Source organism: Oncorhynchus mykiss, chromosome 13, assembly GCF_013265735.2.
Source record: "Oncorhynchus mykiss isolate Arlee chromosome 13, USDA_OmykA_1.1, whole genome shotgun sequence".
NCBI classification, from domain to species: Eukaryota; Metazoa; Chordata; class Actinopteri; order Salmoniformes; family Salmonidae; genus Oncorhynchus; species Oncorhynchus mykiss.
This window is the reverse complement of record NC_048577.1, coordinates 34,768,158-34,912,336: the sequence shown is the minus strand read 5'-3', so window position 1 is coordinate 34,912,336 and position 144,179 is coordinate 34,768,158. Positions and strand designations below refer to the sequence as shown.

The 144,179-nt window shown below is 42.2% G+C and overlaps 4 protein-coding genes and 1 pseudogene across 9 annotated transcripts; 2 read left to right on the top strand and 3 right to left on the bottom strand.

Moving 5' to 3' along the window:
* Nucleotides 1-1,551: 1,551 nt before the first annotated feature.
* ndkb (Nucleoside diphosphate kinase B) lies at nt 1,552-4,401 on the top strand. Of its 2 annotated transcripts, NM_001165224.1 has the most exon segments (6): nt 1,774-1,838; nt 3,261-3,390; nt 3,505-3,606; nt 3,792-3,904; nt 4,151-4,254; nt 4,256-4,395. In NM_001165224.1, coding segments are annotated over 5 exon segments (462 nt in total). In that variant the 5' UTR covers nt 1,774-1,838; nt 3,261-3,264; the 3' UTR covers nt 4,273-4,395.
* Nucleotides 4,402-6,288: 1,887 nt separating this feature from the next.
* LOC110486194 (MBT domain-containing protein 1) lies at nt 6,289-17,566 on the bottom strand. Of its 2 annotated transcripts, XM_021557615.2 has the most exons (17): nt 17,299-17,553; nt 16,071-16,272; nt 15,682-15,815; nt 14,676-14,790; nt 14,366-14,448; nt 13,191-13,308; nt 12,759-12,893; nt 12,518-12,606; nt 12,048-12,282; nt 11,745-11,800; nt 11,538-11,642; nt 11,267-11,414; nt 11,009-11,091; nt 10,369-10,603; nt 9,830-9,901; nt 9,073-9,267; nt 6,289-8,829 (listed from the first exon to the last, which is right to left on the bottom strand). In XM_021557615.2, the coding sequence occupies exons 1-17, from the start codon at nt 17,317-17,319 to the stop codon at nt 8,705-8,707; spliced, it is 2,151 nt and encodes a 716-aa protein (XP_021413290.1). In that variant the 5' UTR covers nt 17,320-17,553; the 3' UTR covers nt 6,289-8,704. The 2 variants fall into 2 exon arrangements, with proteins under 2 accessions (XP_021413290.1, XP_036796748.1); XM_036940853.1 differs by lacking the exons at nt 6,289-8,829; nt 9,073-9,267 and adding an exon at nt 9,530-9,711 and having other exon boundaries at nt 17,299-17,566.
* A 14,869-nt stretch (nt 17,567-32,435) lies between these two features.
* Nucleotides 32,436-54,782, top strand: si:dkey-89b17.4 (zinc finger protein 646). Of its 4 annotated transcripts, XM_021557610.2 has the most exons (7): nt 32,437-32,681; nt 41,248-44,032; nt 44,575-44,649; nt 44,838-45,956; nt 47,095-48,002; nt 52,645-53,031; nt 53,151-54,781. In XM_021557610.2, exons 2-7 carry the CDS (start codon nt 41,445-41,447, stop codon nt 53,621-53,623), a joined length of 5,550 nt encoding a protein of 1,849 aa, XP_021413285.2. In that variant the 5' UTR covers nt 32,437-32,681; nt 41,248-41,444; the 3' UTR covers nt 53,624-54,781. The 4 variants fall into 4 exon arrangements, 3 of the variants coding, with proteins under 3 accessions (XP_021413286.2, XP_021413285.2, XP_021413287.1); XM_021557611.2 differs by lacking the exon at nt 44,575-44,649 and having other exon boundaries at nt 32,436-32,681; nt 53,151-54,782; XR_002468046.2 differs by lacking the exons at nt 52,645-53,031; nt 53,151-54,781 and adding an exon at nt 49,015-51,638 and having other exon boundaries at nt 32,440-32,681; nt 47,095-48,799.
* A 13,287-nt stretch (nt 54,783-68,069) lies between these two features.
* Nucleotides 68,070-129,559, bottom strand: LOC100136181 (syntaxin 1B). The gene is given in 12 exon segments (NM_001124457.1): nt 68,070-68,264; nt 68,810-68,920; nt 70,878-71,015; nt 71,287-71,360; nt 72,644-72,752; nt 81,443-81,516; nt 89,947-90,021; nt 94,341-94,398; nt 94,400-94,406; nt 94,409-94,440; nt 96,828-96,902; nt 129,415-129,559. Coding segments are annotated over 12 exon segments (864 nt in total). The 5' UTR covers nt 129,445-129,559; the 3' UTR covers nt 68,070-68,183.
* Nucleotides 129,560-137,085: 7,526 nt separating this feature from the next.
* Nucleotides 137,086-141,332, bottom strand: LOC110485154 (annotated as a pseudogene).
* Nucleotides 141,333-144,179: the final 2,847 nt, after the last annotated feature.

Sequence of the window (144,179 nt, the reverse complement as noted above, 5' to 3'; positions counted from 1 at the left end):
TCCTGCATCTCTCTCTCTGCTTCAGTCTTCTCTGACTGAGATGGGCCGGCTGATTCTGGATCAGCCTCCTCCATCTCTATCTCTGCTTCAGTCTCCTCTGACTGATATGGGCCGGCTGACTCTGGATCAGGCTCCTGCTTCTCTCTCTTCGCTTCAGTCTCTTGTGACTGAGATGGGTCGGCTGACTCTGGATCAGCCTCCTGCTTCTCTCTCTTTGCTTCAGTCTCTTCTGACTGAGATGGGCCAACTGACTCTGGAACAGCCTCCTGCATCTCTCTCTTTGCTTCAGTCTCTTCTGACTGAGATGGGCCAACTGACTCTGGAACAGCCTCCTGCATCTCTCTCTTTGCTTCAGTCTCTTCTGACTGAGATGGGCCGACTGACTCTGGAACAGCCTCCTGCATCTCTCTCTCTGCTTCAGTCTTCTCTGACTGAGATGGGCCGGCTGATTCTGGATCAGCCTCCTCCATCTCTATCTCTGCTTCAGTCTCCTCTGACTGATATGGGCCGGCTGACTCTGGATCAGGCTCCTGCTTCTCTCTCTTCGCTTCAGTCTCTTGTGACTGAGATGGGTCGGCTGACTCTGGATCAGCCTCCTGCTTCTCTCTCTTTGCTTCAGTCTCTTCTGACTGAGATGGGCCAACTGACTCTGGAACAGCCTCCTGCATCTCTCTCTCTGCTTCAGTCTTCTCTGACTGAGATGGGCCGGCTGATTCTGGATCAGCCTCCTCCATCTCTATCTCTGCTTCAGTCTCCTCTGACTGATATGGGCCGGCTGATTCTGGATCAGCCTCCTGCATCTCTGTCTCTGCTTCAGTCTCCTGCGACTGAGATTTTACATATCACCTTTCACAAACTCATTAATTAGCCTAAATTATTTATCAATAGGTTATATAACCTTTGACCTCTGACCCCGGGAATGTCATCAGAAAGTCCTCTATGCACAGTGTCACCTTGGCGATCACCTTTACCCAATTACACACTATTTCTGACTTTGGCAGATGGCAAGACTTATCTTGCCTTTCAAAATGTTTAATATATAAAAATACATCTCTATAAAAAAACAATACCTACCTCAACTTATTTCTTCTCCATATTCTCTCCAGCTGTATCACAAATGAATGTTTTTAAAAAATGATACAATTAAATAAAGGTTAAATAAATACATTGCAATACATTTTCGACCACCAACGAAACCAACCCGATGTCTGAACGAATGGTCAAATGTGATCTGATCTGTTTCAAACATGATCACGTATGACGTAATAGATAGACATCACAGACGTCATTGTGCGGCAACAGTCAGCAGGTGGCGGCAAAATCTACAATGAAAACAGCCCTTGTCGGGAGTTGTCACAAGCATAAAACATATGTTTCGGCCACCACAAGCAGACCTCATCCAAAATATGTAAAGGAAAATTGTTTCATAGTGTGTTTGTAAAATGTGAGGCTCTGATATATTTACACTTACACCTGTTTCTTTGATAAAAATAAAACATGTCCACCCGTTTCAAAACCCACCCACCCCTTGCAACAGATACCGTTTTGGTTAGTGTGCTGATATCAACCATTGTCTAGACTCGAATATTTGACAGCACATGTGGATATCATGTGGATATCACGCAACCCATTAACTGTTGTGTTGCGCTAGAATGCGCAGAAGATCATGGATGATTAAAAGGCACGCAACATGTCAATCAATTTTTGACCTCATCCAAGCCCCACCCGTTCACCCAGCAGCCTTTATAAACTAGCTCTCAACATCTTCTCATCCTCACTGATTGTTCCCTTCCCAGAACGGTTGTCTCACGGGTCTTCTCTCAGTCTCAACTCTAAAGGTATGCTGCTTGAATGGTGGGGCCACAACGCCCTTCATTTTGCGTTGAATCACAACGTTGTGTTTTTACGCTTCTCGTTATCGTTCTATTCCGTTCATGTTTTTTAGGAAGTTGGTGGACGTCGCTTGTGTTCTGCCTTTTGCATTGACGAGCTAGCTAGCATGCCACGTACCGGCGTGGTTTTTCGCCCGTTTCTACCCAACTAAGTTAGCCAGATAATTGACATGCATCGAGTGACAGTTAATTCCCATCCTAATAATAAACCAATAACTTGCAGTTTGTAGCTAGTGAATTGAAAATGTAACGCGTTAGGTAACACCACCGGGGCTGTGCATTTCAGTTTCACCCAACGTGACTGATTTGCGGGGTGAAATTTGCTTATTCACATGGCTAATAAGCTTAGCCTTACAGGTTACCGTAAGCCAATTATCTGTTACAATGAGCTCCGGTGTAGGTGGGAAGTGCTTTACAATTAAGCTAGACTTTAATCTACTTGGACTTTATATCGTGTAACGACAGTGGCAAGCCGGGCCATGTGGCATGGCATCTGTACCAAATATGGCCGCTTTCAACAATGGAATGTGCTCAAGTTCATGGCGCTGCTAGCGTCCTTAGCTCGATTTGAAAGTTATATTAATGCCGGTGACACGCACAGATCTGTATTAAATCTGGACGTGGCCAGTTAACCAGCTACTTTTCGTTTGCTGTCAAACGCTAGGCCTATTCAACAATCAGTCCATCGCGACGCAATAATTAAAGTAACTGCACAATTCATATGGTTCCGCAGGGTGTGGTTGTGATCTTAAATGACTGTTTTAATACAGGTAAAGGTTAATGAATTAGTGTTTTAATAAGTCATTGAAGTGACGTTTACAGCGGACAGTTCAACACTGCACTCACACTGCTGCAGCATCTGTTTGCAGTTGAATGTAGGTAACGTTACTTTTAATAGAGCTCAACCTAACACAACTAAAGCATGGGGTCACTTTGCGCGACAGTAACTACGCTACAATGCCAGTAAAACAAACTCGTTTGCCCATGTATGAAACATGAGTTGCACATTGGCAACGAAAGCAAATTGTTCATACCAAATACCCCATAGCCGTGGAATGGGCATGTGGGAATACTTTCTGGGGGATGGGTGATGAGAATAGATTTGTACTGTCCTTGCCACATTCACTAGCTACAGTACATCTGTTCACTCCATAGCATTCTAGGTGACATTGAAGCGCTCGCTGTACATTGATCAAAGGTTGCGGTGTTGTGCAGTGGTCTGGGTTATTCCAGCTAATTCAGCCATTTCATTTTAAATGGATGTTTATCTCCAAGACAACAAACTAGGCAATTTGTCCATTGTTAATGTGTTTCACTGACAGCCCACTGCTTTTCAGTTACTCAATATCTAATATCCTCTTGTTGCAGCACCATGTCCAACACCGAACGTACCTTCATTGCCATCAAGCCTGATGGTGTCCAGAGGGGACTTGTGGGAGATATCATTAAGCGCTTTGAGCAGAGGGGCTTCAGGCTTGTGGCCATGAAGATGATCCAGGTATGTGAACATCTGTCTATTCAGCAGTGCTTCTAATAGGTTTAACAGCATTTAACTGCGACTATTGATTTTGAGACCTTGAACAATTTTTTTTTTGGGGGGGGGTGATTGCAGGCATCTGAGGACCATGTCAAGCAGCACTACATTGACCTGAAGGACATGCCCTTCTATGGCGGCCTTTGCGCCTTTATGCACTCCGGTCCCGTTGTTGCCATGGTAACTATCCTTCTGACAAGTGCACTACACACAGCCCCTTTGAAAAGGCTTGCTCATTGCTAGATGCATAGTGGTTCACTTCTAAAGCCACCGGAACATATTACTTCCAATACTCTTGATCAGTGGTTGTGACATAATGAATCGTTCTGCTCTCAATGCGCCATTTTACCTTCCTTTGCTTTCAGATCTGGGAAGGCCTGAACGTCGTGAAGAACGGTAGATTGATGCTGGGAGAGACCAACCCTGCTGACTCCAAGCCCGGCAGCATCCGCGGAGACTTCTGCATCACACTTGGAAGGTATGTGTCCACTGATGCCTGTTTATACAGAATCTGCTTTGGAAAGTACTAAGTGCTCAACCAACAAGCGATGCAACCTGAAAGTGTGAATCATTGGACAGGAATTTGATGCAATCAAGCTGTAATGCATTTTCTACAATCAAACTCGTGTATTAAGAAATGTAATATACCCTGCTGACTGTAGTTCCAATAAACCTCAAGCCCATGATGCGGAGTTGCTGATTTTGTTTCATTTTGCCGTTAAAGGAACATCATCCACGGCAGTGACTCCCTCGACAGTGCCAATAAGGAGATCGCCTTGTGGTTCAAGCCAGAGGAGATGGTCGAGTACAAGAGCTGCCAAAATGGCTTCCTGTATGAGTAAATAAAATGAAACTGGAATCGTTTTCTCCTCACCCATCAAACCCATTCTGAATGCTGTTTATCTGGAATTTATGTACTTTGTGACTTCAGAGCACTTAAAAATAATGTCAATAAAAATCATGGTGTAGAATACATGACGCTTCCTAGTGTACTTTGAAACTGTTCAGGGGCTTTGTCAGTAGGGGACTGGGAAAGTTTGATAAAGCATTAATTGGTCATGTCCCCTAGCTTCTGTTCAGGGCATGTGGGCCTCTAGTGAAGGAGCTTCAATATATTCATAAATGGCAAGGCATGCTATAGGAAATATTTCAAAACTTTGCCAGATATGTCCATGCTGTTTAAGGCAGTACCCTTCAGGGTGTCCTATAGCTTTGAGTACATGTGATGGGGGGGGGGGGGGGGGCATTGGAAAAGGGGGCAGTGGCAGCAGTGGGTTTACTTGTCAACCCAATTCCACCGTGTAGGAAGTTCTGAAAGCGTCAATGTGGGGCTTGCCTGATGGGATGTTTTGGTAGACATTAACTTGGGCCTGTTTAGGCAACAGTTGTGCAGAAAATATTTGCATTGAGATGGTATGGTAGTAACTGCGTTCTGGATGTTACTTGACAATACACCAGTTGTCGCCGCCAGCCGTTGCCCTATGCTACATTGGTAACATTGTAACGTTCACTACAGCAAGGGTATTCAACTCACCCTGAGGTTTGGAGCCTGCTGGTTTGGTCTTCTCCCTTAATTGCACCCACCTGGGGTTTCAGGTGTGAATCTGTGATTTGAGGGCACTCCATTTAAATCCAGATTAAATGCATTCATTGTGAAACGCTACTTTACATCTTGACAATATTTTGGGAGGCCCTTTTGTCTACTTCCAGTGTCGGATGAACTCGTGGCTGAAGTGTTTTTGTCCAGTATGAAGTTGGCATTGGCTCAGGAAACTTTAGTGCATCTGCTAGCATGCTAAAAGACAGACTTCCAGTCATAGCATGCTAGCAGATACCCATAGACAGCCACATGTAATTTGTCACATGCTGAATTCAGGTGTAGACCTTAGTGAAATGCTTACAAGCCCATAACCAACAGTGCAGTAAAGAAAATGCCTCAAAAATAAGTTGGTTTTGTGGGGGGGGGGCAATGCAAATAGTCTGAGTAGCCATTTGATTTGATGTTCAGGACTCTTACGACTTGATAAAAGCATCCAGTCAGCATGCTAGCAGATCCCATAGATTTCCAGTCATAGTGCTGGCTCACAAAACAACCTGTAACTTCCTTCCTACTGGACACACAAATGGTATCTAGGAGTTCATCTGACTCTGGGGAAGGAGATAAAGGACATCAATCCCAAAGTATCCATTTAATGGTGTGGTTAACAAAATGGACACTAGCTTCTCAATACTGTACTTTTATGCAGTGTAAAAAAAAGTTGTGAATAATTTATTTTACATGAATGCTTTTTCCACAAACATGCTGCAAGATTCATTAAACATTAAATGAAAGTAAACATTAAATATTTTCAAATACATATTTTCTAAACTTTTGTTCACAGCACATTTACCATGGAAACCAAGGAACAAAAACTATATACTTGGATGAAGATTTCTTTTGTGTTTTGACAGTTAATTCATTACAAATCTTTCATTATAGTTGTATCCAAAATAAGAGAAGAGAACTGCATTTCTCCACTATGGTCACAGTTTCTGAAAATCATTTCATTCTTAAAAGGTTATGACTTTATCAAATATATGTATATAGCACCAGAATACAAAGACAATATGATGAACAGGCTTCACAATAGAAACAAGCACACACACACACAGGCCCGTGTACGTGGAAAGACCAACAGTTACACATAAACCAAGACCAACTAGTTAAGCACAGGAGGAGATGATGTTCACACTGCTGCATGCACATATTTTGGTTTTAACAAACACACCCTATAGTCTTGTTCTTTGATATTGATTATAATATTGATGAAATAATGCATTTGAAATCAATGAACATCATGATCAGAACAGTGTAGCCCTATATTGAGTCCATTTGTGCGTTTATTTTTTTCTTCATTCAAATACCACAAATTCTCGTGTCTAACATTTGTGTTACAAGGACGACGGAGACAATGTTTGTCGCCTCAAAACAGTCATGCCATATATTAACATAATGTCATGTATATTTTCCCCATTCGGTCTTTGATGCACAGTCTGAAGTTTGAGTGAAAGTACAGCTAAAAGCTTATGATCTCACTGTCTCCCAAACCTAATGTAGGGTGAAATTGGGAGCATTTGCAACAGATATGCCTCTGTACCATATATTTAGCTACCGTGTGCCTGTCAAACCTTGTTCATTATTATGACATTAGGGTAAAATGTAACGTTAGGAGAGTACTGTGATAAGACGTTATTGCTTGACAGTGACCTTAGGCAATCTTTGGCATCACCAAGGTCACCTGAGCTGGTTTACACCAGTAAAATGTACATTTTCATTGAGACTGTAATACTAGTTTGAGTTTCACTCAGGACCAGACATTGAAACAAACATACAGTAACAACAGTAAGACAAATCGACAGAGCTAACATTTAACTGAACATTTTTGCAAAAAAAGAAAAGTTCAAACCAAACACCTACACATTATCAAACAGTGACACGCAGAAGGGTAATCCTACCTCTAGAGACAGAATATATGACAAATCCACTTAAAATGGGACCTTGTATCACAATCAAATAGGTCTCTCTACATTAGTGAGATGGTTTACCAAGTGTTCATATTTACTTTAAGACCGATCTTGGACTAAACACATTTTTATTAATACTGTTGACCACATCAATCTCTGAAGTCTAATTTCAGCATGCCAACAGCCAATGACAACACCGTTCTCAATAACCTTAACAACGAAGAAGAAGCCTATAATACAATACGCTAAGATTTCCTGAGAGTAAATTGTCAACCTTACTGGTATATAAAGTAAGACAACGGAGTGCAGTCGTTAGTATATATAGTATGTACATTATAATCCCTCTTTAATTTCTCATATGGCACAAAATAAATCACCATGTCATGTTTGTAAATTGGCTCTGTTATATACTGCATACTTTGTTCATAAATACACATTTAATGTGATATATTTTGTTTTATAAATCAATATTGACATTCATTTAATATCTCCCAACGAAAGGATGGCCTATGAATAAAATGTATGATCATGAGTCAGTGAGTATGACAATTTAGCCCAGGCCTACCAATCACTTACTAGGAAATATGCACACATAGCCGTCAAAGTGATTTAAATTGTAAAGAAAAGTCACCTTTACGTGTGGTTTGACCAGAATCTGAAAACCTTGCAACAGGAGATTACATTAAAAGTTCTAAAAGAGGTAGAGCAAACAGCATTATTATGAAGTTTTTCTTTTACAAAGACAGTAAATTCTCTATTTAGATAAAACGCTTCTCATGTTGTTGATGGTACTGATGAAACACAGCCCGAATATTACAGTGACTTGAATATTTCCTCTACTCATATTTATAGTATCGCTCTGAATTATGACATAATTCATGTAGAATAATGCTATATGTTAGATATAAAACATTTCACATAGATCTCTATTACTTGACACAAGAGTCAAGGTTTGCATATCATTGTGTAGTAAACTGTGATAGAACTAAATATTACCACAGTGAATGACCTGTTTTTCATAAGAGTAGAACTGTTTAGATTTGACAAAACATTTGCCTGCAATCAGCTGGCCAAGAGGAGTAATATTTGTAAACATATTTTAAATAAGGCATGGTAAATATAGTGATAGAAAAGGGTCAACTGAAGATTTGGGGCTCTCCCACATTCTCCCTGGTAATGTCCCAGTGATAGCTGTAAGTCATGATTGGCTATCACACAAATGGAACGCAAGATCCAGAGAATGTGGTAAACTGCTCAAATCTTAGTTGAATGTGCGGAACTGGTATGAAGCTGATTGGTGGTGTTTCTACTTTATATCTGAGTGATTGTTTTATACCAGTAAGGTTTAGTCCATTCAATACCTACATACATACATACACCCTGTTATATATACACAAACATCACACAGTTTATCCATCGAACGATTACCCTACCTCAATGTAACGAATACGAGAGATGCACAAAAAGATATCGGATTAGAAAAAAATCGTAAAAAAGCTTTTTTTTTTTTTGTTGAAGTACAAAAAACTGAACTGAAACGTAAAGTTATTGTCGTTCACGCACCTCTCTTTTTCCCTTTATTCTCTACACTCCTCTCCCCGTTTGCAACTAGTCTTTGAGTCGCTCTGTCCCAAGTCTCTATGGGCACAGCTTGAAGCCCCCTGGTGACCTTCCATGTTAATGTTGTGGGGATGCCACCCAGGGCCCATGGTCTCTGGTGCTGTGGAGGGAGAGGGAGGGGACTGGCTCTCCTGCAGCAGTGCCCCACGGAGGCTCAGGTCTCCTGCTTGATGTAGTAGCTGTCGCCGGAGCCATTGCTCTCCAGGTCGGAGGCTGTGCCCTGCGGGAAGGTGAACTCGTCTGCCTCCTGAACCTCCTCCTTCAGCTGCAGCGTCACCCCTTGGGAAAGGAAAGAGGGCCAGTATAGAAGTATGAAAATAAATAGGAAGGAGAGGATGAATTGTAAAACTCAGGAGATAACGGAGAAAATAAGTTGCCTTGTTCAAGATTGTTGATGTTGAGATGGGGTAGAGTACTTAACCTACTACACCATTCTCTTTCAGTAGAGGACATCCCTACCCAACTACCAGGCTTAACATGGGTTTCTAATTTGAGTTCAGTTAGCGGGTTGGTTTAGGTTACCTGGCTTTCCATTGGGGCTGAGTTCCTGGGCTGCCGAGGGAGGCTGTGCAGTCCCAGAGGCAGATGCCGGCGTGGGAGGAGATGGGTAGTCTGGCGGGGTCATGTTCTCGTCTCCAGATAGGTTCCTCTGGGGCACTCCACTCAATACCACCCCCGACAAACTCACTGGTCTCTTACCAATGGGGATCTTCCTCTCTAAAAACCAAGACAAAGGGTAAAATGGTTGATCAGCTCTTCTGTTACTTTCATGTTTCTTATGCCTTTGCTCTTTTGACGTGTGGCTACTTAAGAGTTACTAATCATCCATAAAGTCAAATTTAAATATTCCAATCTAGGTAAAAAAGTTATTCAGGAAAAGCTTGATGTAATGTCCGGCATGACTAACAAAGACTGAATGAACATATAAAAGCCAAGCATACCATAAAAAGATCTACATAATCAAATAATTGGTCTTTTATTGCAGGCAATGAAGATTTTTATTTAGCCTGAGGTCTAATCCTCTAATAACAGCTTCACACTGGTGTGAAAATTAATCCGGTGTAGGAGAGTTTTGACTTGGTTTCAATGCTCTGTGTTGGTGTGAATAGAGATGCCCGCAGAGCAAGAATCGTGACGAGCCGTGGCGAGTGCAGCTTTGCCCTTAAATAGAGAAAGAAAGAGGGAAAGGGGAGTGTGCATGGGAGGAGGTAGTAACAGGGGAAGCACAGGGGCAGTAACGAGAGGGGGAGGGGGCAAAATGAGGGGATGGATGACCTACTTTTCTTTTGGCCTTTGTACTGCTGGGATTTCTTCTTCTGCTTTGTCACACTCAGAGGGAGCTCTCTAGAGGCTGAAAAAAAAAACACAAACCGGAGAACAACTCATTCATTCATACATTCGTGCAGCACAGCTCGTCTCAACTCATTCAAAAAAAGCCAATGCTTTAGCTCATTTGTCCTACATTACTAGAACTCGTTTCAAATTAAAGGTTTGTGTTAAAGTCGCAGTGTTTTTGGTTATCTGAAGGTTTCTGTGTTTTGGTTAAATGAAGTTTGATGTTTTGACTGTTTCTCTTGGTTGTTTTTGTTTTGCATTTATTGGCAGGGTCAAAGCAGTTCCACCTGTATTGGTAGTTTTGGTTATTTGGGAGATTACAGTCAAGGTCATTTAGATGACCCTAATGAAAAATCGGACTTTGTTTTCCAAAAGGTTATTTAGGGCTAGACTAGAACGAGTTCAGACATTGCACTACGAAAATGTATCTTTGTCCATCTTTATCTTTGTGAATAAATGCTGAAAAATCCCAATAAAACTCACCGAGCACAGCTGGTGGCTGTAGCTGGTAGCCAGTCAGCTGACACCAGCCCACAGGGTAGAGGTCAGGTGATTCACAGTCCACCCACTGATCATACTCGTCCTCCCAGCCGTCAAAATGGATGCGCAGCAGTCTATGTACAATACGTGTCACTGTGGCAACACACACCAGCCGGGGCTCCATCAGGTCCACAGCCTCCAGCTTCATGCCAGGGCGGAACCCATGGTTTGGAACTTCCTTCAGAGTCAAGAAAGAGAAGGGGACATTCAGCTGGTGGACTCGGGGAATTTCTCATAACACTACAAATACAAGCATATGACGTTGTACATTGGTGGGCTACTAGTCTTTCTCAACTTCACTGCACTCAGATGCGCTTGGTCATCCTTATTCGGACGAATATCCTGTGACACCTACACTACTGAGAGAAATCAAGCAATTTGAAAAAGCCAAAGTGCAAAAACAATCAAACTTCAAATAGATGAAATCCAGCAGATGAAAAAATGTAAAGTGTTACTCAAGACAAGCAAGTAGTTGGTTTTGACAACAAATTCAGTCCAACTAACAGACTGAGAACAAAAGTAAGAGAGCCAAAACGAACTAACAGGCAAAATAGCTAGCAGACCAAAAGCTGAACAAGGTTACCTTGTTAAAGAGCTTCACCGGAGCTGCCACTGAACCCGTTTCCCTGAGGTAGTCAAACCATCTGAATGGGAGTTTTGTGTACCCTGCAGAAAAGACTTACTTATTGAGGCTACAAGTAACAGCAACTGGCTGGCCAATTGAAATAGCCACTGTGAAGTGAGAATCAGTGGTGTGCACTCTCTTGATACTACAAATAAACTCAAATAGACAATTGTGAGGATGCTTTTACCACACAATATAATGTAATTCAGTATGTACCACGTGGAGGGGTGAGTTCAATTGTGTTGATTTCACAGAATCCAGCAGGAAAGATAGAGGGAGAGGTGGAGTGATAGCAGAACCAGTCAGAACCATCAGCCGCCTCGGAACCATCAATTCCAATCATGAGGTATCCATCCGCCAAGACCTGGAGGAAGAGAAGGCAGGGAGCGTGAATGTGTACAAATCTGTTACATGTGCAAGCTCATTTGTCTTTTATTTCCCTCATTTCTCTGTCAGTCATATTTCTCATCACGATTATGAGGCTTACCTTTCTGACAGTAGCAACACAAATAGCTGATAGATTCAGAGGGTCAATAGCCTCCAGCTTCATGCCATCTTTAAACCACTCCCCGCTCTGGTCAACATCCTTCACCTGAGAGAGATTGTGCCACGTATCAAACAAAATGTCAGAGACCAGAAAGATCTGTGAATCAACGGAGTCAAGTGGCAGATTGAAACATTTATTTGAACTCACCTTCGCAAAAAGCTGTCCTGGGGCATCTACTTGGCCATCAAGTTTCTTTGAAACATCTGAAACAATAATATCAACATGCGTTTGAAACACCAAAATAAAGAAAGAGCATTCGTCATTAATGGACAACAATCAAACCCTAAAACTCAATATAAATCATACTGAAACAACTAGAATCTTAAAGTGCCTGTAAGTGTTTCATCCATGTTGAACTTTTCAGGATCCTTAAACCCAGAGCAAATCTTTACCCTTATGTGTAAGTCCCACGTGCCTAGTCCCGTGTGCCCTCCCCACTATGTCACTGACCAGATCTCTTGAAGCGGTGTCCGATGCCTCGGGACCAGCCGATGCTGTGTATCAGTGGGCTGTACATGTGGCACCAGAAGTCGTCCGAGCCGTCCTCGCACTCCTCGTAGACGAGCCGAAGCCGACCTCCGATCACCTGCTCTACCAGGGCCACCCGCGTCCGGCACAGGTGAGTCTTATCCACCACCTCCACACGCATCAGCTTCTTAAAGGGGAACTGCATGCTCTGCTGCACCTGGGGAAGGGTGAGGAGGTGAGGATTCTACAAGGTTACTTGACAATCCTGTTAGGCATTGTAGAATATGTCACTCTACAATAACGCATGTTTGTACTGGTAGTGCCAGAAGGATATTAGTGTTGCATTTGTGGAAATAATACAAGCATATTCATCTTCTCACATTGATATTTGATGCATGTTTGTACTATGAGTGAGGTGTTGGAGTGTCTTGTGATGTAGAGTTGTAGCTCACCTTGGTGGAGAAATCAATAGGTAGAGTCTTTGCTCCTGTTAGGCATTTCACAAGAAACGCTTTCCAGTTGGTGCACTTGTGCTGAATGGCTAAGGTGAAACAGTCAGACAACATTTGGCAAAGATTAGAAATGATTCTCTCAAACCGGTCAGAAATGATAAATGACTCAACACTTGCAGCACAGCCTACATCCTTATCTTGGCAAAACAAAGTACAGTACTATTCCCTCTGTTAGTCTTACACTTGGGAGGAACCAGGGGCTTTCCTCCTGCTGCACACCACCCCACCGGGTGGATGTCAGGGACACAGATGTTACACCAGAAATCCCTGCCAGAGTCACCATCAAACCCCTCGTACCGTAGCAGTGCCTTAAAGCCTTCGGAGAGAAACACAATGTTTTAAAATGAGGGAAACCACTGAACCTTATTTGTGATTTTCAGATTTTTTTTTTTTTTCCTGAAATACCATTACAAATCTAAATCATAGGAGTATTGTGGTTGAGAGAAGAATCTATGTTTCCAAGCATTGTGTGTAGGCTACATCTATGTGTAACATGTCTGTGTGTAAACAGAGTTTGATGAAAACAATGAATGCAGAGAAAGTACACCGTCATCTATGAATCCAATCAGGTGCATTTTAGAGTGAAGAGGATTCTCTGGGGCTGCTTTGTTACCTGCTAATTTGATAACTCCTGCTATCCAGTACACCTTCATTGGCAGGCCGCTGTCTGTATTGGGCACCTCTACCCTCACCCCTTCTGCAAGGTCACCCCAGGAAGTTCCCATGGGAACCTAAAAGGCAGAGAAGACAAAAGGACAGCTGTTAAAACAACCAAACTCATCATGGCAAGCTAATATTCTTCATTGTCACCTATCCTCACAATTAGTGCAGCTTCAATAATGTAAAAAACAACAAAAACGATTTTGTTTTCATCTCACTGTTTGATGGCTCAATAGGGATGAGATACACTACCGTTCAAAAGTTTGGGGGTCACATTGAGATTTGTCCATTAAAATAACATCAAATTGATCAGAAATACAGCAGAGACATTGTTAATGTTGTAAATGACTATTGTAGCTGAAAACGGCTGTTTTTGTTATGGAATATCTACATTGGCATACAGAGACCCGTTATCAGAAACCGTCACTCCTGTGTTCCAATGGCACGTTGTGTTAGCCAATCCAACTTTATCATTTTAAAAGGCTAATTGATCATTAGGCAGAGTCTTTTAAAATGATAAAGTTGGATTGGCTAACACAGCGTGGCATCGGAACACAGGAGTGACGGTTGCTGATAACGGGTCTCTGCACGCCTATGTAGATATTCCATAACAAAAACACCCGTTTCCAGCTACAATAGTCATTTACAACATTAACAATGTCTACACTGTATTTCTGATCAATTTGATGTTATTTTAAATAAAAAAATTAAAAAGTGCTTTTCTTTCAAAAACAAGGACATTTCTAAGCGACCCAAAACTTTTGAACGGTAGTGTATATTCTAACATACTTGCGCTGTTGAGTTTCGTTGTACTGGAGCATTAAAAAAGTCTGACAGGGTTACAAATCAACACATTCTAATATCTAGAAGAATCTACTTCTTTATAGCAAACAAGAAAGGCGCAAGCTGAAATTCAATTACTTTGTATTTATTGTAATACTAGTCCCTTAATAAGCACTCATCATGAGAGGAAACCATAGACGCTTGCATCTTTCATCCACTGAGCGTGATCTCTACTTTAAAAAGTATAATGTCAGTTAAGATATACCACATTGGCTGTGTCTACATGTTCTGACTGTCACTTTTCATCAGCAACCCCTTGGAGTGTTTGAGCTGAGCGTTGCTTACGTGTTTGAAACAGCCGACAGGTGCCCCGTTAATGTCGCCGGTGCCTATGTAGCGTCCCCAATCAAAGCCTTTCACAGGAATCACTGCAACCACCACAAGTATCGTCATGGGAGATATAGATAACAAAAGTCGACTACCTTATTATCATCACCTTCTTTGTTTACAGTGAGAAAGACATGAGCTCAATCTAGTCCTAGTAGAATCATCCTTAAAGACTGTTGCACCTATACTGTAGTCATTTGTCATTGTTGTCATTTGTAATTGGTAATAAATGCATTTCACGTGTCATGGACTTTTGCGTGGAACTTACCAGTTTTTGACTTGACTTGATTCTGTTGGTTGGCTTGGTACTGGGCATAGGCAGCCAACTTCGCCATGAGAGGCTGCTTCTGTAATACTTTAGCCTTCTTCGTTGGTGGTTTACCCTTTGAAAATAATAATATTGAGAGAGAGAGAAGAAGAACCATACAAGCCAGGCAGGCTTCCCTTGTCCAAGGTTTATTCGACAAAAGAAATCATTGCGATGTGTGTAGAGGAAACAGCAGATTATAAAATACATTTTCTAAAAATCAACGACATTTGTATCAGTTCGACTGGGATGGATTTTTTTGTTGTCTAAACTTTCTTTATTGTGACAAATTATGATGGAAACTGTTTTTTGAAAAAAGGATTGCCAAATAATTTTGAATGTTCGTGGGGCACATGATGTCGTCACGTAGCCCAAACAAAAACGATCCACTCAACATTTAATTCTAAATATCCATTGCTGACAAATTAAAATGTTCACCGTTGCAATACATTGGAACATGATAATTATTAGAATATGACAAATATTAGTAAATTATTGCAGTATATCCATGCTGGCTTTCACGGGATACCTGAGACATGAAACACATAGGTGAGAGGGCATATAGCCTGTCAGCAATTTATTAATGCTCTATTTGCCTAAAAGGTTCATGTTAACACTTTAACCACTTCATCTGTATTCTTTTTTTGGTGTAACGTCATTACGTTCAGACGTTTTTAAATCGACAAGATGGAAACTGTAGCAGGCAACTGTTGCATCTATTTTCTATACAGACTTTCTAAATGTCAACAACAACAACAACAACAACAACAATCACTGGACCAGTTAATGAAAACATAGCTACTTATAGATACATAGAGGATGATACACAGAGGAAGCAATTCAAATGAAATAAACACAACCCGTTTTCACACCTTTTCAATGTCAATTGAACTTTTTTTTAAAAATGATGGTTATAGAGGAACATACAAGGACAATAGAAGTAGACTTAGTGCAGTTTGCATGTTACCTGCAGTCTGGCCAGTATGCTGGCTTTTTTAGAGTTGGATGAGTAACTCCTTGAACAGGATACACTGCAGAAGCGCTTGGTTTTGGAGTAGAAAGCATCTCTCACTCCCACCATCCCACACATCTCACAGGTGGCTGAGGAGAGTGAAACACACACACACACACACACACACACACACACACACACACACACACACACACACACACACACACACACACATACACACACATACACATATGTATATACACACACGGAGGGATACCGAGGTGTGAGTACTGTTCAGTCGAAGAGATGGCCAAATAATAGAATGCTAAAATCTCAATTCAACCCTGTAATAACACCATCAGCAATTATGTTCAATGGGCAGAGGCAGTCACAGTACTACTAACCCATTCCTGCCTTCCCATCGGGGTAGGTGTAGACCTGGCCGTTGGTCTTGATGATGGGCAGGCTGGCAGGGAGGGAGGGAACCTCTTCATCACTGTCCTCTGAGCTCGAGCTACTGCTGGAATCCTCACTGCAGCTGTCATAGCCATCGAACATCCCAAACGAGTCCCGCCTCCTCCTTTCTGAACGAACAGTCCGTTCAGCCTATAGGAGAGAGGATTGTGTCAGCTAGTGCTAGCACAGCGCAGTCAATGCAGTCTCATTACCCGCATGCCACGACAGGTGGTTGCTTTGCATGATAACCTACTGCTGATAATGTTTTTCTGATAAAGGAAAAGCAATCACTGCATCCATAAACCTTGTTAGATAAGCCTACATATAGAGGTCCAAGAGCATATGTGCAATGTCTCCATGCAACACGGACAGAATGAAGAGTGAAGGGGACTTTGAAAGTATTACATGTCAATTCAATAGCTACATATCAATTAATGAATCTATGAATAGCATTGCATTTTGAACCAACATGGAAATTGCTCAGAGCTCAACATGTTAACCAATTATAACCTGTAACACCCACCAGCACATATCTGGTGGTAGCTCACTTACCATTTCCACACTAAAACAAGTCTGTTCTCAGTGATCAAAACAGCGACAACATACAGCAAGTAAGCTACATGACAAACACGTTGCACTGCAGTAACAGATAGCTAATGTCATCGATGGTGCACCGCCCCCTTTCTATTCAGAAACCTCTGTTGCCAAAGCACAACATTGAAATGACAGCTGCACGCACTGGCTCATGACCTGATATCCCCAGGAATTAAAGTCTGCAAGAGGCCCCAATACAGCGGCAAAAATCACTGCAGTGCGGTCTATTTAATATGACGGACCTGCCTTCTTTCAATTGTTTGCTCGCCAGCTAACGTAACGTTAATGGTAGCTGCTGGATCTTGCCCGTTATTCAAGCTGCCCTAGAATGTTGGGAGGATTGTTGAAGAAGCAGCACAACAGCATGCCAACAACAACGGCTAGCTTTATAAAACAATTGAAAGGCAGGCAATGCTGGAATAAAGCTGTCTGTTTTATTTTCTGCAGCTACAGTAACTATCTGGCACTACTACTGCCTAGCCTAGCTACCTAAACTAGCTGCTGCAGTCTGACAACCACAACAAAGAAAGGGGAAATAAGACTACACCAGAGATTGACACAGAACACAATAATAGCGCTCACCGTATCTCTTGCGTTTTCCATCAGCCCTTCATGCGGAGCGTTTTCGGGTTTATCTTGATACAGTGGCGAGACAGTGAAGAGAGTAAAGTTAATGGTAACCTAATATGCAAAAACAACTCCACTAGCTAGCTAGCATAGCATATCAACAACATTATCATTTTTTCAAACGCGCAGGCGCGGAGTACAGACGATTTTTGCCAATTGGGCAAGAAATTCTTCTTCATCTATTTAGCATGCAGGTTTAGCCAAGTGAAAGTATTTTACCGCCATCTACTGTACTGTATGCACATACGTACAGCAAAATGCATCAAAGTAAATACACTACATGGCTGAAAGTATGTCGACACCTGCTCGTCGAACATTTCATTCCAAAATTATGGGCATTAATATGGAGTTGGTCCCCACTTTGCTGCTGTTATAGCACCACTCTTCTGGGAAGGCTTTCCACTAGATGTTGGAACACAGCTGCAGGGACTTGCTTCCACTTAGCCACAAGAGCATTAGTGAGATTGGGCACAGATTTGGGGCGATAAGGCCTGGCTCGCAGACTGCGTTCCAATTCATTCCAAAAGTTTTCTATGGGGTTGAGGTCAGGGCTCTGTGCGGGCCAGTCAAGTTCTTCCAAACCGATCTCGACAAACCATTTCTGTATGGACCTCACTTGTGCATGGGGGCATTGTCATGCTGAAACAGGAAAGGGCCTCCCCCAAACTGTTGCCACAAAATTAGAAGCACAGAATAATCTAGAATGTCATATTATACTGTCGTGTTAAAAATTCCCTTCAGTGGAACTAAGAGGCCTAGCCCAAACATTGAAAAACAGCCCCAGACCATTATTCCTCCTCCACCAAACTTTATAGTCGGCGATATGTATTTGGAATCCTCCAAACAGATTAATCTGTCGGACTGACAGATGTTGAAGCGTGATTCATCACTCCAGAAAAAGCGTTTCCACTGCTCCAGAGTCCAATAGCGGCGAGTTTTACACCACTCCAGCTGAGGCTTGGCATTGTGCATGGTGATCTTAGGCTTGTGTGCGGCTGCTCGGCCATGGAAATCCATTTAATGAAGCTCCCAATGAACAGTTGTGCTGACGTTGCTTCCAGAGGCAGTTTGGAACTCGGTAGTGAGTGTTGTAACCAAGGACAGGCGATTTTTATGTTCTGCACACTTCAGCACTCGGCAGTCCCGTTCTGCGAGCTTGTGTAGCCTACTACTTTTTGGCTGAGCCATTGTTGCTCCGAGACGTTTCCACTTCACAATAACAGCACTTACAGTTGAACGGGGCAGCTCTAGCAGGGCAGAAATTTGACAAACTGACTTGGAGGAAAGGTGCCATTTTGTGACGGTGCCATGTTGAAAGTCACAGAACTCTTCAGTATGGGCCATTCTACAGCCAATGTTTGTCCTTGGAGATTGCATGGCTGTGTGCTCGATTTTATATCCCTGTCAGGAACAAGTGTGGCTGAAATAGCCAAATCAACTAATTTGAAGGGGTGTCCACATATGTTTGTATACAGTCGTGGCCAAAAGTTTTGAGAATGACACACATATTAATTTTCACAAAGTCTGCTGCCTCAGTTTGTATGATGGCAATTTGCATATACTCCAGAATGTTATGAAAAGTGATCAAATGAATTGCAATTAATTGCAAAGTCCCTCTTTGCCATGCAAATGAACTGAATCCCCAAAAAACATTTCCACTGCATTTCAGCCCTACCACAAAAGGACCAGCTGACATCACGTCAGTGATTCTCTCATTAACACGGGTGTGAGTGTTGACAAGGACAAGGCTGGAGATCACTCTGTCATGCTGATTGAGTTCGAATAACAGACTGGAAGCTTCAAAAGGAGGGTGGTGCTTGGAATCATTGTTCTTCCTCTGTCAACCATGGTCATCTGCAAGGAAACACATGCCATCATCATTGCTTTGCACAAAAAGGGCTTCACAGGCTAGGATATTGCTGCCAGTAAGATTGCACCTAAATCAATCATTAATCGGATCATCAAGAACTTCAAGGAGAGTGGTTCAATTGTTGTGAAGAAGGCTTCAGGTTGCCCAAGAAAGTCCAGCAAGTGCCAGGACCGTCTCCGAAAGTTGATTCAGTTGCGCGATTGGGGCACCACCAGTACAGAGCTTGCTTAGGAATGGCAGCAGGCAGGTGTGAGTGCATCTGCACGCTGTTGGGGAATAATCAGAATTAGTTGGGTAACATAGATAAGATGTTTTATTTTCATGATATGCTTATGAGTTACTTCTCATCAGAATGTATCTTGTTGTACTATAGTGGTGGCCATTTGCAGTTATCTGTTCTCTGTCAGGACTAAGTTATTTGGGCCGCAGAGAGGGGAGGGGTCAAGCTTGTGTTCAAACGTAAACATATCTTTTAAATCAATTATCTCTTGGCTCCACAATGTCTGTGTGCCAGTCACTGTGTCTATGTGATCTTGTCAAGGATTTTATTTGATATATTTGATATATGCCTTAATAGGTTTTGTTTTATGGTTCTGAGAGCGAGAAAATAACATAGTTTAGGAGACAAAGCTGAATGATAATTTATGGCCAATGCTGTCTGGCTATGTGTGTCTTTGCTATAAAGGATCTCAGTTGCAATGTGTAAGGACTCTCAGAGAATTCATTTATAGACACTGAATTGATCTGAGAGTCACAGGGTTGTGATGGAGCTCATATAATTAAAGATTTATGATAACTCTGACTTGTGTGTGACTCTCATGATTTGGTAAATACAGGAAATTTCCACGACAACGCACAGTGAGGCAAAGACTTTTGGAGGATGGCCTGGTGTCAAGAAGGGCAGCAAAGAAGCCACTTCTCTCCAGGAAAAACATCACGGACTGACTGATATTCTGCAAAAGGTACAGGGATTGGACTGCTGAGGACTGGGGTAAAGTTATTTTCTCTGATGAATCCCCTTTCTGATTGTTTGGGGCATCTGGAAAAAAGCTTGTCCGGAGAAGACAAGGTGAGCACTACCATCAGTCCTGTGTCATGCCAACAGTAAAGCATCCTGAGACCATTCATGTGTGGGGTTGCTTCTCAGCCAAGGGAGTAGGCTCACTCACAATTCTGCCTAAGAACACAGCCATGATTAAAGAATGGAACCAACACATCCTCAGAGAGCAACTTTTCCCAACCATCCAAGAACACTTTGGTGACTAACAATGCCTTTTCCAGCATGATGGAGCACCTTGCCATAAGGCAAAAGTGATAACTAAGTGGCTTGGGGAACAAAATATCAATATTTTGGGTCCATGGCCAGGAAACTCCCCAGACCTTAATCCCATTGAGAACTTGTGGTCAATCCTCAATAAGCAGGTGGACAAACAAAAACCCACAAATTCTGACAAACTCCAAGCATTGATTTTGCAAGAATTGGCTTACCATCAGTCAGGATGTGGCCCAGAAGTTAATTGACAGCCTGCCAGAGCGGATTGCAGAGGTCTTGAAAAAGTGATGCTGGCATGATCTACTGTGTCTAGGATGATAGACCATCCACTGCTTAATTCTTGACTGTTCTCAAAGGGATACTTAAAGTCTTCAACTTTTTCAGACCCCTCTCCCAATCTTTGCCTTATTTCTTTATGAATTGATTTATAGGATACACAGGGTAATCATTCAGAAATATATTGCATTTCATATAATTACCAAAATGTCCATGCTAGTACAGACATACACTATATACAGTCGTGGCCAAAAGTTTTGAGAATGACACAAATATTAATTTCCACAAAGTTTGCTGCTTCAGTGTCTTTAGATATTTTTGTCAGATGTTACTATGGAATACTGAAGTATAATCACAAGCATTTTATAATTGTCAAAGGCATTTTTGACAATGACATGAAGTTGATGCAAAGAGTCAATATTTGCAGTGTTGACCCTTCTGAGTTGCATGGCTCAACACCCAGTGGCCAAAACTTTCCATTTAGTTTGCAACAGAGTAGTGAAGTAATAAGGAAGTGCCCGATGCAGCAAAGAACCGGCAAACCTATAGGCCTATATAACCAGCTTTAGCCAGACAGAGGAAAACTTACCACTGTAGAGAAGATTACCTTTGGCCTTGCTGGATGAATACACAAGCAAATGCCCAAAGCTACACTAATGCTAGAACTTCAAAAATAATTTCAAAAAGTATATATTACAGTTTTTATCTTGGGAATAGACTGTTCTCTCTACTATCGCACGGCAAGAGGTGCGATAGTCTGGAACCAATAGGACCCTGAACAACTTCTACCCCCAAGCCATAAAACTACTAAATAGTTAACCAATAGCTATCAGGACTATCTGCATTTATCCTGCTGGTACTTTTTATTATTGTCACGGTCGTCGGTGGAAGAAGGTGAGGACCAATGCGCGGCGTGGTAAGTGTTCATATTTTTTTAATAAAGTAATTGAACACTTAACAAAACAAATAAAACAACAAACGAACAGTCCTGTATGGTGCTGAAAAAACACTGAACAGAAAAGAATCACCCACCCCACACAGATGGGAAAAGGCTACCTAAGTATGATTCTCAATCAGAAACAACTAACGACACCTTCCTCTGATTGAGAACCATACCAGGCCAAACACAAAAACACCACATAGAAAAAGAAACATAGACAACCCACCCAACTCACGCCCTGACCATACTAAAACAAAGACATAACAAAAGAACTAAGGTCAGAACGTGACAATTATCTATCCTGTTGCCCAGTCACATTATCCCTACCTATATGTACATATCTACCCCAATTACCTTGTACCCTTGCACATCGACTCGGTACTGATACCCTGTGTAAATAGCAGTGGTGGAAAAAGTACCCAATTGTCATACTTGTGTAGAAGTACAGATACCAAAAATAGAAAATGTCACCCAGTAAAATCCTACATGAGTAAAAGTAAAAAAGTATTTGGTTATAAATATACTTGAGTACCAAATGTAAAGGTATAGTTAATAATTATGTCTGAGTGTTGAAGTGTGGCCCTTTTTAAAAAACAAACAAACAAAAAACAACAAAGCATTTGTTTTTAGTGATTCTGCCAGATCAGAAGCAGTAGGAATTACCAGGGATTTTCACTTTAAGTGCGTTAATTCAACCATTTTCCTGTCCTGCTAAGCATTCAAAATGTAACAAGTATTTTGGGGTGTCAGGGAAAATGTATGGAGTAAAAAGTACATTATTTTCTTCAGGAATGTTCAAAAATATCAATAGTAAAGTACAGATACCCCAAAAAACTACTTAAGTAGTACTTTAAAGTATTTTTACTTAAGCACTTTACACCACTGGTATATAGCCAAGTTATCTTTACTCGTGTATTTATTCCCCATGTTATTATTTTACAATTATTTCTCTATTTTCTCTCTGCATTGTTGGGAAAGGCCCGTAAGTAAGCATTTCACTGTTAGACTATGCCTGTTGTTTACGAAACATTTGACAAATGGCATTTGATTTGAACCCATATGGCAGGGTCACCTAGCAATATTTGAAGACCCATGTTTCTGCTGGTCACTCCAAAATAGTGTCTGCAGCTTCCTGACATGTAATTTGGGCACTATTTACTTAAGGGAGGGGTGTGTTCTAGTGGAAATGTCTGACCTATGTATGAGTACTAGCCTGGGTGTAATTCTGTTTTTGTCTTATTCATCATGACAACGACAGAGCAGAAAAAGACTGGCACTCTGGCTATGCGAGTACAGCTGCGAGACCCTACACAGCTACGAGACCGTGCACAGTGAAACCCTACACATGAGCCTGGTATAGCCTACTCATTATGACCTGATCACAGGTATGGGATACATTGATTGCTGTCTTTCTCACATTGTTTGATTGTTCCAGTAGCCATGTGAATTAACCCACTGGGCACAGACGTCAAGTCAATGTCTATTCCACTTTGGTTTAAGGTAATTTCATTGAAATGACTTGGAAACAACATTGATTCAACCAGTGTGTGCCCAGTGGGAAGACACAACACATTACTCATCCTAGCAACGCAAGACTGTATAGCTGTATTCCTCCTGATTCACATTATTCTGCACACAGAAAATATCTCCTTGTATGTTATACCAAGTGGCCCAAATTTGGCCATAACATATAGGTCATCATATGAGGTTGCAATTCAGAATAAAACATTCCCAATTATTCAAATGTAAAGCCATACATTTTAAGTAATTGACCCATTATTGTCTGTCTGATAGCCCCTACATTTACAATGAAACTCATAGGTGTTTAATTGGATGTGGAGCTTTATTGTGGACAATGGCATCATTAGGCCTGGGCTTCCAGGGATACAGCCCCAAATGTATTTGATCCAGCCCGAAACCTTTTGATGGTCTAAGAATTGCACAATTTCAGGCTGTATGTCTGAAATTGGTTCCCATAACGGTGCATCACTTACACACTAAGTAGTATGCCATAGAGGAAAACTGAGCACAGCTTCGTGACTGTCATGGTTTCACCATTACTTTACTGAAAACCGTGTATCCCTAGCCCAAACCGTTCAAAAGATATGATCCATTTTACTGGAGCAAAATTGGGGGTTTTTTTCTGTCGTGAATTCGCAGGAAGCAATTGATAAATAAACAATGTCCCGGGCCATTATAAAACTAGGCTACTCACAAACCGCAAATTAGCTTACAGTGCATTCGGAAAGTATTCAGACCCCTTGACTTTTTCCATTGTGTTACGTTACAGTCTTATTCTAAAATGGATTAAATACATGTTTTCCCTCTTCAATCTACACACAATACCCCATAATGACAAAGCGAAAACAGGTTTTTAGAAATTATAGAAAATGTATTAAAAATTAGAAGAAAAAATATATTAAAAAATACCATATTTACATTTACAAGTATTTAGACCCTTTCGAAATTGAGCTCAGGTGCATCCTGTTTCCATTGATCATCCTTGAGACAGTTCTACAACTTGATTGGCGTCCCCCTGTGGTAAATTAAATTGATTGGACATGATTTGGAAAGACACACACCTGTCTATATAAGGTCCCACAGTTGACAGTGCATGTCAGAAAAAACCCAAGCCGTGAGGTCGAAGGAATTGCCCGTAGATCATCAAGACAGGATTGTGTCGAGGCACAGCTCTGTGGGAGGGTACCAAAAAATGTCTGCAGCATCATGGCTTGGTTTTTGCTCTGACATGCACTGTTAACTGTGGGACATTATATAGACGGGTGTGTGCCTTTACTTATGTAAATATGGTAATTCTGGGGGGGTTTGGCAAAAATGTCTAAACTTGTTTTTGCTTTGTCATTATGTGGTATTGTGTGCAGATTGTGGGATTAAAACAATATTTTAGAATAAGGCTGTAACATAACAAAATGTGGAAAAAGTCAAGGGGTCTTGTATACTTTCTGAATACACTGTGTGTGTGTTATATATTTGTTGCTAGCACATTTTTACTCATTACAATTACAGTGGGGCAAAAAAGTATTTAGTCAGCCACCAATTGTGCAAGTTCTCCCACTTAAAAAGATGAGAGGCCTGTAATTTTCATCATAGGTACACTTCAACCATGACAGACAAAATGAGGAAAGAAAATCCAGAAAATCACATTGTAGGATTTTTTATGAATTTATTTGCAAATTATGGTGGAAAATAAGTATTTGGTCACCTACAAATAAGCAAGATTTCTGGCTCTCACAGACCTGTAACTTCTTCTTTAAGAGGCTCCTCTGTCCTCCACTCGTTACCTGTATTAATGGCACCTGTTTGAACTTGTTATCAGTATAAAAGACACCTGTCCACAACCTCAAACAGTCACACTCCATACTCCACTATGGCCAAGACCAAAGAGCTTTCAAAGGACACCAGAAACAAAATTGTAGACCTGCACCAGGCTGGGAAGACTGAATCTGCAATAGGTAAGCAGCTTGGCTTGAAGAAATCAACTGTGGGAGCAATTATTAGGAAATGGAAGACATACAAGACCACTGATAATCTCCCTCGATCTGGGGCTCCACGCAAGATCTCACCCCGTGGGGTCAAAATGATCACAAGAATGGTGAGCAAAAATCCCAGAACCACACGGGCGGACCTAGTGAATGACCTGCAGAGAGCTGGGACCAAAGTAACAAAGCCTACCATCAGTAACACACTACGCCGCCAGGGACTCAAATCCTGCAGTGCCAGACGTGTCCCCCTGCTTAAGCCAGTACATGTCCAGGCCCGTCTGAAGTTTGCTAGAGAGCATTTGGATGATCCAGAAGAAGATTGGGAGAATGTCATATGGTCAGATGAAACCAAAATATAACTTTTTGGTAAAAACTCAACTCGTCGTGGATGACAAAGAATGCTGAGTTGCATCCAAAGAACACCATACCTACTGTGAAGCATGGGGGTGGAAACATCATGCTTTGGGGATTTTTTTCTGCAAAGGGACCAGGACGACCGATCCGTGTAAAGGAAAGAATGAATGGGGCCATGTATCGTGAGATTTTGAGTGAAAACCTCCTTCCATCAGCAAGGGCATTGAAGACGAAACGTGGCTGGGTCTTTCAGCATGACAATGATCCCAAACACACCGCCCGGGTAACGAAGGAGTGGCTTCGTAAGACGCATTTCAAGGTCCTGGAGTGGCCTAGCCAGTCTCCAGATCTCAACCCCATAGAAAATCTTTGGAGGGAGTTGAAAGTCCGTGTTGCCTAGCAACAGCCCCAAAACATCACTGCTCTAGAGGAGATCTGCATGGAGGAATGGGCCAAAATACCAGCAACAGTGTGTGAAAACCTTGTGAACTTACAGAAAACGTTTGACCTCTATCATTGCCAACAAAGGGTATGTAACAAAGTATTGAGATAAACTTTTGTTATTGACCAAATACTTATTTTCCACCATAATTTGCAAATTCATAAAAAATCCTACAAATGTGATTTTCTGGATTTTTTTTCTAATTTTGTCTGTCATAGTTGAAGTGTACCTATGATGAAAATTACAGGCCTCTCATCTTTTTAAGTGGGAGAACTTGCACAATTGGTGGCTGACTAAATACTTTTTTGCCCCACTGTATATACACTGCTCAAAAAAATAAAGGGAACACTTAAACAACACAATGTAACTCCAAGTCAATCACACTTCTGTGAAATCAAACTGTACACTTAGGAAGCAACACTGATTGACAATAAATTTCACATGCTGTTGTGCAAATGGAATAGACAACAGGTGGAAATTATAGGCAATTAGCAAGACACCCCCAATAAAGGAGTGGTTCTCACAGTGGTGACCACTTCTCAGTTCCTATGCTTCCTGGCTGATGTTTTGGTCACTTTTGAATGCTGGCGGTGCTTTCACTCTAGTGGTAGCATGAGACGGAGTCTACAACCCACACAAGTGGCTCAGGTAGTGCAGCTCATCCAGGATGGCACATCAATGCAAGCTGTGGCAAGAAGGTTTGCTGTGTCTGTCAGCGTAGTGTCCAGAGCATGGAGGCGCTACCAGGAGACAGGTCAGTACATCAGGAGACGTGGAGGAGGCCGTAGGAGGGCAATAACCCAGCAGCAGGACCGCTACCTCCGCCTTTGTGCAAGGAGGAGCACGAGGAGCACTGCCAGAGCCCTGCAAAATGACCTCCAGCAGGCCACAAATGTGCATGTGTCTGCTCAAACGGTCAGAAACAGACTCCATGAGGGTGGTATGAGGGCCTGACGTCCACAGGTGGGGGTTGTGCTTACAGCCCAACACCGTGCAGGACGTTTGGCATTTGCCAGAGAACACCAAGATTGGCAAATTCGCCACAGATGAAAGCAGGTTCACACTGAGCACATGTGACAGGTGTGACAGAGTCTGGAGACACCGTGGAGAACATTCTGCTGCCTGCAACATCCTCCAGCATGACCGGTTTGGCGGTGGGTCAGTCATGGTGTGGGGTGAGATTTCTTTGGGGGGCCGCACAGCCCTTCATGTGCTCGCCAGAGGTAGCCTGACTGCCATTAGGTACCGAGATGAGATCCTCAGACCCCTTGTGAGACCATATGCTGGTGCGGTTGGCCCTGGGTTCCTCCTAATGCAAGACAATGCTAGACCTCATGTGGCTGGAGTGTGTCAGCAGTTCCTGCAAGAGGAAGGCCTTGATGCTATGGACTGGCCCCCCCGTTCCCCAGACCTGAATCCAATTGAGCACATCTGGGACATCATGTCTCGCTCCATCCACCAACGCCACGTTGCACCACAGACTGTCCAGGAGTTGGCGGATGCTTTAGTCCAGGTCTGGGAGGAGATCCCTCAGCAGACCATCCGCCACCTCATCAGGAGCATGCCCAGGCGTATTAGGGAGGTCATACAGGCACGTGGAGGCCACACACACTACTGAGTCTCATTTTGACTTGTTTTAAGGACATTACATCAAAGTTGAATCAGCCTGTAGTGTGGTTTTCCACTTTAATTTTGAGTGTGACTCAAAATCCAGACCTCCATGGGTTGATAAATTTGATTTCCATTGATAATTTGTGTGTGATTTTGTTGTCAGCACATTCAACTATGTAAAGAGAAAAGTATTTAATAAGAATATTTCATTCATTCAGATCTAGGACGTGTTATTTTAGTGTTCCCTTTATGTTTTTGAGCAGTGTATATATATACAGTGCCTTGCGAAAGTATTCGGCCCCCTTGAACTTTGCGACCTTTTGCCACATTTCAGGCTTCAAACATAAAGATATAAAACTGTATTTTTTTTGTGAAGAATCAACAACAAGTGGGACACAATCATGAAGTGGAACGACATTTATTGGATATTTCAAACTTTTTTAACAAATCAAAAACTGAAAAATTGTGCGTGCAAAATTATTCAGCCCCTTTACTTTCAGTGCAGCAAACTCTCTCCAGAAGTTCAGTGAGGATCTCTGAATGATCCAATGTTGACCTAAATGACTAATGATGATAAATACAATCCACCTGTGTGTAATCAAGTCTCCGTATAAATGCACCTGCACTGTGATAGTCTCAGAGGTCCGTTAAAAGCGCAGAGAGCATCATGAAGAACAAGGACCACCAGGCAGGTCCGAGATACTGTTGTGAAGAAGTTTAAAGCCGGATTTGGATACAAAAAGATTTCCCAAGCTTTAAACATCCCAAGGAGCACTGTGCAAGCGATAATATTGAAATGGAAGGAGTATCAGACCACTGCAAATCTACCAAGACCTGGCCGTCCCTCTAAACTTTCAGCTCATACAAGGAGAAGACTGATCAGGGATGCAGCCAAGAGGCCCATGATCACTCTGTATGAACTGCAGAGATCTACAGCTGAGGTGGGAGACTCTGTCCATAGGACAACAATCAGTCGTATATTGCACAAATCTGGCCTTTATGGAAGAGTGGCAAGAAGAAAGCCATTTCTTAAAGATATCCATAAAAAGTGTTGTTTAAAGTTTGCCACAAGCCACCTGGGAGACACACCAAACATGTGGAAGAAGGTGCTCTGGTCAGATGAAACCAAAATTGAACTTTTTGGCAACAATGCAAAATGTTATGTTTGGCGTAAAAGCAACACAGCTCATCACCCTGAACACACCATGCCCACTGTCAAACATGGTGGTGGCAGCATCAAGGTTTGGGCCTGCTTTTGTTCAGCAGGGACAGGGAAGATGGTTAAAATTGATGGGAAGATGGATGGAGCCAAATACAGGACCATTCTGGAAGAAAACCTGATGGAGTCTGCAAAAGACCTGAGACTGGGACGGAGATTTGTCTTCCAACAAGACAATGATCCAAAACATACAGCAAAATCTACAATGGAATGGTTCAAAAATTAACATATCCAGGTGTTAGAAAGGCCAAGTCAAAGTCCAGACCTGAATCCAATCGAGAATCTGTGGAAAGAACTGAAAACTGCTGTTCACAAATGCTCTCCATCCAACCTCACTGAGCTCAAGCTGTTTTGCAAGGAGGAATGGGAAAAAAATTCAGTCTCTCGATGTGCAAAACTGATAGAGACATACCCCAAGCGACTTACAGCTATAATCGCAGCAAAAGGTGGCGCTACAAAGTATTAACTTAAGGGGGCTGAATAATTTTGCACGCCCAATTTTTCAGTTTTTGATTTGTTAAAAAAGTTTGAAATATCCAATAAATGTTGTTCTACTTCATGATTGTGTCACACTAGTTGTTTATTCTTCACAAAAAAATACAGTTTTATATCTTTATGTTTGAAGCCTGAAATGTGGCAAAAGGTCGCAAAGTTCAAGGGGGCCGAATACATTCGCAAGGCACTGTATATACAGTATCTATTTTTTTCACTATTACAATTTATCTTATGTAGTGCTCCATCACTCTCCTTCACTCACGCCGCAAAACTTACCCTAGTAAAACTGACTATCCTACCGATCCTCAACTTTGGCGATGTCATCTTCAAAATAGCTTCCAATACTCTACTCAGCAAACTGGATGCAGTTTATCACAGTGCCATCCGTTTTGTCACTAAAGCACCTTATACCACCCACCACTGCGAACTGTATGCTCTAGTCGGCTGGCCTTCGCTACATGTTCGTCGCCAGACCCACTGGCTCCAGGTCATCTACAAGTCTATGCTAGGTAAAGCTCCGCCTTACCTCAGTTCACTGGTCACGATGGCAACACCCACCCGTAGCACACGCTCCAGCAGGTGTATCTCACTGATCACCCCTAAAGCCAAAACCTAATTTGTCCGCCTTTCCTTCCAGTTCTCTGCTGCCTGCGACTGGAACGAATTGCAAAAATCTCTGCAGTTGGAGACTTTTATCTCCCTCACCAACTTTAAACGTCTGCTATCTGAGCAGCTAACCGATCGCTGCAGCTGTACATAGTCCATCGGTATATAGCCCACCCAATTTACCTACCTCAACCCCATTGTTTTTATTTTATTTACTTTTCTGCTCTTTTGCACACCAGTATCTCTACCTGCACATGTTCATCTGATCATTTATCACTCCAGTGTTAATCTGCTAAATAGTAATTATTCACTCCTATGGCCTATTTATTGCCTACCTCCTCATGCATTTTACACACAATGTATATAGATTCTTTTTTTTCTACTATGTTATTGACTTGTTTATTGTTTGCTCCATGTGTAACTCTGTGTTGTTGTCTGTTCACACTGCTATGCTTTATCTTGACCAGGTCTCAGTTGCAAATGAGAACTTGTTCTCAACTAGCCAACCTGGTTAAATGAAGGTGAAAAAAAAAATCTTGGTCAAATAGCCCTTACACAGCCTAGAGGTGTGTTGGGTCATTGTCCTGTTGAAAAACAAATGATAGTCCCACTAAGTGCAAACCAGATGGGATAGCGTATTGCTGCAGAATGCTGTGGTAGACATGCTGGTTAAGTGTGCCTTGAATTCTAAATAAATAATTTGTTCACCTACTCTGCGTCTCACAAAGACACAGCAGTTGAACCAAAAATCTCAAATTTGGACTCATCAGACCAAAGGACAGATTTCCACCGGTCTAATATCCATTGCTTGTACTTCTTGGCCCAAACAAGTCTCTTCTTATTATTGGTGTTCTTTAGTAGTGGTTTCTTTGCAGCAATTTGACCATGAAGGCCTGATTCACTCTCCTCTGAACAGTTGATGTTGAGATGTGTCTGTTACTTGAACTCTGTGAAGCCTTTATTTGGGCTGCAATTTCCAAGGCTGTTAACTCGAATGAACTTGTCCTCTGCAGCAGAGGTAACTCTGGGTCTTCCTTTCCTGTGGTGGTCCTCATGAGAACCAGTTTCATCATAGCACTTGATGGTTTTTGCAACTGCACAAATTTTCCAGATTGACTGACCTTCATGTCCTAAAGTAATGATGGACTGTTGTTTCCCTTTGATTATTTGAGCTGTCCTTTCCATAATATGGACTTGGTATTTTACCAATTAGGGATATCTTCCGTATACCACCCCTACGTTGTCACAACTGATTGGCTCAAACGCATTCACTTTTAACAAGGTACACCTGTTAATTGAAATGCATTCCAGGTGACTATCATGAAGCTGACTGAGAGAGTGCCAATAGTGTCAAAGCTGTCATTAAGGCAAAGGTTGGCTACTTTGAAGAATCTAAAATCTATTTTGATTTGTTAAACACTTTTTTGGTTACTACATGAGTCCATATGTGTTATTTCATAGTTTTGATGTCTTCACTATTTATAAAAAAAATGTAGAAAATAGTCAAAATAAAGAAAAACCCTTGAATGAGTAGGGGTGTCCAAACTTTTGACTGGTACTGTATATAAAATAACTGGTTTAGATTATTAAATATTCATACAATAGTCATACTGATAATGATATACAATAATAATAATAATAAAACAAATGATAAATATTTTACTAAAATGCAGTGTCCTATAATCAGGGTTAGGTGACTACCTCCAGGCTCCTAGGTAACTATACATTTTCAAAGCAAAAACAGAAATCTCATGGATCAAATGGAAATGTCACTTATTGAACTATCATAAATGATTGCAATAGCTTTGAATGACGGTTAGGAAGGTTACATCTGCGTGCCAAGAAACATATATGCCTTGGAAATATAAATAGATTCACAAACACAATGGCATAAAATGTATCCGATGGCTGTGAAATTGTCAACTGATACACTTGATTTCTATTTCACAAGCAATATTTTTGCATGTGGATCACTTCAAACTAAATTGGGAATAGGCTAATAGAAAACAGATTAGAACACAGTGAAGCACATTGGACACCCTGAGAAAATCAACTATAGGTTATCAAGTGTTGCAATCTAATAAACAAAATAATTTTGGAGTATTATACTATCACTCCCAAACCATGAAAGAAACAATGACTGTAATGTACAATACCATGAACAGACATAGTGACCTCAGAATGTCATTTCGTGTTGCAATCTAATAAACTAAATCATTTTGGAGTATTAAACTATCACTCCCAAACCATGAAAGAAACAATGACAGTAATTTACAATACCATAGACAGACATAGTGACCTCGGAATGTCATTTCCTTCATGATCCACGAAGCAAAGGCTGTTTTCACGGGAATCTATTATGAGCAGCGCCTGCACCAACTGTGGATGTTTGTCTGATTTGGATTAACAACATGATTGAGCGCGCATCAGCAAAATGGACAAGTTACAGTTTCTGGAGAGCAAAATACAGTACAGCATGGAAAAAAAGTAATCTGTTTTTAAAAAATATAGGTGTTTGATGCAGACTAAAATGTTATTCTGCGCATGATGACGCGCAAAAGTACGTATGCCTCCGCTTCACACGGCTAGCTAGCAGGAAGTATGTTGAATCCGTGGAGAAAAAAATGACCGAAGAACCAAAGTCGGTTGTTGATCTGAAAAAATAACAAGTCTCCTAAATGAGAACGCAAATGCTGCGTTTTTCAGATTCGGCATCATTCGCTCTGGTGCAAAGAACGTCATTAAACGGGTAAGTCGAGTGCGTAAAACGTATAAAAAATATATGTTTTCCATCAATGGGCCAGAGTGTATTTGTCGAGATCTTTGTTGGTTCTAGGCTAGCGCACGTTAGCCAGCAAGCTAACCTTTGCGTGCCACGGTTATTTGGCTTGCTAAGGCATTCATTGAAATAATATGTTCTGTGCAGATAACAAGGGAATATACATACATGTATGCAGAATGTGCATCTTATATTTATTTGCGCTTGCAAAATGTAGAGTTAACGACTTCCGTTTTCCTTGTATTTTTTTTAGCATCGTGGGGGGTACTTAGCTAGGCGGCCGCGCTAGCTAGTTTGTCGGGTCGTTGCAGATTATTACATTAGTTTGCCAGGTCAATTGCTCCTTAAGGTGAAGTAATGTCTCACATTTAGCTACACTTGTATTATAATAACATTTAATATGCATGTATATGATCCGAAGTCATCTCTTTTCACAACTTGACCTAGCTAAAAGGCTAATGTTTGCACAGCTAACTTAGCTAAAACGCGGCTAGCGTACTAGCTAGTTGCAAATAGCTTCTTAGAAAGCAATTTGATGGAAATTTAGTCGTTCTCTTAGATTTTTGTGTAAAGCGAATTCGCATTATATTTAAACATTTTAATAATTCGGTGTTTCAGTTAACTATGCATTTATGAGCAAAATGTCATAGTTTATGCTTTCTCGGTCCTCCGGCCTTGACGTTGCCTAATTTGGGGAGTCGTCCGATGGAAAAGAGCACGGAATGTCTCGCTGATCGGTGGTAAAGATGCCCTGCTTTTGTCCTGAAAATGTTACGCTGTGTGAACTATGTAGAAAATTCAAGCCAAGGTCACGGATCGCGTTAGAATCGCCGCCCACCACAAAATCAGATTATACATTATAAAAATTATTTCGAATTACAGTTTCATGGGCCTCTTTAATATGAAAGAAAAACATTGTATTTGTTGAAATGTAGCTCCAGACCCAATTCGTCCGAGCTCTCAACCAAAACAATGCACGTGTAAACATCGAGTCACACAAAGTAAATGTAAAGATATTAGCAAAAGCAAACGGTGTATGTACAACTATTTGCGCGTTAAATGTAAAGATGGTTGTGATTTCGCTGTTTAAAATAGTTTCTTCTGCTATCAAATGAGTTTCGCTTGTTTTCTAGGCTAACTAGTTACATAATTGTATTTGACAGTTCTTAGACATTGTCATTTTTTGTTTGCATTTAGTTGTAAATGGGAATTAGTCAGTGGTCAGTATTCCAGTTGTTTATGCTTCACCTCCCCATTCTTACGTTTTAATAATTCTGCTACTTGCATCATTCACACCACGTTTGATAATGGCCACTCGAGCTGAAGTGGGCACATTCACATTACATTTTCCTCCCCAAAGAGAACAGAAACTATGGCTTCTGTAGGCCAGAGATTTAAATCGGGTCACTTTTTACACCATGGGCCCATTGTGATTTTTTTTGTTATCATTTGAAAAGACATGCCTTTATTCCAACCTGGGCTCAGCTCAGCAATGAATATGCTTCAAAGTGTAAACAACAGATGACAGACAACCTCAACTGTAGACAAAGTGCTACCCATCTGGTATTTCGCTACACAGATCTTGATTGGCTTGATGAGCCTAGCACATCCAGATGGCCTGTCGTCAGAGCCCTGGGTCAGGGTACCATCCCAGAGGTTATGGGGCTTTCACTTTCACAAGAGAACTGTAAGACTAACCCATGCAGGGTATAAAGTGTGTTCTGTTGAGGTCACTTGACTGCAGGAACAAATACTGGTAGGCCTGTGTCAATACTAGGCCTGTTACTGAAAATGACCAATGTTGCATTTGACCCATTTTTTTTAATTAGAATTGTGTGTACAACTGTAATATCAACCTTGCATTAGCTTATATTTTAGTCCAACATCTCAAATTTGGATGAATTATCACAGAATTTACATAGATTGTGAAATTAGGCATTCCACAAACCTTTGTATTGTCTTTTGTGCTGTAAATGTGCAAACTATAGGTGTGGTTCCCAAGATCCTTCAGGAAGAACTTGGCACACGACACACTGGTCAGCCTGGCGGAAGCGAACACAAGCTGCAAACGTGCCACATCCAATAAAACAAAAGCCATGTCTAAAAGTTCTCACAACACAAGTCCTTAGTTAGCACATATGCCTAAATACAATCAGTAAAACTTTGAATCCACACTGACAACTGTCAGATGATAAATCATGTGTACAAATAAACTATAGACTAATTTGAACAAATGTCCGATTCAAACATTGGCAAAACATAAAGCATTGAATTCTATAAATGTAAGACAACATATATTTTTTAAGTTTGTCGATGCATATTCACAGTTGTAATGACTCCAAAGTAACCTTTATGGTGTCCAAAGAGCTTGTGAACTGATATCATGTTTTCACCCCACAATAAAGCACAAGTGTTGAATGTTAAAAGGGCAGTGCAGTTCAAAATTTGTTTTTTTATCTCACGTTTCCATAAAGGTCAAAATAACACACTGAAATTGTGAAAATTATGATAAAGCCCCTTTTGTGTAAGAGCTGTTTTAAAAATCCTGGAATTTCAGCCTGTTCAGGTGGGATGGAACTTTTGGCCCACAACATGTCACAATGTGATCTGAGTATAATAGACCAATGGCAGTTCATCTGATGTGGATGGGCACTAGACCAGCCTTTCAGGGCTGTGTAGGTAAACATCTTTTAATTTGTGTCTGCCCTAACGGTGGGAGTTGTCGGCAAGGCAGGCAGGAGGGGGAAGATCAGGTGGGAACATTCTAGCCAATGAGAGGGCAGCTACGCGTGTTCAAAACAAACAACTATACAATTTCATTCACTTATCACTAAATTCGTAACAACCTAAACTTTATGAAACTTCAATTTGATCAAATAAGCTCCCCACTTGGTCTGCTTATTGCTGTATTCTCATGTGGACAAATTGACAGGAGTGGAGCCTCGCTTCGCCTGTTCTTCTTACCAGGGGTAGGCAACTAGAGTCAGCTGGAGGGTTTTTGGCGGAGCTGATTGTCGGGGGGCCGGATCATAATAATTTTAAATGCAAATTGACCATAATTTAGCCCACCATGGATGATTTTTGGCCCGCGGGCCACCTGTTTTCGACCCCTGACCTAGACACTTGTGGTGATCTGAGAGGATTGAACAGGTGGAGGAAATATGTCAAAATTCCACCAAGTCTATCAGAGGGCAAGGTAAAGATTTTACCATATTGCCTCTTAGATCTCCAAGTGTCTAGGGCAGAGATATAAACGTTTTACCCTCCCAAGGTCAGGACTACTGCTGGTTTTCTGTTCGACCTGATAATTAATTGCACCCACATGGTGTACCATGTCTAAATCAGTCCCTGATTAGAGGGAAATAATTTTTAAAAGCAGGGTCTAGGGCACTCAAACTAAGCTTTGGACCTTCAAAGCCGGTTCCACTGAATTTTCTTCATGTTCCCCTCTAATCAGGGAGTGATTTTGACTTGGGACACCAGGTGTTGGTAATAAATTAAGTACCAGCAGCCTCCAGACTAGAGGTCGACTGATTTAATTAGGGCCGATTTCAAGTTTTCATAACAATCGGAAATCTGTATTTTTGGGCTCCGATTTGCCGCTAATTTTTATTTTATTATCTTGTTTTGTTTACACCTTTATTTACTCTTTATTTAACTAGGCAAATCAGTTAAGAACACATTCTTATTTTCAATGACGGCCTAGGAACGGGGGGGGTTTAACTGCCTCGTTCAGGGGCGGAAAGACAGATTTTCACATTGTCAGCTCGGGGGATCCAATCTTGCAACCTTACAGTTAACTAGTCCAACGCAATAACGACTTGCCTCTCTCTCTCGTTGCACTCCACAAGGAGACTGTTACACAAATGCAGTAAGCCAAGGTAAGTTGCTAGCTAGCATTACATTTATCTTATAAAAAACTATCAATCATAACTAGTTAACTAGTTAACTACACATGGTTGATGATATTATCTAGCGTGTCCTGTGTTGCATACAAGTATCTGACTGAGCGGTGGCAGGCAGAAGCAGGCGCGTAAATGTAACTTCAGACCGTCCCCTCGCCCATACCCGGGCGCGAACCAGGGACCCTCTGCACACATCAACAACAGTCACCCACGAAGCATCGTTACCCATCGCGCCACAAAAGCTGCGTCTCTTGCAGAGCAAGTGGAACTACTACTTCAAGGTCTCAGAGCAAGTGATGTCACTGATTGAAACGCTATTTAGCGCGCGCTAATTGTGTTTCAAACTTCACTCGCTCTGAGCCTTGGGGTGGTTGTTTCCCTTGCTCTGCATGGGTAACGCTGCTTCGATGTGGTGGCTGTTGTCGTTGTGTTGCTAGTTCGAGCCCAGGGAGGAGCGAGGAGAGGGATGGAAGCTATACTGTTACACTGGCAATACTAAAGTGCCTATAAGAACATCCAATAGTCAAAGGTTAATGAAATACAAATGGTATAGAGGGAAATAGTCCTATAATAACCACAACCTAAAACTTCTTACCTGGGATTATTGTAGACTCATGTTAAAAGGAACCACCAGCTTTCATATGTTCTGAGCAAGGAACTGAAACGTTAGCTTTCTTACAAAGCACATATTGCACTTTTATGTTCTTCTCCAACACTTTGTTTTTGCATTATTTAAACCAAATTGAACATGTTTCATTATTTACTTGAGGCTAAATTGATTTTATTGATGTATTATGTTAAAATGGGTGTTAATTCAGTATTGTTGTAATTGTCATTATTACAAATACATTTTTTAAATTAAATGTATTTATTTTTAAAATTGTCCGATTAATCGGTATCTGCTTTTTTGGTCCTCCAATAATCGGTATCGGCGTTGAAAAATCATAATCGGTCGACCTCTACTCCAGACCCTGTAGGGCAGCATTTCCCAAACTCTGTCTTAGGGCACCCAAGGGAAGTACGTTTTGGTTTTGCCCTACCACTACACAGCTGATTTAAAATTACAAAGCTAGTTGATTATTTGAATCAGCTCTGTAGCGCTAGGGCAAAAACCAAAACGTGCACCCCTTGGGGTCCAGAGGACCGAGCTTGGAAAACCCTGTCGTATGGTCAGAGTTGAGTACCACTGGTCTAGGGGATTTGGGGCTAGGGGTTGGCCCAATCCCAAATTGAACCTTAAACCTTTCGCCCAATGCACTTCTGGAGATCTGAGAGGATTTGATTGGTATAAGCAATATGGTGAAACTTCCCCCTGGCCTATTAGAGGACAAGGTAGAGCTATTGCGATGTTACTTAAAGTACACCTATCAGATCTCCACAAGTTTATAGGGGCCGATTTTTGGATTGGGCTTTTGTTTCTGGACATCGCCTCAATTTCAGGACCATTAAGCATGAAACGCAGAGAATCAGACTGCCGATAGGTACTTATCACAGTGGGAGGCCATTCCTTCTCTTGCTAGAACAAAAGTGGTGCCGACCTGGTAGCGATGAGCATGCCGTTTCTACTTGTAGAATCGCAGTGCTCGTCAGTGGCCAAAAACTTTTAAAAGCTACCCTAACCAGAAACCGTGGATAGATGACAACATTTGCACAAAACTGAAAGTGCGAACCACTGCATTTAACCATGGCAAGGTGACTGGGAATATGGCAGAATAAAAGCTGAGTAGTCTTTTCCCTCTGCAAGGCAATCAAACAGGCAAAATGTCAGTATAGAGACAAAGTGAGTCGTAATTCAATGGCTCAGACGTACTGTATGTGGCAGGGTCTATAGATAATCACAGACTACAAAAGGAAAACCAGCCACCAGCCAGGTCACCAACGTCTTGCTTCCAGACAAGCTAAACACGTTTTTTGCCCGCTTTGAGGATAACACGGTGCCACCGGCGCGGCCCGCTACTAAGGACTGTGGGCTCTCCGTGGCCGACGTAAGACATTTTAAACTTGTTAACCCTTGCAAGGCTGCCGGCCCAGACGGCATCTTTAGCCGCGTCATCAGAGATGCGCATACCAGCTGGCTGGTCAGTTTACGGACATATTCAATCTCCCTGTCCCAATCTGCTGTCCCCACATGCTTCAAGATGGCCACCATTGTTCCTGTACCCAAGAATACAAAGGTAACTGAACTAAATGACTATCGCCCTGTAGCACTCACTTCTGTCATCATGAAGTGCTTTGAGAGACTAGTCAAGGATCATATCACCTCCACCTTACCTGTCACCCTAGACCCACTTCAATTTGCTTACCGCCCCAATAAGTCCACAGACGATGCAATTGCCATCACACTGCACACTGCCCTATCTCATCTGGACAAGAGGAATGAATACCTATTTAAGAATGCTGGTCATTGACTATAGCTCAGCATTCAACACCATTGTACCCTCCAAGCTCATCAATAAGCTTGAGGCCCTGGGTCTCAACCCCGCCCGGTGCAATAAGGTCCTGAACTTCTTGACGGGCCGCCCCCAGGTGTTGAAGGTAGGAAACAACACCTCCACTTCACTGATCCTCAACACTGGGGGCCCACAAAGGTGTGTGCTCAGCCCCCTCCTGTACTCCCTCTTTACCCATGACTGCGTGGCCAAGCACGTATCCAATTCAATCATCAAATTTGCAGACAAACAGTAGCAGGCTTGATTACCAACAATGACGAGACGGCCTACAGGGAGGAGGTGAGGGCTCTGGGAGTGGTGCCAGGAAAATAACCTCTCACTCAACTTCAAAACAAATGAGATGCTCGTGGACTTCAGGAAACAGCAGAGGGAGCACCCCCTGGTCACGGGACAGCACTGGAGAAGGTGGGACGTTAAGTTCCTCGGCGTACACTTCACGAACAAACTGAAATGGTCCACCCACACAGACAGTGTGGTGAAGGCGCAATAGCGCCTCTTCAACCTCAGGAGGCTGAAGAAATGTGGCTCGTCACCTTAAACTTTCAAACTTTTACAGATGCACAATTGAGAGCATCCTGTCGTGGGTTATCACCGCCTGGTATGGCAACTGCACCACACACAACCTTGGGTCTCCAGAGGGTGGTGCGGTCTGCACGACGCATCACCCTGGGCAGACTACCTGCCCTCCAGGACACCTACAGCATGTCACTGGAAGGCCAAAATGATCATCAAGGACAACAACCACCAGAGCCACTGCCTGTTCACCCCGCTATCATCCAGAAGGTGAGGTCAGTACAGGTGCATCAAAGCTGGGACCGAGAGACTGAAAATAGCTTCTATCTCAAGGTCATCACTGTTAAATAGCCATTACTAACACAGAGGCTGCTGCCTATACACACAAATCATTGGCCACTTTAATAAATTAAACACTAGTCACTTTAATATTGTCACTTTAATAATGTTTACATATCTTGCATTACTCAACTCCTATGAATATACTGTATTCTATACTATTCTACTGTATCTTAGTATGTGCCGCTCTGACATTGTTCATCCATATATATTTATATTTTCTTAATTCCATTCCTTTACTTAGATTTGTGTGTATTGGGTATATGTTGTCAAATGGTTAGATATTTCTGCACTGTTGGAACTAGAAGCACAAGTGTTTCACTACACCCGCAATTACATCAGCTAAACACGTGTATGTGACCAATAAAATTTCACTTGGCTTTGAGCCAATCAGAGAGCACAATGCCCCACGTGGGGGAGCCAACAAGAGTGACAAAAATGGCATTTTCTCTCTCCACGGATAAGCCAGTCACACTTCATATGCAATTAGGTTATGGGATGGTAGCTAGCTAAGTGCACAGACGCAATGTACACAACACTAAATACTTCCTCCAAGCTAGCTAACCACTATAGCTAGTATTGATGTTCTAATTAAATCACAATGGATTAGTTTCCACGAAACAGCTTCCTGTGTTAGCTGCCGCGCTAATGCAGTGTCCTTAGCTAGCTAGCTATGTTGTGCTAAACATTTGGCTATGTGCTGGCACTGGGATTATGTAGAGTGAATTGAATTGTTTCTTCATCATCTTGTTAGGTAGTTATCTAGTTGATACTGGCCATTCTACAAAATAGCAACATCAGCGCAACTAGCTAGCTAGCTAACGTTGGAATCTAGACCATAAACTAAGCCAAACACACGGAAATGCATTGCCAAACAACGCTACTGCCTTCTTCTGGTTTGTAGTATTTTAAGGATTTGTGACAGATGACTTCAAGGTCTTTGCTGTGAGATTTACTGCCGACACTCTGTTCAGAAGTGCAAATTACTCTTGGCTGGCATACGGTAAACAATCCTGTGTGTGTTCCTGCTCTTACATGTAGGTATGCTTGATTTACCCTGCCCAGCACCCTTGATAGGTAGAGCTTCAATGTTGGAAACATTTTATTGGTCTGAATGACTGATGCGGCGGATTTTCAACTGGTTTGCTTTTCCCAGACCATTACTATTCCAATGAAGATGTTCTTTGTCATATTTTTGTTGCAGTATAGAATAGATAACCTTTCCACGTTGACAGTGCAAATGGCTAGACGTTCAGTATGTATAATCGTTTCTGGTTTGAGTCTCTTCAAAATGATTTAATGCCTCCTTTGTTTTTCCAATTTCAACAGTGCTCTTCCAGTGCCTGCTCCGTGTCCAGATCCTTCCGGTGCTGCCCTGACGGGGTGGTATTGAATGGCTGAAAGAGAAGACTTTCTTCAGCTCTGGGAAGAAAATGGCTGACGCCACAGAGTCCAAGAGCTAAGACTCTATTTTACCCTTGTCTACTTTTGTTTATTATCTTGAGATTTGAATACCCCTTCCTTAAATGTATACGCCTACTATGGCAATGCATGATATGAGCCGTGTCAAGGGTTTCCCCTGTAAAGAGTGTGATATGGTTTGCCCCAGTACCCCTAGTCTATTAGAACACATGAAGGCTCACTACCAGCAAGAAGAAAATGGGAGGTTTGAGTGTGAGCAATGTGGCCGCATCTATAAGCATGCTGGCAGCCTGGCCAACCATAAGAAATCCCATGAAGTGGGTTCCTTTCAGTGCCCAGTCTGCACCAGAACCCTGCCCAATGCTGTGGCTCTGAAGAACCACCTCCGTATCCACACCCTATCCCCAAGCAGTGCCCAGGCAGAGGAAGACGGTGGTGACGAAGGCGCTGAAGACGGACATGATGAGAGGAACTATGGTCTTGCACAAGACCTGTCTGATGGCTTTGCCCGCAGTCACCTGAACAACAGTGGAATGGGTCATGGTGTGATGTCACATGACCCAGATGATCATAAGAAGTCACCTGTAACCGATGACGCCTGGGATCGTCCATTCAAATGCGATCAGTGTGATAGGACCTACCGCCACCATGGGAGCCTGGTTAATCACAAGAAATGTCATCAGGAAGGGGCGTTCAAGTGCACCGTCTGTTACAAGCAGTTCAACAACCTGGCTGCTCTCAATGGTCATGAGCGAACCCACTCAAAGTTTAAGACTCCTGGAGCATCGATGGTTAACAACATACATGACTCTGTGACTGATCAGCGTTCGTCTGCTCCCCAAACCGATGATGCAGCTAACTGCTTCTGCCACCTGTGCCAGGTAGCTTTGCCCAACAAGAGTGACTTCCAGGAGCACATCCTGTTGCATAATGCAGCCTCCTCTTCACTGGGTCTTTCCCGTAGTTTCCCTGGGATAATGGCGCACAATCTCAGCACTGTCCGCTCCCCAGCATACACACCTGCCCTGGGTGACCCTCTGCCGCTTCCTCCTTTGCCAAATGATAAACGTGGCCCCTTTGACCCAATGCTTGGACCTCCTGTTAATAATCCCATTTACACTTGTGCATACTGTGGGGCTGGGCATCCTGATCTGGAGAGCCTCAAAGTTCATTACCTGACCCATGACCCCCACCCAGGCTCCCATGGTCAGGATGGTATCCTGAACACTGATGGGATTGGCTCTAACTCTAACCCATCACCATCTGGAGAGAGAGTGCAATCTTCTTCTGATGATGGCGAACGTCGTTTCAAGTGTCAGGATTGTGGGAAAAGCTACCGCCATGCTGGAAGCCTGGTCAACCACAAGCGCTCCCACCAGACTGGCCTCTACCAGTGTACCATCTGCTGCAAGCAGTATCCGCACTTGGCAGCCTTGCATAGCCACCTCCGCAGCCATAAGGGAAGAACATCCAACCAATCATCCCTCAACACTGAAGGTGACTGGCTCTCCTCGGAACCCCTGACACTTGACTCTCAGAATAGTTATGTGCAGGAGGGGAGCGGCGCAACCACCCCTATCTCCCTCCCTGGAAATCTTGGTGACGCTGCTCACTTTGTACCTGATGGTGGACACAGCAGTGGTTTGGATTCACTGGAGTTCCATGATCGATTTGATGGCTCCCTTGCCCAGAGCAACTCTGGGCACTCCCCTCTTCCCCAGAACCACCGCCAGGCTGATAGACACATGTGCACTGACTGTGGAGAAATGTATGGAGACATCTCTGGCATCAAGTCTCACATGTGCCCCCAACGGCGACAGAACCAGGGGATGTCCAATGGATTCATGGGAAACATGAGTGGCTACAACAGTCCTGGAGGCGCTGCGCTCCCTTCAGGTGGAGGAAATGTGAAAGAGAGCAATGGACAGCGCTCTCAGTATGGTTCTCAGTCCCATGCCCAAGGAGGGGGGAAAAGGATGAATAAAGAAGATGAAGATGATGGTGAAGTGTACCAGTGCTCGGTGTGTGGAAACCATTATGCCAGCCTCAGAGCTCTGAGGAGCCATCTGCGCAGCCATGCTAACAATCCCACAGGGCCTGGGACTTCGGCACTTTCGCCTAACGGTGAGGCAGACTGGAGGATTATCTGCAGCACCTGTGGCCAGAGCTTCTCCAGAAAGCAAGACCTGTTAAACCACCAACTGATTCATGGGCCACAAAGGTCCGATGCAGCAGCGCAGAGCATGGGGGCCGATCCCACCAATACTAATGGCAAAATGGATGGTGATGGGAGGAATCACATTTGCGTTGACTGTGGCATGTTCTTTGCTGATCGCCATCACCTGATTACTCACCTGTGTCCTGGAAAGGGAAGAGGAGGAGTGCTGAGCAAAGAAGGATTGAATGGCGCTAAAGGGATGACTGGCGGAGACGGAGTTGGTGGCGGCGGAGTTGGAGGACCTGGGGGCAGTCGTGATATGGGAGGACAGGACCGTAGACAACAGATGCCAGATTCAGAGGATCGACCCCACAAATGTGACCAGTGTGGAAGGGGCTACAGGCACCCTTGCTCCCTGCTCAACCACAAGAAATCTCACAAGACCGGAGTCTTCAGATGCCTTGTCTGCCAGAAGCGCTACTACAACCTGCTGGCCCTTAAGAACCACCAGAGGACCCACTTTGATTTAAAAAGGTAAGCTTTTGTTTGATGCTTTTCCCCATTGAGACTTGTTTGTCTTTGTGGGCGTATTAATAACATAAGATCTGTTTGCATAGCTGAATTTGGTCCAAATTTCCAGTTGACATCAATAGGACAGTTTACACTAAAATCTGGATTGTACAGTATCTCTTCCATAGATTGGTTTTTATTTTCTCTGAAATAATGAGATGTGGTATTTTTCATTGTAATAATACTAGATGAGTAAGAATAATCAATTTGCCTGTTGAAGGGCCTCCGCATTGATGTAAAAAAAATAGGCATTCGATTTGTTGAAGAAAACACACCGCTTTTCCCTCACTGTACAGCGGCACAGCTGAAAAACTAACAACATTGTCATTTTAATGTAAGAGTCTACTCTGTGCTACAGTCCAATCTGTAAAGCTAATTTAAAAACAAAACTCCCCTTAAGCAACCCCTAGGAACCCAAGAAATGGCCAGGCCATGACATTTTTGAATCCATTCTAAACGTAAAATGTATTTCTGACTGGTGATTTCCCTTTATTGGCTTGCTACAGCAAGGCTGCCGCTGGCACAGGGAGAAGCGGTCCCCAAGTGGCACCCGATTCCGAAACGATGGCTTTACTTGAATGGTAAATAACTTTCCCCAAATGTGCTTTTATCATCATTACTAAACGTAGCTAGTGCCCATTCAGCCAGTAGGCTTGTCCACTCATGATGTTAGGAGCGAGTTAAGTGGCTGGCAGATCGTGGAATAGGGAAAAGGAGTGCTTACCAATTCCTAACTCATCTTTAATTTGGTCCTACATTTTTTTTGCAGGCACAAGTGTGAGGAGTGTGGGAAGGCCTTCAAGATCCAGAAGCAGCTGGAAAACCACCTTCGGCTCCATGAAGAACACCGAGCAAAGGCTCACGCCCAGCTCGCAAAACTAGGCAATGGAAGGTATCAAGGAGGACCCTCTGGCATGCAGGCCATGAGAGGAGAATCGTCCAAATCCCAGAACCCTGGCATGGGGGAAGTCAAGTATGGACAACAACAACAAGGCTTCAAGCAACCCTACTCAGAGGCTGGCACTTCAAGGGCTCAGAATTTTGATCTACAAGAAGGGGGACGACGACCCTTCGCCTGTGATGAGTGTGGACGGAGCTATCGTCATGCAGGTAGCTTGGCCAATCACAAGAATCTTCACAAAATTGGCGAGTATCACTGCAATGTCTGCAACTCCACTTACCCGAACCGCCTGGCCATGAAAAACCATCTGCGTCTTCATTTTGCCCTCAAGAAGCACACTTGCCAGGAGTGCGGCAAAGGATTCCGTACCCAAAAGCAGCTGACCACCCACCACTCTGCACAGCTCTGCAAGGGGGCTGCAGGTGCTGTTGCTCAAATGGATTACGAGTGTGATGGGTGCTGTGAGGGTTTCGCTACTGCAGACCAGCTGGCTGCACATGACTGCCCTGCTCAGCAGCTCCCTTCGTCCTCTGCCTCCCTCAACAGCTCAAGCCTCAGCATCGATGGGGCTGACCTTGTGCCAGATGAACGCCCCTACAGCTGTGACATCTGCAACTGCTCTTACAAACATGCCAGCAGCCTGCTGAACCACAAGCACACACACAAGACGGGCACTTTTACTTGCACCTACTGCGACAAGCCGTACTCCAACTACATGGCGCTGCGCAACCACATGCGCATTCACACGCAGAAGAAGAGGCACATCTGCCACCACTGTGGGAAAGCATTCCGGCTAGCCAGATTCCTCCGCAATCACCAGAAGGTCCATGAGGAGGGCCACACACGCTTTGGCTGCACCAGCTGCGGGAAGAGCTTCCAGGGGAGGTCAGGCCTGGCGAGGCACCGCTGCGGGGAGAACCAGGTAGGCAAGGAGGGCAGGAGGATGGCCACTGCAAGCACGACAGGGGGAGAAGAGTGCCGGTACACGTGAGTTTTCGTCTGTTGTTTGTGATTCTTGAGTGAAAATAGTGAAGATCATAGGTTTCTACATGTCTATTACAGGTATATGATCTCCAATCCGGCTTCCTTGGGACCATACGTGCACCGGAATTCGGATATTTCTGAAGTTTGGACAGATTGATTAGTGGAGACCAGATAAGTCACCCTGTTTGCTTTCAGTTAGATATACATTCGTTTCCTAGGCTACTATGAATCAGACTTGATTTGATTGTTCAGTTGGATGTTTTATTTTCTGCTTTTACAAAGAATACTGCCATTAATTGATATCAATTCAAACTAGCTGACATAGTATAATAAGTAAGATGTATGATTTGTGTGTTCCTTGTACTTGTTATGAATTGTAGTGCTCCTTTGTTTGTGCCTTCCCTGTCTCTTTTAATAGGTACATTGTACATTTTTAGGTTGTTGGTAGTGTAAACCTAGTTTAGTGGGTTTCTTTGTTTGACAAAGTCAAGGCACAAAAGCTGGTTAAAATGGTAAAAGACCATAGAAGTGAAAAGGTTCTTGTATGTTTGTTTTTTTGTTGTTGCTGATGTTACAGTAAAGACTACATTGATAAAGAGCATAGGTCTACCCTTAGATCCACAGTAAGTATTTGGAGCTTGCTACACTGCACATGCTTTGTTGTCATTTAGTTATTTTATGGGGGTGGGGCAATCTGCACTAAGCCACCATATTTCACCACAGTTGCGGCCAATAAGAAAGTCAGAATCATTTCAATAACTTTGAAAGTGGGATGGAATTGTTGTATCCAAATGTGCAGTGCAGGGAGCCACACATACCTTCTAAGACTCTCAATCAAATAATTGAAAACTAATTTAATGACGATCCATATTCCCCCCCCCCCCTTGTTTCCACCGAAATGTGTCCCCCTTTTTACTATGTGTATAAATTGACTATTTCTTCTTGCAGGACATGGTAAACCACTTAGTCATCTCCAAAGCTTTAAGCCGGATTCCAGATCATATACCTGTACAAATTATTTTGAGATATATAAGTTTTATCTAATGGAAAAGTGGTAACCAGCCAATTAGTTTTGTTAGATTAGTAAAAAATGGACCGCAAGCAGTTACTAATTTCTTCTTTTTCTATTCTCTCTCCACAGATGTGACCAGTGTGGCCGCTCCTACGCCCATGCCAGCTCCCTCCTCAACCACAAAAACACCCACACCGTCGGCATTTACCACTGTGCTGTGTGCCTCAAGACCTATTCCAACCTCCTGGCCCTCAAGAACCACCGGCGCATCCATTCAGAGATTCGGCGTCACCGCTGCCCAGAATGCGGCAAGGCTTTCCGTGTCTCCTCCCAGCTCAACAGCCACCGTCGTGTCCACCTAAAGGAGAGGGAGCTAACTTGTGGCCCCTGCCAGCGCAGCTTCCCCAGCCAGGCCAGCTTCCGGCTCCACCAGGAGATCTCTCACGGCCAAGCCCCCAGGCCCCCCCAGCAGAAACAGGCCAGGGCTGGGGGAGCCTCTGGGGGCACATCCGGGGGCGGGAGCTCAGGCCTTAACTGGGACTCCGGCCTGGATCTCACGCTGTTGCAGGCCCAAGGACTGGTCCCCAATGGACTACCCAAAATGAACTCCCTGTCCTTCCAAGGCCCCAGTGGCAGCAGGAGCCGTGGGGCGACGGGGACCAAGTCGCACGTCTGCAACCAGTGCGGCCGCGGCTACCTCCACGCCAGCTCCCTCCTCAACCACAAAAACAGTCACAAAACAGGCGCCTACTTCTGTAACTCCTGTCAGAAGGAGTTTCCCAACCTGATGTCCCTCAAGAACCACCGGCGTATTCACACTGAGCCCAAACGTTTCCAGTGCCCCGACTGTGGAAAGTCCTTCCGTGTGTCCACCCAGCTCATCTGCCACAGGCGCATCCACACCAAGGAAAAGCCCTTTTCCTGCCAGCAATGCGACAAGCGCTTCTCCAGCAAGTCCAACCTGCGCCACCATCAGAAGGTGCACTGGAGCAGCTCAGCGCCCCCCACCATGGCCATGGGCGCTGCCAGCTTCTTGGGTATGCCCTCAGGCCCATTTCTATAAGTATGGGTGGGGGGTGGGGGTGCTAGTGTGAGATGCATTGAAATGCCAAGGTTTTAGAGGTGCCAAAACTCTTAGTCCCCTTCCTTCTCATTCACCACCATCTCGCTCTTGTTGTATAGTGTGAGGTTTATATCTGTATATTTTCACAGAACAGATGATGTGTTTTAGAGACCCAGGCCCTGCATGCAACCTGAGACCAGGGAGGGTAGAGGGGGAGAGGACTGACTTGGCATGGACGACATCTACACTGGTTAAGACAGTCTGGTGGCAAAAGCTTCCCCCATCTGCTTCATCCCAACCAGCATGGCTACTCTTGCTTGCATTCACTCGATGGCCTTTGCTAGGGGACAAGAACCCATTCGCCTGTAATGGTACACAAGGATTACTGCTCACTCAGTGTAGGATGCGTGCTAGACTTCTCTGTTCGGCCCTTTAGAAACCTTAATGATATACTGTTGTCATAGCCCCTGTTGCATGTTGCACAGTAGATGATTGTAGATTTCTCTGTGTTTTATTGACAGTTAAGCCCCAGTGTCAAAGTTACAGCAAACCTGGCACATTAGGAAGAACATCCTTATGCCATGCCAAGAGTGTGGCGTGAAGCTCACCAAGTCAACCACATTGATGAATTTGACCAATGTTAAGGTTTTCTTTGTGGCATCTTTGCAGTTTGAATGCATTGCACATCACGACATCCCATTCCATATCTGTTGATTTTGGATAAAGCCTTTGCATGCGGCCTTTGTCCTGTTCTACAAAACATCTTAAACAGTAAGACATTTTTTTATTTCAAACAGTATCTCTGAGGTGAGCAATATGTTGGAACCAAGAGTGGAGATGTACTTTGGCATTGTAAAAATGTAGTTTTAACGGTGAATTAATGCAGTGGATGGAGATGTCACATTTCTGTAATATAGAACTGACCTGAGGGTGTATTGCTCTCTTGTGAGGTTCTAATCGTTTTCTAACTTGTGTGTTTCTTGCAGCACGAAGATGAGCTTCAAACCTTATTATTCTGCAGATGACAGCAATGCTCTTTATCGGTTGCTTCTTTCTGGCATCACATTTGTGTATTCCTCCTAATATTTAAAAAAAAATAATAATAATGTTTCTGGGCACCCATATTTTAAACACTGCGCCTAACTAGTAAACATGTATAGACAATAAGTTGTGGTTTTAAAAAAAAAAAAAAAGGAAAAAAAAGGAAAGAAAATGTATATTGTTAGGCCCATGCCGGCATTTGGTTTTATCCTGTATCGTAATCGTACTTCTGACTGTATTATTTACAGTTGACTTTTATAAAACAGATCATTGTAGAATGCATTTATTTATATTAACACTTGTAATGGAAAACGCTAGTCTTAGGATCTCTGTTTAGGAGCTGTGTTGTAACCACCCCCTTTCCTTACACTTACCCCTGACTATTCATCCTGTATGTATAATTGACATGGAGTCAAGTATGAAGGACTCCCAAAGAACACTTGTTACAGTACTCCTCCATGTTGTCTCAATTTGTTATGGTTTTACAAAAAAAAAAAGAAAGTCCCTTGTACAATAAACGGGGAACTTGTATAATGTGTGTTTTTGATTGCAGTACAAAGATTTAAGGAATTATTTCTGAAGTGATGTTGTGACCGTCTCCCCTCAAGTCAGACTGGACTTCCTTTTGTTTCACAAAAAGCTCACACTCAAAAGGGATGACTTTGTGAATTGTTTGTGCGTTCAGTCCTCATTCTCTTTAAGTTTTTGTTACACCTTAATCGTAACCCTTGTATTTATTAGTATTTCTTTTATTTAATTGCGTTTTGACTATTCAAAGGTCTGTGTGAACACCTTTTACTGGGAGCGCTGGTGCTAGTAAGTGAAATATAAAGTGACAGTGAAGTGATTTTTAAGAGCAATGTGCTAACTAGACCACAGGACAACTAACTATATTTTAATTGTTTTCTCCAGAATTGGTTAAAAGTGGACACTTCCAACCATCATTACGGTTAGATTAGAAAGGATTAGGTTTGAACAACTATAATGAATCATTTTCAGTTCTAACTTTTTTGTTTCATACATGTATGTAATGCCTACTACACACTTTTATAAACTATGTTTTCATAATTCATTTCTTAACAAAACCTGTCCATATTATAACCCCTAATGCTGAGTACTGAAAATAAATAGTTGGAAAACAAGTCAAGAACATTGTGGTGAATCAATTGTCCTTTAACTCCACGCTTTTAATGTACTTTTGAAAGTGTTGTGTTTAAATAATCAACTTGTTTTCACACAGGCCATTTTTAACCTGTGAAGGTGAAATCAACCTGGGTTAACTCGACCTTGTTAAAGACCTGGCTTGAACATTTTCACTTCAGTGAATTGGTCAACTTAAAATGTGTCTAGTTGAGGGGCCAAATAATTGACCTGTTTGAGGATATGTAAGGAAGGGGGGTATACAATTGCAGATCTTTAAGCAAATGATGTAGACTGCGGATGAAGTTTGATCATGTTATTTACCTTGTTGCCTTTGGAAAGGCTGGTGCCCTCATCATACACCTAGGCCGTTGCTGATATTTTTTCCACTAAATGTTATTTTGACCAATCACATCAGATCTTATTCAGAGCTGATCTATATTAGATAAAATGGCAATTAGTGGAGAAAAAGATTGGCATAAGGCTCCCTGTATAAACACAGCCCTAGAGGATTTGACCTCTTGTCATTTTCAGTCATTTGCTCATGTTAGTCCAAACAATAAGGAAATGGACACTAATGCACCTATATGTAATCTTTAAGGTACAATCTTTGAATGCATTCCATTATCTTGATGCTAGAATATTTGTTTGTTTTATGCAACACACAATCACAATAATATTGAGTTTACAATGTGGTTGTTGAAAATATACCTTAATTTATAATCAACCAAATGCGTTTAGAGCTCTTTCATCCTTGGAAGAAGAATATCCTCAAACTCCTTTCTTTAGTTTTTCCACTTAGCTGATGTTTAGACCAACCTCATTTTTCCACGTAGGGTTTTTTACATTTTTTATTAACCCAGTCAAGTCTGAGTGTGCATATTTGCCGCTAGTTAGCTTAGCACGCTAACATAGTGTCCATATGGAATCTGTTGAGCTGATGCCAACGTCTAGCAACCACAGTGCATTTCTATTACATGTTTTTCAAGAGTGTGGTCACTATACACGTTGGATGGAGTGTCTGCGTGGTGGTGAAGTGTGTTTTTGGATGTCTACTTTTGTTCAATTGCTTCCTATAAGCTCTTAGATTAATATGTTAAACTAACAAGTGGCTGCTCAAATTAATGACATAAAATATTTTTGTCTGGGTTGATTAAGGAACAGTCAAGTATTTGTAGAAACCAAATGAAATCGTTTTTTTAGTAAATTGTCCTACGGGTTGTAGAATCAACATTGCAATATTGCAATTTTTGTGTATTTGTCACCATGAATATGAAACTAGCCCAGATATTGAAGACACAAATCTCTCACCCGTAATCTTACACATGTAACTCTGACCTGTTCCATATTTGTTTTGTTTTCATGTACATTTCGTCTTTTATATATGCATGATAGTTTGTGCTTAATAAAGATCCACCCGTGTTGAATATAATTAACTGTAGCTATACATTTGTTCCCAAATTGAGACATCAGATTCTTCCACCAAATTCAAAGGTTTACAAGGCTTTGTAAACGACCAAATGAAATACTGGTTGCTAGTGGAAATGCATAAATAACCCATATACCTGCAGTGTACAGTGGGAGAATGACATTTACAACACATGTAGCCTCACCGTTTGACTCAAAGCTCAGTACGCCATCAGTGTAGGGAAGGCCAATTTGATTTGCCCAATGGTTTGATTGTATATTGAAAAGGCTCAGGTGAATTGCCCGAAAAACAATTTATTGTTAAAGGTGCTATCTGTAACATTTCAGTGATATTTTTGACTCCCTCTCTGATTTTGAAGAATATGACATAAGTCCAAAATATTATTTTGTAGACGCAATATTGTTGGGCTTTCAACTTCTAAAAAGTAGAACCAATATTGAATCAAGAAGACGCTGCATTTTGTATAAACTGAGGGTAGCCATGACGTGCCACTCTGACAGTTCTTTTTGTTTTTGTCTCAATTAATAGTATTAATTTATTACTACTGATATATTAAGATCTATGTGCATGTGGAAATGTTACGGAATGCACCTTTAATTGTTGAAGAATTATTGATGAAGCTGTTTCTAATGCAGCTTTCACATTAGTTCCCAGTGGAAAATTTCACTTGTCCAAGTCGAAATTACAAGTACAGAGACATTTTTGTTACCTAAGTTGTGACGTTTCACCACTGACCTTTTACCTTTGACAACAAATCTGTTTTTTATAATTACAACCTTATCATTATGTATAATGTAGCTAGTCTGACCATATTGTGGATGTTAAGCAAGCTAGCTTACTTCATTAAGAATTGTTCCAACTTCAAAAGAACTGAACACAACCATGTCGGGCTTATGACTTCCCAGTTTCCCCATTTCCCCGAGCATGTGAAGCCAGCATGAATGTTTATACAAACGGAAATATTAGAATTATGGCATGACACAATTCCTACATTTTACATTTTCAGGTCATCCACCAATTGGCGCAAGGAGACCACCCAAGTCGCATGTCTGTGACCAGTGCGGCCGTGGTTACCGCCATGCCGGATCCCTCCAGAACCACAAGAACGTCCACAAGACAGGTGCCTATTTCTGCAGCTCTTGTCAGAAGGAGTTCTCCAACCTGATGGCTCTCAAGACCCATCGGCGCATCCACACTGAGGTCAAACGCCACCGGTGCTCAGATTGTGGAAAGGCCTTTCGTGCTCCTAGCCAACTCATCGTCCACCAGCGCATTCACACCCAGGAGAAGCCCTTCTCCTGCCAGCAATGCGCCAAACGCTTCTCCAGCAAGTCCAACCTACGCCACCACATGAAGTTGCACTGGAGCGGCTCAGCTCCTCCCAGTTTCCTGGGTATGCGCTCAAGCCCATTTCTATAGGTGGGGGAAGGGAAAGTGCCGCTGTGATATACATTGAAAAGCCAAGGTTTCTGGAAGTGTGGTTTAATACAAGTTCAACGTTTACATTTTCAGGTAAACCGGTAATTGGTGTGGGGGCCAAATCGTACGTCTGTGACCAGTGTGGCCGTGCTTACCGTCACGCTAGCTCCCTCCTCAACCACAAGACCATCCACAAGACAGGCGTTTATTTCTGCACCTCCTGTCAAAAGGAGTTTCACAATCTGAACGCCCTCAAGAACCACCGGCGCATCCATGCGGAGACCAAGCGCTACGAGTGCCCGGAGTGCGGAAAGTTCTTCCGTGTGTCCACCCAGCTCATAATCCACCGGCGCATCCACACCAAGGAGAAACCCTTCTCCTGCCAGCAGTGTGACAAGCGCTTCTCCAGCAATTCCAACCTGCGTCACCACATGAAGTTGCATTGGGGCAGCTCAGCGCGACCTGTGCGCACCAATGTGTCTGTGGCTGCTACCAGTGCCACCCTCTTGGCTCTGCCTCAGACCCATATTTATACAAAGTGGGGGTGGGGAAAGGGGAAGCATTGAAATGCCAAGGTTCTGGAGGTGCCAAAACTCTTCTTCACCCTCCTTCTCATTCACCACCATCCCCTATTTTGTTATAGACTGTGATAGAGCAGGTTATGTGGTTTAGACGCACGCACAAGGCAATGCGACCCCAGACAAGGGGAAAAAGTGGGCTTGACATGGACACTATCTACACTGGTTAGGATACAGGTTGCAAAATCTTCACCCATCCAATCAGTTAGCTGTGCTTTACTGCATTCACTCGTTGGCCTTTGCTAGTGTACAACAACCCTTCTGCCTGCAATGGTACACCAGGATTACTGGTATATAAAAAAGTCAATATTAAGGTTTTGGGATTGTTCCTTTTTGACTGCTGCACATCAAAACATCTCATCTGTTAATCTTCAGTGAAGCCTTTGCTTGCGGCTTTTGTTGTGTCATACAGCATAAAAGATATTGAAGAGTAACTCGTGGATTTTAAACATATGCGCGCAATATGTTGGATTGAAGAGTTGAGATGTACTTTGACATTTTACATTGTAAAGATTGAGTGTTAATGGTGAATGTAGTCATATAGAACTAGCCTGTGATATAGAATATAGAACTGACCTGTAATATAGAATATAGAACTGACCTGAGGGTGTATTGCTCTCTTGTGAGGCTCTAATCGTTTTCTAGCTTGTGTGTTTCTGGCAGCACGAAGCTGAGCTTCAAACTTGTATTATTCTGCAGATGACGACAATGCTCTTAATGGGTTGCTACTGTCTGACATAACATTTATGTATTCCTCCCATTATTTCAAAATGGCTCTTGGCCCCAACATTTTAAACACTGCTCCTAGCCAGCAAGCGCGTATAGATGATAAAAAAAAACTTGGATAAAAAAATAAAGAAATGTATATTGTTGGGCCGGTGCCTGCATTTGGTTTAACATGTATCATAATTATACATCTGACTGTATTATTCACGGTATGGCTTTTATAACTCATTATAGTATGCTTTAGGATCTCTCAGTTTAGGAGACGTGTTGTAACCACCCCTTGTCCTTACACTTACTCCAGACCATTCATCATGTACAGTTGTAGTCTAAAAGTTTACATACACTTAGGTTGGAGTCATTAAAACTCGTTTTTCAACCACTCCACACATTTCTTGTTAACAAACTATAGTTTTGGCAAGTCGGTTAGGACATCTACTTTGTGCATGACACAAGTCATTTTTCCAACAATTTTTTACAGACAGATTATTTCACTTATAATTCACTGTATCACAATCACTAAATCATACACTAAGTTGGCTGTGCCTTTAGACAGCTTGGAAAATTCCAGAAAATTGTGTCATGGCTTTAGAAGCCTCTGATAGTTGAAATCATTTGAGTCAATTGGAGGTGTATCTGTGGATGTATTTCAAGGCCTATCTTTCAAGGCCTACCAAACTCAGTGCCTCTTTGCTTGACATCATGGGAAAATCTAAAGAAATCAGCCAAGACCTCAGAAAAAAAATTGTAGACCTCCACAAGTCTGGTTCATCCTTGGGAGCAATTTCCAAACACCACGTTCATCTGTACAAACAATAGTATGCAAGTATAAACACCATGGGACCACACAGCCGTCATACTGCTCAGGAAGGAGAGGCGTTCTGTCTCCTAGAGAGGAATGTACTTTGGTGCAAAAAGTGCAAATCAATCCCAGAACAACAGCAAAGGACCTTGTGAAGATGCTGGAGGAAACAGGTACAAAAGTATCTATATCTACAGTAAAACGAGTCCTATATCGACATCGGCAAGGAAGAAGCCATTGCTCCAAAACCGCCATAAAAAAATCCAGACTATGGTTTGCAACTGCACATAGGGACAAAGATCGTACTTATTGGAGAAATGTCCTCTGGTCTGATGAAACAAAAATAGAACCGTTTGGCCATAATGACCATCATTATGTTTGGAGGAAAAAGGGGGAGGCTTGCAAGCCTAAGAACACCATCCCAACTGTGAAGCATGGGGGTGGTAGCATCATGTTGTGGGGGTGCTTCACAAAATAGATAACATCATGAGGATGGAAAATTATGTGCATATATTGAAGCAACATCTCAAGACACCAGTCAGGAAGTTAAAGCTTGGTCGCGAATGGGTCTTCCAAATGGACAATGACCCCAAGCATACTTCCAAAGTTGTGGCAAAATGTCTTAAGGACAACAAAGTCAAGGTATTAGAGTGGCCATCACAAAGCTCTGACCTCAATCCTATAGAACATTTGTGGGTAGAACTGAAAAAGTGTGTGCGAGCAAGGACGCCTACAAATCTGACTCTGTTACACCAGCTCTGTCAGGAGAAATGGGCCAAAATTCACCCAACTTATTGTGGGAAGCTTGTGGAAGGCTACCCGAAAGGTTTGACCCGAGTTAAACAATTAAAAGGCAATGCTACCAAACACTAACTTCTGACCCACTGGGAATGTGATGAAATAAATAAAAGCTGAAATAAATCATTCTCTCTACTATTATTCTCACAATTTACATTCTTAAAATAAAGTGGGGATCGTAACTGACCTAAAACAGGGAATTTTTACTTGGATTAAATGTCAGGAATTGTGAAAAACTGAGTTTAAATGTATTTGGCTAAGGTGTATGTAAACTTCTGACTTCAACGGTATGTATAATTGACATGGATTCAAGGATGAAGGACTCTTTGACATTTTAAATTGACTGTACTTCCTTAAGTTTCCCTTGTACAATAAACAGGGAGCTGCTATGTGTGTTTTGATTGCAGTATGAAGTCTAAGGAAGATTAAGGATTATTGCTGACATGTTTGCCTTTTGAGTGATGTGTCTGTCTTCCCTCAACTCAGACTGGACACTTCTGTTTCACACACACACAAAAAAAACACAAACGGATAACTTTGTAAAAGTTTAGTGCATTTATGTTAAGATTGTTACTCTTGTATTGTAACCTTTGTATTCATTCATTAGCTAGTATTTCCATATACAATTGTGTTATATTCAACTATTCAAAGCTCTGTGTGAACGTATTTTACTGGGAGTACTGCTAGTAAGTGAAATATAAAGTCACTGTATTGATTTAGGAGTAATGTGATAAAACTAGACCAGAGAACAACTGTATATTTTAGTTATACCTGAAAATAGTATGCAAAATGGACACTTGAACCTTCATTACAGCTAGTTTAGAAATAATTGCTTTTAACAAGTTTTAATTTAAAGTTCTTACTTTTTGTAGTATATATGTAATGCTTACTATACACTTTTATAAACTGTTTTGATTATACATTTCTTAACAAAACTTGTCCATATTATAACCCCTAATGCGGAGTACTGAAAATAAAAGCTGGAAAAATGTGTTGTGAATCGCAATTGTCCTTCAGCTCCTCACACTTTGTATGTATTTAAGTTTTAAACAGTCACAATTTTTTTGAAGGTTGCTTCAATATTTCCAGGACTCCCACAGTATTTCATTGCTATAATCATGAACTGTTAAAAGCAGGGTTAAAGTAGGCCTGTTTTGGGGGCTCTTTTCTATGACAGTGCATTCCCTTCAGTCAGGAAGGCCTGTCATAGAAAAAAGAACAAATACAGTGCCTTGCCAAAGTATTCAGCCCCCTTGAACTTTGCGACCTTTTGCCACATTTCAGGCTTCAAACATAAAGATATAAAACTGTATTTTTTTGTGAAGAATCAACAACAAGTGGGACACAATCATGAAGTGGAACGACATTTATTGGATATTTCAAACTTTTTTAACAAATCAAAAACTGAACAATTGGGCGTGCAAAATTATTCAGCCCCCTTAAGTTAATACTTTGTAGCGCCACCTTTTGCTGCGATTACAGCTGTAAGTCGCTTGGGGTATGTCTCTATCAGTTTTGCACATCGAGAGACTGACATTTTTTCCCATTCCTCCTTGCAAAACAGCTCGAGCTCAGTGAGGTTGGATGGAGAGCATTTATGAACAGCAGTTTTCAGTTCTTTCCACAGATTCTCGATTGGATTCAGGTCTGGACTTTGACTTGGCCATTCTAACACCTGGATATGTTTATTTTTGAACCATTCCATTGTAGATTTTGCTTTATGTTTTGGATCATTGTCTTGTTGGAAGACAAATCTCCGTCCCAGTCTCAAGTCTTTTGCAGACTCCATCAGGTTTTCTTCCAGAATGGTCCTGTATTTGGCTCCATCCATCTTCCCATCAATTTTAACCATCTTCCCTGTCCCTGCTGAAGAAAAGCAGGCCCAAACCATGATGCTGCCACCACCATGTTTGACAGTGGGGATGGTGTGTTCAGCTGTGTTGCTTTTACGCCAAACATAACGTTTTGCATTGTTGCCAAAAAGTTCAATTTTGTTTTCATCTGACCAGAGCACCTTCTTCCACATGTTTGGTGTGTCTCCCAGGTGGCTTGTTGCAAACTTTAAACAACACTTTTTATGGATATCTTTAAGAAATGGCTTTCTTCTTGCCACTCTTCCATAAAGGCCAGATTTGTGCAATATACGACTGATTGTTGTCCTATGGACAGAGTCTCCCACCTCAGCTGTAGATCTCTGCAGTTCATCCAGAGTGATCATGGGCCTCTTGGCTGCATCTCTGATCAGTCTTCTCCTTGTATGAGCTGAAACTTTAGAGGGACGGCCAGGTCTTGGTAGATTTGCAGTGGTCTGATACTCATTCCATTTCAATATTATCGCTTGCACAGTGCTCCTTGGGATGTTTAAAGCTTGGGAAATCTTTTTGTATCCAAATCCGGCTTTAAACTTCTTCACAACAGTATCTCGGACCTGCCTGGTGTGTTCCTTGTTCTTCACGATGCTCTCTGCGCTTTTAACGGACCTCTGAGACTATCACAGTGCAGGTGCATTTATACGGAGACTTGATTACACACAGGTGGATTGTATTTATCATCATTAGTCATTTAGGTCAACATTGGATCATTCAGAGATCCTCACTGAACTTCTGGAGAGAGTTTGCTGCACTGAAAGTAAAGGGGTTGAATAATTTTGCACGCCCAATTTTTCAGTTTTTGATTTGTTAAAAAAGTTTGAAATATCCAATAAATGTCGTTCCACTTCATGATTGTGTCCCACTTGTTGTTGATTCTTCACAAAAAAAATACAGTTTTATATCTTTATGATTGAAGCCTGAAATGTGGCAAAAGGTCGCAAAGTTCAAGGGGGCCGAATACTTTCGCAAGGCACTGTATATTCACCATCATGATCAATAAGACTTTGTTCATTTGTGCTCTCTCAGACAGTTTACCTGAGCGGTCTGCAGTTAATCCCACTTCCGTTTCCCAATGTCCATGCCCATTCGGAATGATGAATGTAACCTAAGCCCCATGTACCATGGGAGAGCAGAGGAGTCTAGCATCAAGGCAAATACCCCTGGGGCCAAGGACTGTGACTGTCCTGAGAGTCCAGTAAGAGGAAGCCATTCATCACTGTCTGGGGGCTTGTGACCCTGGTGTTCTGTTGATGCCATGAGGGGGCAGTGAGGGGGCCACTACATATTCCCAAATGGCACCCTACTCCCTACAGTGCACTACTTTCGACGAGGGTCCATCCCACTGGGCACGGACATCAGTTCAACATCCAGTTTTGATTGACATTTGGATGAGTTGTCAACTAACGGGAATTCAATGATGTGGAAACAACATTGACTCAACCAGATTTTGCCCAGTGTGTAGGGAATAGGGTGCCATTTGGGACATAGACAGAGTCTGGATGTGCAGCCATGAAGGGGTAGTGGGGGAGTACAGCATGTGGATGTGGAGGTAACAGACTATTGAATCCCTGCACAAAATGGAGTACTGTATTTATTTAGGTGTTCTTTCAGAAATGTTCAAATTGGTTCTTTGCGTTTTCCTTTGTTGATTGGTGGAGCTAGATTAGTATGGCTGACACAGATGGGAATGGTTTAGTTAATCAAAAACAGGCCTTTTTGTTTGCATTTCCTTTTTATCTCCATCTTGAATTTCCTACTTCTCCACATTCCCCATTCAGGTCATTTCATTGTGGTTTTGTGTCAGTCTTTCACCGAAACCTTGTGTAAAGTATTGTACATTCAAATGTTAAAATATGTGCTGTGTCATTTAACATACTATCTAATTAGAATCAGCACATAGCAGAGGACAGATGAAACAAAACAATCATAAAACCTCAATGGTAAGTAGCCATGATGAGGTGATGGGGATAGAATTTGCACCAGGGTGAGTGATCAAAGTGGGGATGTCTTGCATGCCTTAATGACGAGGTCATAATGTGTAGACTGGACCGTGAGTCATGGATTCCTAATGGTCCTTTTGGGAGGCTGGGAACATGATGGGCACTGTGCTGGAGGAGCTAACCCACACAGCATGGCTGAGCAGCTGTTCAAAGCCCTTTGTTCAAAGGGTCTGAGTAGGAGTGCTGATATAGGATCAGTTTAGTCTATTGGATATTAATGAATAATATATATGGACAGATCCGCACTGCTGCTCTGAGATGCTTCTTCAATATGGCCTAGTCCACCTTTAAAAACACACTGGATGACAGTGGGTCCTTTTAAGGAAAACCATTGACATAATACAATAATGCTGGATTACATTTCTATTGTTCGTTTCACGAGGTGTCAAAATATGTTAAATTGTAAGGAGTGAACTCCGTCACCTCGCCCACTACCAATTTGCAACACTTGACTTACCCGAGTGATGCACAGCAGCCATTTTTTTGTGTCAGAATGCTTGCCAAGTCTCGCATATCACAGTGGAGAGTTGTCTGAGATGTTGCTAGCCCAGTGGAGGGCGATCAGGGTCTACAGAGATACTCCCTGTGACTTCATCCACAACTCAATGAATTGGCCCCAGGGACTTCAGACACACTCAAGGTGTTGAAAGGATAACATGAGGATGCTTAACACAAACAAAATATCCCATATTCCTGAATCAAAATAACATGAAATAACATTACGTTGCCATATGTTTGGTAGATTATGATCTAAGAACATCATTTACAAACATTGCAATTGAATTTGAGCCATTGTGTACTATAGCGATGGAGACATGATAAACAGTAATGAAGACCAACCACTGCGAGGGTACACTGAACAATCCTTTTCTTTATTCATTTTTTGTTATCATTTCAATATGTCTGTCGGGTTCGTTTTTTTTAATCGTTTTTATTTTAAATTAAAATTTGACACACTTATAAAAGACAGCATCTGCATAGAGTTGTCATCTTAAAGATCCATGGAGAAAAAGGAGAGAGAGAGAGAGCAAGAGGGCTGGGGAAGGGAAATACTGGCACATCACACTAACTAAACAGAACAGCAAACAGCAGTACAAGAGAGGGAGAGAGAGGGACAGATAGTTTTTTACATTACGGTACGCACACATACACACACACAAAAAAAACGGGACACAAGTTGCATTTCCAGTCAAAGTTGCAGCAAACGATCCAACTGTCCTCTTTTTTTCAGTCTCTCTCAGTGTAATTGTCTTGTTTCGCACGATCTCTTCCACCCTGACAACCCCCTCTAACTGACTTTCACTGAACATGATGGAGTTGTTCTCTTCTGCCTGTGTTGTTACACATTTCAAATCACTTCTACCAACTGTGGCTTCGATCTGCAACCAAAACTGTGTTGTGGTTGAACGAAGTCTGGAATAATTTAGTCTCACTTCTGCATGTTAGAGAAAGCCCTTTTTCTTTTGTATTGCACATAAAAGTGGATTTCTATATTGTCACAGGCCAATCTTTCAGTATGATCCACAACTTTCCCTTTGAGGATGATCAGATCTCCTTGGGTTGCTCTCAAAATTGGGACAAAATCCTCTCAAACTCAGTTGTTTGCATCTGACGCGCTAAGATATCAGTACAAAAGAGGACAAAACTCAATGCAGAGCCTAACTAATGTCAAAAATTGAAATTCTTCTTACAATTTTGACAATATAAATAATTTTCTCTCCTATTTCTCTCCCATGAACATAGGAGAGTTGCAACCCTTGCCAGACATTAAAGATCACACAAATGAGCGCTTAATGACTTTAAATGTCATGACCACTACGTAATGGCGGGTTCAATTAAGAGAAGGACTTATTTTTTCACCCCAGTATACCTTCCACAGCGATGAGAGACCCTGGACCCATGAGAAGAAGCCCAAAGCCAAGTGACAAGGTTGACATTGTCAGTATACAAGACAATACCAATCACAATGACAGGGCTGTTTTTGGCTAACTACCAGCTAATAATTGGAGACAAAGAGAGTGTTTTGAGTTCATATTTGGCCTGGAAGCAGGAAACCGAGACAACATGGCAACATGTACGTTGCCACTCCCTTCTTACTACGGATGGAGGGAAGCACTATTCATCAGAGACGGATTGCCTCTGAACGAAATCAAACGGGTGGGTTTTTTGACTGATATGGTTGGTCACACAAATGATTCTTTCTTTTGTCCAAACACTCCAAACACACGTTAAAACTGAAAGAACATATATGTACAGACAGTCAGTCCAAAAGAGGGGGGGGACAGTGGGGATAGGGCAGAGATCGAACCACTTCACAACTTTGACCGGAACACGTTTCTCAGTAGTTTTATACATGGACATGCAAGTCGTTTTTTTCTCTCTTTGAGGTATTTACAATAATTACAAGACACAAAGATCCAGTTCAGTTGGACAAAATTGCGAGCATTCAATATTACTACTATTATTTTTTGTTAACATAACTCCTTTATTTCTTTAAGTCATTTGCTGTAATATAATCACTCACTTTTTTAGTTTAGCATTTGATCACTTTGCCATTCGTTCTCCCTCAGTTTGCACGTGCTACTGCATTTTCTTCTCATTATAATAATATATTTAATATCTATTCAGTTTTCTGTTAACCTACTGTTAGCCATTCAGATAATGATCAACTTTCTGAAGTCACAATTTCGGGGCACCATTCCTACACCGCCAACCCCACTCCCAATTAGAACACTGATACAAAGGAATACTGTTGTGAGATATTTTCCAAAATAGGACCATGGAGCAAAGAAGACAACAAACGGTTTCGTCGTGGCAAATAACAGTAGCACATTAGCAAGCCACAATAGAAATGAGCATCTCTGAAGAGGGCTTAGTTGGTTGTTGAAATGAACCTCTTCTGTGAAAGCAGTTTGAATATTGACATAACGGTGAGGATAAAGCCAGGGGCCATTGCATAGGGCCTTGAATTTCTTGTGGCTACAACAAGCAAATATGTATGGGTGCCCATATATATAGCCAGCGAGACTCCAAATATGAACCATGATAATATAAAACATGATATTTCGTTTTGAAAGATCTAACTGGTTATAATTGCAGTTCAAGACCATATTCAAACCCCTTTTCCAGAAGAACGTTTGTCTTTCCCATTGACTGCACCGACAAGGCTTTGCACTGACAGAAGCTAGATGGCCAGGTCATTACCGTCATTCCTTCTCCACTCATTTTACAGAACGCTTTCTCTATGCTCACTACGCTTGGAGGTCATTCCGATGTGCCGCACACTTCAAAACAATACAGGAATAGAAACATAGAATACTTTGGTTCATCCAGGTCAGTGCCCTTATATTCACCAAAGTTGATCTGGGTACACTCCATTCAGGTGTGTTGCCAGCACACAGAAAGCAAAGCAAGTGGGCGTTGAATTGGGTGTTAAAGAGGGCATAACAAAAAAAACATGTCGATATTGTGTGCATAAAGATAGGTGTATAGACTATACAGAAATAATAGTAGTCACTGTTGTCTCCTTTGGACTCAAGTGTCAGAAGACTGCATGTACATCATATGATTATCCATCTCTTCTCACTGCTGCAACCATGAAGACTACAAACTACGAAGGATTAAAGGACAATTTGTGAAATCTATTCAACAAGTCATTTCAAACGTTTGAATCAATTAGCTGACAGATCAACATATGATGTGAAGGGGAATGATTTGAAGGGGGGGAAATGATCTGGATGATAACTCTAGATTCCTATTATTATATTCTAGGCAATTTCTTTGTAAACTTGACTTTCTTTGTGCTCTTTGATCAGGTGACTGAGAACACGTGGGGCAAAATGCTTTGGTTTGAATTTGGTAACATATATAAATAGTGTATTTTTGTTGTTCTGTTTTCAACATAAAACTGGAACTCAACAGCTACAACCCATGGACCTGCTAAACCCAAACAGCCCTTACGCCTAGTCGCGTGCTCAATGTGTGATGCAACTGATCTGCGCCGATCACAGAACGTGCACACACATACTGTACACAAACAAACGTTCATGCTCACACACAAACACACACACGCACCATCGTTTTTTGTGTGTGCCAGGGACGAGGGGCATGCACACAAGGCCTAGGAGCTCACAAGTTGCAGTCGCAGCTTAAAGACTCACGATTAACGTTTCCTCACAAAGGACGCATACGCCACCATAGAAGCACACAGAGCAAAGTGGGATAGATGCCATGGGAGAGAAAGAGGGGTACAGAATGGAATGTATCAGAATTACTACTAGGGGTTCTGCCATGGTGGGGAAAAACCGCACACTACAGTACTCTGGAGGAAGGGTGAGAGGACATTTTGCACCAAACAGTACCCAGAGGTTTACACACACTCGTACATACGTAGATCACCTCTCTGGACGTACCACTGTCAATATGGTGTCTCTGTAGACTTGCGATAAAACAGACACCAGCAGTGATATAACTATAAGCCCTCACCCCGTCCCCAGTGTGTAAATATAAATAATCGATCGATAAATTAAACCGTGAATGTGATAGACAGTGTTTTCTTATAGAGTGTAAAGTGCGCACATGATCGAGAGCAGAAATCACCATGCAAACTCACAAAGCCGAAAGTTGCATGCCTTAAAGAATAAGGGCTCCCTAGCCATATTCCTTTAAAAAAAACAACAACGACATCAATATAACCCCATTTTAACTGTACATGTAAGTGGTTGGACACATTAAATACACAGAAGCTTAAAAAGAACATGCTGGCCAGTGCTGGAATGACTTGAGGACTACAGTCAGATTCCCTCCTGGATCTGTGGGCGGAGATGTTGGTCGAATTAACCTACATTTCCCGTTTGCCATTCCTATGCCCTCAATATCTCTTGCTGCAGAAAGACGTTCTTGCCATGGAAAGATACAAATTGGACTTCAGAGGCTCACCAAAGTAACATAAGCGCCTTTGAGTCACGGTGGGACTGAAATATCACGTCTCATGTGGTGATCGAGATTGTACAGAACTCAAAAGTGGTTACCGGTATGCACGTAGAAAACAGTGACATGGGTTAGTCCTGAAGTTAAATCATGTTAAAATAGAGGCCATTTTTTGTTGTTGTTTCTCGCTCCAATGTGTTCCAAGCTGTAAGTGAGTGCCAAACTCCCAATGTTATGTGGTTGTTCATGGAAAAAGTCAACAACGCAAACTCCCATTCTGTAAGGACAGCCCACTTTCAAAGGCCACTGTTTCACACTCAGAACCAAAGAGCCGTTTGCATGGATATGTGAAATGACTGAACCTTTCACTGAAGGTTTCAGCTTCCTATTTATTGCAAGTATTGCCCTTATGATGATATGGCGGGCCTTAGCACAAAGCATCAGCTAACTACTACTTAGCACTTGAAAGGGACATGATTTGGTTGGCCGCTGAGCTGAAAGTGGAACATAACTTTAATGTAGTTACTATAGTTTCAAGTTTGGACAACAACAGAGACAGTTCAATGACAGTCAGTCAGGGATGACCATCATAGGACCGCTCGACTTAGAAAATAACGTTCCTCGCTGATGACAATGACGGGGGAATGACCATGTAACTGTGAAGGGTGAGTGGGTGTGTATTGATTTTGTAGCAGCCAATAGGTAAGATGAATTAGGTCTAACTCTGAAATATCCTATCCAATGTCCTGTGAGATTTGCATTAATAGACTATTCTGTGTCAGAAGGTTAATCTAACGTGATTCTCTGTGTCGGGGCACCCGTGAAGTAAAATCATCTGCCTTTGGTTTTACACTGAACAGAGTCACTTTTGGCATTTGGAAATGTTGAATTTAGCTACATTTCCGTAGCACTCTTAAAATCCAAGTTCAGAAAACTGAAAGCTGGCTCCTCCCTTTGAATATACAATATTAAGGACATATTCAACACAAAATTAGTATTTTAAGAAAACATTTGACAACATATTGTTTTTTCCTTACAATTATTACATACACAGTCAAAGTATCAATTACAAGAAAACACAGTTTCATCTTGTAGTGGCCAACATAGTCTGTTTGGGCACTTGAAATGAAGAAAAGTACAACTTCTGACTTACATTGAAGTCATTTAGCTGACGCTCTTATCCAGAGGGTAGTACAGGAGTAATTAGGGTTAAGTGCCCTTGCTCAAGGACACATAAACAGATTGTTCACCCAGTCAGCTCAGGTATTTGAACCGGCAACCTTTCAGTTACTGACCCAACGCTCTTAACCGCCAGGCTACAACTTATATCCTCTGACGTTCCTACATATAGGAAGCTAACGTCAAAGGATAATTGGGTTACTCTTTAAATTGGCTATAATCAAATCAATATACCAGCGATAAGGTTGTTGCTTTTTTTTTCAATATCTATTGATCGTAGAGTATATTCTCCACTCTGATTAGGTCCATGTCCAGTCTAGAACACAGGGGGTATAAGGCCTTGTCATATGAACTACACTGGGACACTATTCCATGAAGGTGACCCCAAACAGTCAGAACGCTTCAGTTCATCTAGTCGGGGGCCAACACCATCAACGCATGCCAGGGAATTGGGACTTCGAGGGCAAGAGGCTCACGAGTCATGATTTTGATCCAGTCATTCCCGCAGTTTGGATCTTAATCTGCGACATTACAGCGCTGGCTTCAACAGAGTCACTGTGACATCCGTGTCATGTTGCCATGCATATTTCCTTGGCAAGGTAGAGTTGTCTCCTTCAGATAAATGTAGCAGCATTCATATCTGTTCTTAGCCTGAACTCAAATGGCATTGGTTTGTAGATTGTGCAATCATAGAGCACAGTATTCTCTCCTGACCTTGTCATTCTGAACTGGTACTAGTTCAGCACCACCAATGGGCTATTAAGAGGGAAACGCCCATCTTTATGAAATGGCACCCAAACAACTCAAGCGGAGGGTTAAAACCCTTAAAACTCAACATGACCTACCGATTGATAGATTATCAATACCTAACATGTTTTATGAATCGATTCTATAGTTGCGTGTTTTTTAAGATTATATCTTTGCTTAGAAAAAAATACAATTTCACATAGAGGGGCACACAAACTCGTTCCATTCAAAGTACCCATTTGCTTATATGTTTTTAAAATAAAGCAAACTGCAAAATGCTAAATATAGCTAAAGGTCCATTATTGGAAATATGAGGCCAGACTATTTGTCACAGGACACGTCACACACTACACGACCACAGTAGAACTAACCACTTCCAAAGCAAGACATGAGACTCGACACCAGGGCTAGCCAGCATTTCAAGTTTTGAGATTCCGTTGTTCAATTTTCATCTTGACTTTTTAACATGTTCCAATTTTTTTGCAAAATCTGTAGAACAGGCGTGACGGCTATAGGTCTCTCTTTCTTTCACCTCCCTCTCTTCCTTCCCTCTCTGGTGTATCTTTACTCTGTCTGTTCTCTTTTAACATCCCTGGGAAAACTCGAGCTGATCGGCTTTCTTTGTCAAAACTGCATCCCCCCCTCCCGTCTCACCTCTCTAATCTGTCTCTCTGAATTTGGTTTCTGCCGCAGACATATCGAATTAGCTGAAGACCCTGAGACATTCCTCTCTCCATGCTCCTACTGTATGGATAAGAGCAGAGAAGGGCTTTGATGGAGCACCTGCAAACTGTCAGTTGTTTTTCTTAAACTCTGCTACTGCAGTGCCACGCCTTTCATCTGCCGTTGTAACAGCTCCATGGGTGTAAGCTCCTGTCCCTATTGGTCGAAGTAAAGACATTGTTGCAAATGAATGCCTATCTAGGAGATTTGATTAGCCCATTGGCAGGTTACTCAAGTTGACTACACTAATTTGACTGGCTGTTTAACCTGATTGACAGGAATAATCAACCCATGAGAAGTCTCTAAAAGACCAAAACCAAAGTCAGTGTCTCCCAACGAAACGTGATTATTGTATCTATGAAATAAGGTACACCGATCATCCCAATTCGCTTCTACAGTTTTGTGCATTATGTTCTAAAATCGCATTCCAAGTCAACTACCTTTGCTGGAACAACACACAATTGAGCAGTCATTGGCACTGTCCTGGAGATCCCCCAAAAAAGAATGAAACGTTCCCCCCAAAAATATTTTACGTCATATTTCTTTCCAGGTAGCTAACCCATGTGCTGTTTCTTATGTTCAATACATTTACATGTACATTGCAAATATTATGTTTATTTGTATGTTTATTGTCGTATTTTTTTTGTCTTTGTTTTTTCAACCCCACCCAACCACTTTTAGAACGTTTTCCTTATCTGATATTGTATATGATATTTTTCTCTCTGTGTTTTTTTTTCTCTTGTGGCCGTCTTTCATCGTTGTCGTCGTCGTCGTCATTAAAAGCCCAGGTATCCGCCGATAGTGGACGCCAAGACGACTCCCAGAATAGTACAGCAGACAATGATCATGAGCTTCTTCTGCAAGGGGGGGGGGACGACAAGGTGGTGATGGTGTTAGTGAGACACAGGGAGGCTTGTGATTGTATACATGCTACGGGACAGTTTTACAGTAAGGGACAATGCCATTTATCTATACAACACATTAGTGTGTACATTGTGTCCAAAGCTATCATGCCTGAGGAGGTTGGTCGCTTGGTAATCACTGAGGTACTATGTGAATGAGGGTGGAATGCCCAAGAGGAAATGCACTGTACATGAAGAGGTGGTGGATATTATTATTATAAGAGTGTGTGTGTGTGTACTATTTAATAATATAGTATGAGGGGGTGGTGGGCATTTTTGTGGTGTGATTGATTGTAGGAGGATGCTGTGCCTATTTTAGTATGTGTGCCTATGTTTGTTTATATGATGTCATACGTATAGTGTGTATATTAAAATGTATACATGTATGTATACATCCTCATGTGGGTCGAGGATGTGGGTTACAGCAAAGTAACAGTGATAAAACATGTGTATGCACAATACATGCGCTAGCCCTGCTCTACGGAGAGCCTGTGACTTACCTTGCGAGCCTGGCTCTGGTATTTGACAGCCTTCTTGGTGTCAGACACCGCCCGCTCCACAAAGTCCACGGAGTGCTCCACGTTGTACTCAATTCTGTCAATCATCTCTCCCTGTAAACAGCAAAAAGCACCGTCATCAAAATGCCAAGGGACTGAGGAGAATACCTTGTCCATTATCACTTAAAGTCAGCCTCAACCACATTGTATGCATATGTTTCTGCCCCATGTTTGTATAAGGCTCATGTGTGGTATTGTATTTCTGGTATTTTGAATCCAAACAAAGCTTCTAGCACAAATATATGCTGTTTCTATTCATTTTTATTCCAGTTATAAAGTACTGTAAGTGATATTGATGCAGCCACTTAGCATCTAAATGTTGTCTTCCATGCAAAGGATGGATTTTTTTTATATTAACAAAAGTATTGATACATAAATGAGATGAGCATAGCTAAGTACCTATGTTTATTCATCACACACAATTGCATATTGTCCATGAGGAAAAGCCCTCAAGAGAAAGAGAAGAATTGTCACTCAAAAGCTTTTTCCCCCCTATTGTACTTTGGATGAAATAATCCAACTCACAAACGGTTTATAGTGCATGAGCTAAACTTAGAAACCATATTTCCCTGTTACCCAGAAGCAATTTCCTAATTTAGGTCGTCCTGATGAGATTCATAGGCTCTTATTGGGATGTCAACGGTCATTTATTCACAGTGAGAATCGAAATTGGCAACATAGTATTCTCATGTTGTATCTCACATAATGTATAGAGATGTAATATTAATAAATGTTCTGTAAATATGAAAATATTTGATCATGTAACTTAATTAAGGTAAGTTTTGGGAATAAACTGTAGTATGTTAACGACACATGTAAGACAACAATTCTAGAATATCATCCAGTATTTAAGTGAGTTTCTCATGCATTTCTCATGCATTTTTAAGGTGCAAGTATTTGCTATACCATTTCAACTTAAGTGCAACCACAATGTACAGCCAGAACTCTGAACGTACTGCAAGAACCCTTCATTAATTATGTCACGACTTCCACCGAAGGTGGTTCCTCTCCCTGTTCGGCGGCCGTTCCTCTCCCTGTTCGGCGGCGCTCGGCGGTCTACTAGCTGCCACTGATCCCTTTTCTTTTGGTTATGTCTGTTTTGTGTTTCACCTGGGTTCATTTTGGTTAATTAGGGGGGGGTGGGGGGGGGGGGGGGGTATTTCATCTCGCCATTTCCTTTGGGTTTTTGTGCGGGATTGTTTTCGTTTGACTGTCAGTGAGTTTTGGGTTGCGTTTTCTTTAGTTCATTTTTAACAGACGGTTTTTTCCCTTCGACTGTGTCTGAGTGGGGTTTTGTGGCTACTGTTGTAGTCCGGTGTCCTGTTATTTTGAACTTGTTTAAATAAACGCCCCTTTTCCTTCAGAACTTGTTTCTCCTGCGCCTGACTCCACGCCCACGTCTCCTTGGGGATACCTGACAAATTAAGATAACTGAAACCTAGAAGCAGAGAGCCGGCTACACTGATGAAACCAGGATATAAAAAGGCTACAGTTGTAGCCTGAGCTTTTCTGAATGGCTACACAGCATTGCTCATTGGCGTGGAACTAGTTTAGGTAACCGTGTCTTTACTCACAGTCTCAATCTAAACATAGAACGATAACAGCATGCAACATTTGTCCTGTCTCAAAGCACAATCACTCAAATATGCCTGTGAACCCACACGCCTGAGGCTAAATGTCATACGTTCATATGTTCAGCTCCAAATATCTGCCCTGTTCTCAGACAATTGTGTCAAAAACGAAATCACAGTTGGACCGATTTCATTATGGAAGACGTGAGGCACAGTTCGAAGATACATAGAATCTACAATGTTTTCATTTTAACATCACAAAAGGACTCTTGATGCCATTGGTGCAGAATTAAACCACACCATTGATATTGGCATGAGCAGGCCCGATTGTAACCTATTCGATTGTAATCTGTGCTCAACACAAGGCTAATGGCATAAAACTGGGCTTTCATGAATTCATTCATCTTTTAAAAACATTTCAAATACAAACACAACTTTACCTGGCTCTCGACCAGCATGGCCATGTCCACAAACATGTCGTGCAGCTCACGGATGCTGTTCTCCAGCTTGATGATCTCGGTGTGTCGGGTCTCAATCTCATTCAGGGCTTGCTTGTCTATCTGAGAGTCCATCTTGATCTAAGGACCCAAAACAGAGGTTTGAGAAGGAGACCGAGGATGAGGATAGAAGAGGATTCAATGTGTTCCTTTACCACCTGTAATAATCAACATTCTTCTTCTGGTAAAATTCATATCAGGACATAGCGGTAGTTCATTGAATGCAAACGAGACAGATGTAGCGAGTTAGCTATGACTAGCCACACAGGTCATTAGCATCTGTGGTCCCCATGCCTTCACTGTGGATATATGTCTGCCATGGGGAATGGCCTGGCTCAGGTGTTGTACTCACGTCATCGGTGAAAATGGCAAGCTTGCCACTCTCCAGCATATCCTCCAGCTCCTCGTTGGTGGTTGTTCTCCCAGCTGCCGAGCACACATAGGCACACACACACACACACACACACACACACACACACACACACACACACACACACACACACACACACACACACACACACACGCGCGCGCGCAATGAAATATATTGCCAACAAATGATCATAATGCTTTGCCTGATGCACTTAAAGTTTAGTTATTTAAATCAACACATTCCCACTGTTTTAGTGCCAATTTGAGGCACAGCACAGATTCTGGGTAGTAATTAAAAAAGACCATGTATCTCTAACCAGATGTCTAGAATAATCTAGATCAATTTAAAGCTCTAAGGTATCCTAAAAAATATGACTCAAAATGAAATAATATGAAAGAAAACACAGCTTTTAAATGAAATGTGTGAGCTGAATTACAATCAAGCTATCACTGTACTATAAGGAAAGTCTTTTGTTTTTGCAAACTGCATGACTACACAACTTATCATTGGCTAATATGTGGTCATATGTGGCCATTCAACCCCCTTGTCTACTTAATATCGTCTTAATAAACTTAAAATGCATCTATACTGCTTAGTCTGTCGCCAGTCTTTGAAAAATACTGCGTCTGTGCATAATACTAGTTGATGTCCGGATCTCAGATGTCACTACGGCTGTGAGTTGTGTATGAAACGCTTGCCAGTGTCTGTATCTGTGTACTTCAGTATTATCTAATACTTCAGTATTAAAAGGATACTCACTGTCTGTGAATTACAGTCTGTCTCATATGAAGGTCAGTGGGGCTGCCTTGAAAATATTCTTACGTCTGCAAAACCCATTTTTGTGTCTGCGCTGTTGGGTAATCAGTGTATATTTAGTAAGAACTCTGGCTATTTCTTGTGTAAGATACCTCCGTACCTCCTTGTGAGTGCATGGCATTAGTCTTGTTGATGTATTACCAATCACAAAATCAATAATCCAATCAATCAATTGGATTATATTTGTGCAGCCATTTTTGACAAAGTAATTGACAAAGAACGCTAAATGAAGTCTGGGTCTAACCCACCTTAAAAGAGAGAATCTAGGTTGGTAATGTCAATATACTGTAATGTCTGTGTACTGGATGGTTCTATGCTTTACGAACTGTACTGTACTTGAAAAGTATTGCCATACATACATACTATATAGAGCAGGGTTCCCCAACTGGTGGCCCACGGACCGAATTTGGCCCGCGGGTGGAATCATTTGGCCCCCCCAATGATCCATGATATAGAGTATAGTATGGAATGTCAGCGGTGCATTAACTGTGCCCTATGATGGTGGTGGGCTACAGATACTCACTGATCTCCAGCTGTCTCTGGATACGGTCCTTGCAGCGGTCCCTGTATTTGGACTGCGTGGTGTTGTACTCGGTCATCACCTCTACAAACTTGCGTGACAGCGTCGAGTGCTAAAAGAACAGACACAGGGAGATCAGATGGGGGGGGGGGGGGTTAGGGAGTGGCCACTGGAGCAAAGAAAATAATAAATAAGGTCGATCAACACCATCTGATAATGTGATGATGCCTAATTGGCCATTTGCAGTGCACATCAATCATGGCCTTGATGAAAATGGCAGAAACGCCTTCATATGTATGCACACATGCACCTCCATTCAAATAGTGGCTGCTGCATTAGAGATTTTTGCTGATGCTGCAAAGTCAATGACAGTGGCAGTTGAACGTTCCGTCCACCAGAGGGGATCATTGAGTATCACTGAGCCTTGTGCATTGAATTACTGCCGAAAATAATACAGGCAGGGGTCAAAGCAAGGATGGCTCAATTCTGTGTCCTGGAGGGAAGGCCTGATATTCAGCCCAGCTGTGTCTCCTGCTCGGCTTGCCTGAATAACCCACTAACAATGCAGGGCAAGAGAATAAGGGAGAGGTACACTCTCAGAAAAGTGCTATCTAGAAAAGTGCTATCTCAAACTTAAAACGGTTCTTTTGGCAGTCCCCACAGGAGAACCCTCTGAAGAACCTTTTTTGGTTCCAGGTAGAATACTTTTAAGTTCCATGTAGAACCCGTTACACAGATGGTTCTGCAAGGAACCCAAAATACAGTGCCTTGCGAAAGTATTCGGCCCCCTTGAACTTTGCGACCTTTTGCCACATTTCAGGCTTCAAACATAAAGATATAAAACTGTATTTTATATATATTTTTTTATTTTTAACTGTATTACAGCTGTAAGTCGCTTGGGGTATGTCTCTATCAGTTTTGCACATCGAGAGACTGACATTTTTTCCCATTCCTCCTTGCAAAACAGCTCGAGCTCAGTGAGGTTGGATGGAGAGCATTTGTGAACAGCAGTTTTCAGTTCTTTCCACAGATTCTCGATTGGATTCAGGTCTGGACTTTGACTTGGCCATTCTAACACCTGGATATGTTTATTTTTGAACCATTCCATTGTAGATTTTGCTTTATGTTTTGGATCATTGTCTTGTTGGAAGACAAATCTCCATCCCAGTCTCAGGTCTTTTGCAGACTCCATCAGGTTTTCTTCCAGAATGGTCCTGTATTTGGCTCCATCCATCTTCCCATCAATTTTAACCATCTTCCCTGTCCCTGCTGAAGAAAAGCAGGCCCAAACCATGATGCTGCCACCGCCATGTTTGACAGTGGGGATGGTGTGTTCAGCTGTGTTGCTTTTACGCCAAACATAACGTTTTGCATTGTTGCCAAAAAGTTCAATTTTGGTTTCATCTGACCAGAGCACCTTCTTCCACGTTTGGTGTGTCTCCCAGGTGGCTTGTGGCAAACTTTAAACGACACTTTTTATGGATATCTTTAAGAAATGGCTTTCTTCTTGCCACTCTTCCATAAAGGCCAGATTTGTGCAATATACGACTGATTGTTGTCCTATGGACAGAGTCTCCCACCTCAGCTGTAGATCTCTGCAGTTCATCCAGAGTGATCATGGGCCTCTTGGCTGCATCTCTGATCAGTCTTCTCCTTGTATGAGCTGAAACTTTAGAGGGACGGCCAGGTCTTGGTAGATTTGCAGTGGTCTGATACTCCTTCCATTTCAATATTATCGCTTGCACAGTGCTCCTTGGGATGTTTAAAGCTTGGGAAATCTTTTTGTATCCAAATCCGGCTTTAAACTTCTTCACAACAGTATCTCGGACCTGCCTGGTGTGTTCCTTGTTCTTCATGATGCTCTCTGCGCTTTTAACGGACCTCTGAGACTATCACAGTGCAGGTGCATTTATACGGAGACTTGATTACACACAGGTGGATTGTATTTATCATCATTAGTCATTTAGGTCAACATTGGATCATTCAGAGATCCTCACTGAACTTCTGGAGAGAGTTTGCTGCACTGAAAGTAAAGGGGCTGAATAATTTTGCACGCCCAATTTTTCAGTTTTTGATTTGTTAAAAAAGTTTGAAATATCCAATAAATGTCGTTCCACTTCATGATTGTGTCCCACTTGTTGTTGATTCTTCACAAAAAAATACAGTTTTATATCTTTATGTTTGAAGCCTGAAATGTGGCAAAAGGTCGCAAAGTTCAAGGGGGCCGAATACTTTCGCAAGGCACTGTAGTTCTAATGTTTGCTATCAAAGACTCTGCATATTACCTGGTCATGGTGGGGACCAAAACAGAGGTTTTAAACTACTTGAGTAGTTTAAGTAAGAACCGCTGTCTTAAAATGATACTTTTTTACATGTATTTTTTATTATCACTCTTTGTACAACACATTTTTATATGTTAATTCATCTGCAGTGCAAATGAAGACTGCACACTGCATCAGCAGTAACTATCATTTCCTGGAACAAAAAAAGGTTCTACCTCAAACCAAAAAGGGTTATCTTAAGGGGACAGCCGAAATAACCTTTTTTGGAACCCGTTTTTTCCAAGTGTAGCTATGGTGAGGATGGAAGAGAGGCTGGAATTTGTGGCAGTGAGTCAGAGGATCAGGTGGTTGAGAGAGTCAAGATTTTCAAATGACAGATGTCCTTTCTGGCCACCTCTGAAGAACATTGGTTCAGAGTGCGATTATCTGAATTTCAAATGAATGAACATTTGGGTGGTTTAAAAGAAAAGTGTAATTTTGAAAAAGGCACAATTCAGTGCACAGCTTGAATGTTTAGGTGGGAATTATTATTTCAGTATTTGATAATAATTCAAATACTGAGATATATATATGCTCAAAAATAGGGGGAATTATATTATTTTATACTAATACAATTGCTCATCGAAAGAGATGATTTTGTTCAACAAGTATTTTTTTTTGTGACTCACGGCCTCATGGGTGAAATGTTATTCATATTTTTCATTAATTCATAATTCCTAAACATATATATTTTTTAAACCTGCTGAAAATCTACATCAAATGGTTTTGTTATTTTTCAGTCTTCTGTTATGTACACTGAACAAAAATATAAACACAACATGTAAAGTGTTGGTCCCGTGTTTCATGAGCTGAAATAAAACGTCCCAGAAATGTTCCATATCCGCAAAAAGCCATATTTTTCTCAAATGTTACGCATAAATTAGTTTACACCCCTGTTAGTGAGCATTATAGCATTTGTCAAGATAATCCATCCACCTGACAAGTGTGGCATATCAAGAAACTGATTAAACAGCATGATCATTACACATTACACAAGACAATAAAAGGCCACTCTAAAATGGGCAGTTTATTCACACAACACAATGCTATAGATATCTCAAGTTTTGAGGGAGCGTGCAATTGTCATGATACACTGCAGGAATATCCACCAGAGCTGTTCCTAGAGAATTCCATGTTCATTTCTCTACCACGTCGTTTTAGAGAATTTGGCAATATGTCTAACAGGCCTCAACTGCAGACCACGTGTAACCTCGCCAGCCCAGGACCTCCACATTCGGGTCCTTCACAAGCGGGATCGTCTGAGGGGAGGGACATGGGTGCTGAGGAGTATTTTTGTCTGTGATAAATCCCTTTTGAAGGAAAAAAACTAATTCTGATTGGCTGGGCCTGGCTGACCATTGGGTGGGCTTGGCTCCCTCCCAGGCCCACCAATGGCTGCGCCCCTGCCCATTCATGATTAGGGCCTAATTAATTTACTTCAATTGACTGATTTCCTTATATGAACTGTAACTCAGCAACTTTATTGAAATGGTTGCATGTTGTGTTTATATTTTTGATTAGTATATATACAGCTGAAGTCGGAAGTTTACATACACCGTAGCCAAATATATTTAAACTCAGTTTTTCACAATTCCTGACATTTCATCCTCATAAAAATGTAGGAACCCCACAGTTAGGATTTATTTTAAGAATGTGAAATGTCAGAATAATAGTAGAGAGAATGATTTGATTTCAGCTTTTATTTATTTCATCACATTCCCAGTGGGTCAGAAGTTTACATACAATCAATTAGTATTTGGTAGCATTGCCTTTAAATTGTTTAACTCGGGTCAAACATTTCGGGTAGGCTTCCACAAGCTTCCCACAATAAGTTGGGTGAATTTGGGCCCATTCCTCCTGACAGAGCTGGTGTAACTGAGTCAGGTTTGTAGGCCTCCTTGCTCGCACACACTTTTTCAGTTCTGCCCACAAATCTTCTACAGAATTGAGATGATCAGGACTGTGTGATGACCACTCCAATACATTGACTTTGTTGTCCTTAAGCCATTTTGCCACAACTTTGGAAGCATGCTTGGGGTCATTGTCCATTTGGAAGACCCATTTACTACCAAGCTTTAACTTTCTGACTCATGTCTTGAGATGTTGCTTCAATATATCCACATAATTTTCCATCCTCATGATACCATCTATTTTGTGAAGTGCACCAGTCCCTCCTGCAGCAAAGCACCCCCACAACATGATGCTGCCACCCCCGTGCTTCACAGTTTGGATGGTGTTCTTCAGCTAGCAAGCCTCCCCCTTTCCTCCAAACATAACTATGGTCATTATGGCCAAACAGTTCTATTTTTGTTTCATCAGACCAGAGGACATTTCTCCAATAAGTACGATCTTTGTCCCCATGTGCAGTTGCAAACCGTAGTCTGGCTTTTTTATGGAGTTTTGGAGCAGTGGCTTCTTCCTTGCTGAGTGGCCTTTCTCAGGTTATGTTGATATATGACTTGTTTTACTGTGGATATAGATACAGTACTTTGTATCTGTTTCCTCCAGCATCTTCACAGCATCTTGCTGTTGTTTTGGGATTGATTTGCACTTTTCGCACCAAAGTATGTTCATCTCTAGGAGACAGAACGCATCTCCTTCCTGACCGGTCCTATGGTGTTTAAACTTGCGTACTATTGTTTGTATAGATGGGCATGGTACCTTCAGGCATTTGGAAATTGCTCCCAAGGATGAACCAGACTTGTGGAGGTCTTGGCTGATTTCTTTAGATTTTCCCATGATGTCAAGCAAAGAGGCACTGAGTTTGAAGGAAGGCGTTGAAATATATTCACAGGTACACCTCCAATTGACTGAAATTATGTCAATTAGCATATCAGAAGCTTCTAAATCATGACATCATTTTCTGGAATTTTCCAAGCTGTTTAAAGGCACAGTCAATTTAGTGTATGTAAACTTCTGACCCACTGGAATTGTGATACAGTGAATAATAAGTGAAGTAATCTGTCTGCATGTCACATTCTGACCTTTATTTCCTTTGTTTTGTCTTTATTTAGTATGGTCAGGGCGTGAGTTGGGGTGCGCTGTCTCTGTTTGTTTTTCTATGTTTGGTTTCTGTTTCGGCCTAGTATGGTTCTCAATCAGAGGCAGGTGTCGTTTAGTTGTCTCTGATTGAGAATCATACTTAGGTAGCCTGGGTTTCACTGTTGTTTTGTGGGTGTTTATTTCCGTGTGTGTGTTTGTCGTCACACGGTACTGTTTCGATACATTTCACGTTATCGTTTATTGTTTTTGTTCGAGTGTTCATTTGTCTTTATTAAAAACATTATGGACACTTACCATGCTGCATCTTGGTCCAATCCTTACTCCTCTTCTGACGAATAGGAGATCTGCCATTACAGAAACACCAACCAACAGAGGACCAAGCGGCGTGGTAAAGGACAGCAGCAGCAGCAGGAGAGGCAGCGATATTTTTGAGAAATGGACTTGGGAGGAGATTTTGGTCAGCAAAGGGGAATATCGCTGCCCCAAAGCAGAGCTGGAGGCAGCGAAAGCAGAGAGGCGGCATTATGAGGAACTAGCACGGCAGAGCGGCTGGAAGCCCATGAGGCAGCCCCAAAAATGTCTTGGGGGGAGGCACACGTGGAGTATGGCGAAGCCAGGTAGGAGACCTGCGGCAACTTCCCGTGCTTACCGGAGAGCGAGAGGGACCGGGCAGGCACTGTGTTATGCGGTGGAGCGCACAGTCTCCCCAGTGCGTGTGCATAGCCCGGTGCGGTACATTCTAGCTCCTCGTATAGGCCGGGCTAGAGGGGGCATCGAGCCAGGTGCCATGAAGCCGGCTTTACGCATCTGGTCTCCAGTGCGTCTCCTCGGGCCGGCGTACATGGCACCAGCCTTACGCATTGTGTCCCCGGTTCGCCAGCACAGCCCAGTGTCACCTCACCGCACTGGCCTGGCTACCGGGAGCATTCAATCAGGTAAGGTTGGGCAGGCTCGGTGCGCAAGAGCTCCAGTGTGCCTGCACGGACCGGTCTATCCAGTGCCACCTCCACGCACCAGCCCCCTGGTGGCAGTCCCCTGCACCAGGCCGTCTCTCCGTCTTCTGCCTACAGGTGTTCCCGCCTGTCCAGCACTGCTAGAGCCTTCCTCCTCTCCAGCGCTGCCAGAGTTTCCCGTCTGTCCTGAGCCGCCAGAGTCTCCCGTCTGTCCTGAGCCGCCAGAGTCTCCCGTCTGTCCTGAGCCGCCAGAGTCTCCCGTCTGTCCTGAGCCGCCAGAGCCTCCCATCTGTCCTGACCCGCCAGAGTGTCTTGTCTGTCCTGAGCCGCAAGAGCCCCCAGTCAGCCAGGAGCCGCCAGAGCCGCCAGTCAGCCAGGAGCCGCCAGTCAGCCAGGAGCCGCCAGAGCCGTCTGTCAGCCAGGACCTGCCAGAGCCATCAGCCAGCCAGGAGCCGCCAGAGCCGTCTGTCAGCCAGGACCTGCCAGAGCCGTCAGCCAGCCTGGAGCCGCCAGCCAGCCAGGAGCTGCCAGAGCCGCCAGTCAGCCAGGAGCTGCCAGAGCCGTCAGCCAGCCAGGAGCTGCCAGAGCCGTCAGCCAGCCAGGAGCTGCCATAGCCGTCAGTCAGCCAGGCGATGCCAGAATCGCCCTTCACTCCGGAGCTGCCGGAGTCTCCCACCTGTCCGGTGCTGCCGGAATCTCCCGTCCATTTGGGACCCATGGCTAGGGTTCCCAGTCGGAGGTTGGCGGTGAGGGTCGCCGCTCATAAGAGGCCACGGGGGCGGCTGAGGAGGCGGACAAAAACTGTGGTGAAGTGGGGTCCACGTCCCACGCCAGAGCCGCCACTGTGGACAGACGCCCACCCAGACCCTCCACTATAGGTTCAGGTTTTGCGGCCGGAGTCCGCACCTTTGAGGTCACGTACTGTCACGTTCTGACCTTTATTTCCTTTGTTTTGTCTTTATTTAGTATGGTCAGGGCGTGAGTCGGGGTGGGCTGTCTATATTTGTTTTTCTATGTTTGGTTTCTGTTTCGGCCTAGCATGGTTCTCAATCAGAGGCAGTTGTCTCTGATTGAGAATCATACTTAGGTAGCCTGGGTTTCACTGTTGGTTTGTGGGTGTTTGTTTTCGTGTGTGTGTTTGTCGCCACACGGTACTGTTTCGGTTTTTGTAGATTTCACGTTATCGTTTATTGTTTTTGTTCGAGTGTTCATTTGTCTTTATTAAAAACATTATGGACACTTACCACACTGCATCTTGGTCCGATCCTTACTCCTCTTCAGACAAAGAGGAGATCTGCCGTTACACTGCAAACAATTGCTGGAAAAGGTACTTGTGTCATGCACAAAGTAGACGTCCTAACGGACTTGTCAAAACTATAGTTTGTTGACAAGACATTTGTGGAGTAGTTGAAAAACGAGTTTTAATGATTTCAACCCAAGTGTATGTCAACTTCCGACTTCAACTGTATATAAAGTGTAATATTGGGGTGCAAACTCAAAATGTAATACATTTCAACTCTATCTCTGACATGGTACAGGTGTCTTCATTTTAAAAGCCCATAACCATGTGTGTGTGAGGTGTTTCAAAGTATATTTGTTTTAACTACCAACAAACACTTTGTGCCACAATTGATAATGGTTGGTAATTGAGCAGATTGACAATCTTTCACAATTCTATTCAGAGAATGTGGTGGCGTCATAATTTCACTTCATATTCAAAGAACATACCTTTGGTTTTTGTGTTCCTCTAAAGTTAACCAAGGCTTTTAAATGTGGTCCTAGGGGAAAGATAATTAGTCCTCATACAGACGTCATAACCTAATGAATCTTTATTTGAGAATGAAGCTTCATTCACCATCCCCGGTTAATTTGAGAACTGGTTACAACCCAAGGGGGAGGACCTACCCCAAGCCAGCGGAACATATATCCTAATCTTTAATCGTTCGTTTTTAAGCCCCTTTCTCACATGGCTTTTCTAAAACTCTTGATATATGCCAAGTTGTTTAATCTTAAAAGTACATTTGAATATATCTTTCATAGCTTCATTCTTCGGTGCTACATAATTGCTTACTTCATCCTTGAAATGACATGATCAATCTAACACATTTTCTATCATGTCAAAAGACAAATGTATGTCAATGAGCTTTTACATTCAATGGTGCATGACGGTCCATGGTCATGAAGGCCTTAGTAATTCCCGCTTCATAGGGGTATCCCTTAAGTCTCCTACTATATGAAGATTTATACTCTACGCCTAATTGGTGGTATTCTGGGTAGGCATCAGACCACATGGTTACAATAACAATATATCTTTAAATGTCAGACCTGTATTCAAATAGTATTTGTTTTCGTTTCTTTTTCAAAGCCAAGTCTGCAAAAGTGTAGTTGGCAGAAGGCTAAACTGGTGGTGAAGCCATGTATTCTCCGTCTTTATGATACACCAGCAGCTTTGTGTTTGATCAACACCTTTTTGGTACTTGGCATCTCCTCAGTGGATGTGCAGAAGATACGAGCGAGTGACTCACCTGTGTCTTACGAATTCGCAGGTCTGCAGATGATCTGTTCAGCCCTTCCTCCTGCTCAATGCTCTGCTCGATTGCTGGGAAAGAGGCAAGAAACTGTGAGAAATAAACAATGGAACCACCAAACAAACAGAAAGGAGATTCCCCCATCTTCCACTGAACTTCAGTCAGTAAACCTCTCCACCAGAGTCTGGTACTTTCTTTCTCTATTATCCGTTATTTTACCAGGTAAGTTGACTGAGAACACAATTCTCATTTACAACAACAACTTGGGGAATAGTAGGGGGATGAAAGAGCCAATTGTAAACTGGGGATTATTAGGTGACCATGATGGTTTGAGGGCCAGATTGGGAATTTAGCCAGGACACCAGGGTTAACACCCCTACTCTTACGACAAGTGCCATGGGATCTTTAATGACCTCAGAGAGTCAGGACACCCATTTAACATCCCATCTGAAAGACAGCACTACACAGGGCAGTGTCAATCAATCACTGCCCTGGGGAATTGGGATATTTTTTTAGACCAGAGGAAAGAGTGCCTCCTACTGGCACTCCAACACCACTCCCAGCAGCACCTGGTCTCCCATCCAGGGACTGAACAGGACCCAACGCTGCTTAGCTTCAGAAGCAAGCCAGCAGTGGTATGCAGGGCGGTATGCTGCTGGTACTATAGCTAGCATGCTAATATGCTAACATTATGTCATCTTGGGTGGAGCAACGAGTACTGTATGTCATGTGGAATATGCTAATGCTACAATTACATATAGGCCCAGGCCTGATGATACAATTCTACTATTTTACAACAGATTTGTAAAAATAAAAAAAAGGCATTTTAATTAATGAGGCATCATACAGTACCAATCCGGTAGGGGAATTCAGACCCGAGTTATGCGCGTAAATGGAACCGAATCCCTTTTTATGCACCTTTCTCTCTAGGCGTTATCGTGACCTTGAACATAAGCATGAGGTAAAGTATGTGCCAGCCAGCTATTCGTTTGGGGTGGAGATCATAGAACTGGAGGTGTGGCAGAGGTGTGTCTACCGGTACGCTGTATTCTGATCTTGACTTGATTCCCTCCTCATTCCACCGCCTTTACGCGCAAAGACATCATTAATAAGGTCGAGCAAACTGTCAGCTCCAAGTGGAAAGATATCTACTTTACAAATAGAAATAACACCAATCTTCATGCACTATCACTTAGAAATTTATAAGAGCTATTGATAAGACCTAGGTAAATTAATCATCCGTTTGGATTAGGGGATTATAAATATACAGTGCCTTAAGAAAGTATTCACACCCCTTGAAGTATTCCACATTTTGTTGTGTTACAAGCTTGAATTCACACAATGTACCCGTAATGAAGTGAAAACATCTTTGCTCATTTATTTAAAATTAAATAATGAAATATCTAATTTACATACAGTAAGTATTCACACTGCTGAGTCAATACTTTGTAGAACCACCTTTGGGTAAGTCTCTAAGAGCTTTCCACAGCTGGATTGTGCAATGTAAGCACCTTATTCTTTTCAAAATTATTCAAGCTCTGTCAAATTGGTTGTTGATCATTGCTATACAACCATTTTCAAGTCTTGCCACAGATTTTCAAGACGATTTAAGTCAAAACTGTAACTAGGCAACTGAAGAACATTCAATGTCGCCCTTGAAGAAAAAATATGTGGAAAATCACATGATTTCACAGGAAATTTCATGTGTGAAATCATATGAAAACCTGTGTTCATGGAACACTTCACCTGTGATCACATTTTCACGAGTATCACAGGTTGCTTTACATGTTGTCACGTTATCACATTAACTTCCCACAAGATCATGGAAATGTGTTTTTGTAGCACGTATGTTCACGTGAAATGTACGTGGTTTTTCCGTTAGAGCCTCTTGGTAAGCAACTCCAGTGTGGATTTGGCCTTATGTTTAGGTTATTATCCTGCTGAAAGGTGAATTTATCTCACAGTGGTGTTGGAAAGGAGACTGAATTAGGTTTCTTCAATGATTTTGCATGTGCTTAGCTCTATTCTGTTTCTTTTTATCCAAAAAAAAATCCCTCGTCCTTGCAGATGACAAGCATAACGTGATGCAGTCACCGCCATTCTTGAAAATATGAAGCGTGGTACTGTACTCAGATTTGCCCTAAACATAATACTTTGTATTCAGGACAAAAAGTACATTTCTTTGCCACATTTTTTGCAGGATTACATTAGTACCTTATTGCAAACAGGATGCATGTTTTGGAATATTTTTATTCTGTACAGGCTTCCTTCTTTTCACTCTGTCATTTATGTTAGTTTTGTGGAGTAACTACAATGTTGTTGATCCATCATCAGTTCTCTCCTATCACAGCAATTAAACTCTGTAACTGTTTTCAAATCACCATTGGCTTCATGGTGAAATCCGTGAGCGGTATCCTCCCTCTCTGGCAATTGAGTTAGGAAGGGTGCCTTTATCTTTGTAGTGAGTGGGAATATTAAAATAAGAATTTGTTCTTAACTGACTTGCCTAGTTAAATAAAGGTAAAAAATATATATATATATTGAAACACCATCCAAAGTGTAAAAATGTATAACTGCACCATGCTCAAAGGGATATTCAATGTCTGCTTTTTTTTTTTTACCCATCTACCAATATGTGCCCTTCTTTGCGAACCATAGGAAAACCTCCCTGGTCTTTGTGGTTGAATTCACTACTCGACCCTTACAAATAATTGTATGTGTGGGGTACAGAGATGGGGTAATCATTTTAAAATAATTTTATGTGACTTGTTAGGCACATTTTTAGTCCTTACTTAGACTTGCCATAACAAAAGGTTTGAATGGTTATTGACTCCAGACATTTTCACTTTGAATTTTATTAACTTGTAAACATTTCTAAAAACATAATTCCATTTTGAGATTATGGGTATTGTGTGTATATCAGTGACACAAAATCTGAATGTAGTCCATTTCAAATTCAGGCTGTAAACACAACAAAATGTGAAAAAATTCAAGGGATGTGAATACTTTCTGAAGGCACTGTAGGCCATTTTCAAAACGAGAATTTGCAGTCACTCTTTAAATCAAAATGCATCAAAAAGGAATAGATTTCCTAAGTATGAATCCATAGTGGGTTGCTGACCATAAACCAAACATTATTTTCCAGTTGTGTTCTAAATGTGATTTAACGGTGTAAAATGCCCTCTGTGCATTTGATTTGGATCGACAAAACAGAGAAATAGCAGGATTTTGGGATGTCAAATTGCCAGCTTATGACATACCATCTCCTTTTGAACAAATGCAATGTTCCCAAAACTATAAAACATTGATCAAAAACAACACATTTGGGGTATTCTGCCAAGCCCCTTTTAAATAGAGGCAATGTCCTTAAAAAGCTTTTGGAAAAATAGATAATTCCTGACACATACTTATGGACAAATGTTGGGTTTCTCACAACTACGAGATAATGTGATTCCCAATATAATCTATTGTGTACTGTATGTGATTATTCATCATTTTACGTTGGTTTTCTCTCTGTGTGACCTTCCCCAAGAGCATTTCCGAGAACAATAAAGAGAAAATGGAGAAATAAAAGAATGTCAAACGAAAGCACCAGATGTAAGGACCTATTATATCACCCATAGTATAACATTTGCATTTGTGAATCATCTATGTAGGCTTTATAAGGGCTTCATTAAGCTTCATAAGATTGTCAATGTAACTGCGCAACCCTTCCTCACAATATCTCCCACCTCTCAAACTTTTTTGGGCTCCCAAGTGGCGCAGCGGTTTAAGGCACTGCATCTCAGTGCTAGAGGTGTCACTACAGACCCTGGTTCGATCCCGGGCTGTATCATAAGTCCCATAGGGTGGTGCACAATTGGCCCGGCATCGTTTGGGGTTAGGGGGAGGGTTTGGCCGGTCACATTGTAAAATAAGAATTTGTTCTTAACTGACTTGCCTAATTAAATAAAGGTGAAACAAATCAAAATAAATATTCCAGATTAATTGTCTTACCATATCGCGCCTACTCTTCCTGTAATTTTTCTTTATGACTACTGTGCGCCCTGGTGAAAGACACAGTGCTCCGCTGGTGTCTCAATAAGCTAGGCCCACTTTGAACCCACCTTAGATCAAAAGCAAAGGAGATTTCCATATTGCTGATTGGATGTTTTGTTGCTGCTGCATGGTGCCCAATGTCCCATCACCATTCATTACCTTTGATAGAGGAAGCCCTCTCTCGGCAGCAAAGTCTTTTATAATGCAATTTAGAAGAAACAACCAGATGAGTGGGAGTCGTCTAGATTATTGGACTAAAATAAAGAACGAAGCTAGAGGAATGTGACTCAGCGCCATCGAGTGAGTGGTTTCCTATCTGGCTTCAGAGTGAGCTTATACTTCAAAGGAGATTCGTCTAAAACTCCTACTGGTATTTGAATTCACGCCCCAAAATCAGACCTCTTGTGCACGTTTGTATAGTATCTTAGTGGTGGTCTATCAGCAGCGAGTGTGTTGGACACTGAGATGTTTGAGATGTTTGCCTCGTGGTGCTTCAGGTATTTTGATATCAACTACATATAATAAGTATGATTTGTTTTAGTTTGTGTCTGAAATGATCGATTTTATGTTATGTATTCTTGACCTATCTGCGGTCTTGTATCTTGTGTAGTGCACCTGTGGTAATGTGGATAATGCAGGGAATCTATAGCGTATTTACCCACAGCATCTGCGAGGTCATACAATATCTATGCATGATGGTTTCCCTATCGTTGCATAACTTCCTGATCAATCTAGAGAATCTACCGTACAGTTGAATCGTTGAATCGGTAGTTTACATACACTTAGGTTGGAGTCATTAAAACTAGTTTATCAACCACTCCACAAATTTCTTGTTATTAACAAACTATCGTATTTTTTAGCAAGTCAATCTACTTTGTGCATGACACAAGTAATTTTTCCAACAATTGTTGACAGACAGATTTTTTAGCTTATAATTCACTGTATCACAATTCCAGTGGGTCAAAAGTTTACATACACTAAGTTGACTGTGTCTTTAAACAGCTTGGAAAATTCCAGAAAATGATATCCTGGCTTTAGAAGCTTCTGATAGGCTAATTGACATAATTTGAGTCAATTGGAGGTGTACCTGTGGATGTATTTCAAGGTCTACCTTCAAACGCAGTGCCTCTTTGCTTTACATCATGGGAAAATCAAAAGAAATCAGCCAAGACTTCAGAAAAACAATTGTAGACCTCCACAAGTCTGGTTCATCCTTGGCAGCAATTTCCAAACGCCTGAAGGTACCATGTTCATCTGTACAAACGATAGTAGGCAAGTATAAATACCATGGGACCACGCAGCCATCATACCGCTCAGGAAGGAGACGCGTTCGTTCTGTCTCCTAGAGATGAACATACTTTGGTGCAAAAAGTGCAAATCAAACCCAGAACAACAGCAAAGGACCTTGTGAAGATGCTGGAGGAAACAGGTACAAAAGCATCTATATCCACAGTAAAAATGAGTCCAATATCGACATAACCTGAAAGGCCACTCAGAAAGGAAGAAGCCATTACTCCAAATCCGGCATAAAAAAGCCAGACTACGGTTTGCAACTGCACATGGGGAAAAATATCGTACTTTTTGTAGAAATGTCCTCTGGTATGATGAAACAAAAAATAGAACTGTTTGGCCATAATGACCATCGTTATGTTTGGAGGAAAAGGGGGAGGCTTGCTAGCTGAAGAACACCATCCAAACTGTGAAGCACGGGGGTGGCAGCATCATGTTGTGTGGGTGCTTTCCTGCAGGAGGGACTGGTGCACTTCACAAAATTGATGGTATCATGAGGATGGAAAATTATGTGGATATATTGAAGCAACATCTCAAGACATCAGTCAGAAAGTTAAAGCTTGGTAGTAAATGGGTCTTCCAAATGGACAATGACCCCAAGCATGCTTCCAAAGTTGTGGCAAAGTGGCTTAAGGACAACAAAGTCAAGGTATTGGAGTGGCCATCACAAAGCCCTGACTCCGTTACACCAGCTCTGTCAGGAGGAATGGGACAAAATTCACCCAACTTATTGTGGGAAGCTTGTGGAAGGCTACCCGAAATGTTTGACCCGAGTTAAACAATTTAAAGGCAATGCGACCAAATACTAATTGAGTGTACTTCTGACCCACTGGGAATGTGATGAAATAAATAAAAGCTGAAATAAATCATTCTCTCTACTATTATTCTGACATTTCACATTCTTAAAATAAAGTGGTAATCCTAACTGAATTTTTACTACGATTAATTGTCAGGAATTGTGAAAAACTGAGTTTAAATGTATTTGGCTGAGGTGTATGTAAACTTCTGACTTCAACTGTATCTATAGTGGTGGATCTATGGTTGGTCGGCTACCTACCTACAGTATAGCAGCGCTCCCCGGTGAGGCACTTCCTCTGGCTTGCTGCCTACTGCCTTTTCATTTTTCACTGTGTCATGACTCAGCTGATTTGCATAATAATTCCAAGGGGGGTCTCCTTAATGTGGTCTTAAACAAGGGGTTTACCTGTCTTTCAGTAAATATCAACACTCTACATGGCTGGTTGAAAGGTCATTGATCATTGTTGTTCTGTTGGTTAAACACTTTGTCTGACTGGATGAGACAGGAGCTGCTTCTCTCTCCTGGACTGCAAAGCTACCGCATGACATACTGTACAAGGAAGCAGAGTAGTAGCATAACGTAGCATAGCGTAGCGGTCGCCTGTAAACCTGAGGCGATCTTTCACACGAGGTCTGATGGAAAATGTTGCATTTTTGGAGCACAGTGTATAATGCACTTGGCATTCAATTCATCTGAATGTGATTACCTTTTCTGTACTGATGCTGGTTTAATGCACTATTCAGTGTATTTGGAGGCTGAAGAGGTAGCTTCTTAGTTTACAAACTAGACTGGTGAGCAACTGTAAATGGTAGTTCTTACATTGTAAAATTATAATTTTCAATAAAATGCTATTGAATCATATGAGGCACAAGAGAGTATTCCTAAGAAGAACGCAAAGCCTGAAATATAAATTGCTACACCATCAAGTCCTATTACAGTTTTTAAAGGGCATTTTTCAATTCTCACTTTATTAGTTATTAGGAAATGGCGAGCAAAGCAACATATTGCACCTAGATCCAGGCGTCAACTGATATGCGACCTGGCATGCTGCCAGTCTGAGGGCAGAGGCTGGAGGCAGAAGGCGTTTGGATGACAAGAGTGATGTCAGCTCCATTGCGGCTTTGTTTTTTTACAATATGCCCTTTGGGGGGATCACCAGAGACAACCTATTTTCTACAGCAAAACCCCCAGAAGTATATTCTCTGTTCTCCACTGTACACATAACTAGGCAGCTGACGAGCTGATTTAAATGCCAAATGATTTATATATATTCATGTGTTCACAGTGGGTAGGGTTGAAATGTATAGTAATGCTACTGTAAAAAAAAAATATATATCATTTGAGAGTCAACTGACAAATTCTGCAGTTTTTTCTGTATAACGTCGAATCAAAGAGCACCCAAGATTTTTGAATGCTCTCTGTTTTGATCTTTACGTCCTACTCAATTATATTATAAATCTACCCCGCGAGAGAGAGACGATTGTATTAACAAACGACATCACAGATACGTTTCAAACACGTACTTGCAAGACTGCAGTGTGATCCGTGTAGTCAACGTGTGCAAAAATGTGTCCGTATGTTCGAGATACGGACGGAAAATTATAACATGTCTGCATCGCGCATTTGCATATGCCAGTGTGAATGGGATGTGTGTTGGGGCGAATGGTTGGATGGAACTCCCAGATAGATGGTTTCACTGCCCGACCGTCACACATTCATGCAGCAATGCCCTTGAACCATCATGGCTTGAATTGTTCCCTGTCGATCCAGTTAACATTAGCCCGCCTAAGCTTTGCTCTTAGCTATAATTCTCCCCTCATTAAAAATACAATTGTTGTAGATGATACTCTGACCCCAGTTGACTCTTGTCCTTAACAAAAGTCCCTGAGACGCTCATTTGACGTTATTGCAGGGGGGCCACTAGATGTAGCAAATATCGTCATTTTTGTTCATCGTAACCATTTTGTTTTAGGATGTTGGGCCTGAAATCATGGGGACTCCATTGAGGACAAACACTCTCGGATTTAAGGGTCTGATAAAGACTAAACATTGTCTTGTGTTTTTATTTGCGCTATAGTAGTCTGCTGTGTTGCCTTTACATAAATGTCTTCATTGGCTTTTTCTGACCATTAGTGTTCTAGTCAGGTAATCTAATGAAGCAAGTGTTCTGGCTCTGAGCAAGTGTTTAAGTAGCGGGTTCAGTATGAAAATGGAAAGGATAAATAGGGTAGGTTTGACATCATTTCCTTCGTAGCCAAGAGGTTCCAATCTTGTGTTCAACATCTAGCGTGGACAACTTAACGCCGTGCAGCGTTGGTTGACATGGTGTTTTCCAGTGTTTCACACAACATTTTCCATTTTCATTTTATATTACCTTTTAATTTTGAGCGAACTTTATTGGCTGTCTTCTTGATGTCAGCTGTGAGGTCCTCCAACTCCTGCTTGGTCTCTGAGATACAGAAAGAGAGGCAAAATTATGCCATGCTCAACATTGTGTTCCATGTTATACCATTATGGCAACAATATTCAGTTATCACAATTCCCAACCTGTGTCAATCACAATATCACTGGTAAAACAACTTAGGTTGTCAGTAAATGAATGTATTGTATGCGAGTGATATTGCAAATGTTCTCATGTATGTATAACAGTGTGCAAACATACTAGTGGGTGAATGAAAAGTGGTATTGTATGTGAAAATCAGTTTTATTCATCAGTTTATTATCTAGACAAAGAATATGGGATTGTGTAGGTTGGAGTGGATGAGTGTGTGTGACAGTGTTTAAGCCTGTGTGTGTGTGTGTGTGTTTGTGCGTGTGGGACTCAGCTGCAGTGTTTGGGCTGATTTATTACCGCTGCAGTGCCATTCATTCAGTCACTGGAAACCAGCTCAGCCCTTTCTGTCTCCCCTCCCTCCCTCCCTCCCTCCCCCCCCCCCCCCCCCCCCCCCCCTCCCTCCCTCCCTCCCACGTACTTCACTTCCTACCTCATCCTCTCCTTCCTTCGCACCTGTAATTCCCTCAATCCCTCCCTTCTCTCTCGCCCACCTCCGCAAACACCCCAACACTCTCATCTAGTCTAGAGCAAAAGTCTGTTTTTCCAGAGCACTCCACTAACAAGAGGAGTCCTAACACATCATTAACTTGTAATAGAAACTCATATGCATAATTTGTTTATCTACAACAAATGTATAACGTCTACCCATGATTATAGATAACTAATGAGTTAATTGCCGGCATGTTTCTCTCGTGTTGTAATTTGGCTGTCGGCTCATTAAGATAGTTTGTGCTTTACCTCAGATAAGAGTTTTCACAAGAGTGCAGCACCTACATCCGCTGGTTCATCTTAAAACATGTGCCTCGTACTTCAAGAATCATAAAGAAACATATCTAATTCTGACGCTTGGAAGTACCTAGAACCTAAAAGAATCTAGAACCTAAAAGGATTCTTCGGCTGTCCCCATAGAAGAACCCTTTGGTTCCAGATAGAACCGTTTTGGTTCCATGTAGAGGGCTCTACATTGAACCCACCTGTAACACACCTGTAACCAAAAAGGGTTCTCCTATGAGGAGAGCTGAAGAACCGTTTTGAAATGCTTTTTTTTTTATAAGAGTGTAGTTTAGCACTATTGAGATCCGGAAAGGTTTCAAATACATCATTCAACACACTAAAATAATATCATTTCAAATCAAATTTTGTGGTAGAAAAGGATATTCATCATACACAACAGTAAGCTACTACAATGATACAGTATTCTACAACTGCTCTACAGCGTTATTATATGCATTGAAATGTAGGGACTGTTCTGTCCATCACAAGTAAGTCAATGATATATTTACAGGAACCTTAGGATAACCAGTCATTTGCATACAGACAACACAGATAGGTAAATTACCTTTCAAAGTACTGTATCAGCAAGGAAAGCCATTGTAGATTTGTGATATTTGTTTGGGGTATATTTAGAGTCAATTAGTGCAAATGAACCTGTAATCACTGGGCACATTTTAGGTGCTATCAACAAACCAATCAGATGCTAACAAGCTCCTGTCTGCTACTTAATAGGTTAACACTGGATGCCTTGATTTTTGGGTTGCGTTGTGTTTTCAATACTGTGCTGTTTTTTCTGAGATTATGTCTAAATGTTAGTGTATTTAAGGTGTCCGGTAGCTACTCCACGCCTCTGCATTTGACCTGTCTATCGATTCTCCCAAAGCAAAAAGGGTCCTATGTCACTGAACTGGCAACTCATATTTGCACACAACGACACCTCTTTGTGGGTCAATACTGTTGTCTGGGACTAGCATCCGTGATCTATATTTCAAGACACAAGAGCTGGCTACAACACAAAGCCATTTCAGTTGAAAGATTTAGCTTTTGGCCTCTAAGAAAAAAAAAACGAACCCTTACCTATAAGGCCTTTACTTTTAAGACCATTTCCTGAAAGGTCCTTTCCTATAAGGCCTTTACCGATAAGGCATTTTATATGTGTAAGTGTAAATGCATAAATACTACAACTAAATAGCTTACTAAATAAGTTGGCTGCCGTGGCTGCCGTGTATTGTATTGCCTTCTGTTGACGGGTCCTCCCTGTCCTTGTGTTCACCCTGTGTGTGACGTGATAAGTGAATTCTGTGCTAACTGAAATGGAGTGATTCCTCAGGATTTCACTATACATTATGGAGATGCCCTTCGGCCATGATTGGAGAGAGGCATGAGATTTAAACATGTTCCGTTGCTAAGTCCAAGAATGATTGTTCCTTGTACGATTCACAATTCATTTGAAAATGGCAAAGTGTGACAGGGCAATCTGAATAACTACAGGCTACAGCGTTGGGTTTCCAAGTGATGATAACTGAAGATGATTTTTCAACACAGATTTCTTCAGTAAACAACTACACTTCCCAGCATGCATTATTCAAGGAAGTACACTGGAATGCATTTTGTATCATCCACTGACTTCCAAACATGATTTGGAATGGCTTGACGACCAAACGATTTGGATTGGCTTGACATAGGGAGAGGCCAAATTTAAGCTTTTGGTTCATTTTGAGGACATAAATGTAAGATTAAGCTAGCATGAATATCATAAAAAACAACAGAAACAGAAATATGCTGGCAATTCTGTAGGGACAACGTACATTACTGTCTGAGCTGGAAAATGTAATATAATCAATAATAACAGTGAATCTAAAGATATTATGTTTATGTGAATATATGTAAGCAATGATCTTCCTACTTAGACGCTTTAGGAACAAAGAAATGTTCCAAATGACCAGATTCCCCAAATGTATCACATAAAGAAATCCGACAACCTACACACACATAGCATAGCAACCACATACTTACTAGTTAAACCACCTGGGTGGATAACTAGTAACCAGTTAGCTCACTCACAAAAACTGAACTCCAACAACAAGTCCCCTGGAGCAAGTCCTTCATGAAGCATGCATCACAAGAAAAAAAAGGAGGGGAAATGGGGGGGGAAAAGGAAGGAAAGACAGACAGACAGAAAAAGACAGAAACAGTCCAACAACATTACATAAGATAAAACATGCATGTGTAGAAATTGAAATCAAATATTGAAATCATAAGGCAATTTTTTATTTTTTTTTAATGCAAAAACACATTGAGGAGCTACAATAAAAGTGATGTGAACGTGTGAGAAAAGGAAGTGAAATCTGAAGGATTCCGTGAGGACGGTACAGTAGGTATTGTGCCACTGCCTGCCCTGAGACTCTGGGTTAACCCAGACTAGAGGTTGTCTGACAAGGCCTAAACATTAGCAATGAAACATTCATTCACTCCAGTTGAGTCACTAGCAGCCTGGGTCACTGTGAACTCTAAAGAACATACTACACTCATCCCCTAACAACCGCACGGCCCTACAGCAGCACGGCAACAATGAAGGGGCCGTTTACTGAAACGTCTTTCACTGTACGTTCTTGGCTGACTGATTGTGGCATCTTTTGGGCCCTATTGAGGTTTTGACAAAATGCCAGACAGTCATCAGGGCCTAAAAGCAGTGGTTGAAGGTTAACAGGATTGGATTTCAATCAAATTATTGGTGAAAATACCATAGTATTTAAATATTGACACACATCTTCATGTCTGTTTTATACCATACTCATAAGTGTTATCCATGATAATACTTTAGTGCCCTTCTTTTTTTTTGAAGCCTGCCTCCAAACAACTTCATTTCATGTTAGGGCAAATGTATGTGTTGTCTTCATTGGCCGTAGGATTCAAATGTGTGTGATGATAAATGATAATATTGTCACAATAAACACACACAAAAAAAAAACGTTTCATTGAGTATTCAGTGAGTGTGGTGGTGAACCCTCGTCAACCAGTGGGTGGAGTCCCACCCTTGCAAATTCATTTGAGTCGTGTGTGTTGGCCGGGTGTGCGTGCGTGGGCCGGGTGTGACTCAGTAAGAGATGAGTGGGTGGGGTCACATTCACTGAGTGCGTGGGTGGAGTATCTCCCACAGGTATATAGCCAGGGTCACACACACACTTAAACCAATCTGTCTCCGCTATCTTCAGGCCCTTACTTACTCCCCCTCACAGGGACCTGAAAGGATTTGACACCAATACTAAACTGGAAAGCAATATTGAATTTTCTGGCATATCACGTCTACCTATCCAGTCCTGTCAGTGCAGTCCATGAGGACTGAGGGAAAGCTGTATGGAACTGGTATGGAATTGGGCCCCGTCTTAAAAGTATCCATTCCAAACTCATGGATGTGGCTCGTGGCCACCGAGACTTACTTTCGTCAGGGTTGGGCGCTGCCAGGATGGCGCTATGCTGCTTCTTGACCTGCTCCACATCTTCTGACAGCTTATCTATACAGACTCGGATCTCTTCCACCTGCACAGGGAGGGAGAAGGAGGGGGCAGAGGCAACATACACGAGGGCTTAATTCCTATACCCTTTAAATGAGTGTACTGTCAAATGGCCGTGGTCCAAGGGGCTTTTCCGTTCTAGTAATTCTATTTCTATGGAATTGACCAACCACAGCCACCCATGGAGAGGATGTGTGTATGGTGTGGGAGAGCTGAGGCCTCTGAACCTCATCATGGACCGGATTGCCTCACACACTCGATCATCGACTGACATGACGACCCAATGGAAGCACTTTTCTGATGGGTGGGAGAGCAGGGGAATCTCCATAAGTCCACATAAGTCAATTACTGACTGATAATTATCATCTCTGCTGGTTTAGGGTTGGGAGGTTTGATTCTTAGCCATCGTCGGGGGAATTTAGGAATGTTATTTAGTGTAAATGGTTTTCATACTGAGACATCACAGCGAAACCTGTTAACATACATACATACACCGGCAATAACATCTGCTAAACACGTGCATGTGACAAATCAAATTTGATTTGATTTGTAATACCTTATTACAGTATTAGCAATATATCGTCACATGTTGGGGATCAATATCTCTATCTAACATTTGTATGATACAAGACGGCCGCTGTTTCAATGGTGGGTGTTCAAACTCCTCCGAACCCCACAGAATGTGCAGAGGCGCCTGCAGATAATACATTTCCAAGAACTTCTGACTATCCCCTGAAATCCTGTGCAAAGTCAGCCTCAGCAGCCTAACCACACATTCTGCATTCATTCCACCTCTCCATCTGAATGGGTTATGTAATCCAATTCCCAATACAGATGTGTCAAAGGCAGATACAGACGTGTCAAAGTCCCCCTATTCTTGGCACTGTTTGTGGATATGCAGGTACTTTTGCAATGACTGTATGGATATGAGCATCTATGTGCTCTGCATTCCTATTCATTCTCTTCTCCATTATTAATAGCTCTTCCTATTGTTCTTTCTATGGGACAGAGAGTTCAACGACAATGGCTTGCGAGCTACTTCCGCAACGAAGCTAAGGCATACCGAATAAACTCATGCTTTATAGTGAATCATTGTTTAGCCCAGATTGAGCCAATTCCCCTTCCCCTATAGTGTTCACTTAATAGTTTTAGAGGAAAGCTTTGTAAAGCAGACAGATTCGTTTTCATTAGGACAGAGGAGTTGAGCCACGGCCCATAAGGTAGTGAGGAGCACAGCTAAGCCAGGCTCAATGACTGCACCCTGCCTGCAGCAGCAGCAGAGCTCTTCAAAGGCAGGTGTCCTCAATCCCAGCTAGCCCCTCGGGGACCCACTAACAGTGTCTACCTGGTCTTCCAGGCTTGATAAGATGCCTATCAAAAGACAAGGACCAGAGTTTGGGGATTTTGTTTGCGATTCATGGTGCTGTATTGCAGATAACTGGGTATCTGTTCAAGGTTTTTGCTTTAAAAGCCTTTCCAAAGAGAGAAAACAATTCCTCTGTGTAAAAAATGGAGCGGTCTTACACAAAAAATGAACTACTGGAAATGTTAAGCCACAGATTGTCTGTCCTCCCAGAAATGCTGGGACATTCTGTAGCCATATTGTCAAACATCCAGGGTGTTAATGTCTTCGTTAAGACTTAACACTCAGCGATAAAGAGTTCTGGCAGCATCTCCCAAGTATAAAATATACCTCCACTGATAGAGTTGATGGATTGACTGCAGTCTTATTATGGTAGGAAGAAGAGAAAGGTCACTCAATTTTGGCATATTAGGCAAAATAAATCACAAGAACCCCAGGGGGAGGGACTTAAAAGCTGTTGCACCCTCCACACATTGGTCTTTTAGTAGCTTTCCCCCACCATTGGATCGTCAGTTAGTATGCAAATCATTCCGATATCTTGTGTTTGAACACACCAATCATAATGTTGCTCTATTTGCATATCCTGCCCCTTCTCCTTTTCCTCTCATGGCATGTTCCTTGTTGCATAGGATGAATGTGGAAAGAAATTATGCTTAAGCACTTTCAATTTTGAACGATAAAGCTGAAGGTAATGTCACCAGTAGGCCTATTTTCTTTTAGTGTGTTTACATTATGTGGCCTGATGGCCCCCATTATAATATGGCATTAATAACACTGCACTTGGAAACACTAGTAAATGGGTAACACGTAAAACAGTAACACTTTAACTTTAGAGATATGGCACTTATAAGGCATTTACTACCAGTTAATTGCCAATTATGACCTCATGGCATTATGCATAGACCTTAATTAGTCAATTTTCACCCTTTTATTAAATACGACCTGCAGACGTGTGGATACAAGAAACTACCAGGTTAAGTTTGTAATAATGGTCATTAGGATATTTCGCATAACAAAAATGGCATGTATTACAGTTTTGTTGCACTGACCTGTTCGAAGAACTCATCCATGAAGTGATCCCGATCAACCTGGACAACTTCTTCATCATCATCGCTGTCCTTAGCCTAAAACAGAACAAATGAAAAACAAAATCAGTCCCCCATGCACTACACTGGCATATTGCTATTTATTGTTGATTGCGTATTTGTGACCTGTGCAAACCGCAGATAACACAGTATCACACATGGCTATAGATCTCTCCTAACTGTTGGAAGGGTAAGTAGTAAGGATGGAAGGGTAAGGGGTAGAGAATAAAAAAGGAAAACCCTTGTATCCATACTGCTAGGTGACCTGCATGGCAGCCATTTTAGATAAAGCTACAAAAAAGGCTTTGAAATATGTGTGTTATATTTGCGCTGTCACTTCAAACAGTTCATGGTATGAAAGGAATGACCCTTGACGGGAGTGAAGGGAGTGACCCTCAGCGTCTTACACAAAACCTCCTCGGCTTAGAGCGATGCGGGCTGTGTAAACTGACCTCAACAGGGTCAAGGACTAAGAGACAGTGAGAAAGAAAGGCTGTATACGAAGGTGTTGAAAATGGCAGGAGAATCGATGGAACACCTTACATTTGTGCTAAAAGAATAAAGATGTGTCCTCGGCTTCTTGTCGCGCTTAGCGTTGATGAATTGCCAGAGGCCCATGGAGAGGGCCTGAGGTGTGTAGTGTTGGCAAGGTGGAGCGTGGGCCGTCTGCCATTGCTGATATTAGGGGCACTAGAAATTATACACCCAACAAAAAAGGCAATAGATAGGCCAGAGATAGATCACCGTGTGTGTATGATCAAATTGATGAACTGTTTAGGCAACAGCTTGATGGGTATTTTGCCTATTTGCGCCAGAGAAGGGCATAGTATTTATGTTCAATAAACAGACAAGCAATAACAGCAAGCAGCAGTTAGATCTAGGGCTCTATTTAATCCGTAGTGTTGAAGAGCTGTGCTATAGCGCGATAGACATTAAAAGGCAATGTTCCCGCGTTAGCGGAGACTGCATTCACAGTAACCGCTACATATGTCGGCTCAATCGGAAATTACCTATACATTTCAATTACACTATCACGCTGAACCTCAGCGATATGGATTGAATCGAGCCCCTAGAGTGTTTTGTGACCTAATGGCAGCCATGTTGAATCACATTGTGAGGGGGAGAAGGGTAGACAAATCCATTTCACCTGGGGAAAAATAACAAACCGACAAGACCTCTAAAGAAGTCCACAACAGAAGAACAGTCATTGCTGAACAGCTTAGTCATAAACACAGCTAGTGGACAGCTATCTATAACTGTTGGCAAACAGAGAAATCTACAAAATGGCAGCCCTGTACTTGGGCACACTCTAGTTAACCTTTTCCCTTCACTCTCCATTGCTTCCTGTATTTCTTCTGGCCAGAAAAAGACAGGAGATGTAAGTCCTCTAAATCGCATCTCATGCCAAAACATACAGCAGCAGACATGTGTGTCGGGGAGGCAACGTTTTTTCATAGGCGCATATGGGAGGGAAAAAAAGCTCCAAGGGAGAGGCTGGATGCGTTGGGAGGCCTAGTCGAGTTGCTGAGTGTTGAACTTGAGCGCTGGCTCCCTGATTGTAACGGACAGTTAACTACGTCTCCAGCTGTTGGGGCTGGCTTTGCCTTGGTTAGGGTTTGAAACATTTCCCTCCAGTACCCACCTCTAACTAGCTAGCTCCACCTCGAGGCTGTGCAGTTCATGTTCCTGCCCTCTGTGCCCTCAGATGACAGTCACCCACTCTGCCTTGTATGGTATGCTGAGAGACGGTTCCTGGTTGGATCACTCACTGTCCAATGTAATGTGATGTTAGTGTATATGGGGTGTGTGTGACAAAGGATTAATATGACTTCAGTGCATGGAGTTTTGATATTGATACACACTGCAGTTCTTGGAGGACATGGCACCATTTAGCCACTTTGCTGTTGTTATGTTTTTTTCTCTTACCTCGTTGGATAGATTTTTTGTCATTTAAATGCTTTTCTGAAAAACATGTCATGACATGCCATTTTGTTAATTTCTTGCTCCATTTAAGCACATAATAGAGAATATGATGTGTTGAGTTTTCACAGTAGCGTTCAGGCTAACGAGCGGTGACTCACATTCGTGCTAACATTCACACAGGCAATATCAATGACCTACCATATTCGTATCAATTTCTAGCAATTATTTTCTGAAGTATTTAGTACCAGCTCCATTTAAATGGCCATAGCTGTGCAAAAAAAATATGCTGTGGTTATTTGATTAAATGACATGTTGCTCAAATTTGGGTTAATGACTAATTGGTTTCACCTCTACACATGATCACCAAAGAGAAAGATATATAGAATGTTCAATCAGAATAAACAACCGACAGGCTTCCACAGAGAACAGCGATTCTGACAGACTCGCCTGAATCAGTTTAGGTTCCCTTGGTTTTTATCAAAGGCTACAGATCTGGAACTGTGGTTCATCTGTGTGGTCTGTTTCATTCAAAAGGCCTTGGACCGGAGCATGTTGGAGTAAGATATGAACACGACTGACTGTGTACAATCAAGTGACTGTGGTCATACACGCATTGTGTTGTCCTCCAAGCTTTCATTGTAAAAGTGTCACGCCCTGATCTGTTTCACCTGTCCTTGTGCTTGTCTCCACCCCCCCTCCAGGTGTCACCTATCTTCCCCGTTATCCACTGGGTACTTATACCTGTGTTCTCTGTTTGTCTGTTGACAGTTCATCTTGTTTGTCAAGTCAACCAGTGTTTTGTCTCAGCTCCTGCTTTTCCCCAGTCTCTCTGTTTGACCCGTGCCTGTCCTGACACTGAGCCCGTCTGCCTGACCACTCTGCCTGCCATCCTGTTCCTTTGCCCCTACTCTGGATTCCCGAACTCTGCCTGACCTGACCCTGAGCCTGCCTGCCGTCCTGTACCGCTCCCCCACAACTCTGGATTATCGACCCCTGCCTGCCTTGACCTGTCATTTGCCTGCCCCTGTTGCTGTAATAAACATTTTTACTTCAACACAGTCTGCATTTTGGTCTTACCTGAAATGTGATACGGGTGTGGTTACAACAGACAATCAAAGTATTGAAAATAATAGGCATACAGATACCACCAATCTGGATAATGCGGTAGGTGCTTTTATAGGTGTAAAGAAGCAAGTAAAAACCATATAGCAGACATAGTAATATACTATGCTTGCGATATAACTGCAGTGTTGCAAGTAAATAATTTATTTGATAAGAGAGTGGCCTACTCCTAGATACTTTCCAATTAAGATAGCAGATTTGACCATGGCTCTTCTCCCCCGATTGCTCAGTTTGGCCAGCTCTAGGAAGAGTCTTGGTGGTTCTGAACTTTTTCAATTTTAGAATGATGGAGGCCACTGCGTTCTTGGGGACCTTCAATGCTTCAGAAATGTTTTGGTACCCTTCCCCAGATCTGTGCCTCGACACAATCCTGTCTCGGAGCTGTATGGACAATTACTTCAACCTCATGGCTTGGTTTTGGCTCTGACCTGTACTGTCAACTGTGGGACCTTATATAGACAGGTGTCTGCCTTTCCAAATCATGTCCAATCAATTGAATTTACCACAGGTAGACTCCAAGCAAGTTGTAGAAACATCTCAAGGATGATCAATGGAAACAGGATGCACAGGATGAATAAGGAATTTCTGTTTTTCAATTTAGCGACCATAGTTTCTAAAAACCTGTTTTTACTTATTCTGAGTAGATTGATGAGGGAAAAGGGTTATTTAATAAAATTTAGAATAAGGGTGTAACAAAACAAAATGTGGAAAAAGGGAAGGGGTCTGAATACTTTCCGAATGCACTCTATGTGGTAAACCACAAACAAATATTCATAAGCACACACACTTGCAGTATCACACAAAAGCATGTTGGCTTTATTTGAAAAGGCAAACACACATAAATGGATAAATGAACCTTAATCCTGATATGTTACAGAGATTAAGTGAGAAATATATATTTCCGGACTTTAAAAATATAAATTGTGATCGCAGAAAAATATAATATTACAAGTAGCTTTGATTGTAAAAGAGTTAGGTAACAACAAAGATATTCAGAATATCCAAGATAGCTCACCTCTTCAGAGAGGCAATGTCTTCTCATATTTCACAATGTCAGTGTTGTATTACAAGTTGGAGAAATAGGGGTCTGTGTTAGTGTTGTATTACAATATGGATCTCTTATCACATTAGCACACTTACCTACACACTAACACAGGCCCCTTCTAAATCAATACAGCTGTAAATAGCTGCGCTTGAATAGCTACATTTGTTTGCTAGCTATCACCCTACACCACTATGCATTGTTTGAGTATGTGTGCGTGCATACATGGTGGCTTTATACTATGTGTTTAGCCAAGAAAAGAGGAGGATACCAATCATGCTTTTCACCCAGGGTGTCACGGTCGTCATAAGGAGGAGACCGTGATAAGCGTACATTCTCTTTATTAAACAAATGCAACACAAATGCAACAAAACTATACAAAATAACAAAACGGACCGTGACGCAATACGACTAGTGCGAAACAGGCAACTATACATATAATAACAACCCACAAGACCCAAATTGAAAAAGGCAACCTAAATAGGATCCCCAATCAGAGACAACGATAAACAGCTGCCTCTGATTGGGAACCAATTCAGGCCACCATAGACCTACATATACCTAGACATACTAAAACCCCATAGATATACAAAAAACCCTAGACTGGACAAAAACACCTAGACAATACAAAAACTTAAACCTACCACCCTTGTCACTCCCTGACCTAACCAAAATAATAAAGAAAACAAAGATAACTAAGGTCATGGCGTGACACAGGGGTGTAGAACAGTCCTCTAGGACAGCAGTGCCGCAGGTTTTCCATTTCGCCCTTGCCCATAATTAATCAGCTAATGTCACTGATTGCCCAGAGGGTCCACACACCTAGTAACACAGGTCTAAATCAGCCACTGATTAAAAAAAAAGCAAGAATGAAAACCAGCAGCCACTGTAGCTCTTCATGACTCGAGGTCAGGCAGCACCTCTGTTTGAACCCGTACCAATTATTAATTAAATATGGCAAATGTTATGCAGAAGTATTATGTTACGATGTAAGTGGCATATGTCCCTCATTCACCCCCTGGTGTCACTACAAGGTAAAAATGCTGATATCTATCTGCAATCACTACTTTTGGCGCCTACCTAAAGTCAGACAGAAAGCACCCAACATGTGAATTAAAATGTGTAGTGAAACGAGCAGCAGGGCTAAATGCTAACTCGTCGCTAGCTCTTTTGCCAGATGCCTCTGAGGGGATCCTCATCACAAGCTGCAGCTAGGTCGGCTAGGCTACGGCTATCTCCTCTTGAACTGGTCAGCATTTTTACATTTCCGTGTGTGTCGTCTACTCTCTGTAGCTATATTTGGCTGTTTTCTTCCTTTACTCCTCCCGGCACTCCACCTGCATCCGGTTTCACCCGACGGGGGGAATGGCAGCCTCTCTAGCCCTTGCTTGCCAATGGGCAAACAAGCTAGTTTTACAGCTCATGTCTTCCATATGAGAGGCATGTACATACTAATGAAAAGGGGACAAGGGGCAAAACATTCCATGACAACAGATATCCAGGAGGAGAGAAGGCATGTACGTAGTAGGTAGGTGTGAATAGTTGCATATATGAGCAGGTAAATCTGCTAGGACTATGTGTTTAATGGAACAGGGTTTAGGTGGAATTCAACTGACGATAGGAATGCGACTACAATAGTGCACAGCATGTCTGGGCTGCAGAGATAAGGTTTGCGAAAGGTTTGCTGCAGTAACATCAGAATTCAAATCTTTAGGTTGTGTTACAACGGGTACCAGATAGATCAATCCAGTGTTCAAATTCACATGGTCAACAATGGTACAACGTATTCACTGGTTTGTTTGAAAGGTTTTTGAGGAAATTAAATGCTAATTATTTAGCAGAGAATAGACATCAAAAGATGCTGTGAGATAAGATATGGTTGAATGCGGTTGGACATGGTTGGTGGAATCAGATGGGGTTCCAGAACAATCCACAGAAATGTCATACACAGTTGAGCATAACCAATGTACCTACCTAGTCTACCGCTCACTTGCTTGTGGCAATGAATTGTTGTAACAGCTGGACTAAACAAAACATCACGCTAGCACTCACGTTACACTGGACAGGCTAAATTGCTAGACTGGTTAATCAGGGCTCGAACCAAATCATATTTAATCTAATGTTAAGTAGGGACGATAGCTAATGTAGAGCTTATAGCTCAAACTAAATCCAGGCAACCTACTCTTCACTGTACACACTATTCTGACTTACAACAAGCAGCAAAAAGGATTTGACAGTAATGTAATGGATGCACAGTACTTCCACCATTTCCCTCCTTTCAGATATACCAGAACATTCAAAATCACATTCTTTTCTAGGTGTGAATGCGACCTCATAGTGTTCAGAGCAGTACATAAAGCGTTGCACATCTGGGAGAATATCCTCTTGAGGGCACCACAGGGAAATGCTGGTGTGTCGCTCTGAGCAATGTAGGGCAGGCCTAATACACCTGCCATGTGAGTCTCAGCAATTCTGGCTATAGAATATAGAACAGTACACGGTTCTAAACTGTTTAGGGATCTAAAAAGTCGCCCTAGTTAAAAGTGTGTGTACTCTGCATGTGATCCAAAGACATACATAATCGCATTTCAACTGGGTAACCCACATGTAGACGCCCTGTCTGTGTCCCACTCACCCCCTTTAAGTAGCCAGCCCCCGTTCCAGATGCATGCCAGAGACTCGCGACACAACGAAACTATTAACGACCTCAGAGCTAGCCGTGGGGGTTATCTGCTCGCAGACTGTAACGCGCCTTTTTAAGTAGTTCATTCATTATAGTCATGGAGATGCAATGCTAGGAAGGAAGCATGCATTCTAAAGTTGTATCTCTGGATATCGTGTAACAAAAAAGAAAGAAGAAAAAGCTAGCCATCGATGAAAACGTATTCATTTAAAAACCTTCAATAGGCTAATCCCTCACACCCGAGAGATGACTATGTACTGTACAGTATGTTTTACTACAGGCAATGTTACCCTTATGGAGCACTATAATGATACGAAAGGCAAATCATCTGAAATGTACACTAAAACATTTTAAAACAGTGCAATTAATTACCTCCCATACTAAATGATCCTCGCCTCATTAGAACAACACTACAAATTTGGGCCGTACGTAAACGCTGAACAATGTACACCCTCTCACTCGCTATTACATAGGCAAATATTTCATTTATCGCTTATTCATCAAGCCGTTGACAGCCTAACCAGCTGTTTTGGATCTAGTGGCAGGGGAGCTTCCCTCTATTTATTTTGTTTTATTGGTAGAGGAGTAGGGAAGTTACAATGCCGTTGTCCATGGGATCACATGACGCTATGACATTGGCCCTGCAGTAAAAATGTCTACATAAAATATAACATGTCCCACTGCTTTGCTTTTGTGAGTGGATGGATGAGCGGATGGTTGAGTGGATGGATGGGGGAAGAGATTATGGATGCACAGGATGTGAGTATTATGTACGTGTGTATATGTGTAGTCTTGCAAGTGAATATTTATGTGGATGTGTATCTGTGTGAAGTGTTATTCACAAAACTGGATCTCTGAGATTGCCTAAACACACAAGTATTGATTATCTCCTAAAAACACACACCCTAGAGAAAACAGCCAAAGCACATTTGAAATGCAGAATTATATTCTTGCAACGTTCTTGAAAACCATTTGAAACTGAAGGCTCGCAAAATGATCATACTGAGTAAATCATATTAAATTTGATCCATTCAGCAGCTTAAAAAACAACTGAGACCCAGTTGAGGTTTTATGGGAGATATTGCAGCAAACAGCATCCGTGATCGCCTGCTAGCCTGCGGACAGCATTGGATCCACCAGGAATAATGTGAGTAGCATCCAGACAGCTAACAAACAGTGTACCAGTTCAACCACAGAGGACGGATGCATACTGCTGCGATCCCTGCTGCTGATGCTATAACAAATGGGCTGCTGGGAGGTTGGATGGATTGATCGGGCCCATGTATGTGCAGATGCTTGGTCATACAGCTTATAAACCTATTTGTGCAAATGTGTACACATGTGTATAGGAGTGTGTTTATGTGCATATTAATTGGATTAATTTGACTGACTGCACTTTGACAGCTAAAGCCCTGCGGCAAAGATGGAGCTATGGTGAGTGTGGAGGAGGAGGAGGAGGAGCAGAGGGGATGGCATGAGAGAGATAGAGTGAGGCAGAATGAGAGAGAGAGATAGAGAGAAAGGGTCAAGAGAAAAGAGAGAGCGGCTGTGGGGGAGGGGACAGAGGAAAGAGAGAGCGAGAGAGAGAGAGAGAGAGAGATAGTGGGGGATGGGAGGAAGAGGGAGGGTGAGATCCAGGGAGAGAGAGAAGGAGAGGGAGATGGAGAGGGAGGGAGGGAAATTGGAAAAGGGTGGGGGAGGGGAAGAGGAGAGAGTCTGTAGCTAGCTAACACACATGATGCAGGTTAAACAGCATCTGTCACCACCTACAAAAAAATCTCATTGCTCCCAGCAGAGTGGATCAAACAGCCATTGTGACCCAATCAGGGGTCGCCCATTCCATATGTCACCCCACCCCCAACGCCATCCCTCTGCATCCACGCCACACAACTCTCTGTCAGGGAGAGTTACATAAGCCTGGGTGACCTCAGGTGTGAGGGTGAATACAAATGTCATGAGCGCCTTGCCCAACCCTTAGTCCATCTGTGCTGGGAGTGGAAGAAGCCATCGGAGAGAGAGAGACACCCCCTGTCCGCCATTACTGCCCGTCTTTGGGGCCTGGTAACAACATTAACTAATGTCCCAATGTAGTACACAGGGGTTAGGGTTAGACTTGGGGGGGGGGGGGGGGGGTGGGTGGTGGGTGGCAGCAGAGGTCGAGGGCATGGAGAGGGGAGAGATTAAGTAAAGACGCCCTGATGTATACACTCGTCAACCATCATCCACTTCATGTCCATCTTTTGTCAATCCATGTTCGCTTTTCCACTTCCAGGGCTATGAAAAGCATTGATTGTCAGTGTCCATGTTCCTTTATCAACCGTCATTCTGATGCTTTAAGGGGGCTAAGGGAGAAAATGGAAGCGAGCCATCTTTTATATGGCTCATAATGAAGGGGGGATGGATGGAGGATGGAGGAGGGGATGTTTAGATAGAAATAGATGCTGTGGCTTCCAGACTGACTCAGCGAGAAACTCAGGGGAGTGTCTTAAGTGAAGTAACAAACAAGGTCCGGACGTGAGGCTAGGCTCCAGTAGAGAGACACAGGTTTCGACCCGATTCTTCTCTCTTCTCCCGAAGTGTGCACTTGCACACTCACCATGGTGGAAACTCCCTCCAGTCTACGCTTACACCACTCCAATGCTTTTAAATCCATGACAGGAAGTGCACATGCTGGGAGAAGTGTGGAGAATCGGGACGCACTTCACTAATTCATCAATACGATGCACAGTCATATCAACCGCTCTTCCCAGAGTATTTTACACTGTAAGATACTCATCCACTGCACTGCACTGTGCATCCCCCAAAAATCCTGAAATATAATTAGTGAGAAATGGGAAAGTATTACTCTTATATTTAAGCAATAAGGCTTGAGGGGGTGTGGTATATGGCCAACATATCATGGCTAAGGGCTGTTCTTATGCATGACGCAATGTGGAGTGCCTGGATAAAGCCATTAGTCATGGTATATTGGCAATACACACTATATATACAAAAGTATGTGGACAGCCCTTCAAATTAGGGGATTGGGCTATATCAGCCACACCTGTTGCTGACAGGTGTATACAATCGAGCACAGTCATGAAATCTCCATATACAAACATTGGCAGTAGAATGGCCTTACTGAAGAGCTCAGTGACGTTCAACATGGCACTGTCATAGGATGCCACCTTTCCAATCAAGTCAGTTTGTCAAATTTCTGCCCAGCTAAAACTTCCCCGGTCAACTGTAAGTGACGTTATTATGAAGTGGAAACGTCTAGGAGCAACAATGGCTATGCCACGAAGTGGTAGGCCACACACACTCACAGAATGGGACCGGCGAGTGCAGAAGCGCGTAGCGCATAAAAATGGTCTGTCCTTGGTTGGCACCACTCACTGCCGAGATCCAAACTGTATCTGTAAGCAATGTCAGCACAACAACTGTTAGCTGGGAGCTTCATGAAATGGGTTTCCATGGCCGAGCAGCCGCACACAAGCCTAAGATCACCATGCGCAATGCAAAGCGTTGGCTGGAGTGGTGTATCAAGCTTCACCATCTGGCAGTCCGACGGACGAATCTGGGTTTGGCGGATACTAGGTGAATGCTACCTGCCCCAATGCATAGTGCCAAATGTAAAGTTTGGTGGAGGAGGAATAATGGTCGGTGGCTGTTTTTCATGGTTCGGGCTAGGCCCCTTAGTTCCAGTGAAGGGAAATCTTAACTCTATTGTAAACAATGAAATTCTAGACGATTCTGTTCTTCCAACTTTGAGGCAACAATTTGGGGAAGCCCCTTTCCTGTTTCACCATGACAATGCCCCTGTGCACAAAGCAAGGTCCATACAGAAATGGTTTGTTGAGATCGGTGTGGAATAACTTGACTGTCCTGACCTCATCGACCCCATTGAACACCTTTGGGATAAATTGGAACGCCAACTGCAAGCCAGGCCTAATCGCCCAACATCAGTGCCCAACCTCACTAATACTGTGGCTGAATGGAATCAAGTCCCTGCAGCAATGTTCAAACATCTAGTGGAAAGCCTTCCCAGAAGAGTGGAGGCTGTTATAGCAGCAAAGTGGGGACCAACTCCATATTAATGCCCATTATTTTGGAATGAGATGTTCGACGAACATGTGTCCACATACTGTTGGTCATGTAGTGTACCACAAATCCCCAAAGTGCCTTATTGCTAGTATAAACTGGTTACCAACGTAATTAGAACAGTAAAAATAAAAGTTTTGTCATACCCGTGGTTTACGGTCTGATATACCACGGCTGTCAGCCAATCAGCATTCAGGGCTCGAACCACCCAGTTTATAATTTATAATTTTGTGGAACGGGTTAGGGGTTAAAGTAACTAATGAAAGAGGGCTAATCGAAAGGTTGAGTGTCGGCTGAGCCATATCTCTAAAACCCTAACACAAAATGACAATCTTCAAATTACCCTTTAAATGAATTAATAAAAACTTAATGACTATCACTATCAGTTTTTATCAGAAGTTTGTGTGTTATCAACAAGTATGATAAGAGAAGTAGAAATATTGCCCGAGGTGTTTTTGGAAACATGTGGCATGGTGCTAAGTTCAAACTCAATTTAGACCTTCTCTGAACTGCATGCAAAGCCCCCAAAATACATTTAGACTTACTTTAACCAAGTCTGTGGTCTCCCTCAGGGGATTACAGCTGAGAAATTGAGACAGGTTCGTGACGCTGCCAAGACATTTTTGGGGCATTGTACATGACCAATTCCCAGAATTCATTGAGCCATGTAATCAATATATAAAATGGTGAATGATGGGAGGGTTTAACAAATTTATGATTGCCTGTTCTAAAATATATTGCATCATGTAGCCTAGGAACCTATAGGAAGTGTGTTCCATTTTACAACTAGTGTCTACCGAGATTATACCTCATCCTGTTGTCATATGCTCTAATGTCCACTGTTAATAACAACTGCATGACCACTTCTGTCATGTGTTATTACATGCTTCATAAGAGTCTACATACCAGATGATATTACAGGGTGTTATGTCATTTACCAACCTCTGTTTCACATTATTACATTGAATGGAATGACGGGCGTCATAACCGTGTCATATGCCGTTATAGAGTATGCACAGACGCCGGAAGTAAAGTGAGCGTCATTTGAGGTGTTATAAAACAGTTATGGGTGTGGTTGCTCAACAGTTGAGAATCACAAAATGTTACCATTCAAAGGATCTCCAAGAATTTGTGGCAAATGGGAGCACAGATGTGTTTAGGATTGTACATTTTTGGAAAAACTGCACTCCAGATATAAAAATGAAACATTATAATACCAACAACTTGCCAAAACACAAAAATGTCCTAATAAAATGGAAGCAAATAGAATTTTACAACATAAAGGTTTCTGGAGCACACCAGGATTTGTGACAGCTGTGAAAAAAGGAAAATGTGCAGGCCACAGTAACAATGGCTAGTTAGTCAGGTATCTAGCTAGCTAGCTAATTAGTTGATGTTGCAACTGCAACATTTTGTTGACCAACTAGCTGGCTAACTAGCCTACTATCTAGCAATCTGCTAGCACTAGCTAGTTAACTTCGCTAGCTACTGGTGGAAATAAAAAACATATTCTTGTCACGCCCTGACCGTAGAGAGCCGTTTTATTTCTCTATTTGGTTAGGTCAGGGTGTGATGTGGGGTGGGCAGTCTATGTTCTATTTTCTATGTTTTAGTATTTCTTTGTTTTGGCCAGGTATGGTTCTCAATCAGGGACAGCTGTCTATCGTTGTCTCTGATTGGGAATCAAACTTAGGTAGCCCTTTTCCCCTCCTTTCAGTGTGGGTAGTTATCTTTGTTAGTGCCACTTAGCCCTGTAAGCTTCAAGGTTATTTCTTTCGTTTGTTGTTTTGTTGGCGACATTTTAAAATAAAAGGAAAATGTACGCCTACCACGCTGCACTTTGTTCTACTTCCAACATAACCTGTGACAGAACTACACACCACCAAAAGACCAAGTAGCTTGCGCCAACCTGGAGGACGAGCTGGACCGGGGAGGAGAGAATGGCAGAGGACAAGACCCGGTCATGGAAGCCAGAGAGGCAGTTTTAAAAAAAATTGGGGGGCACACGGGGAGATTGGCGGAGTCTGAGTTTAGACCTGAGCCAACTCCCTGTGCTTACCGTGGGGAGCATGTGACTGGTCAGGCACCGTGTTATGGGGTGATGCGCACGGTGTCTCGAGTGAGCATTCACAGGCCGGTGTGCTCTGTGCCAGCGTCCCGCATTTGCCGGGTGGAAGTGGGCATCCAGCCAGAATGGGTTGTGCCAGCACTGGCCTCGAGACCGCCAGCGCGTCTTCACGGCCCAGTGTATCCAATGCCCATCCCACGCGCCAGGCCTTCTGTGTGTCTCTCCAGCCCGGTGAGTCCTGTGCCTGCTTCAAGGACCAGGCCTCCTGTGGGTCTCCCCAGCCCGGTGAGTCCTGTGCCTGCTGCACGAACGAGGCCTCCAGTGATGATCCATGGCAAGAATCCTCCAGTGATGATCCATGGCAAGAAGCCTCCAGTGATGATCCATGGCACGAAGCCTCCAGTGATGATCCATGGCACAAAGCCTCCAGTGATGATCCATGGCAAGAAGCCTCCAGTGATGATCCATGGCACGAAGCCTCCAGTGATGATCCATGGCAAGAAGCCTCCAGTGATGACCCATGGCAAGAAGCCTCCAGCGAGGGTGCCCAGTCCGGGGCCCGCAGCGAGGGTGCCCAGTCCGGGGCCCGCAGCGAGGGTGCCCAGTCCAGGGCCCACAGCGAGGGTCCCCAGTTCGGGGCCCGCAGAGATGGTCCCCAGTCCGGGCCCGCAGAGAGGGTCTCCAGTCCAGGGTTGGCGGCAAGGGTCCCCACAGCAGAGGCGCTACCAAAGTGGGGTGAGCCCGAGGTTGAGCGGGGTCTACGCCCTGCACCAGAGCCGCCATCGTGGATTGATGCCCACCCAGACCCTCCCCTATAGGTTCAGGTTTTGCGGCCGGAGTCCGCAACTTTGGTGGGGGGGTACTGTCACACCCTGACCGTAGAGAGCCATTATATTTCTCTATTTGGTTAGGTCAGGGTGTGATGTGGGTGGGCAGTCTATGTTTTATTTCCTATGTTTTGGTATTTCTTTGTTTTGGCCGGGTATGGTTCTCAATTAGGGACAGCTGTCTATCGTTGTCTCTGATTGGGAATCATACTTAGGTAGCCCTTTTTCCCTCCTATCAGTGTGGGTAGTTATCTTTGTTAGTTAGCCCTGTAAGCTTCACGGTTGTTTCTTTCATTTGTTGTTTTGTTGGCGACATTTTAAAATAAAAGGAAAATGTACGCTCACCACGCTGCACTTTGGTCTACTTCCAACGACACCCGTGACAATTCTGTAGCACATTGCACATTAACACCCTCTTTTACACTTTCAATGCAATACCATTTTCATCTTAATCCACAGTATTTTACACAATCTAATTAAAGTCATTAGCTATTGTTACCATTAGCTATTGTTACCATGTTATTTACTATGGCTAGATTTGAGTTAGTGATATCAAGTATCCTTGGGACTTCCCTACCCTTAACCCTAACCTTAACCCCTACCCTTACCCTAACCCTAACCTTAACCATAATCCTTACCTAACCATAACCTTAAACCTTAAACCTGTTCCGTGAGCTTGTGTGGTCTACCACTTCACGGCTGAGCCGTTGTTGCTCCTAGATGTTTCCAATTCACAATAACAGCATTTACAGTTGACAAGGGCAGCTCTACCAAGGCAGAAATTTGACGAACTGACTTGTTGGAAAGCTGGTATCCTATGACGGTGCCAAGTTGAAAGTCACTAAGCTCGTCAGTAAGGCCATTCTACTGACAATGTTTGTCTATGGCTGTTTCGTGGCCGTGTGCTCGATTTTATACACCTGTAAGCATTGGGTGCCCACATACTTTTGTATAGTGTATGTTTTGGACAATGAGAGGATTTGAAGCCACCGGTTGGTCATATTGACGCTCTAAGGTATTTCAGCTAAATATTTCACAAACAAAATTACAAGTATTTAAGATTTTTTTTGCTGTGGTGGGGACAGTAACATTAGTACTTTCAAAACATTTTTATTTTAAAGGAAACAAATCCATATATTTTTTCAGTTTAAATTTGTATGTTTAGCTCACATAATATAATTTAAAAGTCTGTAATAGAATAGACATATACATTTTTTAATTTATTTTATCTTTATTTAGGAGAGGCAGTTAAGAAGAAATTCTTATTTACAATGACGGCCTACCCCGGCCAAGCCCTAACCTGGATGACGCTGGGCCAATTGTGCGCCACTCTATGGGACTCCCAATCACGGCCGGTTGTGATACAGCCTGGAATCAAATCAGAGTCTGTAGGGACGCCTCTAGCACCGAAATGCAGAGCCTTAGATAGCTGCGCAACTCGGGAGCCCAAATGTAGGCATTAATAAATGCATTTCCACAGCTTCCAAAATATCTTTACAATGGTGGGGGATTGCCAAGATGGAGGCGTGGTGGCTTCAAAACGGTGCCCCCTGTCAGTCATCTAGAGTGTATATAAATCATTGGATTTGCCCAGGAGAGAACTACTGCCCCAACTCCTTGAAACCACGGAAGTTTAATGCCGATTAAAAAATGTAAATATTCGTGGCCAATCTTCGTGTAAAAAAAAATGTTGAGAAGACAATCATGGTACTAATAATTGCTTCTAATACACCATATGTATGTCATTGAACCAATTATTTAAAAATAGCACACAGAAGACGTTATAATGATAGTTTTGTTGTTAATGGCAGCTTGCAGTACCCCGGTCAGCCTTTAACCTGGGTTACTCAATGAGAGGGGACAGCACTGAGATAGCCTGCAACGTCAGTTCCCTGAGTAGGTCAAACTGCGCATGTTATGTCTCCATGAGACGCCATCTTAGCAAGCTTTCTGGCCTTCAAATGTGCTATTGAGTCTCCACATAGGAATGAATGGTGTCATGTGATTGATGGCTTTGGCCATTCTTTTTAGAGTCATTGGATTTGCCACATGAGCCGAGATCTGTCTTCTCCCATTATTTTACTTAGTCCCACCCTTCTTCTCCCAATTTCAGGGATATGATTCGCTGACACAAGAACTCTAAATAATTTACCATCCTGAGACAAGGCAGAGTATAGCCCTCAAAGATCTCCGCCACGGCCCCCCCTTGGGTTGTGCCGTGGCGGAGATCTTCGTGGGCTATACTCGGCCTTGTCTCAGAATTCCAAGTTGGTGGTTGAAGATATCCCTCTAGTGGTGAGGGGTCTGTGCTTTGGCAAAGTGGGTGAGGTTATATCCTGCCTGTTTGGCCCTGTCCGGGGGTATCGTTGGATGGGGCCACTCCTGTCTCAGTCTCCAGTATTTATGCTGCAGTAGTTTATGTGTCGGGGGGCTAGGGCCAGTCTGTTATATCTGGAGAATTTCTCCTGTCTTATCCGGAGTCCTGTGTGAATTTAAGTATGCTTCTTTCGCTAACTCTTTCTTTCTCTCTCTCGGAGGACCTGAGCTCTAGGACCATACCCCAGGACTACCTGGCATGATGACTCCTTGCTGTCCCCAGTACACCTGGCATTGCTGCTGCTCCAGTTTCAACTGTTCTGCTTGCGGCTATGGAATCCTGACCTGTTAGACAAACCTGCAACCTGTCCCAGACCTGCTGTTTTCAACTCTCTAGAGACAGCAGGAGCAGTAGAGATACTCTGAAGGATCGGCTACTGAAAAGCCAACTGACATTTATTCCTGAGGTGCTGACCTGTTGCACCCTCGACATCCACTGTGATTACTTTTATTTGACCCTGCTGGTCACCTATGAACATCTTGGCCATGTTCTGTTATAATCTCCACCCGGCACAGCCAGAAGAGGACTGGCCACCCCTTATAGCCTGGTTTCTCTCTAGGTTTCTTCCTAGGTTCTGGCCTTTCTAGGGAGTTTTTCCTAGCCACCGTGCTTCTACACCTGCATTGCTTGCTGTTTGGGGTTTTAGGCTGGGTTTCTGTACAGCACTTTGAGATATCAGCTGATGTAAGAATGGCTTTATAAATACATTTGATTTGATTTGATTTTCATTGGAGCTCCAATCTTTCCATGACATTTCAGGTATACTGTATAATTTGCAGAAAATAATTGACAGTTTGCAGGCAGTGCTTTGCAGTGGAGAAGGTTGGAAGATGGGGGATGGAGAGATGACGCGAGGTAGAAAAAAGGGTGCAAGGTTCAAACCCAAACCAATACCTGTGAAATACAAGCGGAGTACTTTCTCAGTTGAGTGAAGTACAGAGAAGATAATGATATGTTATGCTTCTTAAAACCCTGAGCAAACGATGAATAGTGAACTCAGAAATGTAACTTGACAGAAGGGAAGAGGACGAACATGCGCCAACAGGTGAGGTGAAGGCTTCCGAGCCTCACCCCAATGATCAGGAAAATGCCCAAGATGACTCTGACCCAGTGGGAGTACGATTCGTGGAGAAAGTGGATCCATGCCTTTTGTCTGATCTATTTGTGGTATCATGCTGGGTGAAGAATTCGGTCAAAGCATCCAGAAGTGGACTTGTGTTGACTTTTTGCGTGTTTGCTGCCCAGAGGGAGAGGGTGCTACACATTTCATAGCTGTGTCCTGCTTTGCTCTCTGGAACAGAGCGCCGTTGAAAGGAGTGATCTACCTGAGTGTTGAGGTAGATCTACTGAAGATGAGGATCCCTTGTGTCTGCGATGGACACCGTTTCGTACAAAGCAGACCTGGTGGCGAGCACGAGACTGAGGAGACCTTGTCTGTTCTTCTAAGTTAAGATGCAGAGTGTTAGCCGGATAAAGTCATGCTAGGGTATATAAGTTAGTCCATGAGAGCTTTTGTTCTGAACACACTACAGTGTTTCAGGTGCCAAGTTTGTGGTCATGATGCAGCAGTATGTAGGAGGGAGATGCAGAGGTGTGAGAATTGTGCAGGTGGACATGGGACAAAGTGAAGTGTTTCAATTGTGGGGGTGGCCATGTAGCTGGCGATCAGAAATGTTCTGTGCTAGTGAGACTGATTTTAAGTTTCCAGGGTGAGGGCAGCTCAGAAAGTGTCATATGCTGAGGCAGTGAGGAAAGTAGAGGATTGTGGGCAAAGGGTGAGGGAGCCTGAGATGATTAGGTAGTAGGCCAGTACAGAGTGACCAAAAACAGTTTGTTCTTTAGTAAGGTTGGCTTCTTGGCATTTATTGCTATGGTCATTAATTGTACCGTACAGATGGAAAGGAAATCCCAGAACATTGAAATGGTAGTAGCAGAAGCAGAGAAGTTTTGGGGTGTCATAGATTTTAGTGCAGAAGAACTACAGGGGGTTTTGAGAGAAGAGGTTCCAGCCTCCCAGGCCGACGGCCTGGTGTATGATCTGTTAGGGCAAAAGTAGTGTAAAGGTGTGGTTGGGATAGTGGTATGTCTGTAGGGGTAGATGGTGGTGCAATTTCCTTTTTTCCTCATTTCCTTCTTTTTGTGAACAAAGGGTCAATGCACTTTCTGAACTGTGAAAAGCAGCAATACGCAACAAAGCGTCTAGTCTGACGGAAAACCACATGAAGAAGAAGACAGTTTGCAGAAACTTTAGTTATTTAGCTAGAGCTCGTGTCAGTGAATCAGATAGCTGAAATCTGAAGACGAAGTGTGGGACTTAACAACAGAACAACAACACATGAGAAACAATTAAATTAAAAAAGTAACTGTGTTTAAAGTGTACTGAAAGAGAATGTATTGTGAGAATGTATTGTGCTGCAAAATGTGCTTTATAATTTGAAATTCCTCCGGTAGCTAGCAAGCTAGCTAGCTAGCTAACTATCTAGCTATGCATAGATGGGAGCACAGTGGGGCTGCTTGTGCTCATGTCATGGCCCTACGGCTGTGGCTACCTAGCTCCAGGCGATATTTGGATTGTGAGAAGCATGGCTCTCCAACTCTGTTCCTGGAGAGCTACATGTTGCAATTGCACCATCAACCACTTAGTTAGCTAGCTACCCGCCTGACTAATTATCCATCTCCTTTATAATATAGCTGTCATTTGTATTGTAGCCTGCTCATCTTCCTTTTTTTCACAGCTGTCACAAATCCTGTTGTGCCCAACCAACCTTGATTTTGTCATAACTTCTGTGTTTTTTTTGGCAAGTTGTTGGTATTATAATGTGTCCTTTTTTGATATCTTGACGTGGTCCAATTTGTACAACTCCAAATAAAACAATCCTAAGTACATCTGTGCTCCCATTTGACCATGTTTTTTAAAATCCTTTGAATGGTACAACGTTGTGATACTCTCAACTCATCCTGTGGTATAAGCACATTCATAAATGTTTTATTAGACATCAAATGACTGTCACGTTACGTAAGGTGTCTCTACACACTATAACGGCATATGACATGGTTATGACCACCATCATTCCGTTCCATGTAATAATGTGACACAGAGGTTGGTAAATGGCATAACACCCTGTAATATCATCTGGTATGTAGCCTCTTATGTAGCATGTAATAACATATGACATAAGTTGTCATGCAGACTGTGTAATAGCAGCTGTTATTAACAGTGACATAAGAGCATATGACAACAGGACAGTCATCAATATAACACCCATTATGACTCATTTTATAACATCTTATTTCGTTACTTATAACTATTTAAAATGACATATCACAGCTTATAACAAATGTTGTGTGATATACATTTGTTATAAAGGCTTTATGAATGCATACATAAGGACACCTACAGTAAAGTGTTATCATCCCCCCCCCCCCTTGTGTTAAAAGCAAATAGCCAATTAGGAAGATGAAGCTGTATTGACTTATTGATTGATTGGGTTTCTGTTGCCTTGCCAAATCCCCTTGCAGAAGACATTATAGGGAGCAGTGAGCTGCATATTTCTTCACCACCCCTCCCTCCTTCCACCCCTTGCCTCATGAATGAAACAGGAAGTGGGTGATCAATTACATATTCAACTTACACAAAAAAGAACAGTCTGAACTATATGTAAATGAGCTCACCCACTTAAGTAGAGCATCCGAATGTTGTTTCGTTGTAATTGACTTACTTATGTCCAGACAAAAATTCAACGGCTACAACGTATTATGTCATGTGGGATATTCAAAGTGTGCAACTACTGCTACTACCGCCATACCAGTGTGAGATCAGCAGTACTGGTAAACTCGGCCCTTTAAGGATTTAAAAAAATATTTATTTTTATTTAAAAAAAATATATATTTTTATTTGATTTATTTCACCTTTATTTAACCAGGTAGGCTAGTTGAGAACAAGTTCTCATTTGCAACTGCGACCTGGCCAAGATAAAGCATAGCAGTGTGAACAGACAACACAGAGTTACACATGGAGTAAACAATTAACAAGTCAATATCACAGTAGAAAAAAAAATGTCTACATACATTGTGTGCAAAAGGCATGAGGAGGTAGGCGAATAATTACAATTTTGCAGATTAACACTGGAGTGATAAATGATCAGATGGTCATGTACAGGTAGAGATACTGGTGTGCAAAAGAGCAGAAAAGTAAATAAATAAAAACAGTATGGGGATGAGGTAGGTAAAATTGGGTGGGCTATTTACCGATGGACTATGTACAGCTGCAGCGATCAGTTAGCTGCTCAGATAGCAGATGTTTGAAATTGGTGAGGGAGATAAAAGTCTCCAACTTCAGCGATTTTTGCAATTCGTTCCAGTCACAGGCAGCAGAGAACTGGAATGAAAGGTGGCCAAATAAGGTGTTGGCTTTAGGGATGATCAGTGAAATACACCTGCTGGAGCGCGTGCTACGGGTGGGTGTTGCCATCGTGACCAGTGAACTGAGATAAGGCGGAGCTTTACCTAGCATGGACTTGTAGATGACCTGGAGCCAGTGGGTCTGGCGACGAATATGTAGCAAGGGCCAGCCAACTAGAGCATACAGGTCGCAGTGGTGGGTGGTATAAGGTGCTTTAGTAACAAAACGGATGGCACTGTGATAAACTGCATCCAGTTTGCTGAGTAGAGTGTTGGAAGCTATTTTGTAGATGACATCGCCGAAGTCGAGGATCGGTAGGATAGTCAGTTTTACTAGGGTAAGTTTGGCGGCGTGAGTGAAGGAGGCTTTGTTGCGGAATAGAAAGCCGACTCTAGATTTGATTTTAGATTGGAGATGTTTGATATGAGTCTGGAAGGAGAGTTTACAGTCTAGCCAGACACCTAGGTACTTATAGATGTCCACATATTCTAGGTCGGAACCATCCAGGGTGGTGATGCTAGTCGGGCGTGCGGGTGCAGGCAGCGAGGGGCATTGGGCCGATAGCACCAGTGACGCCGTCTTTTAGAAAAATAGATGCACAAAGGAGGATGGATATCCGGAATGAAAGTGACAGCATGGGACAAATACACGCAAAGCTGTTTCTAGTATCAGGATTTGATTGTACAGTTATAAATGGTACTCTCTAACCTGGATTTCCTCCCTAAATGCAGGATTCAATTGTTGTTTGATTTTTTTGAATTATCAGCCATTACTATATTGCTATAGTATAGTTTCTATGTAAAAGCTAATTCTACAGAAGGGTCATCCCTCTTTGCAACCTTCTGAGGACTTTACATCAGCCATAAGTAGCTTCTCACCCATCAGAATTCTTAACTTGTGCTTAACTTAATAATGCGCTGTAGTAGAAAGAGATATTGATTACTTGTTGGGGTCATACGTCTGTGGCTTTATCGATAGTTAGGCTATCTGCAGGCATGGGTTCTTGAGGATGTCAAATATACAGTACATCAATCTAAATCGGTCATCATATAATGTTTTTTTTCTTCTGCTGTAAAACTATTTGACTCACTTTAGTGGTTGGATTGATATATCTGGGAGCGCCTTTTAAATGTGTTTGCCATCAGGGTGTATGATTGCGTCACAGTGCAGTAAATGGATCTGACATTTACCCTTTACAATCAGAAAAAAAGACATTGTATCTCCTCGCCACCCAAAAATGGCAAAACTCTGACCTCTAAAAGATCATACAACACAATCAGACCATCTGACATTCCTAGACTGTTTCCAAGACAATTTCCTCAACTAGCAATTTCCGAAATAATATTCTGAACCGATAACATGGTGATCATGCAAACTGAGAGAGCAGGTGATAATCAAACTTCAATAACATCTCCCCAACATAGTGGTCCTTAAGGGGCATGTTGCTGCTGAACTCTTTTCCTTCCTTTGTCCTATCATTGTGCTCATGAGTCATTTAAAGATGTTGGATTAAAACCATATCACCTGACATAGTCCTTTACAATCCTACCCGGAATTGAAAATGGCAGATTTGGGCACTGATAAGCGCCTAAATTGGAACAAATTAGTTGTACAGTAACTTGCTATAAATTACATCAGAGCTCTGGTCTCTAAGCTTCACAGTGCTGACTGACAGCCGTTCTGAATTTGAGCACAGCACGCGACAAGAAGTCGCCCCAATCCCTCCTGCTAATTGAAAGTTTTGCAAATGTTTTGCTGTCTGAGTAAAGGAAATGCTTTATATTAAGAGGACTCTGTGTATTTTGAAAGATGAGACATTGAGGATTATAATAAATACCGCTTTGATGTCATACAAGCAAGCCAAACACCTGCGCACTTCACATTTCCATAATCATAAAACTCATGTCATATACAATGTCAACGTTTTTGATCACTATGTTTGATGTACAGTTACAAGATTACATGATGTTATACCCTGTGTTGTTCTGAACAGAATGAGCCTATGTTTGGTAATTTTGGTGCGCGTATGCTCTTAGAAAAAAAGGGTTCTTTGGTTGTCCCCATTGGAAACCTTTTAAAGAACCATTTTTGGTTCCAGGTAGAACACTTTTGGTTCCAGGTAGAACCCTATTGTGTTGTGAAGAAAATTTGCCGTGGAACACGCACCTGAATGCACTCATAACTCCTTTCTACACTCTTAGAAAAAAAAGGTTCCAAAAGGGTTATTTGGCTGTCCCCATAGGAGAACCCTATTTGGTTCCAGGTAGAACCCTTTTTGGTTCTATGTAGAACTATGCTGGGTTCCATGTAGAACCCTCTGGGGAAAGTATTCAACATGGAACACAATAGGGTTCTACCTGGAACCAAAAGTGTTCTACCTGGAACCAAAAATGGTTCTTTAAAAGGTTTCCAATGGGGACAACCAAAGAACCCTTTTTTTCTAAGAGCATACGCGCACCAAAATTACCGTCTGTTTCTCTGAATTGCTTTATGAAAGCCCTACACGGGAAGACAGTATTTTATAACTTGTCTAGTCTAGCTTGGCAATAGAACAAGCTTCAAATGATGATGCCCACCTGACCCTGATTGTGATTTATAATGGTCTGTTTTTGGATTGTGTAAACAACAGTAATTGTGTGATGGCTGGGATGCAGGGTTGTGTTCCAAACAAAACAACTACAATTGTACTTGCTCTAGCTCCTCAACGGCACAGCTAGGAGAGCACAGAAAAGCACCTTGTAGTTGACGACTCTTCTATGAGTCACTAAAGTGCATTGAAATTACTTAGTAACTGAGCACACCTTGGAGAGCTGTGTGGCCACTTGAATACACCAGTTAGTCCTCTCACTCAAACAGATGTGATGTGTTTGTCTTACGTTGCACCTACCCCACATTCTCCAAGGATATTCTTCTCATGTTACTGAATGGATCCAGAGTATTTTCGGATTTAATGTTAAATCACATGATAACATTCGGTCTTGTGTCAGGGGAACTGTTTTGTCCTAATCTTTGGTCTAATAATTTCCCCATAATGACATTTTCCAAACCCTTTCAATTGCTACCATGCATATGCATATGTTTTCATATTTCTTCCGTTATAAACATTTAAATGTAGCCCTATCCATATGGGTCCATCTTCACGAGTGTAAAGGGTTAAATAAAAGTCTGAATTTGTGGCAACAAGATGGCATACCCAAAACTTTGGATTCCGTGTTTCAAAACTTACAAAAACGGACTTGAATGATCATGGGCATTCAATATCAAAGAGATTTAGATTCTACATAGCTTGAAAGATAGAATGATAGTCCCTGGAACATCTTATTACTTAAAGCAGTGTGAGTCACAATAAATCCCAACTGTACGACATTGTAAGCATCCTGAGACGGTGGTGATCTCACTGCTTCACCTTTGTTCAGCTCAGTCTGAGTGAAAGGGGATGTGAGGTAGGCTAAGAAACAGATTTCCGCTAGACAGCCACCTGATCTCATCTGACTGATCAGCCCGCTCCTCTCTGACTTGTATGTGCACAGTCGGGCACAGAATCCTCAGAAAAGTAGGATGGACGTTTCAACTTCAAATATGCCAATAAAATTACAAAGAGCGAAACTAATTGTTCAGCGTGTTAATTTAGTGGCTACAATTGTTGACGGAAGTAAGTGGTCCGGCCTGGAATGGCCAGTCAGCATGTCTTTCTTTACCCTACGTTGACATTTTAAAAAATGCAAGCTATTCTTTATATGGCACATAGTAAAAACAATTGAGTAAAAGTGGAGTAGGAATTATTAGATGGTTTTTGGACTTTCTAGAACTCATTTGAAGGTATAACCCCGAGGAGAAACGACAAGCTGTATTGAGGTAAACTTAACTATATAAAAAAAAGCAGGGCAGACATCGAGGTAGTTTCTGATTAATAAAAAATCCTGCAGTCCAAATATGTGGGGATAAACAACATGTGACAGGTTCACCAGTGTGAGGTGAGTAAGACTCAAAGACAGGGACAGAGACTGTTCCTGAGTACCCTAAGCCTACTAAACTAGTCAGCTTTTAACCATACCCCCAAACCCAATCCACACAAAAACATACTACACTCGACACAAAGGCTATTTGTTGTCCACCTCAAGTGACTTTCCTTCCATTGTTCAGTTCATTGCCATTGTGAGGAATATAGATGCTAAAACATGCCTTGGAGGGCTATTTTTATTGTATAATGTGTCCACCAAGTCAAGGGCACGTGTACCAGTCTGTAAGTACCAGTGGGCAAACAGATCCCTCGGTCAGATGAAAGACGTCTTGCTGCAATAAATGCGTCACATTCTCTCCTGTTATTTAATCCTGATTAGCATTTTTTTACTTCATTGTTGAACTTTTGTGTCTCTACGACTACAGTTACAAGCTTAATTGCATTTTGGGTTGACAGAGTGCAAATGAAGATCCCTCTGCTTAAATGACTTTGTGGAGGAGGACTCAAAACACACATCACTCATTCCAGCTTAGGTCTGCGCAACATTGTTTATTGGGAAATAAATCAAATGTAGGACTTATCTACCGGTAGTTCTAGGTTTGTGCTTGCATTGTGTGTACCACTGAAAACCACTGTGATTTTAAATATAGTGGCTGTCTTTGCCCTTGGTTGCATATGACCTCACAGAACACTGCGCCCGCCCCCCATCATCCCCCACTCTACCACAGACGCGCTAGACTTTAGGGCTAAACCAGGAAACTGTGGCTTTTCCTGGGTTATTAATTTCCAACATGGCTGCCGTTATGACTCACCGCTTGATACAAACACATCTTTAGAATAGATAATGCACATCCTTGACCTCTCCTGGAGTCTATTCTCCATCCATGAAAAACATCATGCCTTAAGGAAAATACTCAAAACAGAGCGACCAGTATTCTCTGGTGCAATCTGCTACTACATTGATGTGGCATGTAGTCAGGGGTGGTGCTCATACATAATGTATTACTAGCTGCGGTAATCACTCATGGGGAGTGACTATTGGAGGGCCATCAAATGGAGATGCTCGGGCTACACATTTTGTGACCCCCCTCTTCCTTTTGAAAAAAATACACTTTAGGACAAGAATCCTTTCAGTAATGATAGCCTGTACATCTACTAACTGCATCAAATGCCAATCGCCACTGTGTTCTCTGATATCATTTGTTTAGCAGTGAGCATGGTGACATTTTAGGGTCAGGGAGGATTACTGTCTCCTAGAAACTTGACAGAATTGTCCTAATATGGAATTGTGTAACATAAAAGATGCATACTTCAAATAAAAGACAACGTAAAAGTGGATGAACGTTTCAACTTCAAATATGCCAATAAAATTACAAAAGCCGCTACAGATGCAAATATGTCAAATGTATTCAGTACAGCAGAACTGCTAGGCAGTGACATTAAGACAGAACTTCCCTCACACAGATTTTAACATGCAGTTATTTTCCTAACTATGATCATTTCTGAAATACATCCAGCAGAATTCGTTAGTGTCTCTCCCCACTCCCCTATACACAGTTCCGCTCTACGTTTTTTAAGTGGTGGTTTGGGCCATGCCCTTCAATGACTCAAGGACAGCTTAAGGCACAATAGAGGCAAGATATATCGCAACTTTCAATGTGGCATAATCTTTATTACAGCTGGCAAATTTTTATTTTGTTATTGCGTGTATTCTACTATCCTTACAACACGTTAGCCATATTAGCTTCCGTATCATTTGTGCTGAGGGAGCCTTGATTAACCCTTGTTGTCAAAGGTCATAGAAGGTTCACTCATTCATCAGTTGCTATCTGTGTTTGATTGTACCCATTTCGATGATGAATTGTTAAAAAACAAAGGCTTTTGATTCAGAATAGTTGGCTATACATTTCTCCTATTCCAGCACTAATTCTCAACAGCCTTGATAAAAATATGAACAATGTCATCTTAAAGTTGTTTCATTGTTATTACATTGCAATAACAATGTTTTGCAACATTTACGTATGGTACTGTATAAGCTGAGCTAACCGTGTTGCTAATGGAGACGTTTGGGACTTGTTAGTACAGGTGAAGGTTCAAAAGAGTATTCACACCGCCCTTGACTTTTTGCATAGTTTGTTGTGTTAAAAAAGTGGGATTAAAATGTATTTAATTGTCATTTTTGTTCAATGATCTACACAAGAAACTCTGTAATGTCAAAGTGGAAGAAAAATTTGAACAGTTACGAAAAATTAAACACTAATATATCTGAATTAGATATGTATTCACACCCCTGAGACAATACATGTTAGAAACACAATTGACAGTGTGAGTCTTTTGGAGTTTGCACACCTGGTTTGTACAATATTTGCACATTATTATTTTTTAAATTCTTCAAACACTGTCAAGTTGGTTGTTGATCATTGCTAGAAAGCCATTTTTAAGTCTTGCCATAGATTGTCAAGCCGTAAAAATTGTAACTCGGCCACTCGGGAACATTCAATGTCATCTTGGTAAACAACTCCAGTGTAGATTTGGCCTTGTGCTAAATTAAGTAATTGTCCTACTGAAAGGTGGATTCGTCTCCCATTGTCTTTTGGAAAGAAGACTGAACCAGGTTTTCCTCTAAGATTGTGCCTGTGCTCAGCTGTATTCCGTTAATGTTTATCCTAAAAACCTCTGTAGTCCTGCCGATGACAAGCATACCCATAACATGATGCAGCCACCACCATGCTTGAAAATATGAAGAATGCTACTCAGTGATGTGTTGTGTTGAATTTGAATTCAGGACAAAATGTTAATTTCCTTTTTTTGCAGTATTACTTAACTACCTTGTTGCAAACAATGCATGTTTTGGAATATTTTTATTCTGTACAGGCTTCCTTCTTATCATTCTGTCATTTAGGTTAGTATTGTGGAGTACAGTAACAACAACGTTGTTGATCCATCCTCATCATAACCATTAAACGCTGTAACTGTTTTAAAATTACCATTGGCCTCATGGTGAAATCTCTGAGTCGTTTATTCCTCTCCGGCAACAGAGTTAGGAAACACGCCTGTATCTTTGTAGTGACTGGGTGTATTGATGCACCATCCAAAGCCTAATTAATTAATTTACCATACTCAAAGGGATATTCAGCTCAGATATTTTTCTTTTTACGCTACCATTCGGTGCCCTTCTTTGTGAGGCATTGAAAAACCTCCCTGGCCTTTGTGGTCGAATCTGTGCTTGAAATTCGCTTCTCGATTGAAGGACCTTACAGATAATTGTATGTGGGAATACTTATTGACTCAAGACATTTCAACTTTTCATTTTTTGTATACATATCTAAAATGTTCTACAAACTAAATTCCACTTTCACATTATGGGGTATTGTGTGTAGATCCATGACACAAAATGTAAATGTAATCAATTTTACATTTAGGCTGTAAAACAACTAAATGTGGAAAAAGTAAAGGGGAGTGAATACTTTCTGAAGGCACTTTATATACATTACCACAGAACTCTACAGTACAGGAAAAAGCCTGTCAATGTAAAATAAAGGTGTGCTGTCTAGGTCGGAGACGGAGTCAAACACTCCTTTCCTCTAACGCAATCAGGGAGTTCCAGCTTGTGTCTTACTAAAATCCCTGTTTATGTGGGACACATTGCATGGTAGCGAGGTGAATGCTGTTTTTCTCACTCTTAAACTTACGTCATGTCATACATGTGGTGAATATGAATGCTAAATACATGGGGTGAATATGAATGCTAAATACATGGGGTGAATATGAATGCTAAATAAATGTGGTGAATATGAATGCTAAATACATGTGGTGAATATGAACGCTAAATACATGTGGGGATAAATAAAGCAACACAGGGATTCGAGGCACACAAAGCTTTAAGCAAAACAACACAAAATATACAGTAACTGGAATAACAGAATGTTTTGCTAATTCTGCATTGGACACAAAGATGTTACTGGATATGTTATAAAGCTGTATAAATAAACTCACTACCTTACCAAGTAGGTACAAATTGGATGCATGTATTGCATTTATGGCTCTGCCAGTCAAGGACACAACTGTAAATTCCGGTGTTCCTCAAGGTTTCATTTTAGGACCACTATTGTTTTCACTATATATTTTACCTCTTGGGGATGTCATTCGAAAACAAAATGTTAACTTTCACTGCTATGCGGATGACACACAGCTGTACATTTCAATGAAACATGGTGAAGCCCCAAATTTGCCCTCGCTAGAAGCCTGTGTTTCAGACATAAGGAAGTGGACGGCTGCAAACGTTCTACTTTTAAACTCGGACAAAACAGAGATGCTTGTTCTAGGTCCCAAGAAACAAAGATATCTTCTGTTGAATCTGACAATTAATCTTGATGGTTGTACAGTCGTCTCAAATAAAACTGAAGGACCTCAGCGTTACTCTGGACCCTGATCTCTCTTTTGACGAACATATCAAGACTGTTTCAAGGACAGCTTTTTTCCATCTACGTAACATTGCAAAAATCAGAAACTTTCTGTCCAAAAAGGATGCAGAAAAATGAATCCATGCTTTTGTTACTTCTAGGTTAGACTACTGCAATGCTCTACTTTCCGGCTACCCGGATAAAGCACTAAATACACTTCAGTTAGTGCTAAATACGGCTGTTAGAATTCTGACTAGAACCCCAAAAAATTATCATATTAATCCAGTGCTAGCCTCCCTACACTGGCTTCCTGTTAAGGCAAGGGCTGATTTCAAGGTTTTACTGCTAACCTACAAAGCATTACATGGGCTTGCTCTTACCTATCTTTCCGATTATGTCCTGCCGTACATACCTACAAGTACGCTACGGTCACAAGACGCAGGCCTCCTAATTGTCCCTAGAATTTCTAAGCAAACAGCTGAAGGCAGGGCTTTCTCCTATAGAGCTCCATTTTTATGGAATGGTCTGCCTACCCATGTGAGAGACACAGACTCGGTCTCAACCTTTAAGTCTTTATTGAAGACTCATCTCTTCAGTGGGTCATAGGATTGAGTGTAGTCTGGCCCAGGAGTGTGAAGGTGAACGGAAAGGCTCTGGAGCAACTAACCGCCCTTGCTGTCTCTGCCTGGCCGGTTCCCCTCTTTCCACTGGGATTCTCTGCCTCTAACCCTATTACAGGGGCTGAGTCACTGGCTTACTGGTGCTCTTTCATGCCGTCCCTAGGAGGGGTGCGTCACTTGAGTGGGTTGAGTCACTGACGTGATCTTCCTGTCTGGGTTGGCGCCCCCCCTTGGGTTGTGCCGTGGCGGAGATCTTTGTGGGCTATACTCGGCCTTGTGTCAGGATGGTAAGTTGGTGGTTGAAGATATCGCTCTAGTGGAGTGTGGGCTTATATCTGGATTACTTCTCCTGTCGTATCCAGTGTCCTGTGTGAATTTAAGTATGCTCTCTCTAATTCTCTCTTTCTTTCTCTCTCTCGGAGGACCTGAGCCCTAGGACCATGCCTCAGGACTACCTGGCATGATAACTCCTTGCTGTCCCCAGTCCACCTGGCCATGCTGCTGCTCCAGTTTCAACTGTTCTGCCTGCGGCTATGGAACCCTGACCTGTTCACCGGATGTGCTACCTGTCCCAGACCTGCTTGTTTTCAACTCTCTATAGACAGCAGGAGCGGGTAGAGATACTCTTAATGATCGGCTATGAAAAGCCAACTGGTACAAAAAGTGGGGTAAAAAATGCAGCCACAAAACCAATTAAAATTTTAAAAAGCACACACATTTTTTTCTCTGAATAAATGTCTAGTGTCATGCAAAATGCTAGTGCCTTAACAGAAATGTTAAGGACATTGAGTGAGTGAAATATTTTGGTCTTGGGAGAACAAATCAATAATATGTGTATGTGTGTATGTGTGTGTGTGTGTGAGTCAATGATAGAGCGCAATATTACTTTTATGAGTAAGGAATTGCACTGACATCTCTGTAGCTTATAATGCTTAGAAATACGTTTTTGAATAAGAAAACTATGCCTGTGCCTTTTCAACCCACAGAATGTGTCCCTTCTCAGCAACCACTACCCCAGTTTATAATCAATAACATTGGAACATATATTGTGCAGCAACGCACGCGCGCACCCTCAACCGAAGGTCTATCAGCCGATTCTTTGGTTTACACGGGAATAGTCGGTATAGACATGGAAAATATAGCCGGCCAATCTTTTGCTCACTCACACGTAGCACATTCGGTAAAACCCGTGCAGACACGGCTTGCTCAGAGCAGGACGATGTAGCGCGCGACGTATACGTCACTGTGATGTTGATGATTACATAAAACGTAATTATTACCCAATCATATAACATCTGTTGCGAGAATTACGTGATATTCTATCAATATAATATAACATTAACAATATTATTTCCATAGAGTTTAGACTGACGGTAGCGACTATTTATCAATTTCACTTCAGATGGCATAGATTATATCGGGAACGTGAGGGGCTTGGGTTGGGGATACAAAACCATAAATTACAGTTAAAGAAATAACGAAAATTCGTCTCAGAGAGCAAGATAATCTACAATAATGAGCACGTCTAATAAACGCTCGTATGGTTCGTTTGGACACGAAAGCATCATAACCGAGATATTTTTTGTAGCCTAGTCTCGTTGAATCTGCAGTGGGGCAAGTGCCTAGTGTCTGACTGAGTATGGATCTAGCTGTGTTCAGCGTTTCAGTGGGAAGGCATAGAAGGAGGCACAGAATTCGTGCAAGGTGATTCCGCTGACCAGGGGCTATCTCAGGAACGGTGGCACAATCACAATCATGTGCTATAATGTTCACAGCAGTATAGCCTGTATTGGCTCTACATTTGGATATAATAAATCACACACAGGCACGCACGCGCGCTCGCGCACACACACACACACACACGCTATAGATATAGGTGCAGAGCGGCAGTTAGTCCAGGCGTTTCCTCGGATATTTTATTGATCTCCAGACGTTGGGAGGTTGGGCTACGCCAAAAAAAGGCATGCATGCTTCGGGCCTCATATTGATTTGATTCCCTTGAGGATAGGAGACATTTGTTTTTCAATTAAACCTAGACAGACAAATTGCACAAATATATGACAGTGGCTATCCTCATGGCATATATCTAGTCACTGAATGTGTTGTAAACCAGTATGCATGTGGTTTTCCAATGCAGGGAAAAATGAAACCCTGGTGCAGATACTGCCATTGCATGGTGTCGCCAAAGCGAACCCAATTGAACCCTATAGACGCATAGTTGGGAGAGAGCTAAAATGATGTCCTCCTTGGTCGAATTTGGGTCTAATACAAGCAATAATGTAAACTATACCCTATTATGGAGGCCAGTTATAAGAAAACGTACAATCTCATAATATGACCCCCCACCCCCACCGTAGTCGACCCCGTCCCACTCGTATAAAACGCTCTCCCCATCAACTATCTAGAAAAAGATAAATCCGATGGGTTGAGGCAATTCTGAACAAATATTTAGTTCTACCAAGGGTTGAATAAAAATCCTTAACGGTGTTTGCAAGGATTGCTAGACTAGGAGCACTCTGGGCTAGGATAGCTTTCATCCACAGTATTTTACCACTATTCTGGGTAGCTGTCCATCCAATAAGCATTCATAAGCTTATATTGATTCGGGTTATTTCTAGCAGTAGACTATTTATGGTAGATGAGTTTGTTTTATATGCTTGCCTGCCTGCAATGCTAATAGCCCTATACTAGTTTATCAAATCACTGCATTTTAACGGACCTTTAATAGAGAAGTCATCTTTTTATCATGCTTACATTACGTGTATGATCATCAGTGCACGCATGCGGGCACCACTAGGCTATTGACACTGATGGGAAGACACATTCGAATGCGTAAAATATAAATTAATAGCCTAAAGGTATCAGCCTCTGTATTTTCGGTAAGAACTGAAACCTCAGTGCACATATTTGTTATGTTTGCCGTGAGCTAGCGCTCAGCAAGGAGATGTCAGACGCTGACGCCCGATTGCGGTGAGGATTCGGAAGGGAGGAGAGAGTGGGACCAAGGGAGGAGGGCAGGAATGGTAGAAATATATAAGCTTACACTTCGTAGTTCTTGTGTACGATCCTTCATTGTTTCCCCGCCGTGCTGGCTAAAATATAATCGCCTGGGTTTTTCCGCCTCGTTGTCTTCTTATGTCTAAAGGTCCGACAATGTTATATTTTCTTCCAGTATTCAAATGAGGGGGTAGGCTATGAGTCTCCCCTGTGCGCTACCTTCTCTGTCTTTTTTCCCTTTTCTCTAGTCCCCCCTCTACCGTGCTTGTGCGTCCTCCTTGGCGGTGCAGTGTCGCCCCGCAGCGCGCTCCGACTCCAGAAAACGAATGCGATACGAGCGCGGTACTGATGCTGCAAAAAAAAAGAAGCGATGCGGAGGGATGGAACTCTGTGCGCACGCGTGGTCTCCATCTCTATCACTTTACCTGCTACCCCTCCCCCTCCGCCCTTTTTTCCCTTCGGTGTCTATCCGCAGCGCGTAATCGGTCGGCGCCCCATGCCAACACAGTGAACTGTAGTTTGTTTTCGGTGAATTAAAATAATTTGGTGAAATTCAGTCCCCAAGCATGGAGACTGGGTAGGGCAACGGAAACCCCAGCCACCCTTCCCAAAGGAGCGGTTTCCACAAGGGGCTCAGGGTGGTCTTTAGTGGCAGGCAGAAGGAAGTGAGATAATCAGAGGATGAGGTGATGTTACTCCCATTAAACACGTTTTTATTTATTTATCGGAAGCCACCCACTTCAATGCACAAGTGCTCTATGTATGAGCTGTCCACCACAACCCGGCAAACGCCATCATAATGACTGGAATAGAAGTCAGCTGTAGGTTAAAAGGCAATGTAGCCTAATGATTTAGAGAATTCGATATCAGACTTGACTTTCTGCTTTAATGTTAGGCTACAGCAGACTGTTTTACTGATAGTCCTAGATTTTGAAAAGCTTAACGTAGTTGTATACTTTTAAAAACATTTTTTTTTTTACAGTTATTAGATTGTAATACGTCTAGACCTGCATTATAATAGCCTATAACCCGAGGCAAATGCCATCAACATTGTTTCAATATTTCAGATATCTTTGTTTAATTAAATTAGAATAGGCTACCATGTTAGATTGCTTTATAAGTTTACATCTTGGGTCCAAGTTATCATGTTGTATACTGTATTCAGTGTCCTTTCCCCCCAAACCAACAGGAGGAGTCATATTACTAAACATAACATGAGTATTGTCTCCATTTCCTCACATGAAGACTCAATTGATCGGAGTTGTGCACTCACATTCCATATTGACAGTTTCCCTGAATGGCCCCTGACTGTTTGAGCATAGCCTACTGTAAAGAATAATCAATAATAGCTCCTAATATTATTCAATGCCTCTATTCAAGGAAATGTATGGACTTCATGTCCTAATAATGTACATTATATCCTCATTCACTGGAATCATTCGTCTAGCCCAGATGACCCGACCTGTGGCTTGGCATGGTCCAGTACTATCTGTAATACTCCTCAGTTTTAACTCTACAACCAATGTACAGTAACAGGTACTGGAGGTTAGACCGAAGTTGTTAGGCTACCAATATTAAAATGGGAGAAATTCAAAAGGATAAACATATACTATCTACCAATTAATCAGTACCTACAGTTTGGAGTCATTAAAAATAGTTTTTCAACCTCTCCACAAAATTCTTGTTAACAAACTATAGTTTTGGCAAGTCAGTTGGGACATCTACTTTGTGCATGACACAAGTAATTTTTCCAACAATTGTTTACAGACAGTTTATTTCACTTATCTATACTGCATCTTCACTTCACTGTACCACAATTCCAGTGGGTCAGAAGTTTACATACACTAAGTTGACTGTGCCTTTAAACAGATTGGAAAATTCCAGAAAATGATGTCATGGCGTCAGAATCTTCTGATAGGCTAATTTACATAATTTGAGTCAATTGGAGGTGTACCTGTGGATGCATTTCAAGGCCTAACTTCAAACTCAGTGCCTATTTGCTTGCTAACTTCAAACTCAGAAAAAAATGTAGACCTCCACAAGTCTGGTACATCCTTGGGAGCAATTTCCAAATGCCTGAAGGTACCACGTTCATCGGTACAAACAATAGTATGCAAGTATAAACACCATAGGACCACGCAGCCGTCATACCGCTCAGGAAGGAGACGCGTTCTATTTCTAGAGATGAGGGTACTTTGGTGCGAAAAGTGCAAATCAATCCCAGAAGAACAGCAAAGGACCTTGTGAAGATGCTGGAGGAAACGGGTACAGAAGTATCTATATCCACAGTAAAACTAGTCCTATATTGACATAACCTGAAAGGCCGCACAGCAAGGAAGAAGCCATTGCTCCAAACCCGCCATAAAAAAAGCCAGACTACCCTTTGCAACTGCACATGGGGACAAAGATCATACTTTTTGGAGAAATGTCCTCTGGTCTGAGGAAACAAATATAGAACTGTTTGGCCATTAATGGCAATCATTATTTTTGGAGGAAAAAGGTGGAGGTTTGCAAGCCGAAGAACATTAGCCCAACCGTGAAGCACGGGGGTGGCAGCATAATGTTGTGAGGGTGCTTTGCTGCAGGAGAGACTGGGGCACTTCACAAAATAGATGGTATCATGAGGATGGAAAATTATGTGGATATATTGAAGCAACATCTCAAGACATCAGTCAGGTTAAAGTTTGGTCGCAAATCAGTCTTCCAAATGGACAATGACCCCAAGCATACTTCTAAAGTTGTGGCAAAATGACTTAAGGACAACAGAGTCAAGGTATTGGAGTGGCCATCACAAAGCCCTGACCTCAATCCTATAGAAAATGTGTGGGCAGAACTGAAAAAGCGTGTGCGAGCAAGGAGGCCCACAAACCTGACTCAGTTACACCAGCTCTGTCAGGAGGAATGGGCCAAAATTCACCCAACTTATTGTGGGAAGCTTGTGGAAGGCTACACAAAATGTTTGCCCCAAGTTAAACAATTGAAAGGCAATGCTACCAAATACTAATTGAGAATACGTACACTTCTGACCCACTGGGAATGTGATGAAATAAATAAAATCTGAAATAAATCATTCTCTCTACTATTATTCTGACATTTCACATTCTTAAAATAAAGTGATGATCCTAACTGACCTAAAACGAGGAATTTGTACTAGGATTAAATGTCGGGAATTGTGAAAAACTGAGTTTAAATGTATTTGGCTAAGGTGGATGTAAACTTCCGACTTCAGCTGTATGTCATGCAGTGCCATTTTATATCCAGTAAGATTACTAATAAATTGGGCCACGGTGCAGAGTCATTTCAAATAAGGATTTTAGGATTGTGATGAACTCACGCTCTACTCAAATTTCCTTGGACATTATGATGCCCAGTGACGAACCAAAAGTCTTGTATTGTATAACCCACCTTGATGTCTTCCATTTAGCTAGCATAGAGTAGAAAGAAAAAAGCAGAGATGAGGCAGGGTTAAAACACAGCCGATAGAGTTGTGGTTCATCTCACTAAAAAGGGGGTATACAGTGAGGGAAAAAAGTATTTGATCCCCTGCTGATTTTGTACGTTTGCCCACTGACAAAGAAATTATCAGTCTATAATTTTAATGGTAGGTTTATTTGAACAGTGAGAGACGGAATAACAACAAAAATCCAGAAAAACGCATGTCAAAAATGTTATAAATTGATTTGCATTTTAATGAGAGAAGTAAGTATTTGACCCCTCTGCAAAACATGACTTAGTACTTGGTGGCAAAACCCTTGTTGGCAATCACAGAAGTCAGACGTTTCTTGTAGTTGGCCACCAGGTTTGCACACATCTCAGGAGGGATTTTGTCCCACTCCTCTTTGCAGATCTTCTCCAAGTCATTAAGGTTTCGAGACTGACGTTTGGCAACTCGAACCTTCAGCTCCCTCCACAGATTTTCTCTGTGATTAAGGTCTGGAGACTGGCTAGGCCACTCCAGGACCTTAATGTGCTTCTTCTTGAGCCACTCCTTTGTTGCCTTGGCCGTGTGTTTGGGGTCATTGTCATGCTCGAATACCCATCCACGACCCATTTCAATGCCCTGGCTGAGGGAAGGAGGTTCTCACCCAAGATTTGATGGTACATGGCCCTGTCCATCGTCCCTTTGATGCGGTGAAGTTGTCCTGTCCCCTTAGCAGAAACAGCCCCAAAACATGATGTTTTCACCTCCATGTTTGATGGTGGGGATGGTGTTCTTGGGGTCATAGGCAGCATTCCTCCTCCTCCAAACACAGCAAGTTGAGTTGATGCGAAAGAGCTCAATTTTTGTCTCATCTGACCAAAACACTTTCACCCAGTTGTCCTCTGAATCATTCAGATGTTCATTGGCAAACTTCAGACGGGCATGTATATGTGCTTTCTTGAGCAGGGGGACCTTGCGGGCGCTGCAGGATTTCAGTCCTTCACGGCGTAGTGTGTTACCAATTGTTTTCTTGGTGACTATGGTCCCAGCTGCCTTGAGATCATTGACAAGATCCTCCCGTGTAGTTTTGGGCTGATTCCTGACCGTTCTCATGATCATTGCAACTCGACGAGGTGAGATCTTGCATGGAGCCCCAGGCCGAGGGAGATGGACAGTTCTTTTGTGTTTCTTCCATTTGCGAATAATCGCACCAACTGTTGTCACCTTCTCACCAAGCTGCTTGGCGATGGTCTTGTAGCCCATTCCAGCCTTGTGTAGGTCTACAATCTTGTCCCTGACATCCTTGGAGAGCTCTTTGGTCTTGGCCATGGTGGAGAGTTTGGAATCTGATTGATTGATTGCTTCTGTGGACAGGTGTCTTTTATACTGGTAACAAACTGAGATTAGGAGCACTCCCTTTAAGAGTGTTCTCCTAATCTCAGTTTGTTACCTGTATAAAAGACACCTGGGAGCCAGAAATCTTTCTGATTGAGAGGGGGTCAAATACTTATTTCCCTCATTAAAATGCAAATCATTTTATAACATTTTTGACATGCGTTTTTCTGGATTTTTTTGGTTGTTATTCTGTCTCTCACTGTTCAAATAAACCTACCATTAAAATTATAGACTGATACAGTGCCTTGCGAAAGTATTCGGCCCCCTTGAACTTTGCGACCTTTTGCCACATTTCAGGCTTCAAACATAAAGATATAAAACTGTATTTTTTTGTGAAGAATCAACAACAAGTGGGACACAATCATGAAGTGGAACGACATTTATTGGATATTTCAAACTTTTTTAACAAATCAAAAACTGAAAAATTGGGCGTGCAAAATTATTCAGCCCCTTTACTTTCAGTGCAGCAAACTCTCTCCAGAAGTTCAGTGAGGATCTCTGAATGATCCAATGTTGACCTAAATGACTAATGATGATAAATACAATCCACCTGTGTATAATCAAGTCTCCGTATAAATGCACCTGCACTGTGATAGTCTCAGAGGTCCGTTAAAAGCGCAAAGAGCATCATGAAGAACAAGGAACACACCAGGCAGGTCCGAGATACTGTTGTGAAGAAGTTTAAAGCCGGATTTGGATACAAAAATATTTCCCAAGCTTTAAACATCCCAAGGAGCACTGTGCAAGCGATAATATTGAAATGGAAGGAGTATCAGACCACTGCAAATCTACCAAGACCTGGCCGTCCCAGCTCATACAAGGAGAAGACTGATCAGAGATGCAGCCAAGAGGCCCATGATCACTCTGGATGAACTGCAGAGATCTACAGCTGAGGTGGGAGACTCTGTCCATAGGACAACAATCAGTCGTATATTGCACAAATCTGGCCTTTATGGAAGAGTGGCAAGAAGAAAGCCATTTCTTTAAGATATCCATAAAAAGTGTTGTTTAAAGTTTGCCACAAGCCACCTGGGAGACACACCAAACATGTGGAAGAAGGTGCTCTGGTCAGATGAAACCAAAATTGAACTTTTTGGCAACAATGCAAAACGTTATGTTTGCGTAAAAGCAACACAGCTGAACACACCATCCCCACTGTCAAACATGGTGGTGGCAGCATCATGGTTTGGGCCTGCTTTTCTTCAGCAGGGACAGGGAAGATGGTTAAAATTGATGGGAAGATGGATGGAGCCAAATACAGGACCATTCTGGAAGAAAACCTGATGGAGTCTGCAAAAGACCTGAGACTGGGACGGAGATTTGTCTTCCAACAAGACAATGATCCAAAACATAAAGCAAAATCTACAATGGAATGGTTCAAAAATAAACATATCCAGGTGTTAGAATGGCCAAGTCAAAGTCCAGACCTGAATCCAATCGAGAATCTGTGGAAAGAACTGAAAACTGCTGTTCACAAATGCTCTCCATCCAACCTCACTGAGCTCAAGCTGTTTTGCAAGGAGGAATGGGAAAAAATGTCAGTCTCTCGATGTGCAAAACTGATAGAGACATACCCCAAGCGACTTACAGCTGTAATCGCAGCAAAAGGTGGCGCTACAAAGTATTAACTTAAGGGGGCTGAATAATTTTGCACGCCCAATTTTTCAGTTTTTGATTTGTTAAAAAAGTTTGAAATATCCAATAAATGTTGTTCCACTTCATGATTGTGTCCCACTTGTTGTTGATTCTTCACAAAAAAATACAGTTTTATATCTTTATGTTTGAAGCCTGAAATGTGGCAAAAGGTCGCAAAGTTCAAGGGGGCCGAATACTTTCGCAAGGCACTGTAATTTCTTTGTCAGTGGGCAAACGTACAAAATCAGCAGGGGATCAAATACTTTTTCCCCCTCACTGTATCCTGAAGGAGGAGTCATTACATGTCACATTCTGTATGCCTGATTCACACTATAGGGCCGACCTGAACTATAGGGCCGACTCTGATAATTTCTTTTCACATAGTCCTGCAGCGTTACAGTAACTATGGTGGATGCGTAACCAGTTCAACCCAGTGCACCTTGGCTTGGCTCGGCACAGTTTGGCTCGGCTCAGTTTGGCTGAGTAGTGTGAAGTAGATACAGTAATGAAATCCCATTGTGCACATTGCTTGTTTTAACTGATGCCATCTGGGTAACCTGTTCTTATCACTTCTAAGAAGTTCCTGGCTGTCCTCACAAAACTAGGCCTGCTGAAAAGGACTCGGAGTTAAGGCCTAGAATTGAAATAAAAACCCATGATCTGGAGGTAGTTAAGATTACACATGATTATACTCTAACCCTAACCCTAACACCACAAATATCTCTGGCAGTTTAAGTGCTCCCTTCAAAAAGTCATAAAAACATTTTACTCCAGGAATTCATCTTGAGAGGTGATTATCCTTTTCCAAATAATCAGCCATTAGAATTAGAATTCTAAACTGTCATCACAAAATCCTTGAATTTCATGTGAACACATGAGTTTATGTGAAGTTAATGTGGTAACATGTGGCAACATATAAAGCAACATGTGATAACATGAAGCTGCACATGTGAAAACATGATCACATGTGAAGTGTTCCAAAAACATGTTTTCACATGATTTCACATGTGACGTTTCATGTGAAATCATGTGATTTGTACACGTGTGAAATATTTTTGTTTCTCTGTAAAGGCATTCAGGGCCAAAACCCTACTGTAATATGTTAAATCCACGAATAACTTGAATTCTCATGTCTACCAGTGACCCAAATAACATGGTTTACATGTCTGGGTTAACGCGTGTAAATTCAGCCCACAGGTAGGATTCAGCCCACACGTATCAAATGATTCAGTAGTTCAATAATCACTGGCACCATGATAGGCCTACTCAATTTATTGAATGACAGTACAAGCAGAAAAAAGAAAATTCAATGATCAAATGTAAGTTTCATTAACAAAGTTTAAACAAATGTGAAAGGAAAGGAACATAATTATACAACAAAAAATAATAAATACAGTGAAAACTAAATGTAAGCCACATTTGCTTTCTCAGCTGTTGCCAAGCCAGTTGAGGAATGTGGTCATATTTCTGTTACCTTCGTCTAATGCGGAGTATGCGTCCCAAATGGCACCCTATTCCCTATATAGTGCACTACTTTTGACCAGAGCCCTATGGGACCTGGTCTAAGGTAATGCACTATAAATGGAATAGGATGCCATTTGCAACCATCCAGAGTGATGCATCCAGACTCATTGGTCTCACCCACTTCATCTGGGTGGTAATGAATCAGCAAAAGCACTTGGGTAATGTTCCCCTTCAAGCAGGCCTCAAGTAGACCTAAAATCCCTCCTTTCGCATGACTTTGAAGAAGTTTTTTTTTGTGTGTCGCGGTTATACGAGTAATACTGAAACCCCAACTATTTGGATGTATCAGACATTACATAGAATTGTAGAAAAAAAATGGGTCAATATTGAGAAATGAATGTTGTTTTGTGACAGAAAGAAAAACGATACGAATGTAGAGGCAACCCTGAAGCAATGAATCATTTTATCGCCTTGGAAAGGAAAGACCGAGCTTCTCAACGCAAGCTAATTGGTTGACCTATAGATTTAATGAATATTTTTGAACTGATTTACCATTAGCCTCATGTAACAAAGGTGAAGCAGCAGAGAGAGAACTGCAAAGGACCGTCTGGCATGTCGTGTGTTGTTGCGGCCTTATGCTCCACAGGGAGTGAAGAGGAGTAAATAGTCCTATGTGGCTCAGATGACAAGAGTATTGGTTAGAGGGTTGTGGGTTGGATTCCCGCTGGTGGTCACATACTCTGAAATATATGCACTGTACTGTAAGTCCTTTTGGATAAAAAGCATCTGCTAAATGGCATATATTATTATTATATTGTAATTAAGTAAGTCATTTAACATGAAGGGCACCGGTCCTGTTCCGTTTACTGTGGGAACCCTGGAAGAGGGTGGGTAACGTCTCGGTCTCACTGTCCCAGTCATGGACATAACTCAGCCTACCCTGGGACCCAGGCGAGGGGGCATACTGATCACAGAAGGATGGGGCTGCAAACTACAGACAGGGACACAAAAATTGTACCGTGTTTCAACTTGAAACTTTGGTTGAGGTTCATGCCCCTTTGAGGGGTTATGGAGCCCTTTCCTAGCAGGTCATCGTTCCATCTGTGGTCGCGGTCCCACACCTCAAAGTTCAAGGCTCTGTTAGGGAACACAGAGAGTGGGTGAATGAGAGAGAGCACTCTAAGTAAGAGCAGTGGTAATACACAAAATATTCACAATGCTGCCTAAAAAATGTTTTTTCTAAATGTATCTTTTTTTTTTATTACTCTTACAAGGTTTTATAGAATAGGGAGCATAATTAGCAAACTGGAAACTACCCTGGAGATCCCACCGACAAAGACACAGAGGGCCCAAAACACCCTTAACATATGTCTTGCTGCTCCACTTATTCCTTTGTACCGGAAGCCTATACATAGTAACCCTCAAGAGACGGATCTGACTATTTAACATAAAAATTGGAGAAAAAAAACTCACTGTCTACTTTTCAAATCCACCGTTCCATACTGAATCCTGTAGTTCCAGTAGGGGAAGTCATTGTTCCAGATCACAGGAGTGGAACTGCCTTGCTTTCCGTAGAAGACCTTGACGTGGCCGTCTGTCTTAGATACGTTGTCGCCCCAGAGCCCCGTACCTCGGACCACCGTCACATTCATCCTGGCCACGCCCGGTTTACCGGGGCAGCAGTTGGAGTCCACGTTCCTGTGACCGCTACACTTACAGATGCAGTCTTTGTTGCGTCTCCCCATCTTGCAAGCAGAAGGGCAGGAGGTGGACACAGCGTACTTCTGGATGTAGTCTCTGACGACATTGCGCAGGTTGGCCTTAAGGATGGGGTTGTCTCTGGCCAGGAAGTGCAAGGAGCTGAGCTGGTAAGACACCACACCAGGGACCTTCTTCAGGGACTTCTGCCAGGTTTTATAGTCAGACTTAATGTCAGAGTTGAAGAGGATCACTTCAGTGATGCCGTCCGGGAAGGTGGCTCCGAAGCTATGGCCTGTCTTCAGTTTTTTGCTCTGGGACTTAATTGGTCTCGGCGCTGATCGTGACACCCTTGATGGCGCCACTGGCTTCCACCCCCAGACAGTTGCTGACAGAATGGAGGGAGAGGCCGCTCATGGCAATCTCACAGGTGCGTATGGCTGTGGTGGAGTGCACCCGGCCCCCAAAGTTCACCTTGCGGATGTAGTTGGTGCCATAGATGGCGATGAAATGGCTGTAGGCAGGGCCGGTCTTGTGAGTGTACATGCTGGAGTTTTTTTTAGGGAGTCCTGAAACTCCTGGCTCAGGGGAGGTTGGGTTCAGAGGCGGAAGCTAAGGACAGGGAGAGAGGTATGATGAATGAAAACAACTTCAACAACATGGAGAACACTGTTTTTTTCCATACAAAATCTATATAAATTGCTGTTGGCTTTTTTGTTGTTGCTTTAGATGGCATTAATTTACATCCTATGGCACTAAAATCAAAACCTTGACTCACGTGTAGTATTTGCATTTTAATTTATGGCTGGTGAAAGAGAACGTGTCTCTGGCGAACATGGCAGTTTTGGAGTGTGCGCCTCCAACAGCAACGCCCGCAATGGCCTTGATTCCCAGGCCAGCTTTCCAGCTGACGCTGGCAGAGTTAGTGGTCTCCTTCAGAACGGAGCTGCTCGACTCGTACATCTGGCTGCTGAAGCTCCAACGACACGTCACCTTTGTGCTCCAGTCCAGTACGGAGAGCGGTAACTTCTGGACCTGGCTGTCCACCAGAGTGTTGGTGCACAGGGTGCAGTTACCGTCGTGTCCACCCACCATGAACTTCCGCACATCCACCACAAAGGTGCCGGAGGTCTGCATCTTGACAATGTCAAAACCCTCTCCGGCCAGGTTGTGACCGGGTGACGAACGGAGCCTTCTGGCGGTCGGTGAAGGAGCCAGTGTGGCAGCTGTGACAAACAGGGAGGAAGAGGAGGAGGAAGAGTAGAAGGTTGACAGGCATTGCAGGTGCTGGGAAGAGAGAAAATTGACAAACGTGGTGTGACAAAGGCAGGGGATAGACAGAAAGAATTTAATGAGGGATTTATGAAATAAAGTTATTATAAGATTTTGCAATTGCCATCCCACTGGGCAAAGATGTCACATCAACATCACAACAATGGATGTATTTTCTACATTTGGGTGTAATATTAAAGGACAGATTTTTTTTTTTTAGACGTCTCAGGTCACTGTGAAATCCACACGGAAGTTCGTTCAGGCATTCCGAGATTTGTATTTCCCACATTGCCTTGAAAAGGTCACTAAAAAGTGAATGAATTGGAAAACAATATAACATAGATCATACATTGGATATAAGAGGAGTTACTGATGCAAACATCTTGGATTCAGATCTAAATCCAAGCAAAGAAAACTGGTTGACATTTAATGGGAAGATTTTGCTGTACATATGAGAGAATCATTTTGATAAAGTATATCTTAAAAAAAAAAAAAAGCTAATTTGAGGAACAAACAAATTATTATTTGATTTACTGAGCCTCCATCATATCCTAAAGAGGACTTTTTACTTAAAAGATAAATAACGATTTTGTTTTGTTTTCTATATCTCAATTCCTCCATACTGTGCAACAATGATTACAGTATTCATACTCTTCACCGACTGAATGGCTCTCTCATTTGAACTGTCTTTGAGAATCCAAATAACTAAACCTTATATTAGGCAGAGTGTCCTTTTGGACCCTCGAGCTCTTTCAATTCTTTGGATTGTGAGTAGTTCTCTTATTGACTGTTGGAAAATTATCAAGTGAGTTAACAATCGATCATGGGTTCACAATAGTGACTATATGACCATCATGTCGATGAAGAAAAGAGATCTGAAATTCATTTAGAATATGCACATTGATCATCAAGTGATGATTCATAAAATATGCACATTGAGTGGCAGTGAAACAACAATAGTGAGTTTTCGACAAGAGGAATGCAATCAAATGATTTTGGACTCACCTTACGCAGAGACGTTGGTATTTCGAGGTGAAATACATTGGATAGGACAACAGTAAACCTATCTTTATATACCAACACACAGTGTGTCAAATGGGGAGTGGCTAACAGAGATACACCCATTTATGGAGTAGTCTGTGCCAAACCAAACAACCAACCAAGCACAAACTCTCATACACACACACACTTTCTCACAATCTCTAACACCCCAACTATACCCATACACACAACACAAATACAAGGGACAGGCATACTTAATAACAAAAACGTTGACTTCGCTGCTTAATTTAGCCTTATTTAGTTTGACAATTCCCCATTGACAGACCAGTAAAATAGTTCTCACACACACTTGTTCCCTCCAACTGCATATTGGCACTTTAATGTTGTGTCTGAAGTGAACTTGGGCAAATACTGTAAACATTTTAGACAGATTGTCCTGTATGTGTGACAAATGTATTCCAGCACATTGTTTAGTACACACACACAAACATGTCATACAACTTTGTATTAACATGAGTTACTATTATAATGTGTTACTATTATAAATGTGTTACATGAATTACGCAACTAACATACAGAAAATGTATTGAATATGGCTCTCAACATTGATTTCAGAAACAGGGTTTGTTGAGCAGCAGATAATTCCTTGAGTCATTTTCACTCATGGTGCATTTCCCAATGAGGATTTACCCCAGTGTTTTACTTAAAAGGCTCAGACTTTTCTGTTTTCATCTACATGTGATGTCCCCCATGTCTCACTGGGCCATGGCTCCAGGGGACCTGCTCTATCTTGGAGCCAAGGCAAGGCTCTGGTTAGTTTTTAGCTGGCTCCCGAGTGGCGCAGCAGTCTAAGACTGCATCTCTGTGCTTAGCGGCATCACTACAGACCCTGGTTTGATTCCAGACTGTATCCCCACCGGCTGTGATTGGGAGTCCCGTAGGGCGGTTTACAAATGGCCCAGCGTCGTCCCGGTTAGGGTTTGGCCGGGGTAGGCCGTCATTGTAAATAAGAATTTGTTTTTAACTGACTTGCCTAGTTAAATAAAGGTTAAATAAAAAAATGACATGACAATGGCTAACTGTGAACGTTTACACCTTCTCACAAAGCAACAGTCTTGCGTGATGCAGTTGTTGATTCTGCTCGCCACAAGTCTTAAGGATCACACTCCTGATGGAACCAAAATAACACTAGAGCTCACATTAACGTAAAACACTGGCAGTCCACTGCTGTGGGGGTAAGTCTCAATGGAAAAGCACCATTAGTGATGGGGGTACAACTTGTTTTCAGAGAAATAACATTTCCATCGGCTCATTATAGCAGCTGTGATGCTGGTACAGTAGAGATCGGAGTTTTATTGTTAGATTCCAAAACGGTTGTTTTGTTTATTTAGTAGGCCTAGTTGTGTAGTTGTAGTAGTAGTGGTAGTATTAGTTGTACTAGTAGTAGAAATGACTACAGTCGACACATTGCTTGGGTATGTTTGTAAGAGTGTAACTGTGTGTGTGAGAATTTGCATGTGTGTGTGTGTACAGAGCAGCCTCAGAGGTCTTGAAAGGAAAGAAGACAAATAGATGACTCAGCAGAAAAGTTGGAAAAAGTCACACCTCTCAAATGGCTCTGCCGAGACGGCACATTCTCTTATAACACAAAGAGGAACATAGTTCCCTTTTCTTTTTTTTTTATAGCAACTCAGTCAAAATAAGCTTAATCTGCTTGTCTTTACTTCTTAATTCACTCCAAAAAGTTGGTCAACAGACAAATTGCCTGCCAGCATGGTTTTTGCTGAGCATGCTGCAATAAGTGTTGCATGTTACTGTCTGCTTGGTCTGGTTTGAACGAGGGTGTGGGTTTCCATGTTTCCATGTCCGTCTACTGTATTCTGTCTGTTGCAGTAGTGGTTATTCGTATGTAGCATAGTGAAATGGGTTGTTCAATCCTTTAGTTGGGGGGGGGGGGGGGGGGGGGGGGGGGGGGGGGCTTGTCAGGTTCTATGATGATACAAGACTGATGATTGAAGACCTCAAAGACTTCCAAATGTACAGTCTATAAGCTCAATTCAAATTCAGACCACAATGTTGTAAGCACTTCAAAATACAAACTACATATGCACCACAGCCCTTGTCATGGAACTAATTAACGCTACATTTTTCACACAGGAGAATCCTCTAACCGTCTGAGCAGCTAGAGGAAATCCCAGATACTTACATGGCTTGAGATATAACCTCAGCAGATTTACAATACATATGTATATTTATAAAAGTACATATTTTTGTTAAATGTGCTGTAATTAAAGGTAAATGATGTTTCATGTGAGGAATTGTACTTAGTTACAGATTAAACCGAGATCCGAATTTGACATGTAACCATGCAGGCCTCTGAGAGATCAAATTATGTTCAGTCTAACCGGCAGGATGTGGAGGCGTAAGGGGACTGATGACAGACATATAGATTTACTGTTTCAGTTTCAGGCGGAAGCCAAGCCATCAAACAATGTCACAGAATTCCAAAATAAAGGCCAGGGCCTGGTGCCCACTGCAGTACTTTACTGACAACTCAGCACTCTGCGCGAGACGCTGCGAAGACAATGAAACACACCAGGAAGTGAATGGAAAAGTCCAGAATGAGACTTTTATTCTTAACATGGATTCAGATCAGATAAATCCCTGATACTGCTATGATGATGTACTATTTCACATAGTCATGGCAGAAATGGGATGCTATAAAAAACAACAACAACCTTAGTCTCGTTGGATTTCTTCCAAAACAATGAGACAGCAAGCCAGGAGACGAGGGAGAATTGTATTGCCGTCTTCAGAAAGGGGACGAGAATGGGAGAATTTAAAACTGTTCATTTGTGACAGTGCAAGATGGAACAATGCCTTTGCCTTGAAAATAAAACTTCTCATGTGAATGGCTCAAAAAG

Coding starts and splice junctions, on each gene's coding strand:
- ndkb (XM_021556167.2), top strand. CDS start 3,265: ATGTCCAACACCGAACGTACCTTCATTGCCATCAAGCCTGATGGTGTC. Junction 3,391..3,504: donor TGGCCATGAAGATGATCCAG/GTATGTGAACAT, acceptor GGGTGATTGCAG/GCATCTGAGGACCATGTCAA. Junction 3,905..4,150: donor TTCTGCATCACACTTGGAAG/GTATGTGTCCAC, acceptor TTGCCGTTAAAG/GAACATCATCCACGGCAGTG.
- LOC110486194 (XM_021557615.2), bottom strand. CDS start 17,319: ATGGAAAACGCAAGAGATACG. Junction 12,283..12,517: donor CTATTGATTTCTCCACCAAG/GTGAGCTACAAC, acceptor ACCCTTCCCCAG/GTGCAGCAGAGCATGCAGTT. Junction 8,830..9,072: donor CAGCCCCAATGGAAAGCCAG/GTAACCTAAACC, acceptor TCCTTTCCCAAG/GGGTGACGCTGCAGCTGAAG.
- si:dkey-89b17.4 (XM_021557610.2), top strand. CDS start 41,445: ATGTATACGCCTACTATGGCAATGCATGATATGAGCCGTGTCAAGGGT. Junction 44,033..44,574: donor ACCCACTTTGATTTAAAAAG/GTAAGCTTTTGT, acceptor GGCTTGCTACAG/CAAGGCTGCCGCTGGCACAG. Junction 45,957..47,094: donor GGAGAAGAGTGCCGGTACAC/GTGAGTTTTCGT, acceptor CTCTCTCCACAG/ATGTGACCAGTGTGGCCGCT.